This window comes from Balaenoptera acutorostrata, chromosome X, assembly GCF_949987535.1.
Source record: "Balaenoptera acutorostrata chromosome X, mBalAcu1.1, whole genome shotgun sequence".
In the NCBI taxonomy this organism is placed as follows: Eukaryota; Metazoa; Chordata; class Mammalia; order Artiodactyla; family Balaenopteridae; genus Balaenoptera; species Balaenoptera acutorostrata.
In genome coordinates, this window is record NC_080085.1 from 13,827,709 (window position 1) to 13,971,887 (window position 144,179).

The window sequence follows — 144,179 nt, forward strand, 5'->3', positions numbered from 1 at the left end:
CCATTACAACTCTCCCGCCTTGAAAGTCACGAAGTATTTCTCCTCATCCCCCAATCATTCAGGCTCAGTTCCGAAGAAGAGTAACCAAAACTAAAGCAGAACAATGTGCCCCCTACCCCGCTCCCTCCCAAACACTGAACTATTTCTGAACTTTTCCCGCAGGATGATAAAGAGTACCTTCCGGTACCGGTACATCGCCCCTAGAAAACTACAAATCCCAGGAGGCTGCACGCGCAGCACAGTGGATACTCTTCCCCCATTTCAGAACGCCGCATTACGCTCCAATCCTGATCCGGGTCTGCGAGCCGTGGCCGCGCAGCCTGCTGGGACTTGTAGTCCTCTCCAGAGTCCCTTTCCTCGTTCGCGCAGGCTCGCGCGGCCTCTGTTCGCCCTTCGGCCCTGCTGTAGCCCAGCCCCGGCTTCAATGCTCCCCACCCCCATCCCGCTCCGTCCCCTCGGAGGCCAACCTCCTCCGGTCACGTGGGGAGCCTTGCATGCGGCAATTGGTTGGGGGATTCAGGGGCGGGGCGCGAGGCCCTGCGAGGTTCCTTGCCCCTTGTCGGGCTGCTTGTTTGGCTGCTGCCGTCACCTCATGGCGACGCGGGTAGAGGAGGCTTCGCGGGGAAGAGGCGGCGGCGCCGAGGAGGCAGTTGAGGCCGGACGGGGTGGACGGCGACGCAGCCCGCGGCAGAAGGTCAGTCTGGGGGGTGCCTGTGTTGTTGCTGGGCCTGAGGAATGCTGGGGCTAGCTGTTTCGGGGTGCACCTCTTCACTCTCCCGGGTTACCTTTAGCCACGGGACGACCATCCGGCCCTCTTCGCTCCCAGGGTGACGACAGTGGGAGCAGGTGAGGGGAGTGGAACCGGGGTGGATGGGGTGGGAGGGGGTGATGGTTGGGGATTGAGGCGGGGGCGGGAGGGAGGGCAGGGGGCACAGCCTGGTGGGAGGGGGAAGGGGTGCTTGGCGGGGGCGCGCCAGGTGTCACAGCCACGTGCGGCCGGCGCCGCGGGGCCCCGGGCGCCAGGTGTTCCCTCTCTCAGCCCCCGCCCTCCGCGTGCTTCCCGTGCTGCTAGCGCTGGGCGCGCCGTCTGGGGGCTGCCAGGGGTTACGGGCTCGCCCTCCTCGCGCCGGGCAGGTGTGCGGGGCGCGCTGCTGGGTGCACCCGGGCGGCGCGGGCGAGGCTGTTGCGCAGTAAGATAACCGCGCGGGAGCCGGGGCTGCGCTGCGCCCCCCTTCCCCCGCCCCCCTGCGCTCCCCGCCACTGCGCGGGCTGGCGAGCCGGGCCTCTCGGCCCCCGGGACCCAGGCCCTGGGGCTGCTCTGTGGGCGCCACGGGCTTGGCTGCACGTGGGGAGAAAATGCTGGAGGACCTGAGTCCCTCAGAGTTGGGAGCAGCATCGCGGATAACCGGTCTTCCCAATCTAGCCCTCCCTCCTTCCCCTTCTCGCTCTTTATTTCTGACCCTTTTCTTTCTTTCTTCCCCCCCCCCCCGCCCCTTGGTGAGCGGAAACTTGAGCGCCTCCCCCAGCTTGGCCTTTGGTCTCTCTTAATCTGGGAGTCGGGCTGGACTGTTCCCCTTGCCTTATTTGACCCACGTCAAGGAGTTTTCAGTGTCTCCCTTCCTTTCTGGAGGAAAATCCCGACCTTCAGAATGAGAGAATTCCACTTGTTCTGGAGTCAGTGGGTGGAGTTCGAAAAAGATTGCACAACAAACGGGATACAGGGCTTTCAGGGCCCAGGAAGAGAGAAGTGCGGGGAAAAGGACTGGAAAGGTGGAAACCTGTCTCGTTCCTTGCGGTTGAACAGATTGAAACGTTCAAGTTGTTGGACGTCGTGCTTGATCACTCGGGGCAGTTTAATGTCACTTAATTATGCATTTGAATACTCTTAAAGATCACTCCTGTTGGAAATTACGAAATAATATTTTTCTAATGCGACTCGTGAACTTGAAAAAAAGAACAAAGGTTCGCTTTACCTCTGCACAGAGTGTCAAGAATTAGCTTCTGGGGACCTGTTTCTAAGGTCAGGTGTTTTCACGTCTGTCTTCATGAGGGTGTTACTGCTTCTCAATTACCTGTCTTTCTCTCCCTCTCTTTGTACTCTAAAAGAAAGATCCAGTACTTGAAGGACTGAAAAAGAAGCTGTGGACCGAACGGAACTCTAGGGATTCAACACTGTCGCTTTGGACACCTCACTTATTCCCTGAGGGTGGGGAGCCAATCTCAGGGTTTGGTTTCATAGGTCCCCCAGGGGAGGACTCCGATAAAAAGCCACTGCAGTTGAGGATATGAGTTCCTTTTTATGCCCCTAGCAAAAGGATAAAAGGTCTGAACTAGGAACTGAGGTTTAATCAACTAGCATTTTAAACGACGAAGAGGTAATGACCCTTTGACGCAGTTCTCTGGTTAACAGCTGGATAAGAATAGTCAGGTGTGTCTGTACTGTCTCAGTTTTGTTTACTTACTCAGGCACCTTTCTTCTTTGCTCAGGCTTTTCTGGGCATCTTTTTTCCTTTTGATTTACAATTGACTATGACATGGAATTGAAATACATGGTTAAATATTAGTTTCTGAATTTTCGTTTTAAAAAGTTGGGTGAATATCTTGTGTTTGCAGAAGTCACTTTTTAAGTTATTTCCTTCGGACCCCTTGTTTTTTATTTCCTCTGGGCCACTAGCTTGAAAATATATTCGTAATTCTAACTTGACCTCTGCCCTATTTTTCAGGAAGCAAAAATGGTGTTTAACTAATTGGGTTGTTTTGAAAATATTGAAGGAATTCAAGGAACAGTGACCATTTTGTCACTTTTGGGTTACATTATGAGACTTAAAAGTGAGAAACAATTGGAGATGGGCTTTGTTGCTTCCTGTTTGTCTTAGCCATCTAGTCACTTGACCTCAGGTAATTGTGGCATTGTTTCATAACTGCTACCATTTGGATGGTCTCTTAAGGTGACTTTTTTCTTTTAACATTACAATACATTTCTAAGAGTCTCTTGAATTGTCTAAAACTGCTGTCTGATGTGATAGCCACTAGGCGCCTGTGGCTATTTAAGTGTTAATTAAAATTAAGTAAAATTAAAAATTCCCTTCCTCAGTATACTAGCCACATTGCAAGTGTTCAATAGCCAATGTGACTAGCGGCTACTGTGTTAGAGCAGATCTAGAATATTTCCATCATTGCACATTGCATAAAGTTCTATTGGACAACACTGGTCCAAAAAGATGGGATATTACTTTGTCAAGTATTCCAGGCATTTTTTAGAACACCAAGCTCATTCATAGTACTTCCTAAATTCTTGTGTAGAATTTGTGGGGTTTTTTTTGTTTGTTTGTTTGTATTTTTACTAGAATTTGTTTTATAAGGTTGAGTTTTCAAAAAATTAATAGACTATTTTTTGAGCAGTTTTAGGTTTACCAAAAAACTGAACATAAATTGCAGAGTTCCCATTTATCCCCTCACACCACACCCCTTTCCCCTATTATTTATATCTTGCAGTATTGTGGTACATTTGTTACAATTGGTGAGCCAATATTGGTACATTCTTATTAACTAAAGTCCATAGTTTACATTAGGGTTCATTCTTGGTGCTGTATATTCTAAGAGTTTTAACAAATGTATAGTGACATGTGTCCACCATTACGATATCATACAGAACAGTTTCACTGCCCTAAAAACCTCCATCCCTTCCTTTCTTCCCCCAAACCACTGGCCACCACTGATCTTTTTACTGTCTCTATAGTTTTGCCTTTTCCAGAATGTCTAAGGTTGATTTTTTTCCCCCTAGACTTTTGCTTGGGAGTGTTAAAAATTATTTAACTACTCTTAAAAACTTACTTTTAGGTCAAATAGGAAGGATAAAGATATATGGAATCTATGCTCAAATTAATGAAATGTTACATTTACATGTTGCCCTATAGTTTTTATAGCATATTTTTGCACATATGTTAAGTCTTTCAGCATCACTCAGGTGCTGTGGAGAAGGCTGGGCAACTGTCATTGTCCTCATTTATAGATGACAAATTGCTCAGCAAGGTCAAGTGATTTGCCCAAGGGGTGAAGCCGAGTGTGGAAAGTACCCTTTCATCTACACTACAGTAATAAGTAGGGTGGTAGTGGGCAAATAGTATGGATTTGGAGTCAAGACTCATGGCTCTTGCCACTTATTAGCTGTGCAGCCTTGGGCAGGTTTCGCAATCTTTCTAAGCCTCAATTGCATCATCTGTAAAGTGGCGATGATGCTAATCCCTACCGCATAGGACTGTTGTGAAGTATGAGAGTTGAGGGCTTCCCTGGTGGCGCAGTGGTTAAGAATCCGCCTGCCAATGCAGGGGACATGGGTTGGAGCTCTGGTCTGGGAAGATCCCACATGCCCCAGAGCAACTAAGCCGGTGCACCACTACTACTGAGCCCACGTGCCTGGAGCCTGTGCTCCGCAACAAGAGAAGCCACCGCAATGAGAAGCCTGCGCACCGCAACGAAGACCCAACACAGCCGAAAATACATAAGTAAAAATAAAATTAAAAAAAAAAAAAAGAAGTTGATGTGACACGTTCAGCACAGTGCTGGGCATGTAGAATTTTACTTGGTGGGGAGGGGAGCATATATGAAAGATCCGTTTCTCTCGCTTTTAGGGTGTTATTCTGTAAATCTCTCTTCCAGCCTTTGTGTTCGTCACTCTTCCCAGAATCTCTCTGTGATAGACTTAATGAGGAGAAATCACGTCATGGTGGGGCGAGAGTATGGGGTAGGAAGAAACCATTTCGTTATCTTGTTTTTCTCCCCACTTGTGGACTTGATGATGAATTTCCACTCTTCTAGCACAGAGATTAGGTAATAAGAATCGAAGTGATCTTCTCTTTACGACATTGTCATCTAATTCTATCAGCAAACTTTGGTAAATTTTATTTTCATGGAGAACCAAATGGGCAAAGCAGTAATGAGAGCAGACCAGATACAGCACATCCCTCTAGCAATACCACGTTCATAGATCATAATATGCCACAGTTATTTACTACATTACTGGAAGGTGTTGTATATGTTATTTTGTGTCATTTATATTGGTCTTGACTAGAGAAGTTTTGCTTAGGAGTGTATATGCCAAATCCAGATTCCATAAAACAGGGCACGTGTGATTTGCCTTTGTGTGGGATTCTTCACAGAAGGAGTCACTATAATAGTTTTCCTTTCAATAGATATGCTGTTCAGGTTTTACACTTTGCAGAGAGTTGTGTTTCAAAGGAAAGGAATTTGAGTTCTCACTGTTTCCTTCATTGTGCTAGGCACTTAAAATGTGCTTGCATTCTGATATCTTCCTCACCTCTGCAGGATAGGTGGTATCCCTAGGCATGTAGATAAGGCATCTGAAGCTCAGTCAAAACAGCAACAGGAAACCTTGCCCAAATTAAATAACACAGCTCAGAGTTGGTGAACTTGGCCGAGAGCTGGTATATAATTGTGTAATTGATAACGCAACTGATGTACCCTACTGCATGGACAGTTTCTGCTTTTTTAACCTGATATCCCAAAGAAATCCCTTTGCCTCTTCCCGCCCCCACCCCCTTTCTTCCCAATTACTTTTTGTTTGGTTCTAACACGATTATCAGTAACTTTTAGTTAATGTAATGGATGTGACAGTATTTAAAGTGTGTAAAGTGGTATACAAGTTTAATATAGTATTCATCAACATTGAGAATTAGCTATGTTTAAAATTTTCCCAAGTGGGGCATTTCTAGAAGAGGATAAAATAGGTTAGGTGACCCTTTAAGGGTTTGAACCTTGAGTATGTTTTTATGATTCAATTTATTTCCTAGTTGAAATTCTCTTGGTACTTATAACTACTTAAATTTTATTACTTGAAGGAAAAGATACATAAAATGGCCATTGTTGTCCTGTTGTGCTGGCAACATAATTTTATTAACATTTATTGCTCAGGGTGCTGATTTGCATTCTGTGTTACATTTCCAAAATGTCCCCAGGACGACCCCCATTACCCCCACTTCCTACTGTGTAGTCTGCCACGAGTAATATTGCTAAACTACCACTTGTTCATTTTTCTTCTTTCCTTACTGAGGTCAAAGTAGAATGGTTTGTTGAGGAAGATGTGCCAGTAGCTTAGAAGCACGTTTCGTTAAGGATGCTTCATTTTTTAAACTTATTTATTTATTTATGCTGCACTGGGTCTTAGTTGTGGCACGTGGACTCTAAATTGCGGCATGCATGCGGGATCTAGTTCCCCAACCAGGGATCGGACCCGGGCCCCCAGCATTGGGAGTGCGGAGTCTTACCCACTGCACCACCAGGGAAGTCCCAAGGATGTTTTAGATTGACATGTGGGTCATATTTAAAAGTAAGAATGGAGGCATTTTGCATAATTTGCAAATGCATCCTTATTCAGATGTTATTATAAACAGTTCTGCTGCATGGTAGTAATATATATTCATTATAGCTAATCTTACTACTCTAGAAGGAAGGTACTGTGCATCTCTAGTTTACAGATCAGGAAACTGAGAGGTTGACCTCCCTATGGCAACACAGGAGGTAGTAAGTGGTATATTCAAAGGCCGGGGTTTCTGGGCTCCAAAGCCATTAGCGATATTCCATGTGTCTTGTGCTCTCTAAACACATTTCTTGAGGATGGTAAATAAAAATGTGCTCTTCGTTGAATATGAGTAAAACTTGGTGATAGGTAAAATGAGTAATAGTTTTTGCTAAATGAAAACAAATTACGAAGGGTGGGGTTAGGTCATTGGGGGTATAGGAAAGCTGTTGTAATCCAGGAACCCAGGGAGTTTTGAGCCTTATAGCTTTTGTTTCATTGCCTTAGGCCCCAGGTTGACCTTAAGATATTTGATTTAGGAGGTGTGCTTTTGACTTCCTGCAAAGGCACCTCCAAGTGTAGTTTGGATGAATTAAAAGGTAGAGAGTTTAGAGAGAGACCCTTTTTTTAACCTCTCAAAGTCTACACAACACAGTGTTAACAAAGAGCTGAAGTGGTTGGGTTAGGTAGGACAAGAAAAAGAGAAGGTTTGATGTTTCAAAGGTGCATCATGATTGGTCCATGTGGAGCTGGCGAAGGATGACTTCATAAAACTGGAACAGGGGTGTTGCATTTACGTAACCTGTAAAAGTAGAGGACCATTTTACATCTCAGGAGTCTGTGGCTTGAAGATGCTAAATGTGTGGCCCGGCCCCTGCCCTTCTGCAAAATAGATCAGGCCCAAGCACATTTCAGTAGCTTTGGGAATTAACATCTTATTTTCTGATCCTTTTGCCACCTAGATAGGTGTTTACAGGCTAATACAGGTATCTCTCAGATTGCTGCTCATCACTGAATTACAGTTTTAGAGCTAGAAGTGATTTTGCAAATTATGGAGTCCAGCACCCTTCCTTTTAATAAAAGAAATGGCCATAGAAGTTAAATGTGAAATCGAGTGCCATCATCCTTGGATTAAAAGGCAAACGATGTGCACAGTCTAAGATAGATGTTAGCACCGACCGCTAGAGATAGTAGCACAAACTCCTGCTGAAGAGAGCTTGCAGCCAGAGAAGCTGCATTCTGACAGGGCCTTTTCCAGACCTGTGGGCTCCTTCTTTTTTTTTTTAAATTTTTTAATTCAATTTAATTTATTTTTTTATATAGCAGGTTCTTATCAGTCATCAGTTTTATACACATCGGTGTATCCATGTCAATCCCAATTGCCCAGTTCATCACACCACCACGCCCACCACCCCGCCGCTTTCCCCCCTTGGTGTCCATACGTTTGTTCTCTACATCTGTGTCTCAATTTCTGCCCTGCAAACCGGTTCATCTATACCATTTTTCTAGGTTCCACATATATGCGTTAATATACGATATTTGTTTTCTTTTTCTGACTTACTTCACTCTGTATGACAGTCTCTAGATCCATCCACGTCTCAACAAATGACCCAATTTCGTTCCTTTTTATGGCTAATATTCCATTGTATATATGTACCACATCTTCTTTATCCATTCATCTGTCGATGAGCATTTGGGTTGCTTCCATGACCTGACTATCGTAAATAGTGCTGCAGTGAACGTTGGGGTGCATGTGTCTTTTTGAATTACGGGTTTCTCTGGGTATACGCCCAGTAGTGGGATTGCTGGATCATATGGTAATTCTGTTTTTATTTTTTTAAGGAACATCCATACTGTTCTCCATAGTGGCTGTATCAATTTACATTCCCACTAACAGTGCAAGAGGGGTCCCTTTTCTCCACACCCTCTCCAGCATTTGTTGTTTGTAGATTTTCTGATGATGCCCATTCTAACTGGTGTGAGGTGATACCTCATTGTAGTTTTGATTTGCATTTCTCTAATAATTAGTGATGTTGAGCAGCTTTTCATGTGCTTCTTGGCCATCTGTATGTCTTCTTTGGAGAAATGTCTATTTAGGTCTTCTGCCCATTTTTGGATTGGGTTGTTTGTTTTTTTAATATTGAGCTGCATGAGCTGTTTATATATTTTGGAGATTAATCCTTTGTCCGTTGATTCGTTTGCAAATATTTTCTCCCATTTTGAGGGTTGTCTTTTCATCTTGTTTATGGTTTCCTTTGCTGTGCAAAAGCTTTGAAGTTTCATTAGGTCCCACTTGTTTTTTTTTTGTTTTTATTTCCATTTCTCTAGGGGGTGGGTCAAAAAGGATCTTGCTGTGATTTATGTCATAGAGTGTTCTGCCTATGTTTTCCTCTAAGAGTCTTATAGTGTCTGGCCTTACATTTAGGTCTTTAATCCATTTTGAGTTTATTTTTGTGTATGGTGTTAGGGAGTGTTCTAATTTCATTCTTTTACATGTAGCTGTCCAGTTTTCCCAGCACCACTTATTGAAGAGACTGTCTTTTCTCCATTGTATATCCTTGCCTCCTTTGTCATAGATTAGTTGACCATAGGTGCATGGGTTTATCTCTGGGCTTTCTGTCTTGTTCCATTGATCTATGTTTCTGTTTTTGTGCCAGTACCATATTGTCGTGATTACTGTAGCTTTGTAGTATAGTCTGAAGTCAGGGAGTCTGATTCCTCCAGCTCCGTTTTTTTCCCTCAAGACTGCTTTGGCTATTCGGGGTCTTTTGTGTCTCCATACAAATTTTAAGATTTTTTGTTCTAGTTCCGTAAAAAATGCCATTGGTAATTTGATAGAGATTGCATTGAATATGTAGATTGCTTTGGGTAGTATAGTCATTTTCACAATATTGTTTCTTCCAATCCAAGAACATGGTATATCTCTCTATCTGTTGGTATCATCATTAATTTCTTTAATCAGTGTGTTATAGTTTTCTGCGTACAGGTCTTTTGTCTCCCTAGGTAGGTTTATTCCTAGGTATTTTATTCTTTTTGTTGCAGTGGTAAATGGGAGTGTTTCCTTAATTTCTCTTTCAGATTTTTCATCATTAGTGTATAGGAATGCAAGAGATTTCTGTGCATTAATTTTGTATCCTGCAACTTTACCAAATTCATTGATTAGCTCTAGTAGTTTTTTTGGTGGCATCTTTAGGGTTCTCTATGTATAGTATCATGTCATCTGCAAACAGTGACAGTTTTACTTCTTCTTTTCCGATTTGGATTCCTTTTATTTCTTTTTCTTCTCTGATTGCCATGGCTAGGACTTCCTAAACTATGTTGAATAATAGTGGTGAGAGTGGACATCCTTGTCTTGTTCCTGGTCTTAGAGGAAATGCCTTCAGTTTTTCACCATTGAGAATGATGTTTTGTTTTGTTTTTTTTAGAGGTAATGGATATTTTATTGCCTTAATTGTGGTGATGCTTTCACAGGTGTATGCATATCTCCAAAATCAGCAAATTGTATACATTAAATATGTCCAGTTTTTTTTGTATATCAATTATATCCCAATAAAGCTGTTTAAAAAATTTTAAAAATACAAAAAAATGTTCGTTTTGTGAAGATGTTCAAGTGTTTTGCCTCTTTTTCTATGGGACTGTCTTTTTTATATTGATTCTAAGCAGTTTTTATTCTAAATATTACTCCTCTTCTATTCTCTAAGTTTGTATAGTATTGTAGAGTTGTTTCTTGAAGATTTTGTAAAATTTCTGGTAAAGTTATCTGGACCTTAAATGCTCTTTGTAGGATGGCTTTTTATTTCTTCTTGAGTCAGTTTTTGGAAGTTATATTTTTCTAGAAATTCATTTATATTTTCAAATGCATTAGCTTAAAGTTTTCTGAAATATAAATTTAGGGCTAAAAATTCTCCTCTGTGTACAGTTTTGGTTGCACCCCATCAGTTTTTATACATAGTATCTTTTCTTAGGTGTGATTCTAAATATTTTCTAATTTCTATTATGATTTATTCTTTGACCCATGGGTTATTTAGAACCTTGTTTCTTAATTTTAACATATATTTATTTTTTTCTACTTATCTTTTCTTTCGTGATTTTTAACCTAATTGCATTTGTGGTCAGAAAACATGTTGTGTATGATTTTACTATTTCAAATTTGTTTAGACTTCCATTATGGCACAGGATACATCAATTTTTATAAATGATCCATCTGTTCTTAGAAAGAAATGTATTCTTCACTTCTTGGATGTAATATATGTGACCATTAGATCAAATTTGTTAATATGTTGCTCACAATTTTCTCTCTCCTTATTGATTCTGTTGTTAACTAGTCCTGTTACTTAGTTACCTAGTTCTGTTGTTAACTACTTCTGTTACATCTCCCACTATGACTATAAAGTTATTTCTCTTCACAATTCTGTTGATTTTGCTTTATACATTTGAAACTGTATTATTTGACGCATACAACTTTAATACTGCTACATCATTCAAAGGCACTGATCATGTTATCTTTATCTCTAGTGATGCTCTTTTGCCTTAAAAGTCTATTTTTTAATAAATTACTACAGCTGTTTCTTGGGTGAGAATTTGCCTGATTTATCTTTTTACATCCTTTTAATTCCAATCTCTATCATCTTCACTGCTTTTTATTTTATTTATTTATTTATTTTTAAACATCTTTTTTGGAGTATAATTGCTTTATAATGGTGTGTTAGTTTCTGCTTTATAACAAAGTGAATCAGTTATACATATATATATGTTCCCATATCTCTTCCCTCTTGCATCTCCCTCCCTCCCACCCTCCCTATCCCACCCCTCTAGGTGGTCACAAAGCACCGAGCTGACCTCCCTGTGCTATGCGGCTGCTTCCCACTAGCTATCTATTTTACATTTGGTAGTGTATATATGTCCATGACACTCTCTCACCCTGTCGCATCTCACCCCTCCCCCTCCCCATATCCTCAAGTCCATTCTCTAGTAGGTCTGTGTCTTTATTCCCGTCTTGCCACTAGGTTCTTCATGACCTTTTTTTTTTTCCCTTAGATTCCATATATATGTGTTAGCATACGGTATTTGTTTTTCTCTTTCTGACTTACTTCACTCTGTATGACAGACTCTAACTCCATCCACCTCATTACAAATACCTCCATTTCATTTCTTTTTATGGCTGAGTAATATTCCATTGTATATATGTGCCACATCTTCTTTATCCATTCATCCGATGATGGACACTTAGGTTGCTTCCATGTCCTGGCTATTGTAAATAGAGCTGCGGTGAACATTTTGGTACATGACTCTTTTTGAATTATGGTTTTCTCAGGGTATATGCCCAGTAGTGGGATTGCTGGGTCATATGGTAGTTCTATTTTTATTTTTTTAAGGAACCTCCATACTGTTCTCCATAGTGGCTGTATCAATTTACATTCCCACCAACAGTGCAAGAGTGTTCCCTTTCCTCCACACCCTCTTCAGCATTTATTGTTTGTAGATTTTTTGATGATGGCCATTCTGACTGGTGTGAGATGATACCTCATTGTAGTTTTGATTTGCATTTCTCTAATGATTAATGATGTTGAGCATTCTTTCATGTGTCTGTTGGCCATCTGTATATCTTCTTTGGAGAAATGTCTGTTTAGGTCTTCTGCCCATTTTTGGATTGGGTTGTTTGTTTTTTTGTTACTGAGCTGCATGAGCTGCTTGTAGATCTTGGAGATTAATCCTTTGTCAGTTGCTTCATTTGCAAATATTTTCTCCCATTCTGAGGGTTGTCTTTTTGTCTTGTTTATGGTTTCCTTTGCTGTGCAAAAGCTTTTAAGTTTCATTAGGTTCCATTTGTTTGTGTTTTTATTTCCATTTCTCTAGGGGGTGGGTCAAAAAGGATCTTGCTGTGATTTGTGTCATAGAGTGTTCTGCCTATGTTTTCTTCTAAGAGTTTGATAGTGTCTGGCCTTACACTTAAGTCTTTAATCCATTTTGAGTTTATTTTTGTGCATGGTGTCAGGGAGTGTTCTAATTTCATACTTTTACATGTACCTGTCCAATTTTCCCAGCACCACTTATTGAAGAGGCTGTCTTTTCTCCACTGTATATGCTTGCCTCCTTTATCGAAGATAAGGTGAGCATATGTGCGTGGGTTTATCTCTGGGCTTTCTATCCTGTTCCATTGATCTATATTTCTGTTTTTGTGCCAGTACCAAACTGTCTTGATTACTGTAGCTTTGTAATATAGTCTGAAGTCAGGGAGCCCGATTCCTCCAGCTCCATTTTTCGTTCTCAAGATTGCTTTGGCTATTCGGGGTCTTTTGTGTCTCCATACAAATTGTGAAATTTTTTGTTCTAGTTTTGTGAAAAATGCCAGTGGTAGTTTGATAGGGATTGCATTGAATCTGTAGATTGCTTTGGGTAGTAGAGTCATTTTCACAATGTTGATTCTTCCAATCCAAGAACATGGTATATATCTCTCCATCTATTTGTATCATCTTTAATTTCTTTCATCAGTGTCCTATAATTTTCTGCATACAGGTCTTTTGTCTCCTTAGGTAGGTTTATTCCTAGATATTTTATTCTTTTTGTTGCAATGGTAAACGGGAGTGTTTTCTTAATTTCACTTTCAGATTTTTCATCATTAGTATATAGGAATGCAAGAGATTTCTGTGCATTAATTTTGTATCCTGCTACTTTACCAAATTCATTGATTAGCGCTAGTAGTTTTCTGGTAGCATCTTTAGGATTCTCTATGTATAATATCATGTCATCTGCAAACAGTGACAGCTTTACTTCTTTTCCGATTTGGATTCCTTTTATTTCTTTTTCTTCTCTGATTGCTGTGGCTAAGACTTCCAAAACTATGTTGAATAATAGTGGTGAGAGTGGACATCCTTGTCTTGTTCCTGGTCTTAGAGGAAATGCTTTCAGTTTTTCACCATTGAGAATGATGTTTGCTGTGGGTTTGTCATATATGGCCTTTATTATGTTGAGGTAGGTTCCCTCTATGCCCACTTTCTGGAGAGTTTTTATCAGAAATGGGTGTTGAATTTTGTCAAAAGCTTTTTCTGCATCTATTGAGATGATCATATGGTTTTTATTCTTCAACTTGTTAATATGGTGTATCACATTGATTGGTTTACGTATACTGAAGAATCCTTGCATCCCTGGGATAAATCCCACTTGATCATGGTATATGATCCTTTTAATGTGTTGTTGGATTCTGTTTGCTAGTATTTTGTTGAGGATTTTTGCATCTATATTCATCAGTGATATTGGTCTGTGATTTTCTTTTTTTGTAGTATGTCTGGTTTTGGTATCAGGGTGATGGTGGCCTTATAGAATGAGTTTGGGAGTGTTCTTTCCTCTGCAGTTTTTTGGAAGAGTTTGAAAAGGATGGGTGTTAGCTCTTCTCTAAATGTTTGCTAGAATTCACCTGTGAAGCCATCTGGTCCTGGACTTTTGTTTGTTGGAAGATTTTTAATCACAGTTTCAATTTCATTACTTGTGATTGGTTTGTTCATATTTTCTATTTCTTTCTGGTTCAGTCTTGGAAGGTTATACCTTTCTAAAAATTTGTCCATTTCTTCCAGGTTGTCCATTTTATTGGCATAAAGTTGCTTGTAGTAGTCTCTTAGGATGCTTTGTATTTCTGCAGTGTCTGTTGTAACTTCTCGTTTTTCATTTCTAATTTTATTGATTTGAGTCCTCCCTCTTTTTCTTGATGAGTCTGGCTAATGGTTTATCAATTTTGTTTATCTTGTCAAAGAACCAGCTTTTAGTTTTATTAATCTTTGCTATTTTCTTTGTTTCTATTTCATTTATTTCTGCTGTGATTTCTATGATTTCTTTCCTTCTGCTAACTTTGGGTTTTGTTTGTTCTTCTTTCTCTAGCTCCTTTAGGTGTAAGGTTAGATTGTTTATTTGAGATTTTTCTTGTTTCTTGAGGTAGGCTTGTATAGCTATAAACTTCCCTCTTAGAACTGCTTTTGCTACATCCGATAGGTTTTGGATCGTCGTGTTTTCATTGTCATTTGTCTCTAGGTATTTTTTGATTTCCTGTTTGATTTCTTCAGTGATGTCGGTTATTTAGTAATGTATTGTTTAGTCTCCATGTGTTTGTGGTTTTTACGTTTTTTTCCCTGTAATTCATTTCTAATCTCATAGTATTGTGGTCAGAAAAGATGCTTGATATGATTTCAATTTTCTTAAATTTACTGAGGCTTGATTTGTGACCCAAGGTGTGATCTATCCTGGAGAATGTTCCGTGCGCACTTGAGAAGAAAGTGTAATCTGCTGTTTTTGGATGGAATGTCCTATAAATATCAATTAAATCTATCTGGCCTCTTGTGTCATTTAAAGTTTCTGTTTCCTTATTAATTTTCTGTCTGGATGATCTGTCCACTGGTGTAAGTGAGGTGTTAAAGTCCCCCACTATTATTGTGTTACTGTCGATTTTCTCCTTTAGAGCTGTTAGCAGTTGCTTTATGTATTGAGGTGCTCCTATGTTTGGTGCATATATATTTATAATTGTTGTATCTTTTTCTTGGATTGATCCCTTGATCATTATGTAGTGTCCTTCCTTGTCTCATGTAACATTCTTTATTTTAAAGTCTATTTTATCTGATTTGAGTATTGTTACTCCAGCTTTTTTTTGATTTCCATTTGCATGGAATATCTTTTTCCATCCCCTCACTTTTAGTCTGTGTGTGTCCCTAGGTCTGAAGTGTGTCTCTTGTAGACAGCATATGTATGGGTCTTGTTTTTGTATCCATTCAGCAAGCCTGTGTCTTTTGGTTGGAGCATTTAATCCATTCACGTTTAAGGTATTATTGATATGTATGTTCCTGTGACCATTTTCTTATTTGTTTTGGGTTTGTTTTTGTAGGTCCTTTTCGTATCTTGTGTTTCCCACTTAGAGAAGTTCCTTTAGCATTTGCTGTAGAGCTGGTTTGGTGGTGCTGAATTCTCTTAGCTTTTTCTTGTCTTTAAAGCTTTTGATTTCTCCATCGAATCTGAATGAAATCCTTGCCGGGTAGAGTAATCTTGGTTGTAGGTTCTTCCCTTTCATCACTTTAAGTATATCCTGCCACTCCCTTCTGGCTTGTAGAGTTTCTGCTGAGAAATCAGCTGTTAACCTTATGAGAGTTCTTTGTATGTTATTTGTCGTTTTTCCCTTGCTGCTTTCCATAATTTTTCTTTGTCTTTAATTTTTGCCAATTTGATTACTATGTGTCTCGGCGTGTTTCTCCTTGGGTTTATCCTGTACGGGACTCTCTGCACTTCCTCGCCTTGGGTGGCTATTTCCTTACCCATGTTAGGGAAGTTTTCGACTATAATCTCTTCAAATATTTTCTCGGGTCCTTTCACTCTCTCTTGTCCTTCTGGGACCCCTGTAATGCGAATGTTGTTGCGTTTAATGTTGTCCCAGAGGTCTCTTAGGCTGTCTTCATTTCTTTTCATTCTTTTTTCTTTATTCTGTTCCGCTGCAGTGAATTTCACCATTCTGTCTTCCAGGTCACTTATCCGTTCTTCTGTCTCAGTTATTCTGCTATTGATTCCTTCTAGTGTAGTTTTCTTTTCAGTTACTGTATTGTTCATGTCTGTTTGTTCTTTAATTTTTTAGGTCTTTGTTAAACATTTTTTGCATCTTCTCAATCTGTGCCTCCATTCTTTTTCCGAGGTCCTGGATCATCTTCACTGTCATTATTCTGAATTCTTTTTTGGAAGGTTGTCTATCTCCGCTTCATTTAGTTGTTTTTCTGGGGTTTTATGTTGTTCCTTCATCTGGTACAGAGCCCTCTGCCTTTTCATCTTGTCTATCTTTCTGTGAATGGTTTTTGTTCCACAGGCTGCAGGATTGTAGTTCTTCTTGCTTCTCTTGGCTCCTTCTTGTCTTCTTCACCAGTGGGAGAAATCAGTTGCCTTTGCCCTAACTTTAGCACTGGTTTGCCCCTCTTTTCTTCTCATTTAACTAATTAATGTCTCTGTGTGCTCCCTTGTCCTCTACATGCTGTGACACATCACTCTGGAGCCTTTTGCTGCCTAAAGTTAGAAGCTGGGACACTCCTTGGGACTTCCCTGGTGGTCCAGTGGTTAGGACTCGGCACTCTCGCTGCCAGGGCCCTGTGTTCAATCCCTGGTTGGGGAACTAAGATCCCACAAACTGCACAGTGAAAAACAAAACAAAAAGTTGGGATGACTCCTAAACTTACCTTGCCTCCAATTTGTGTCCCTCCTCAGAACTCCGTCATTGCTCGTGTTCATTCATTTTTTGTTTAACAGTTTTATTGAGGTATAATTCATATGCCGTACAATTCATCCACTTAAAGTGTACAATTTGATGGTGTTTAGTATATTCAGAGTTTTGTGGCCATCACCACACTTGTTTATTTTTAACATTCTTTGGAAGAACATACTCTTTGGAATATTATAGAGAAAGAAGAGAATTCAGTCTCTGCTTTCCAAGTCCTAGGTCCATGACTGGACAAATTACTTAAGATTACCTGATCACTGAGGCTGTTGTTCATCATTCCTGCCTTTAAGACAATTCTGAGGATTCGGTGAGGAAGTATATCAAGTACTGCTGGAGAGGCTTTTGAATGAACCAGAGCAACAAAGAAAGGCCAAGGGAAAATGGCTTATACTAATTCTCCCTCACCACCCATGTGGATTGTAGTGATTAGTACTGTAGTGACTTAACCAAAAGGGAAAGAGGCTGATTTGTTATGTGTGGTTGAACAGGAAGGAAAGGACACTCTTCTCTCTGTCCTCCCACCCCATCCCAGGGTGTGTTCCCTAGAGATGGATCTGCTTGATTCGGGAGCCCTCTCAGACCATGCTTTCACTGAGCTGGCCTCTCGTCTTTCTCTGTTCCTCCTCTACCACAGCCAGGCAGCAGTTCTCAAACTTTTTGGTTTCAGGGTCTTTTTGCATACCTAAAAATTATTGATTACCCCAAGGAGCTTTTGTTAATGTGGGTTATATCTAATAATGTTTCCCAAATTTTAGAAATTAAAACAATTTAAAACTATTATTCATTTTAAAAATCAACTGACGTTGTTTAGTTACTTATTGCTGTATAACATATTGTTTCAAAACTTAGCACTTGAAACAGCATTTACGATCTCAGGTGTCTGGGAGTGGCTTAGCTGGTCCTCTGCTTCAGGGTCTCATGGGCTGCAGTCATCCGAAGGCTTGACTGGGAAGGATGCACTTCCAAGCTCACGCTCATGTGGTTGGCAGGATCCAGTGCCTTGCAGGTTGTTGAACTGGGGCCTCAGTTCCTCATGAGCTGTTGGCTGGAGGTCTTCCTTGGTTCTTTGCCACTGGGGCCTTTCCATAGGCATCTCACAACATGGCTGCTGGCTTCATCAGAATGAGCAAGAGAGAGTGCCAGCACAAGAGAGAAGGAGGCTGCAGTCTTTGTCACGTAAAGAAGTGACGTCCTCTCACTTTTGCCAAATTCTCGTTTCATTAGAAGCCAGGTTCTAGGTCCAGCTCACACTCAAGGGGAGAAGAGTATACAAGGTCGTGAATACTAGGAGGATCATTGGGGGCCGTGTCAGAAGCTGCATACTACACATTAATGTAAATAATGTTTTTAAAATTAAAAATAGCTGATTTTCCAGAATAAAAGTTGAAAAGAGTGGCATTGTTTTACGTTTTTACAGATTTCTTTAATGATTGGCTTAGTAGAAGACAGCTGAATTCTTCTAACTGCTTCTGCATTCTATCTGTGGTAATATGCCATTTTAGTTGAAGTATGTGAAGACAATCTAGCCGCACACACATACGTAATTGGAACAGGGAGGAGTATTTTAATAGCCTTTTTAGATAATTGTGGAAATTCTTTGATACTACACCAAAACTCAGCAAGTAGTAGTTCTTGAAGGTTAGTTGCCAGTGTGGGATCTGAAACTCTTTGTAACTTTTCATATTGTTTTAAAACTGTGGGTCTGTTTTTCACTTTGAATGGATGTTTTTGCTCATGCATCATTTTGTAACATCATCAATTAGTCATTTGGAAAATATTGGTTTACTGAATTGTGTTAATATTCCAAATGTTACCGTGTTTTTTTACAGTATCAAAACCACATTAGTTAATATCACCACTGATCTCATCAGAAAAGTCTTTATGTATTGGGAAGCTCATAGTGGCAGATGGTTTTCAAAAATTCTAAATTTTGCTTGAAAACTCACATTTTATCTTTGGCAACAAATACTGTCAGTTGTTTGCCTTGAAGTGACAGGCTCACTTCATATATATTGGAGAAAATGTCTGCCAAATACCCAAATATGAGTAAACAGCCATGGATTGTCTTTAAGAGAAAAAAAATTAAAAAAATAAAAAAAAAAGAGAAAAGAAACAACAAGAACAAGAACAAGGTGATCCATGAAAAAGTTGATGGTTGGGCTTATGATTCCAGCAGCTGCGTTAGTGCTTTTCGTCAGAATCTCTACCACACTTTGTTGTGTAGCCGAAGTGCTTTCTATGTAGTTTCTGTATCTTCACACAGAATAAAAAAGGATAATGTATTCAAGGGCTGAGATTTAATAAAAATAATTTTTAATTGCTTTCTCAGGGGCATTGTTAAGTAAAAGAGCCCCCCTACTGCCTCGAGTACGTGATGTAGTGACAGAATCCATGACTCCTAGTATAGTTTGGTGCTGCTGCCTTGATTTATTCTAAGGAACCAGCAGTGTTACTCATTATTGCTTTTGTACCATCAGCGCAGATGTCAACACCAAAAAAGACGAATGCCATCTCAGTGTTTTTATTTTTTTTAATTAATTAATTAATTAATTAATTTTTGGCTGTGTTGGGCCTTCATTGCTTCGCGCAGGCTTTCTCTAGTTGTGGGGAGCAGAGGCTACTCTTCGTTGTAGTGCGCGGGCTTCTCATTGCGGTGGCTTCTCGTTGCGGAGCTCGGGCTCGAGGCGCACGGGCTTCAGTAGTTGTGGCTCGCAGGCTCTAGAGCGCAGGCTCAGTAGTTGTGGCGCACAGGCTTAGTTGCTCCGGGGCATGTGGCATCTTCCCAGAGCAGGGCACAGACCTGTGTCCCTTGCACTGGCAGGTGCATTCTGAAGCACTGCGCCCCCAGGGAAGTCCGTCAGGCTCTTACAATTTTTGACTAGCTGGTAGGTATGAAATCCATCGTTTAAAGCGTTGGCATAGAATTGCACTGTGTGGATGAGCCATCACTTGTTCAAATCAAGATTCCGGTGCAGGGCATGTAGATAGTCTCCAATTTTTCTATTTTATAATCAAAGCAGTGATTGTCCAATTACTTCCTTAGAATAAATTCCAGGAGTGGAAATGCTGGACTGAATGTTCCACATATTAAAATTTTTGATCCATATTACCCAGCTGCCATTCGGAAAGCTTGTACAACTTTATATTCCCAACTGCAGTGCTTGCATGCCTTTTCCCCCACACCCATTTCAAAAGCAGCTTTAAAAAAAAAAAAATCTAAGTGATATATATACCTAATTTTAAAGGTCAAATGATACAAGGCGTTCAGAAGAGCAAAACCCCGAACTGCTTTTCCCCATCCCAATTCCCACTTCCCAGAAACCACCCTTTTATATCCTGAGCAGTTTCGTCTGTTTGCTTCTATATCTCAGAATACGCTTATACTGCTCTTTCTTCATTTTGTTTTAAACTGTGGCAGACCCTGCTAGTTGCCCACTTGATACCAGTTTTTTCCTCAGTCTTCAGAGGTAGCTCAGAATTCCTGAGCCTTTCCAGGGTTCTGAAGCATTAAAATGTCCTGGTCACCACCTGGCTGCTGTTAGCTGCTCTCCTGTTTTTGTTTTTGTTTTTTTTTTGTAATAAGTTTTGTTTATCTATTTATTTATTTATTTTTGGCTGCATTGGGTCTTCGTTGCTGTGCGCGGGCTTCCTCGTTGCGGTGAGCGGGGGCTACTCTTGGTTGCAGCCCGCGGGCTTCTCATTGCAGTGGCTTCTCTTGTTGCATGCAGAGCACAGGCTCTAGGCGTGTGGGCTTCAGTAGTTGTGGCACACGGGCTCAGGAGTTGTAGCTTGCAGACTCTGTAGAGGCTCTAGGCGTGTGGGCTTCAGTAGTTGTGGCACGCGGGCTCAGGAGTTGTGGCTTGCGGACTCTGTAGTTGTGGCTTGTGGACTCTGGAGTGCAGGCTCAGTAGTTGTGGCGCACGGGCTTAGTTGCTCTGTGGCATGTGGGATCTTCCCGGACCAGGGCTCGAACCCGTGTCCCCTGTATTGGCAGGCGGATTCTTAACCACTGTGCCACCAGGGAAGCCCTGCGCTCTGGTTTTATCAGAAGTGGGGACTGCTCTTTCTTTTTTCTTTTTTTTTTTTTTAATAATTTTAAAGGCTTTTGTCCCTTCCAAACACACACTTTTCTTTTTTTTTTAACTTTTCTGTTTATTTATTTATTTATTTATGGCTGTGTTGGGTCTTTGTTTTTGTGCAAGGGCTTTCTCTAGTTGCGGGAAGTGGGGGCCACTCCTCATCGCGGTGCGCAGGCCTCTCACTATCGCGGCCTCTCCTGTTGCGGAGCACAGGCTCCAGACGCGCAGGCTCAGTAGTTGTGGCTCACGGGCCTAGTTGCTCCGCAGCATGTGGGATCCTCCCAGACCAGGGCTCGAACCCATGTCCCCCGCATTGGCAGGCAGACTCTCAACCACTGCGCCACCAGGGAAGCCCCGGGACTGCTCTTTCTTGTTTCATCTTTCCCAAGATTATTCTGTATTCTGTCAGAAGAGAATAGGCTTATTTTTCATAGGCCTTTTCTTAAGACTTGTTCTGAGGAACGTGGCATCCCAATTATTACTGACTCAACTGCTTTATCTTGCTAATGGAGCAATTCAGTAATCCTAGCAGCTGGAATATTTTTGCATTAATTCCTGATGACCAGTATAAAGTTAGATTTTATTTGCTAAAGGCTTGAATATTTTTTTTAAATTTATTTATTATTATTATTTTTGGGGGGTGCTGTGTTCGGTCTTTGTTTCTGTGCGAGGGCTTTCTCTAGTTTCGGCGAGTGGGGACCACTCTTCATCGTGGTGCGCGGGCCTCTCACTGTCGCGGCCTCTCTTGTTGCAGAGCACAGGCTCCAGATGCGCAGGCTCAGTAGTTGTTGCTCACGGGCCCAGTTGCTCCGCGGCATGTGGGATCTTCCCAGACCAGGGCTCGAACCCGTGTCCCCTGCATTGGCAGGCGGATTCTCAACCACTGCGCCACCAGGGAAGCCCAAGGGTTGAATATTTGAAATCGTGATTCATCATGATTTTGTGGGGGGGGGGGTAAAATATACATAACATACAATTTACCATTTTAACCATTTTTAGGCGTACAGTTCGTTGGCATTAAGAGATTAACAGTGTTGTGCAAGCTACACCACCATGCATCTCCAGAACCTTTTCATCTTCCCAAACTGAACCTCTGTACTCCATTCCCCCTGCCCTGCCCGTGGCAAGCAACCACCATTCTGTTTTCTTTCTCTATGAATTTGGCTACTCCAGGTATTTCATATAAGTGGAATCATACTATGTTCTTTTGTGTCTGACTTTTTTCATTTAACATAATGTCTTCTTCAAGGTTCATCCATGTTGTAGCATGTGTCAGAATTTTCTTCCTTTTTTAGGTTGAATAATATCCTAATGTACGTATATACAGGTGCACCTTGGAGATATTGCAGGTTCAGTTCCAGACCACCACAGCAAAGCAAATAACATAATAAAGTGAGTCAGACAAATTTTTTGGTTTTTTAGCGCATATAAAGTTGTTTACACTATAGTGTAGTCTGTTAAGTGTGCAGTAGTGTTATGTCTAAAAAAACAATGTACATACCTTAATTAAATAATATGTTATTGCTAAAAAGTGCTAATCATCATCTGACCATGCAGAGTTGCCACAAACCTTCAATTTGTAAAAAACGCAATATCTGTGAAGCACAATAAAACCAGGTGTGCCTTTACCATATTTTATTTATCAATTCATCCATCAGTGGCATTTGGGTAGTCTTCACGTTTCTTAACTTTAGATGTGATTCTTTAGGACATTCCTCATAGAAACACTACCTTCATACCAGGCTCAGTACATGTAGATCTCAAATCATGGCTTTTTTTCCCTCACTCACTTCCTACTTTGTTCCCTAGTTTATCTGTATAATGAAGTAATATTCTCACTGTCTTAGAATTGTAAGGCTAAACTAAATAAAGTATTTTAAATGTCTACCACATAGCAATTAGTAAATGTTAGGTCTTTTTCCTTTCTCCCTTCAGTCAGAACTTAGCCTTATATACAGTATGTTAACCCTCTTTTGTGTATTCCATACATAGGCTTAGCTGTTGACTGTCTGATTCTACTTGGGAAGAGTTAACTATCCATGATTGAACCTATTTTTTCTTTTAAACTGGTAAAATGATTTGGTAGATGTCCTAGCTGTAGTTATAGATTGAGGCCAAGTTCAAATGAGATATTTCAATTTTCAGAATTGTTTTAAGAAGGAGATATATCAGAACGGCTACAAAAATTCATGCTTAGTAGGTCGTGTTACTACTATAATCTAGTAGAAGGTGTAGTGTAAAGATTTGGGGGGACAGACCCAGAGGTCTGTTGAGCAGGGTGAAGGGAGAAGATGACATGAAATGACTCAAAAGAAACTCCTGCAACTCTTCAGACTCTGAGGCTGGGGTGTGGTGGAATAGTGAAAAAATATAATACTGCTTTTTATAATACTTCTTATAATACTGGTCATGGTGAACAGTTTGGGGGATATCTTTATAGAAAAGTTTTCTCTATTTACTGGCTTCTGTATGAATACATTTTTGTTTATACTGACATGTTCATCCAGGGTCAAATGTTTCTTTTTCCTTACTTAATTATACCTTGGAGATCTGTTCATATTGACATGGCTCTACCTTACTCTTTTGAATAGCTGCCTCCTTTAACTTGTGTGGATGACCATTCTTTATTTAACCAGTTCTTTTTTAAATTTTATTTAAAATTTTTTTTTATTTTAATTTTTTGACCACACTGCGCGGCATGTGGGATCTTAGTTCTCCGACCAGGGATTGAACACGCACCCCCTGCAGAGGAAGCGCAGAGTCTTAACCACTGGACCACCAGGGAAGTCCCTTTAATCAGTTCACTATCAGTAGACGTTCTGGTTCTGTGTGTAGTAACAAGCGGTGGTGTGCTGAATAGCCTTTGCCCTTGAGTGAGAGTATCTGTGGAATAAACTATGGTGGACTCGCTGGTGAAAGTGAATGTGCATTCAGATGTTGAGAGATACTGCTAAATACCTCTGCAAAACCAATATGCTACCAATGTAGGCTTCTCAGGACTGTACTGGGGGACCTGTTTGCCCACATGAAGGTTTGTTTTGTTTTTGTAAAAAATTGTTTTTAAAAATCTGGTCAGTATTGCTTTGATTTGCATTTTTATTTGTACTTCTTTAATTATGAATGAGGTCGAACTTTTTTTTTTTTTGGCTGCATTGTGCAGCATGCGGGATCTTAGTTCCCCAACCAGGGATGGAACCTGTGCCCCCTGCATTGGGAGCGTGGAGTCTTAGCCACTGGACCATCAGGGAAGTCCAGTTTGAACATGTTTTTGTATGTTGGGCATTTTTAGTTCTTTAACTGTGATCTCCTTGTTCAGAAATCCTTGAAAGTTGGGTCTCTGACCCATTTGAAGCCCTTATGAACGTGGTCTTTTGGCTAGTCTGAAGTTTTCAATTAATATTTAGTAAATTGATTTTCCTTTTTTTTAAAAAATAGAATAGCTTCTGAGTTCTTTGATTTCCTTAGAAAGACCAAAGTTTCACTTAGAACTTCTAGTTCTTTGTGGTTTTCATTTTTCACGTTTCAATCTTGATATATCTGGAGGGGTGAGATGGGTTATCACTTTTTCCCCCCATATGACTTGGGAGATATCTCAAATCGTTTATTTCCTTTACCACTTTGAAATGACACCATTTTAAAAAATTTTAGGGACTTCCCTGGTGGCGCAGTGGTTGAGAATCCACCTGCCAGTGCAGGGGACACAGGTTCGATCCCTGGTCCGGGAAGATCCCACAGGCCGCGGTGCAACTAATCCCGTGTGCCACAACTACTGAGCCTGCGCTCTAGAGCCTGCGTGCCGCAACTACTGAGCCCAGGCGCCACAACTACTGAAGCCCGTGCATCTAGAGCCGGTGCTCCGCAACAAAAGAGAAGCCACTGCAACGAGAAGCCCGCGCACTGCAACGAAGAGTAGCCCCCACTTGCCGCAACTAGAGAAAGCCCGCACGCAGCAACAAAGACCCAATGCAGCCAAAAAAAAAAAAAAGTGATTGTTATACAAATATATATTCTTCTTCAGATTCTTTTCCCGTGTAGGTTATTACAAAATACTGAGTGTAGGTCCCTGTGCTATACAGAGTAGGTCCTTTTTTCTATTTTATATATAGTGGGGTGTATATGTTACTCCCAAGTTCCTAATTTATCCCTCTCCCCCCTCTTTCCCCTTTGGTAACTATAAGTTTGTTTTCTATGTCTGTGAGTCTGTTTCTGTTTTGTAGATAGGTTCATTTGTATCATCTTTTTAGATTCCACATATAAGTGATATCATATGATATTTGTCTTTCTCTGACTTCACTTAATATGATAATCTCTAGGTCCATCTGTGTTGCTGCCAATGGCATTATTTCATTCTTTTTTTATGGCTGAGTAGTATATCATTGTGTGTGTGTGTGTGTGTGTGTGTGTATCACATCTTTATCCATTCATCTGTCGATGGACATTTAGGTTGCTTCTGTGTCTTGGCTATTGTAAATAGTGTTGCAAGGAACATTGTGGTACATGACTCTTTTTGAATTATGGTTTTCTCAGGGTATATGCCCAGTAGTGGGATTGCTGGGTCATACGGTAGTTCTATTTTTAGTTTTTTAAGCAACCTCCATACTGTTCTCCACAGTGGCTGTACCAACTTACATTCCCACCAAGGGTGCAAGAGGGTTCCCTTTTCTCCACACCCTCTCCAGCATTTATTGTTTGTAGACTTTTTGATGATGGCCATTCTGACTGGTGTGAGGTAATACCTCATTGTAGTTTTGATTTGCGTTTCTCTAATAATTAGCGATGTTGAGTATCTTTTCATGTGCCTTTTGGGTCTTTGGAGAAATGTCTCTTTAGATCTTCTGCCACTTTTCTAATTTAAAAAGCCCACGAACCTACCAACCCCAACCACCTATTTTAAAAAATAACAAATAAAAAAGCATATGAAAATGTAAGTTTTATGGGTAGGTTTGTTTGTAAAATTTGTATTTGGAAATGTAAAAGCCCCTCAAAATACTGGAAACGTTTACAAAAGAGGTTCATATTTTCAAAACCAAATAAGGCTGGTCGTGGCCATGCTGAGAGCGGGAAGCGCCTGGTGTCTGAGGCCAGGCAGGCGTGCGCTCTGTGTCTTCACGTTCTTGCTTCGTAGTTGATGACTCTTAGAGGAAATTATTAGAAACATAGGGTTTGAAGGGATTTTTAGAGATAATTTAGTTTAATCCTAAGACGCAAAAAGTTTTTTTTGAAAAAAAGCTTCATTGTCTTAAATATAATCACTTAAAGTTATTTAAAGATGTCTCTACTCCCAAGTTAGTGTTGTCTCGCCTCCCTAAATCCCAGAGTTAATTACTGCTAAAAACTCTCCAGCTCTTTCCCAATGTTTTCCTAAATTCATGCTGGTATATCTAGCATGGTATGTATTTTTAGACATTTAATGTCTCAGATTTCTTTGTTTGACTTTGAACTTCCATTTTCCAAGGCCGATGTGTGAAGGGAAAGGAGTGGTGTAATGGAGAGAACATAGGCTCTTGAATTTGACAGACCTGGTTTTGAGTTTTACTGGCCCATTTTGCTGACTTGAATATGATCTTGGGCAAGTTACTTCACGTCACTGAGTCTCATTTTCCTAAGACCAACCTCTCAGTGGCGTGGAGAAGGTTAAATGGGGTAATGGGGCTTGTAGGTTCTGAAGGTTTACCTTTACCTACTTGATAAGTTTCTCGAGACTCTTTGGGAACCATAGGCGAGCTCAGGACCTCTGCCGGGGATGGGGAAATGCATCTGTGTACACAGCCTTTCCCCCCCTGCCTCTCCTGTGGCCGCCCAGCCCTCCACAGGGAGTGTCTGCGCTCAGCACGTGCCTGGCACTGGTCAAAGGCATTCAAGCTGGTTTAAGCAGATGGTAGTTGAAGTAATTTGGAAGTGGATGTGGTTGTTGGCTTTTTTGTTTTTTTTCTTTAGACCAGTCTTAGTAAAAGAACAACCATCACTAAAAACATTTAGGCTCGTTTAAACAAAATAAGCCAAAGAAAGATGGTTCTTTAGCTTCAACAATATTTGAAGGAGCGTAAGTGAAAGTTTTTGAACTTTTTTTTTTTTTTTTGGCCACGTGGCTTGTAGGATCTTGGTTCCCCGACCATAGATTGAACCCAGGCAGTGAAAGCGCAGAGTCCTAACCATTGAGCCGCCAGGGAATTCCCAGATTCATCTGTTTCTAGATGTATTTCCTCCCAATACTTTCTGTGTGTCTGTGTATATATACATAATACATGGTGCATACTATTTTGTAATTTCTTTCTATATATAATACTTTGGGAGCATCTCTCCCCATTATCAAATAGACTTCTGTAAGACGGCCTGGTCAGGACAAGGGTGTTTGTACAGTAGACAAAGGTGAGTCATGAAGCAGTACATCGTTGTGGTTAAGAGGGTGGGCTCGGAAATTAGTTGGCCAGGGTTCAGATCTTTGCCCTGCAATTTACTGGCTGTGACCTTCAGCTAGGTACTTAACTTTACCACACCACCGTTTGCTCATATGTAAAATAGAGATAATAATGGTAACTGTCTCTTGACATTATTGTGAGGATTAAATTAGTGAGTATAGGAAAGTGCTTACAGTAGTGCCTGGCTGTAGTATTTGCTGTATAAGTGTTAGCTGTTGCTGCTGTTTATCCAAGAGAGTGTACCCAAGCAAAGGCATCCAGAATGGGTGTCACAGAGGGCAGAGTAGGAAGTTTTATTGGCCATATGATAGAGAATTCTCTGCTTAAGGAGTTGAAGGCTGGGAAATCATTTACAATTTAAATAAAGTTGTTGGCTCTAAGAATTTGCTTCATATCAAATGGTCCAGTGCGGAACCTCAAGTGGGGAAAATTGGGGCCTACTATATCAAGAGTATTTGTAGACTAGGGTTGGAATCAAGCCCAGCTGTAACTGGGCTTATTCATAAACAAAAAGATTTTGTAGATCCAGAGTAAGTCTTTCATTAGCAAATGTGAAGAATAAATCAAACTTAACTGTACAGGAGAGAAGGAAAATGTAATACTGTTCTGCTTCTAATGATATAATAATAGTGGTGTTTTTCTCAATAGATACTTCCCATGGCTTGTTTTAAGCAGCCATTTTGGCCCCTCTTGTTTTCCACTCAGTTGGCACTTGAGCACCTTTTATGCATAAGCTGTCGCTATCTAGGAGGATGTACATACCAAATAAGTGATAATATAATATATGTGGCAGGAATTTCGAGGAGAAAGGAGTGTCTGGAAAGACAAAAAAGAAGTAGTGTTAGCTGAAGATAGAGAATGATGAAATAAAATTAGAAGGATAACGTTAGATATGATGGTTGTGTACTATACAGATTAATTTAACATCCTTATTTATGCTCAGTGCCACTGGCTATTTTTAAATTTATTTTATTTATTCATTTTTGGCTGCATTGGGTCTTCATTGCTGTGCGCGGGCTTTCTCTAGTTGCGGCGAGCGGGGGCTACTCTTCATTGCGGTGCGCGGGCTTCTCATTGTGGTGGCTTCTCTTGTTGCGGAGCATGGGCTCTAGGCACGTGGGCTTCAGTAGTTGTGGTACACAGGTTCAGTAGTTGTGGCTCACAGGCTCTAGAGCACAGGCTCAGTAGTTGTGACGCATGGGCTTCGTTGCTCCACGGCATGTGGGATCTTCCCGGACTAGGGCTCAAACCCGTGTCCCCTGCATTGGCAGGCGGATTCTTAACCACTGTGCCACCAGGGAAGCCTGCCACCAGCTATTATTTTGAGTTAGGTGAACATTTTGGCCTTTCTAAGTTGTCTTTTTTCTGTCTCTGGTAGTTGTAATTGACCTATATGCCTTTAATCTGAAAGCCAGCATAACTTGCAGTTAAATCTCCTATGGCATTTTGAAATAGGTGAATAAATATACTGTGAGTTTTCTCCAAAATTGGGAGAATGAAGGACAGTAATAGAAAATATTTGCAAATCATACCTCTGATAAAGGACTTGTATCTAGTGTCTGTAAAGAACTCTTAAAACTCAATAATAAAATAACAAATAACCCAAATTTAAAAATGGGCAAAGGATCTGGATAAACATTTCTCCAGAGGAGGTATACAAATGGTCAATAAGCACATGAAAAGGTTCTCAGCATCACTGGTCATTAGGTTAGATACTTTCACACCAACTATGATGGCTATAATGAAAAGGACAGACAATAACAAGTGTTGATGAAGATGTGGAGAAATTGGAACCCTCACCCACTGCTGGTGGGAATGTAAAATGGTGCAATCGCTTAGAAAAAGTGTGGCAGGTTCTCAAAGGGTTATACATAAAGTGACCATATGACCCAACAGTTCCACTCCTAGGTATATACCCTGGAGAAGTGTAAACAGATGTCCCCACGAAGATTTGTACATTAATGTTCATAGCAAAATTATTTATAATAGCCAAAGTTGAAAATAATGTAAATGTCCATCTACTGATGAATGGATAAACAAAATATGGTCTATCCATACAGTGGAATATTATTTGGTAATAAAAAGAAATTAAGTACTGATACATGCTACCATGTGGAGGAACCTTGAAATCATTATGCTGTGTGAAAGAAGCTAGACACAAAAGGTCACATAGTGTATGATTCCATTTATATGAAATGTTCAGAATAACCATATCTATAGAGACAGAAAGCACATTAATTGCCTAGGGCTGGGAGTTTTGGGCGGATTAGGGGTTTATAGCTGAAAAGGGTACTGAGTTTCATTTTGAGGTGACCAAAATATCCTAAAATAGATTGTGGTGATAGTTGCACAACTTTGCGAATACACTAAAAACCAGTGAATTGGATGGTATGTGAATTATATCTCAATAAAGGTGTTATGAAAAATCACTAATTGAACTGGGAAACTAGAAATAACCAATTCCAATCCTCAGGTAGGCTTCTCAATAAAATTGATCTTAGGAGAGGCCTTGGGTTTTCCTTGGTGAAAATTATTTATGCTCCCGCTTCTTGCAACAAATTGCTTGCTCGTTATATTTTTGATATTGCTTGACATCATGTTTTCTGGTATTATGTGAGTTTTATTATCATTATGCTTCTGAGAAATTCTGTGTTAGAGATAAGCAATCTTCCATTTTAATTATCTTTTAACAGACTTTCATCAATGTTTAAAGCCAGCATTGTGGTTTTTGTAGCCTTATTCTTAATATTGGGCTAATGGTTTTCAGGGAATCAGTTTAAAAATTATTTTTTAAAAATTGGGGGGACTTCCCTGGTGGCGCAGTGGTTAAGAATCCGCCTGCCAATGCAGGGGACAGGGGTTCGAGCCCTGGTCCGGGAAGATCCCACATGCCGCGGACCAACTAAGCCCGTGTGCCACAACTACTGAGCCTGCGCTCTAGAGCCCGGGAGCCACGACTACTGAAGCCCGCGTGCCTAGAGCCCGTGCTTCGCAACAAGAGAAGCCACCGCAATGAGAAGCCCGTGCACCGCAACGAAGAGTAGCCCCCGCTCGCCGCAACTAGAGAAAGCCCATGCGCAGCAACGAAGACCCAACGCAGTCAAAAATAAAAATTAATTAATTCATTAGTTTTTAAAAAGTTGGGGAAGATGGTATTAATAGCACTGGGTTGTTTTTTTTTTTTCTTCTTCTCATTATTGCTTTTGCATAAAGAGTCTCTGCTAACATTATCCATCTGCTCAACTAGTATATGACAGTTTAATATTTGGTATAAAATAGAGGTGGAACTAGTAGTTCTGTGTATAATGTAGCATTAAAATGATCACTTGGCAGGAATTCCCTGGTGGTCCAGTGGTTAGGACTCTGCACTTTCACTGCCGAGGGCCCAGGTTCAATCCCTGGTCGGGGAACTAAGATTCTGTAAGCCGCATGGTGCAGCCAAAAAAAAAAAAAGATCACTTTGCATTTGGTTTGATATTAATACTTCTGTATGTTATTTGGGCCTATCAAGGACTTTAGGAAGTTTCTGCAGTAATGAAATTTAACAAAAGACATTTCCTAAATCCTTGGTAATTTTTTTGTAGACCTAATATCTCTGGATTACATTTGAGAAATACTGCTTTATGGACTGCATTACGTATGGAAGAGAATTTTTAAATTTTTTGGAAAGAATTTGAGTGTAGCATCAAACCATAACTCTGAACAACGCATTTCCCCTTAATGCATTAATTTTTTTAAGAAAAAGTATTACAGGCACATTTTTTAAAAAGTAGTATCAGAAAAGCAATGCATCTCTAATCTCTCTCCCCAGAGGAAAATAAATTCTGTTTTGGTTCTTCATAATGCTTGAATAATATATAAATTGCAACTTCTAAAATAAACCTTATTGAAGTAAAACATACATTCAGAAAAGTATACAAATCATAAAGGTTTAGGCTTAATGAATTTTCACGAAGTGAACATCTACGTTACCCCACCTAGATCAAGAAACAGACTATTACCTAGCACCCCAGAAGGCTCTACCCCCAGCGGTAAACACACTCTTGATTTCTAGCACCATTGATTAGTTTTGCCTGTTTCTGAACTTTATATGTAAATGGTTTCCTGTAGTATGTTTTCTTCTGGCACCTTCCTCACAAAATTCTATGAGACTCATCCCTGTTGCTGCATCTAGCAGTACTTCGTTCTCACTGCTGGATGGTATGAACACACTACAATGCATCCATTCTTCTGTTGATAGAAATTTGGGTTGATTTCATTCGGGGGCAATTACAAATAGCGTGGTTTTAAACATTCTTAGCCTTTGGCTGCACATCTGTACATACTAGGGTAAAATCCTAGGGGTAGAATTAACTGGATTGGAAGGTAGCCATATTGTGAAAGAGATCTTAAAAGTGGCTGCACCAGTTTGTTCTTGCAAAAGCACAGTACTTGATTTATCAACGTTGGACTATAAAAGATGAGGATTTAGTTCCCTTAACCTCTCCATCCCCTGCTACTTTGATACTTTAAATTATATTCATTTCTTCAGCTGGATACTATTGTAACTTGAAAAAATAAATCTCTGTTTTCCTATTAACTTTGTAGAGTAGCTTTTGTCCACTTGTGATAAGAGACAGGTATTAGCCACCTCCCCATCAGTTATGTTATTCAAAAAAGGAAGAGGCCCTCTTTCATGCAGAGAGGAAATATACAGAATTTAAATTTGTGCCCCATCATATGACCAAGTAGTGTCAACCAGGGGAAAAACACCCCCCCCATAAGTAAATGGGTTAACAGTATGCTAGAAGAGAGGGGAAGTTTAAAGTACTGATGGAGAATAAAATACTAGAATGAAGCCGTCTCTCCCATGCCTGCTGTCTGTATTTGTTAGGGCAGGGGTAGCTGTTTAAAACCTAATTCTCACAATGTCTGTGGCTTTATAAGAGAGAAAGGTATTCTCTTTCTCATCTGATAGTCCAGTGTGGGTGTTCTTAGTAAGACGGATGGCTTTCCTTGTATAGATATGTGAGCTTCAGGGGTGCAGGCTGCTTTCATCCTGTGGCTCTGCCATCTCTTGGGATCTTGGAGACCTCTGCATCCAGCCAGAGTGGGAAAGAGATGGGGGAGAAAGAACGTGTCTTCTAAGAAAAGTTTTGTTGCAGAAGGAAAAGTCATCCCTTGGGCTCACATTTTATTGGTGGGAGCTTTGCATGGGAGTCCCGGCCAGATGAAAGGGGCTGGGAAGCGTCGGCAGGTCTGAGCACTTGGCCACCAGTCCCGGCGCCACAGGATTGTGGAGGAGCCTGGGTTTCTGCTGGACAGCCAGTGAGCCATCTCTGCTGTACTGTGTCCTAGAGGCTAAGAGCAGAATAATTAACATTCGTTAACTTGGGATAATTTCATGTCTTTTAAGATGCTAATTATCTCAAGTGGTGAATTTTTATAAGGAAATAAGTTTATTTTTTATTGGCTAGGGCACTAACACAACTTGATACTTTTTTTTTTGAAATAAGTTTAGATGTACAAATAAATGGCATTTCTTGCTTCCTTTGGTACCACTGAGTTCTGTGATTTGTTTTAACTTTAATTTTCTTTCTTTTTTTAATTTTTATTTTTATTGGAGTATAGTTGATTTACAATGTTGTGTTAGTTTCAGGTGTACAGGAAAGTGAATCAGTTACACATATATGTATATCCACTGTTTTTTAGATTCTTTTCCCATATAGGCCATTACAGAGTATTGAGTAAAGTTCCCTGTGCTATACAGCAGGTCCTTATTAGTTATCTACTTTTATATATAGTAGTGTGTATCTGTCAATCCCAACCTCCCAGTTTATCCCTCCCCCCCCTTCCCCCATGGTAACCGTAAGTTTTCTACATCTGTGAGTCTATTTCTGTTTTGTAAATAAGTTCATTTGTACCATTTTTTTAGATTCTACATATAAACGATATCATATGATATTTGTCTTTCTCTTTCTGACTTAACTTTACTCAGTATGATAATCTCTTGGTCCATCCATGTTGCTGCAAATGGCATTTCATTCTTTTTTATGGCCGAGTAGTATTCCATTGTATATATGTACCACATCTTCTTTTATCCGTTCCTCCGTTGATGGACATTTAGGTTGCTTCCATGTCCTGGCTATTGTCAATAGTGCTGCAGTGCATGTATCTTTTTGAATTACGGTTTTCTCAGGGTATATGCCCAGTAGTGGGATTGCTGGGTCGTATGGTAGTTCTATTTTTAGTTTTTTAAGTGACCTCCATACTATTCTCCATAGTGGCTGTATCAATTTACATTCCCACCAACAGTGCAAGAGGGTTCCCTTTTCTCCACACCCTCTCCAGCATTTATTGTTTGTAGATTTTTTGATGATGGCCATTCTGACTGGTGTGAGGTAATACCTCATTGTAGTTTTGATTTGCATTTCTCTAATAATTAGTGATATTAAGCATCTTTTCATGTGTTTTTTGGCCATCTTAACTTTAATTTTCTTATTTACAGTGAGGTCACCTCTCAGTGAAACTTAGAAACTACCGTATTTACATCGGTTTTACAAACGACTAAGAAAGAAAAAAGCTGTCAACCTGTGGTGTGTGATGGATTGTAAACATTGATTACGTTTAATTTAACCCCCCTTCCCATCTTTTTTTCTCCTCTCCCCTTCCCTCTAGTTTGTGATTGGCACAATGGAAGAAGCTGGAATGTGCGGGCTAGGGGTGAAAACGGATATGTTGCATAACTCTCAGTCCAATGATATTCTTCAGCATCAAGGCTCACACTGTGGTGGCACAAGTAACAAGCATTCCTTGGAAGAGGATGCACACAGTGACTTTATTACGAAGGGCAGGAGTTTGGTGAGCCCAGCGTACTGCACACAAGAGTCAAGGGAGGAATTTCCTGGGCGAGAGGCTCGAACAGATCCCCCTGATGGTCAGCAAGATTCAGAGTGCGACAGGAACAAAGACAAAACCTTAGGTAACAACCTCAGCTTGGGGGTTGCATGTTTCACACGTTGCTCCTTTGACTTGTATTGTCCGCAGCATAGGTGGTGATGAACATGGCCAGCGTCGGGGGGCAATGTTGCTCAGCTGACCCATCTGTTGTCTTCAGTGGGGCAGGCGGCCTGTCTGCTGCAGTGACGTGCCGGGGGCCCGAGACAGCAGAGGAGGAGGTTACTTCTCTCTCGGTAGTCAAGAATGGGCTTTCGTGAAAAAAATCTGGGGCCAATTTGACAGGAGTAGTCCCCACCCCCAGCTTCACCACGAGCCTTGCAGGATCTTAGTTCCCTGACCAGGGGTTGAACCCGCGCCCTTGGCAGTGAAAGCGCCGAGTCCTAACTACTGGACCACCAGGGAAGTCCCAGACAGAAGTAGTATTTGACTTGCCTTGTTTGCATCTATAATGTAGTCTGACCAAAATTTACTGTGAAAACTGTATATTTATTTGGTCATTTTATTTTAAACCTAGTCACAAAACTTTAGAGACGATATAACGTTAGGTGAAGTTCAAGAAGTGGGTTAAGACTGGTTTTCAAGGGTATGTTTTCTTTCTTCTGCTGTGTTTGAGATTCAGGACAAAGAATGTGGTACGGTAAATCTCATTAGGAAATCTGAATTCCCCTTTTATTTTAAGCTTACTGGTTGCCCCTAAGTTTTTTATACTTATTCTACCTGAGATTAACAGTGTTTAAATTTGTTTGGTTTTCTATATGCTGAGTTGGAGTGATCCTTCATATTATACCCATTTTCTGTTAACTTGGCAAACTTAACAACTATTTTTCATATTTCTATAAATTTTTAATTCCTTACGAACAAGACAAATTTCTTCAATATTAGAAGCCCCAGTTAAATGTGTAAAAGCGGAAGGAGTCTTAAAAAGTTACACATAATGTTACCATGCGACCGTGCAGTTCTACATCTAGTTATATTCCCAAGAGGGTTGAAAATGTGTCCACACAAAAACATGTGAAGGAGTGCTCGAGGCGGCATTATTCATGATAGCTGAAAAGTGCAAACAACACAGTTACCCATCAGCTGATGAGTGGATAAACAAAATGTGGTCTGTCTGTACATGGAATATTATTCAGTGGTAGAAAGGAATGAAATCTTGATACATTGTGGGTGAACCTTGAAACTATTATGCTAAGTGAAAGAAACCAGACACAAAAGGCCACAAATTATATGATTCCACTTAATATGAAATGTCTAGAATTGGCAAATCCGTGGAAACAGGAAGTAGAGTAGCGGCTGCCGGGGACCTGGAGGAGGGAGCCTGGGGAGTGGCCGCTCATGGACATGGGGTTTCTGAAATTAGACAGTGGTGGTAGTTGTACGGCTTAGTGATTATACTCAACTGTACACTTTAAAAGGGTGAATTTTATTGTATGTGAGTTGTATCTCAGAAAAAACCACGTAGAGTGTGAGTTTAAAAATCTTCATAAAAATTGCAAGTTACCTTACTGTTATTTCTAATCATATTCAATAATCATATTTTGTCATCTCTTTTAAAATTCTTATTGGTCTTGGGCCAAACGAGAGAGGATTTGTTGCTAAAATTTTCTGTGGATGGAAAAGGATTCTGTTTTGAAGTTAGCCTGCTTGTTTTCCTCATAGCAATCTGTACACGGTATACCAAAGTCAAAGTCATTTTCACTTTTTTTTTTTTTTTCCGCCATGCTGCACAGCATGCGGGATCTTAGTTCCCTAACCAGGGATTGAACCCGTGCCCCCTGCAGTGGAAGCACGGCGTCTTAACCACTGGACCACCAGGAAATTGCCATCACATATGTATTTTTAATGAAATACCCTTCATGAAGAGTGAATGTTTAAAAAAATAAAAATGGTACCTACCACCCAGCTGAAGAAATAAAACTTATCACTTATTTTAAAACACCATTTGTTCCATCCTGTCTCAGTCACCTGCTTCTCCCTGCCAGAGTCCTTAAAATACTGTTCAGCTCTTTTTCCCAAAGGAAGTCCCATCTTGACATCCTTCTTCTTCTTTTTTTTTTTTTACACTAAATTTGGTTAACACACAGAATATGCTTACTAAGTCATCAGAAGTAATTTAAATTGCTCAGAGGAAAAGATCTGTGTCACCAGTGATAATGAGCGTCTTAGATAGGCAGAGAGTACCACCCGAAATTGCCTTTGAACTTCCTTCTGTATTTGTACTTGGTTAGCAGGAAGCATATAAAAATATTCTGCCCTTTGTAACTTGCCCTTTTTCTTAACTTGGATATCAGTGGTTAAGCAAGGAAATTTTTAAGCCTTCAGCAAGAGTTCTTTTCACAAATAGCTCGCAGTGTTAGTGAGTGAAGAAATTTGGGGTGGAGATGGGGAGGAAGGGGTGCCTGCTGATCCAGATTTTAAAAATAGCTTTCTTAATTTAGCTAGTAAATCTCTTATTTCTAGTTATAGGCATAAATTATTTTACTCTGGATGTCAGAACATAGGAAGTGTTATTTAGAGTTTACAGGTTGATCTCATTCTTCTTCTGGGACTTATTTCTTATCTTGTTAATCATCAGGAAAAGAAGTCTTATTATTGATGCAAGCCCTAAACACCCTTTCAACTCCAGAAGAAAAGCTGGCAGCTCTCTGTAAGAAATATGCCGATCTTGTGAGTATTAAATCAAGGGAGTGAGGTCCATATAAAGTATAGCAAAATGTGTATGTGCTTGATAAGCTTTTTAAAATATGATGTAGCTTTAAATGTAAAATTATACTTTACTCCAGAATTGAAGAGGAGAATCTGATTTCTTGGGGCTTTTTGTTGCTTGTATGACTTCATTTTGTAAGGTGTTACATATATAGAGCATTATAATGCTAAAGATACAGCATAGATTTTCTAAAACTCAGTCTTGTGTTGTGGTGCTTTAAATGCCAGTCAGTTGGAGTGTAGTGGTTCCTGTAGTTAACTTTTCCCAAGGGAATTCTAGAGATAAAGGCTCTAACCATTGTGACTGAAATTGTGAGTTAGGTGAAATAGTCTGCTAAAACAATACTGTGTCTCAGGAAATATTTATTTAGTATCTCCTATGTGCCAGGCATTCCTTTTTCCATCTTCCAAAGAAATTAACCTCATTTGTTCTGTGCCTGAGTTATTTCAAGTAGCATTAATTCTCTTTGTCAAATTATGAAAGCAGTCTCAATATGGAAACACTGCTGTCCTCTTTAAGTTGAAGAATGGGGAAGCCATTGAACCCTTTGAAATAAGGGTTGTGGGAAGCTTTTAGAATGAATGGTTCTAATATGCTAAATTAATGTCCTTTGTGAAATACTTAGGTGAATTATCATGGACAATGTTTGTGCATTTTCATCTGTTGATAAAGCAGTTATTCCATGTCGTAAATGCTACTTTTTGTCAGTGACCAGCTTTGATAATGAATTATTACTCAATTACAGTTATATTTTCCTTCAGTTTACAAAGCGGTCCATGAATACCCCCACTTAGCTGGCGTTCAGCAGTCTGGCACCTTCTGTTCAGAGCAGCAGGAAACCCCGGGCATCAATGAAAATGGCCTAGAACAGTCACAAATGCAAAGATGGCAGAAAACACAACAAGGTCAGATTGTTGGCTTCAGGAAAGGAACACTTCCATTGGCTGTGGAAGACAGTCCCTATTGGTTCCATCCACATGAAGAGAATCATGTGAGAAGTGGTAGAAAAAGAAGACAAAAACAAAAAAGAGAAAAGAGAAAAATTGGAGAAAAGAGTAAAAGAAAAAAAAGCAGTGTAGCAGGTTAGCTACTTGACCCAGTGTTGTTGGGACAACAGCAGACAGTCACACGTGGATTAGGAGAAGAAAGGGCAGATAGTGGCCTAGAGCAGTCCTTCTTAGACTCACGCAGATGCTGGGACTTTTGTTGTTCAAAGGCACATTGTGATTCACTGGGTCTGGGGCCTGAGAGTCTGCATTTTAACAAGTTCCCAGGTGAGGTTGATGATGATACTCTTAGCCCTTGGATCACACTTTTTAAGCAGCAAGGGTCTAGGGTGTTTTGTTTGTGGCATTTGTTTTGTGTGTCGGGGGGGAGGGGAGGGTATGGTTAATTCTTTTAAAGCACCAGTAATCATCGCTACATTCATTTTAGGATGTGACACGTTGAAGACTTGCTTAGTGAACAACCTCTCTTTGATTAAGACTTGTGCTGAGCATATGAAGGACTAAACGTGTACTGTTTTCAGAAAATGTTATAAAGCTTTGTTTTTTGAAACAACACTCATTTCTTTTAAAAGGTAGAGCATGTAGGTTATGTAGCAGTGAGACTATCAAGGGAGTAGGCTTTTCCTGAGGATTATTCCGAAAACTTCCCTTTTGCCATCACTGTCCTCTGTCCTTTTGGTGACAGCATCGTCTGACATCACTGGTGCTTGTGGCTCAGACAGGAAAGTCCTGTAGAGCAGCTGGAGGGGTGCCTGCTCTGTGATGGGGATTGTCCTCTGGGGAGATCTTGTGGCTGCCACGTTCTCCAGATAACATGGGTTTATGAAATTGTCACATTTCACTTGCAAAGTGTGGATCCCATTAGGCCTGTAACATGGTCCTTAAGTACGTAGTGGTGCTGTTCTTTCCCATTCCTTAGTTTGTGTAAATTATTATAGTGTAATAATAAATCTTGATTATCTGGTTGGGTAGGTGTATCTTCTCTTCATCAGGAGTATCTTGGCTGTTCTTGACTCTCTACTCTCTATAAAATTTTACATTCAACTTATTAGTTCCATGGGAAGAAAACACCCCTTGGGGATTTTGAGGAGCATTTTATGGAATCTGTAGTTGCATTTAGGGGAGAATTATACCATCCTTAAGAAATGAACGGAGCTTAAAAAGTGGATATCCTTATGGGGGAAAAAATGAATTTAGATCCTTGAACACCATATACAGTGATTAAGGACTTAAATGAAAATTTTAGATATCATTTAGGTTTATTTAAATATATTAATAGGTTAATATTTTTCCAAACTTGGATTAAGAGAAGGATTTCTTATGACACAAAAAGCACTACCAGAGAAAAGATTTCAGAAATTGGCTATATTGAAATTAAGACTTTCTGTTCATCAAACGACATTTTAAAAGAAAGTGAGAAGACACATTACAAACTGGGGAGAACATATTTCCAACAAATAATAACCAGTATAAGATTCAATGTGAGGAATATCTAAGGAACACCTACAAATAAATACGAAAAGGACAATTAACCCAATGGGAAACTGGGCAAGAGACGTGTAAGAGGCATTTCATAGAAGTGGAGAAACATCAAGATTCGAAGATATCTTAACATAAAGGTACATAAACATACAAGGGATGTTCAATCTTATGAATAATCAGGGAAATGCAAATCAAGACCATAGCAACATGTTTTTTTATGTCCAGTGTAAGTGGCATAAATGAAGAATTGTGATCGTATGAAGTTTTGGAGAAGTGCATCTACATGATTTCTTATAAATTGCTGGTGGGAGAGTAAATGTGCCGGCCACTCTGGAAAACAGTGTGCCATTGTCATGTGCAACAGAACATTTAGAAACCACTTCCCCACAACCCCAGTTCTAGGTTTGCACTCAGGCTAAATTCTTGCATGGTGTATACCAGGAAGCCCATGTGTGAGAATATGCGAATTGTTGTGAGTACCTGGAAACAACTCAATTGCCTATTGACAAGAGACTGGGTCAACAAAGTGTGTTGTGTGCTGCATGTTTTTATTTTATTTTATAAAATATTTATTTACTTATTGGCTGCGTCAAGTCTTAGTTGTGGCCTGCGGGATCTTTTCGTTGCGGCACGTGGGCTCTCTAGTTGCAGCACACGGGCTCATTCTAGCTGTGGCGCATAGGCTTAGTTGCCCCGCAGCATGTGGGATCTTATTTCCCCGACCAGGGATCGAACCCGCGTCGCCTGCATTGGAAGGCAGATTCTTAACCACTGGACCACCAGGGAAGTCCCTGCATAGTTTTAAAAAAGTGAAATAGCATACAACCTGAGGGCCAAAGCCAGCAAGGCCTGTTTTTGTACTGCCCACAAGCTAAGAATGGTTTTACTTAAGTGTTGTTTAAAAGACAGTGACGACACAACTGACATGTTGTGGCCTGCAAAGCCTAAAATATTTCCTTTCTGGCCATTTACAGAGTAGGTTTGCTGGTCCCTGCTCTGTAGCTGCATGCAAACAATCTGAATGAGTCCTAGCAGTGTAATCTTCAGCTGTGCTGTCCAGAATGGTAGCCACTAGTCACATGTGGCCATTTAATCTTGAATTCATTTATTTATTTATTTTATTTTTTAATTTTTAAAGACTTATTTATTATTTACTTATTTATTTTTGGCTGCGTTGGGTCTTAGCAGCACGCGGGCTCTTCCGTTGTGGTGCGCGGGCTCTTCGTTGTAGTGTGCGGGACTTCTCTCTAGTTGTGGCCTGCGGGTTTTCTCTTCTTTAGTTGTGACGCGCAGGTTCCAGGGCGCGAGGGCTCTGTAGTTGTGGCACGTGGGCTTAGTTGCCCTGTGGCATGTGGGATCTTAGTTCCCTGACCAGGGATCGAACCCGTGTCCCCTGCACTGTAAGGTGGATTCCTTACCACTGGACCACCAGGGAAGTCCCTTGAGTTCATTTAAATTAAAGAAAATTTTAAATTTTGGTTTCTCAGTTGCAGTAACCACAATAAAGTCAGAACAACTAAAATCAAAACGATTTCTTTTAGGACCACACACGGACGACATAAAATACGGAGGAGAGCAGAGGAATAGTGACCCCAGGATTCAGGGTTGTGGTTACGTTGAATCCGGGGAGGGCAGGGGGAGTTCCAGCCCTCGGTGGAGTTACTGATAGTGTGTGCAGATCCTGCAGCCCACGGTCCTGAGTAAGGTTACTTTATGAGAGTATTTTACAAAAACAAAATTATTTTCTGGGGGGAATTTCCGTAAAGGTGTTTTTAATAGCTATAAGCATCTCGCCTGTAAGGATGCGTGGTATGTTTTGAGAGGCCACAAGGTGTCGCTCTTGCTCTTGAAATAGTGACTCAGCATCCTTTCCTTCTCCAGTTAACAGGTCAGTAAGGCTGCCATCTTATCTGTTAGTGTTGGTGTAACCTTGAAACAGACGCATTTGCTCCAAACCTACAGTTGCAGTGCTCCCCCTCTCACTTGCAAAGAACTGAGTGCTGCTTATTGAGTTCTAATTTGGAGGATCGTTTCAATAAAGTAGCTTGAGCGTGTTTTTCAAGAAAGTAAAACTTTATGGTGTTGATTCCTAAAAAGTTGTCCAAAACGTCATTTTTTTTGTTTTTAATAAATAAAGAGATTAAGATTGTTTTTTTCCTACCCTAAATCATTTGCTTACTTTCCTATCACAATGGGAAAAGAGAAGGTTGGCAGGGTAGCATGGCATGAAACAGTTTAAATAAAATATTACACTACAATACTGTGGGTTTTTGGAAATGTATTCCTTAGTTCTTATTGTAATTCTTCCAGCCATAACTCAAAGGTTTTCGCTGTATTTCCTAAATGTAAAGTGCTTATTACTTTTAGCTGGAGGAGAGCAGGAACGTTCAGAAGCAAATGAAGATTCTGCAGAAGAAGCAAGCCCAGATCGTGAAAGAGAAAGTTCATTTGCAGAGTGAACACAGCAAGGCTATCTTGGCAAGAAGCAAACTCGAGTCTCTTTGCAGGGAACTTCAGCGTCACAATAAGACGTTAAAGGTGAGTTGGTTCCTTTTTTTTTCTTTCTTTCTTTTTTTTAATTTTTTAAAATTTATTTTTGGCTGTGTTGGGTCTTTGTTGCTGTGCGCGGGCTTTCTCTAGTTGCGGCGAGCAGGGGCTACTCTTTGTTGCAGTGCACGGGCTTCTCTTGTTGCGGAGCACGGGCTCTAGGCATGCGGGCTTCAGTAGTTGTGGCTCATGGCCTCAGTGGTTGTGGCTCAAGGGCCCTAGAGCTCAGGCTCTAGTTGTGGCACACGGGCTTAATTGCTCTGCGGCATGTGGAATCTTCCTGGACCAGGGATCGAACCCTCTTCCCTGCATTGGCAGGTGGATTCTTAACCACTGCAGCACCAGGGAAGTCTGGTTCCTTTTTCTGTTTTTCAGGAGGGACTGACTTAGCTTGATTTATAGTCACTGTGTACCTATTTGAACTAAATCCTTGTCTCTCCTTGGAGACAGGGATGCCACCGTTCTATTTTGCTTGGCCTTGTGCTTCTTAACGTACCTCATACTTGCTCATACTTACTCGTGGGGAATCTAGATGAGATTGATGTTTAGACCACAGCTTTCCCACTAGGAGCCATGGCTTAGGAAGCTCAAATTTGCAGTTTCCTGCTGAGCACTGAGGTTGTTCATTAGCATGTGTGAAAAGTGGACATGAAATGAGAAGCCGAGTAGGAGCAGACTTGAGGGACGGGAAAGGCCCCACTGAGCTCCTCAAGGGCTGTTCGTTGGTTACATCACCGGCCACCCTTGTCCATCCCAGTTCCCCATTGCCAAGTACTTTTAGAAGAGCGCTTATTCCTCGGCTGATTAAAAGACAAAGCAGCGGTACCCAAAAGTTAGTTGGTACCAACAGAGGAAGAAGGGAAGAAGGCAGAGACACAGGGGTGGGCCTGTCCTCATGTGCAGTTGTGGTATGATTTTGACTGAGCCGGATTGCTCATGAGACTCCCCCACCATGGCAGGCACCCAAGGCCCTAGAACATAGGAGCCCTCAGGAAATGGACCTTTACCTGATGTGGGAGCCGTCAGGTTTTCTTTGCTTTTGAATCCTTGGATTTCGGTGTTCATGAAACTGAGTTGTATTTTTTCCCCATAGCAAGTCCACACTTTGATTGGACTGGTAACACTTTAGGCACTAGACACGTAAAGGTCTCTTAGCACTTGGATCTGAGCAAGAGTTGGGACTAAGCTTTTGAGATGCAGATTCCTTTTGTCCCTTGCCATCTAGGGGAGTAGAAGCTGTGACCCAGAAAGTAAGGGGCAGGAAGGGATCTCCCTCTTCAGGCTGATTTCAGATGCTGCCCTGCAGGACTAGCAAGGGGGAGGGTATTTGGGAAGCCCGCGTGGAGGGAGCTGGCTGCCTGGTGAGACTCCTTCCTCGTCGCTCAGCGTGGTGAGCTTTAGTTGGCCACAGAGCACTTACTGTAGAGCAGGGCAGTCGGCGCCTCTCTGATTATCTACCTAGGAGAAGCTGCTTGCTTTCAAACGAGAGCCTTCCGGTCCTAAATAAAGGGAAGGAATTCTAGTTCAGAAGCACCACTTCAGTGCAGCAAGCGGTGAGCCCACATGGCAGCAGTGTCTTTTGTGGGCGTCTGTGCCATTTGTAGGTCTGTACGATTAACAGAAATTGTTTTGGATAATAAGGAAGAAAATATGCAACAGGCACGAGAGGAGGAAGAAAGACGGAAAGAGGCCACTGCGCACTTCCAAATCACTTTGAATGAAATCCAGGCACAGCTGGAGCAACACGACATACACAACGCCAAGCTCCGCCAGGAGAACGTCGAGCTGGGCGAAAAGCTGAAGAAGCTCATCGAGCAGTACGCACTGAGGGAGGAGGTAGGGCAACTGGTGTGTCCCCTCACTACGAACCAAAAGCATTCCCTAAAACTCTTCCTTCAGGGTGTTTTAGAACCTTCTTCCTCCAGGGTGTTTTAGAACCTTTGTGTATGCATGGTGGAAGTCTGGCCTTCCCTCACAGGATTCTTGGGGACCATACTCGATGGCCCAGAAGTCAGTGGATTTGGGTGCGTGAGGCAATTTCTTGGAGACAGTGTTAAGCACTACTCGTCTTCCGTGTGATTCTGGAAGATTGTAATTTTAGCATAGATTTTCCCCTTATCTAGACTAAAAGTGAGTAAGTACCTGGCCCCAAAATATGTTGTATTTTAGACGTCTATGATAATCTGTATGGTCTACACTATCATTCCGTTATGCCTGTGTTTCAGATATTTTTTTTTTAGTGGCAGTTTTATAGTATTTGGGAGAAAAAACGAACCTATTTCTAAACCCTTATACACCCAATTGAAGGAAAAAGTTTACTGGAAGGATCTGTGGCACCTCATCTTGGTCACTGGCCTCCAACTAAGAGTTCTACAAGCTAGTTGGGAAGTCTGGGCGGGGTGTCTAGATTAAACGCAAATAGGCGATCATGTGCTTTTTTTAAAGTTCCTCCCTTTTAGAGGTCAAATGGGCAGGAACAAAGGGTTAGGTTCTTTAAATGACACATCCCTTGCCTTTTTTTTTTAAATTATTTATTTATTTATTTATTTATTTATGGCTGTGTTGGGTCTTCGTTTTTGTGCTAGGGCTTTCTCTAGTTGTGGCAAGCGGGGGCCTCTCACTATTGCGGCCTCTCTTGTTGTGGAGCACAGGCTCCAGACGCGCAAGCTCAGTAATTGTGGCTCACGGGGCCCAGCCGCTCCACGGCATGTGGGATCCCCCCAGACCAGGGCCCGAACCCGCGTCCCCCGCATTGGCAGGCAGACTCTCAACCACTGCGCCACCAGGGAAGCCCATTCCCTTGCCTTTTAAGTTAGTAAAATGTTCTCTTATGTGTGTTGTATCCCTTATAGAGATAGATTAAAATAGCTGATTTTAAAAAAAAAAAAGATTGTGGCATCTCTGTGGGTTATTTTATCCAGCTCAAGGCAAACTTTAGATTATATTAATTTAGAGTTTTCCATATAGCCCTTCAAGAACTGTTAGTTTTTTAAAAGATTTTCTTTTTATCACTCTCAATGCTTTTTGCTTACCTTTTTTTTTCCTTATTATTATGGAAAATTACAAACGAAGAAAAGTAGAGACTGTATCACCTGGCTTTAGCAGATGAAACCATAGTTTCAACTATATTCCCATCACTTTCCCCTGGGTTATTTTGAAGCAAATCCAAGGTATCAGTCCATTCATATATATTTGAGGGTGTACCTCAAAAAGACTAAGGATTCGTTTTTAGGTGTGACCACAATACCATTTTCACACCTAAAATATTAGCAGTAATTATTTAATATTAAAATCTAGTCATCATTTAAATTTTTCCGATTGTCTCCCCGTTTTTTGTTTTAAAAAGAAAAAACCTATTTGAATCATCCAAATAAAGCCCATCTGTTTCACTGGTTGATATGTGTCAAGTCTCTAACATAAAGATTTCCTTTTCTCTCTTTTTTTATTCTTACAGTGTGTTTATTGAGGAAACTTTTTTTGTCCTAGAGAATAAATTTTCTATTAGATTATAAAGCCCTCACTTTTCTTAAAATTATTGTGTTAGTTTTGTTGTTTAATATGATAGTCTGCCACATTATAGATGTAGAAAATTTGAAAGCTGTGTATGTTGAAATCACATTACCTCTGAGCCTTATTCAGTTTGAGTATTATTGAATGTTCTTTCCTTGGTCAGGGAGGGATGTTCTGATGACTTTATTGTACATAAATAACCACTTAATAATTTCACTTGGAAATCATAATGACCTTTTACCAAATTTATCTGATAAGTGCCAGGCACCAAGCGCCTTACATAGTATAGCCATTGCGTTGGCCTTTACAGTTCTGCAGTGTGGGTGTGGCTACCCCCCACAGGTGAGGGGACTGAGATTCAGCAAGGGGGAGAATTCGACTGGGGCCATTCCTCCCATCACAGCATGCTGCCTCCAACTGAGAGATTTGGGAAAATTTAATGGGGAGAAAAAAATATCCAGGAATTATGTGTATGATGTATTATGGGTTTAACAGTTTGATCTCCTTAGCTGTCTTTTTCTTGATACAATTTGAGCTTCATTTTCACCTTAGGGCAGAAATAGGAGGTACGAGGCCGGCTGCTGAGGTGCTGATGGGCCATCTCCGGAGGGAGGGATGCCGACACAGGTTTCTGCCAGCACAGCACGCGGACAGGCACCCGCTGGTATTAGCCCTGGTGGTATTAGCAGGAAAAACAGCCTCATGAGTGAGGTCTTGTAACTTGTGTCGTGTTTCCTCGTCATTCTGTCCCTTTTTTCATTAAGTGACAAGAAATTTTACTTTCCCCGTAGCACATTGATAAAGTATTCAAACATAAGGAACTGCAGCAACAGCTTGTGGATGCCAAACTGCAGCAGACAACACAGCTGATAAAAGAAGCTGATGAGAAACATCAAAGAGAGAGAGAGTTTGTAAGTGCAATTTCTTAAAAAGACATGATTGCCAAAATTGTAACCAAAGCCATTTAAAACATTTAAACTTATTCTACATTTAAATTAGCACTGGGTTGTGCTAATTGTTTTTTTTGCTCTAGATTGTGAAGGGCACGTGTGTGTTAGAAAACATTAGCCTTTTCTTTCTATTTAACTTTATATACAGAAGATACACTGGAGAGATTAGACCAAGTTAGTGCAAAGACCTGCACTGATTGGACTTTTCTGTGCTTAGAATATTTATTTCACTTTTTAGATAATGGCCACCAAGTTTAAGAATTATAGCAGTATTTAGCACATTAAATTTAGGGATTCGATTTAATAGCAAGCTTAGCAAACATGGGTGTCCTTCATACTGTTACAGTTTATTTCCAAGCAAGTAACTTGAAACTAGGGAAACTATTTGTTTACTCTGGTATAATTTTCTGAAAAACTTTAACAGAATTCTCTACATCCTAATCACTCAGCATTATTCTCAGAATGTGTGCTCAGATTATATGGCCTGTCAATAATTGTGAATACAGTGGAATGTCATTGGGTATGTATATTCAACACATTCAAATTTAACTTTACCTGCTTAACCAAAAAAAAAAAAAGTCAGAAGTGGTTATGATAATGAGGACTGTCCCATCCAGATTTCACTCAAGTTACCTAGGCCCCGAGGCGAGCCAGGTATGAAGACTAGGATCCTGAATGGCCCTCATGATGTGAACATGTCACTCTGAGTGCGAGTCTAGGGTTAAGAGACAGACATTTTTCACACAGCGTGGTCGTTCCATGTGAACTGACAGTGCTGTCCCGTGCATAACTGAAGAGACAGTTGTCATTTCCCAAGTTAAAATAGAAATATGATACACATATTTAAATAAGTAAATACGATACATGTATTTCTGGTTGGTTTTAAGGACTTTTCAAAACCTACTGGACTGTGACATTTTGCTTCAGGGACTGAATTTCACAGCTGCCTACTATGCAATTTCACTACATAATTTTCTTAAACTCAAGTATATAAATTAAAGCTCCCATCCCATCACCACCCCCCACCCCCCACCCCCAGCTTTAAAAAAAAAGTGATCAGAAACCAGGTTCCTGATTTCATTGCTTTCGCTCCATACACTGCCTCATCTTGCCTCTCGTGGCCACGCTGCATAGCATGTGGGATCTTAGTTCCCTGACCAGGGATCGAACCTGTGCCCCCCTGCAGTGGAAGCGCAGAGTCTTAACCCCTGGACTGCCAGGGACGTCCCAGAGGGGCTTTCTAAATGACCCAGATAATGTGGAGATTGTCAGCCATGTTTTCTGCTCAATACTAGACTTCTAATTATTTTCATCTAAAAGACAACAATTTAACCCTGAGTTTTGTAAACCTATTATTAGGCCTCCTGGGTACTTCTTCTAAGCAATAAAAGAGTATTCCTACATTCCTAAGTGTTAACAATGGAACAGATCAAAGATACAGGTAATTAGCAATTGATGTGACAGAATGTTTCATTCATAGACTCGTGGTTCTTGCTAAAATAATGAGTGGAAGGATTAAGCCTAACTATCTGGTCGTTGGACGTTGTAGTTTTATTTGTAATGACTATTAGTATTTTGCCAGAATGTTTCTGTTTTCTAGTTATTAAAAGAAGCAACGGAATCAAGACACAAATATGAACAAATGAAACAACAAGAAGTACAACTAAAACAGCAGGTAACTTGACAGCAGGGGTAGTAAAATTTGTAAGAAAAAAAATCTATGGTTCATTTGATACATACCTTGAATCTCCTCTAAGATGATTTTGCTTGTTCCCAGCAGACCTGAGAGTAGATCACATGTCCCTCTTGGAGTTTTCCTCTTTGTTTAGGGTAACCACCTCATCCTGATTTGCCTAGGACTTTCCTGGTTTTAGCACTCGGTCCCAGGACCCAGGCAGATGGGACAGTTTGTCCCGCTATCTGCAGGTCCTCCTTCCAGTATCCCACGTTATTTCCTCCCTTTCTCTGTGTGTTCCCATGTGTGTCAGCTAATTTCCTACTAAAGAAAAACTGATTTCAGATTTTAGTTCTTTTGTGTGAAGTTGAACCATATGAAATTGCTGATACTTATTTGACCTATAAAATGGCATTTTCATATAGTGTAACCTAAAATCTTTAGAATTTTGTGCTATGAGCCTGTAACCTATTTTTAAAAACTGCCTATTGATCGTGCATTTCCACTCCCAGGTAGAGTACGGAGGTGGTGGCCACCTTAATGGGGGCCCCCGACTTTCCTTCCTCCCTCCCTCCCTTCCTTCCTCCCTCCCTCCCTCCCTTCCTTCCTTCCCCTGTACAATATTGTTCACTGTAGTCACCATGCTCTACATGAGATCCCTGGAACTTATTCATCTTCTGATTAAAAGTTTATACCCTTTGACCAACATCTTCCCCTTTCTCCCCGCCCTCTACCTCTGGGAACCACCATTCTACTCTGTTTCTTTGAGTTTGGCTTTTTTAGATTCTACAGGTAAGTGATATCACACAGTATTTAGTATTTGTCTTTCTGTGTCTCACTTATTTCACTTAGCATAATGCCCTCAAAGCCCATCCACGTTGTCACAAATTGTAAGATTTTCTTCTTTCTTATGGCTGAATAATATTCCATTGTGTATATACACCACATTTTCTTTATCCAGTTATATGTTGATGGACACTTAGGTTTCTTCCATATCTTGGCTATTGTGAATAATGCTGCAATGAACATGGGAGTGCTGATATCTCTTTGAGATCCTGTTTTCATTTCTTTTGGATATATACCCAGAAGTGGAATTTCTGAATCATATGGTGGTTCTATTTTTAATTTTTTGAGGAGCCTTTATACTGTTTCCCATAGTAGGCTGCACCAATTTACAATTCCACTGACAGTGAACAAAGGGTTCCCTTTTCTCCACATCCTCACCAGCATTTGTTAACAGATGTGAGGTGATATCTTACTGTGGTTTTGATTTGTATTTCCCTGATGACTAGTGATGCTGAGCACCTTTTCATGTACTTGTTGGCCATATGTATGTCTTTGGAAAAATGTCTATTCAAGCTGGTTTTTAAATTAAAAATTAAAAAATTTAAAAAATTTTTTTAAATTTAATTTTTGCTGTTGAGTTGTATGAGTTCCTTATATATTTTGGATATTAACCCTTTATCAGATATATATGGTTTGCAGATATTTTCTCCCATTCCGTAGATTGCCTTTTCATTTTGTTGATTGTTTTTTGTGCAGAAGCTTTTTAGTTTGATGTAGTCCCACGTGTTGATTTTTGCTTTTGTTGCTTGTGCTTTTGTTGTCATATCCAAAAATTCATTGCCAAGACCACTGTCAAGGAGCTTTTTAACCTATGTTTTCTTCTAGGAGTTTTACAGTTTCATATCTCCTGTTTAAGTCCTTAACCTATTTCAAGTTAATTTTTGTGACTGGTATAAGATAGCAGTCCAGTTTCATTCCTCTGCATGTGGTTATCCAGTTTTCCCAACACCTTTTATTGAAGATACTTTCCTTTCCCCATTGAGTATTCTTGGCTCCCTTGTGAAATATTATTGACCATATTTGTGTGGGTTTATTTTTGTTTTGTTTTGTTTAAAATTTATTTATTTATTTTTGGCTGTGTTGGGTCTTCGTTGCTGTGCTCAGGCTTTCTCTAGTTGTGGCGAGCAGGGGCTACTCTTCGTTGTGGTGCGTAGGCCTCTCATCGCGGTGGCTTCTCGTTGCAGAGCACGGGCTCTAGGCGCGCGGGCTTCAGTAGTTGTGGCACATGGGCTCAGTGGTTGTGGCGCATGGGCTTAGTTGCTCCGCGGCATGTGGGATCTTCCTGAACCAGGGCTCGAACCCGTGTCCCCTGCATTGGCAGGCGGATTCTTAAGCACTGTGCCACCAGGGAAGCCCCTGTGTGGGTTTTTTTGGGGGCTCTCAATTCTGTCCCGTTGGTCTGTGTCTCTGCTTTTATGCCCGTAGTAAATTGTTTTGGTTACTATAGCTTTGTAATAAAGCCTGATATCAGGGAGTGTAATACCTCCAGCTTTGTTTTCTCAAGATTGCTTTGGCTATTTGGTTTTGTTTGTTTGTTTTTTGTGGTTCCATACAGATTCTAGGATTATTTGTTCTATTTCTGTGGAAAATGCCATTGGAATTTTGATAGCGCTTTGGCTAGTGTGGACATTTTTAACAATATTGACTCTTCTGATCCATGAAAGGGTATCTTTCCACTTTTTTGTCTTCTTTAATTTCTTTCATCAACGTCTTACAGTTTTCAGTGTACAGTTTCTTACATTTTTCATTTCCTTGGTTAAATGTATTCCTAAGTATTTTTTTTAATGCTATAGAAAATAGGATTATTTTATTTATTTCTGTTTATTCCTTTTTCAGATATTTTGTTGTTAGTGTATAGAAACATAACTGATTTCTGTATGTTGATTTTGTATCCCGAAACCTTACTGAATTTATTCTACCAATTTTTTGGTGGGGTCTTCAGGATTTTCTGTATATAAGATCATGTCATCAGCAAACAGACAGTTTTGCTTATTCCTTTCTGATTTGGATGCTGTTTATTTCTTGTTTAATTGCTCAGGCTAGGAATTTCACTATTGTGTTGAATAGAAGTGGTGAGAGTGGGCATCCTGTCTTGTTCCTGATCTTAGAGGGAAAGCTTTCAGCCTTTAACTGACTCTTGAGTATCATGTTAGCTGTGGCTCTGTCATATATGGCCTTTATTATATTAAGTATGTTCCTTCCTTGTACCCAGTTTGTTGAGCGTTTTTTTGTTTGTTTTGTTTTGTTTCGTTTTGGCTGCACTACGTGGCTTGTGGGATCTTAGTTCCCTGACCAGGGATTGAACCCGCGCCCTTGGCAGTGAAAGCGCAGATTCCTAACCACTGGACCACCAGGGAATTCCCTGTCAAGCATTTTTATCATGAATGTATGTTGAATTTTACCAAATGCATTTTCTGCATCTATTAGATCATACGATTTTTGTCTTTCATTCTATTGTATTAACGTGGTGTGTCACATTTAGTGATTTGCCTATGTTGAACCATCCTTGTAGTTTTCTTATCTGGCCTGTACTGTCTTATCTGGCTTTGGTATCAGGGCAGTGCTGGCCTTGTAGAATGAGTTCAGGAGTATTCCCTTCTCTTCACTTTTTGGGAAGAGTTTGATAAGAATTGGTGTTTGTTCTTCTTTCAGTGTTTGGTAGAATTCACCCATGAAGCTGTCTAGGCCTAGGCTTTTCTTCGTTGCCTCCCTGCTTTTCAGTCCAAACCCCTTAGGTTTGTTCTAATGCAGTCTTTCTCTGTGGTGCCTTGTGTGGAGTAAGGGTAGCAGGTGCCTCCCCACTCAAAGAAGAGGTACAGGAAGGACTTCCCATGTCTTCACGGACAGGTGAAATTAGGCATTTGTACCTACAATTCACCCTTTCTCAGAAAAGTAGATTACATTTTGATGAAAAATGTATTACTCATTTTGAAAGTTTATTATGTAACAAGTTTTTAAAATGTAAGGACTCTTAAATTAGTTCTAAAATGCAGACTGGCCTGAATCTTTATGAACACATTTTTTGAGTGCTGTTTGTCTTTGGGCACGTTTTACAGTGTGGTGACACCCATTTCCTATAAAGCTAGCCTAACTTAGAGTGAACATTGGAGAAGTCTTTTGAACTTTCCACCATAAGTTATTGTGCTAGAATGCTTCTAGGAATCTTTGAACCCCTTACTAGCCCTATAAATTCAGTTGTCCATATAAATGGAGAAGAGAATCAATGTGGAAAAGGTATAAAAAGTCTATAGATGGCTTTGGAAGATGGACTTTAATGCAGGGCCCCAGAGGGCCCTTCTACCAAGTTCACAGGCAGCTCCAGTTCTGTTGTACTGTTAGCAGTGCAGCTTCTCTTGTCTGTGATCGGTGTTGCCCTGAGTCACGTTATGTGATCGTGAGTTTGTTTCCTTTGCTGCCGCCTCTTCCTTTTCCTGCTCCCTAAATGTGCTGTTCTTCCCAGGAGTCCATCTCATTCTCTGCTCTTGCTCGCCATGTCCGTTTCCAGGCTTTGTTGATGATCTTAGTCTTATTGGTGTGTTTTGACCAATTTTGTAATCTACGCCCGTAAGTCCAAGATGGTAGTTGCCACTTACTCATTACCCAGAGGGGGCCAGCGTTGAACTCTGACGGGACAGTCCACCTGGATGTTCTCTCTTTGATAAAAACAGACCATGCTAAGACTGCCATAATTTCTAACCTCCCTCAAGTGCCAGAACTGCTCCATCAGTCCGCCTGAGCCTCACCGCTGTTCCGACCCCGGGCCAGCGGCCCTGGAGGCTCTGTCACCATGTGCCCCTCTACGGACTGCTCTGCTTGGAAATCCTCTGCGCTATTCTCTTCACCCTGGAATTTCTGTTCATCCCGGCCCTCAGCCTCCCCCTCCTGGGGGGGGGGGCGTGCTTTGGCTGTCTTATCGTCACCTGGCCTGGCCTGTTGCCATGGGTAGCGTCGCTTTTGGTCCGCGTCTCCTTCCCACACAGCAGAGCTGGCCTCCTGCCTTTCCACCGGCTGCTCCGCTCCCTCCCAAGGCATCTCCCCTCCCGCCCTGGCCTTGGCTTCTCCTTATGCACAGCACACAGCACTGCTGAAGGTGGAAAGGCATCGCTGATGCTGTTTCTTGGCCTCTGGTGATCTTTTCTTCTCCGCTTTCTTTATATGTGCTGTGTGATCTTGAGCAAAGCCCTTTATTCCTCCAGACCTGTTTCCTCATCCTGAAATAATGCAGTTACATTAGGTGGGCTCTCAGGGTTCCCGCCTTGTCTGAAATGAAATAATTCTGCCTGCCCTTGAGACCTAGCTTGGGCCTCGGCCACAAGGAGCTTCCCTAACTATTCTGACCCCTACCGCGCTGCCCCCCACCCCTGGCTTCTGTGAATTCCTGTCCTGGGGGAGAAGAAGGTGGACTCTGTGTTCTAAATTCTGCTTGCCTTATCGGTTAGTGCCTTATTTTCCCAGCTAGAATAAAAATTCCTTAAGGGTGGGAGTTAAAAGAAAAATTGGTGTTTCTACCTCTTTCAGCTTTTTTCTCTTAACTATACTCCCACTGAATTCTTTCTCCCCTAACCACACCAATCCTTTGGCTTCTGTTTCATTTTCCTGCCTACATTAAGAAAAGAGTTATCCCTGATTTCAAGCTAGGAACTGTGCAGGTGGTATTCTAAAAGAATGATCTTTTTCCAAGGACAATTTTTCAAATATAAGGAGAGGAGGTAGTTCATAAAGGATTAATTGTATGAAATTTATAGCTATTCCACATACTTCAGTTTTTACTATAATTGGCGGAATGGAGCTAATAAATATTTGTACATTTTAAACAGTTACATCTTAAAGATGGTGAGGTCAACATAACTTCCTAAGTTTCAGTGCATTTCAGTAGGTTCTTAGAACTGCAGCCATTGATGTCTGGGGTCGAGGATTGGGTGTGCGTTTGTTCTTATTTCTGTCGCTTATAACAGGTAACGTTTAACCATATTATGTTCTTTTTGAAAGTGTTTGGGATTTTAAATCATTTACCTAGAACTCTGAATTTTTCATACTTGTTTTCTGTAGCTTTCTCTTTATATGGATAAGTTTGAAGAATTCCAGACTACCATGGCAAAAAGCAATGAACTGTTTACAACCTTCCGGCAGGAAATGGAAAAGGTATTTGCCTATTTTTAGTGGAGTATTGCCTAAAAGGGAATTTATATAAGAAGCTATTTTAAGCATGATTGCTACTTGGATGAGTTCATGTTTTTACTGTACTGTCTTCATTTCATCTCTTCTCATCCTCCAGTGGCATCATGTTTAGTCACTTTGCCCTCAGTAGTGCCCCATGTAGCTAGTGATCTCTAGGCCCTCACAGTTGTCTTCATTAAACTTAACTCCTCTATTAAATACAATTTGTTGGTAGCAGTAAAGCGGTGTCTTTTTTATTTGCTCCAGGTGATACCTCCCAGCCCCACCCCACACCCTTTTCACAAAGCTCGGTGTCCTTGGAGATCAAATTATTTAAAGACAACCAAGCCCAGAACAGTAACTACGTATTTTGGTTGGTCGATACAGATCGGTGTTTCTACCTTTTTAGCTTTTTTTCTTCTTCTTCTTCGTTTATACTCCCACTGAATTCTTTCTCCCTCAAGCAAACCAATTTTTTGGTGTCTGGTTCTTTTTCCTGCCTGTGATGAGGAAGGCGGTATCCTCGATATTAAAGTAAGAACCAGTATGCCCACGTAGCCACGCGTTCATCCTTATGCCGGGGGCTTTAGGGATGGGCAGCAGGGGAGGCGGTGGCGGCTGGCCCTGGGGGCAGGGTCCGCCTCGTGGCGCTGTGTGACCACGGGCGAGTTGTTACCCTTTCTGTGCTTTCTTGTTACAAATAACAAAAACGCCTGCCCTTCATAGAGTAGAGTATTTCAGGCAGCGCTTGGCCGTGGGAAGTGCTCCGGTGAGTCCCTTCAGGTATCGGGAGCCCTCGGTGGGGACCCGGAGGCGCCCCTGGGCCGGGGAGCGGGCGCCCACGGCACACAGGACCCGAGAACCGGCCTCGTAGGCACTGGAACGAAACCTTCTCAATTTCTGAAAACTGGGTTCTGGCAGCGTCGGTTAAGAACGTTCCCCCGATTTTTGGACCCGTTTTATTTTTAGCAGAATCTGAAGTGGAACGGTCATGTGAGTCGTGAGGATAAGGGAAGCTGAGGGTTAATGACTTTCCCCTGGTCCCCGGCCCCTCACCTGCTCTCCGCTGCCGCTGCTTCCCAGACGGCTGCAGGGTGCAGCCTCGGAGGTCAGGGCAGAGCGCCAGCTCTCCATCTTGGGGAGGAGGGGGGAACCTTGATCCTTCCAGAACTCACGTGAAGTAGTTAATGCACAGAAAATTCAGGAACAGAGATGTTTTTTTGGTACGACTTGGGAAGGAGGAGGGCTGGCCTCGGCCTGAAGCGAGCGCTCAGAGCCTGCCGGCGGGCAGCTTCCTCTAGGTGTTGCTGCCTCTGAAACTGAGGAGATGAGATGCGGTTTTCTCATCGTATGAACCCCCGCTTTGGTCCTGCCCCCGCCATCCGGGGAGCTTGTGAGATGAGCTGTGCCCTGGGCACCGTGATGAGGGCGGGAAGGACCGGTCAGCCGGTCAGGGGGTGGGGTGGGCTGTAGAGATAAGAAACAGAACCTTGAATTTAAATTTGCAATTGTGTCGATTCGCAGATGACAAAGAAAATTAAAAAACTGGAAAAAGAAACAATAATATGGCGGACCAAATGGGAAAACAATAACAAAGCACTTCTGCAAATGGCCGAAGAGGTGAGGTGGTTTCCCGCGACTAAGGTGTGATCTTAGTCCCGGGGCCTCATGACGTTCAGGTAGCTGACAGGGCAGGGGGACGTGCCTTGTGACACTGCCGTCATAGCCGAGGGCTCTGGCCAGAGCTGGGGGTGGGAGGGCTGCTGAGTGGAATCTGTCCCGGCAGGAGTCGTAGGTAGGGTCCCGGGTGAGGTGTGGGGTTTCCCACCGCTCAGCCGGCGAGGAGCCCTGGCTTGTAAGACCTGGCTTGTCCGGCTCCAGCCGGAGTTTGATTGACTGGGTCTGGGGCTGAGGGTTGGGGAATCTGCCTTCCGACTAGGCGCCCACCTGGCCGAGCCTGGGCCACGTTTCCCGGTGCCAGCACAGGCCACTAACTCGGGTGCCTCGCTCCCCGCCTCGACTTACTCTCTCCCCGCCTCGACTTACTCTTTCAGAAAAGGTAGCATAGTACTTTTTGCCAGTCTTACGAAGCTGAGATGTACTGTTTGCAAACACTAAATATCACACCTTAAATCCTGTTCTCGTCTGAGGATTGGTAAAAACAAGAGAAATCTAGGTGGAAATAAGATGAGTCCTCCTCTTTTTTAAGCAGGCCCTTCATTTTTTATCTGCTAGTCTTTGGTGGAGAGTATCTTCAATTTCCTTAGTAATTCATCAATACAAAATGCTTTTAAAAGTGGGCTTTGGTTCTTTTTAAGAAACATGACAGAGGGAATTTCATTTTTGTCACCCCAGAACCACGTTAATTGGTGTCTGTAGCTATGTGTGCAGAAGGCAGGTGGTGGGACGTTGGGAGGTGTTGAAGAAACTGAACATGTTCAAGAGGTGATCCAACAAGTGGCCCAAAAGACTTAAATTTGTTGTATCCGGTAACCTAATTCATATTCAGTTGGGTTACATAAATCCTGTTTTTTCCTCTTTGCAGAAAACTGTGCGAGATAAAGAGTACAAAGCCTTTCACATAAAACTGGAACGGCTGGAGAAGCTGTGCCGGGCCCTGCAGACGGAGAGGAACGAGCTCAGTGAGAAGGTGGAGGTGCTGAAGGAGCAGGTCTCGGGGAGGGCGGCGGGCGGGGGCCCAGCGCCGCCCGGGGCCCAGCCCTGCGCTGCCCTGGCTTCTGCCGAGGAGCCCAGCGCCGCCTGGCAAAGCACTGCCCGTGTCAGCCTGGAGGCCGAGTCCCCAGGTGCCGGGCCCAGCATCGAGTCAGTTGACTGAGATCAAGTATGATCACTGTATCGAGAGCTCTATTTTGTGTATAACTTTCTCTGTTAGTAGTAACTTGGTTTTGTGGTGAAAATTTTCTTACTTTTTCTACCATATCTGTATTTTCTTAGAACTACTGGACTTATGTGGTACAGGAGGCTGCTTGGCAGGTTTGAATAGTTTTACTCTCTACATTTTCCTCAGCTGTGTTGCACATCTGCCTCTTTCCCCTTCATCAGAATGCATGTGCTCATTGCCTTTCTCCCTCTCCCCTGCTGCTTGCACAGAATTGTCCAAATTAAAATGTCACTCACCAGGGCTGACCATTACAAGGGAACTTTGTTCTGATAACGGTTCCCCCCACCCACCCCCCACCCCCCGCCCCGCCCCGCCCCGTGGCTTGTGGGATTTTCATTCCCTGACAAGGGATTGAACCCAGGCCTCGGCAGTGAGAGCACCGAGTCCTAACCACTGGACTGCCAGGGAAGTCCCTGATAATGGTTCCTGATGTGAAAACAATACTCGTTTAAACATCCTGCCCCCCCCCCAATTAATATTACTCAAAGAAAAATATCAAGATGATTAGATATTTGTCTAATAGCCCATTTTAAATGCCAAGTAAAAATAAAACTCTAGGCTTGGGTCAGAAACAAGCATAGCATATTTGATTCAAATTAGCTTTTTGATATTTATATCACTTGACAAATTGAGATGGCCGCAAGCCTAGACTTGGTTTTGGCAGAATATGTACATAAAGGTGTAACTTTTAAACAAAGTAGTATATACAGGCAAATCACTGGAGAGACAGGGCTAATGTTTATGTGATTAAAAACAGTCCCATCGCTCTGTTTTCAGGATAGAAGCAGTATCTGAATTTGGACCACCTGGATGCCTGCTGTGTGGGGAGCCTGGTGGTTTGTTTGCTTTTCACTCGGGAGTTGGGTGCGCATCCTCCACTCCCCATGGAGAGCTGCCACTGACAGTCCTTTGTCAGTCAGTGTAAGGCGATGAGGGTAAAATCATGTGTGGCTTTCCTTGAGCGGAAGTCCCTCCACTACCTTCTGGCTGCTTGAAAGTTGGTGTCCAACTGTTCCGACAGTCCAAACAGCACCCGTTCTCCAGGGTTTTTTAAAGGGAATTTTAATTATGATCATGCTAACTGAAACTGATTCCATTTCTAAAACAGAAAGACTGGAACCAGCATTTTTAACTTTGAGGAAACTTGGCAGAGAGTTAAGTAGCCAGGATCTATTTCTTACTTATGCTTTCAGTCTGTTTCTGCCCCTTTTCTTAGTGGTTTTTTGGGTTTTTTTTTTTTTAAATAAAAACCAGTATTACCAAGGTGTCTACACTTGGAATGGGGGACTTTGGAAATGCAGCACATCACTTTTGGATTTGCTCTCTAACTTCCTTTGTTTTTCACAATGTCACATGTGGTCGAGCTTATACACATTAACCAGGCTGCACTGATGAGAGTTCTGACTTTGTCCCTGGTATAATTTGCATTGAAATACTTTATGAAATAAAAAGGCTCTATTAGAACTGATGTTAGCACATTCCACTGAGCAAAACTATCAAACTGACACTTCTTATATTGCTTACTGGACCGAATAAACTCTCTTCTGTCCAGTTAAAAGGGTTTTTCTCTTTGTTAAAGTTTTATTTGTCCTGTCACGTTCATGGTCTAAACTGGGTTGAAGAATTGAAAATTGTCCAGTAGATAGGCAGCAGCGCCTGGAGTGGCGGATTATATCTAAGCTTCCGCCATCAGTCATGTTAATCAAAGGGCCAGACAGTGAAGGAAAAGAAACCCACAAAGTTGCTTATCGAATTACTGTCAAAATGAGTCGGAAGCAAAAACAAACACATCCTCCTCCAACAGCCTTTTATAGATATCCCCTTCGGTTTCTAAATGAAATACTGGACTCATTTCCCTGAGAGGAAATGGAGGTATACATCAGAAATACACTCTACTGTAAAATTAGTACTAATGATCCCATTTCACAAGCGCTCTGCTGGATGTACAGCTCTTACTGTCGTAAGCCATTTGTGTAGCCCGCCACGTTTCTTTGTGGTGCTTGTCCTGTGTGGAAGATTGTAACGGACCTGTTGCATATTTTCAAGGGCTTTATAAAGCGACGTGATTTACAGTACTTGGCCTGCTGCTTTTGGCTTACTGTGTATTTTTAGCTAGATGCTCTCATGGTGTTTAAAGGACATGGATTCTCTCTGGGGTGCATTTGGTATCCTTTCAGAATCTCTCCTCCCATTACCCTGTGAATAAATACAAAGGGGACCCTCTGAGAAGGACATGCTCCTAAAGCAATCACCTCGCCAGCCCAGTGTTGTGGCTTTGTAGCACACCCTGTTTCTACCACATTCTAGAACACTGTAATGCTACTAAGGCTGGCCCAGGAAAGATTGAAATGTCAAATTTGCTTCAACTGCATTTGTTGCACCATCATGGAATCTTGATGTATATTATTTATAGTGGCAGGAGACTCCAAGGAGTAGAGAAAACTTGGGTCTTGGATAATGGACCATTTCATCCTCAGACTTGTAGGAGTACATTTCTTGGTCTTGAGACCAGTATTTTTTAGTTATGTATGCAACTGCCTTTATTACACCTGGTTGTCAATTCAATTCTCAGGTGTTGCAGAAAAATCTACCTCTTTCAGACTGTAGATGGAAATAACTGTGAAAAAATGATGCAGATATCTTCTAGTTTGTGCTAAACCCACTGCTTTATTTTTACAGCCCACGTCTTTCATGAGGATACGAATTAAGAGGCAGTCTTGTTTTGCTTTTCAAAGACATTTTGTAGAGATTTTTCACTAATGTGAATCTGATTTTATCTACTCAATTCTGTATAGATTAAGTAAATATTATGTATGATAAATTTAACAGCTTCTGTGTATTCTTTTGTTGCCCATGTGACCTTCATGCCTATCAAGTGCAAAGACAGTGGTAGATACTGTTCCTTGTGCCTTAAAAAATAGTTTCATTATTGTATGATTTAAGAAAGAAGGGATGGGGCACCAGCCACTTAGATTGGGTGACAGAAGACGAGTTTTATGTAGCCAGACCCTTTTTTTAACCTCGAAAATAGAGGACTAGGAAAACTCTACAGTGTAGCTGCCGTCAAAGCTTTAAATATCTACAAGGACTGGATTTCTTCACTTTGGGCGCTCTTAGCACATTCCAGGGCGTACCTATCATCTATCTATCTCAACAGCAGGAGAAGTAGGTATGTACACAGGCGCACATAGGAAAGACCTTATTTGATGGTGAGCAAAAAGTATTTAAGCACGTATAGTCAAGTATAAGAAGGAGTTGCCAAACTTTTCCTGTAAGTCAGTCAGTCAGGTAGAATAAGTATTTTAGGATTAGTGTGGTTGTCAAACCACCTTTAAAAAATCAATGTAGAGAATTCCCTGGCTGGCCAGTGGTTAGGACTCTACGCTTTCACTGCGTGGTCAGGGAATGTGCAGTGCAACTGACTGACTAATTCTTAAAAAAATTTATTTAAAAAAATCAATGCGAAAACCATCCCTAGCTGGCAGGCCTCACAGGAGAGGTCGAGGGCCAAGCTGCAGGCCAGTTTGTCCCCTTTGCTCACCTGCCACACAAGCTTCTGTTCTTTCTTGGGGAGAAATCTCGTGTTTGTTTAAAGCCGCCCAAGTTAAGGCAGAAATAGCATATGGGTCAAATGACATGTAAGTTAGGTAGTTCTAGATTCACCAATCAAGCACAAAATACAGACACCTAACTAACTTCTCCCCACGTCTGCATAGGATACCATCACGTACCTTGGAAAGAAATTCAGGAACTTCTCAGCATGTATACCCTGACGACCTCCTCATAAAAAAGGGACATACATAGATACATCCGTACACACACACGCCCCCGCTAACCCAGGTTCTAAAAGAATAAAACAAAGTTTATTTTAAAACTTTATTTCTGCAAAGCCAATCAAGAAGTGTTGGAGGGAAAAAGTGTAAAAGTTATTCTTGCATATTTAGGAACAGCAAGCACTTAGTTTGAGAAAACAAGGACTTAAAATAGTTGAATCAAAGGCAGTAAGTACCCTGCTACTGTATTTTAAAACAATGGCTGATGATCTTTCTTAAGCAACATTCCTTTCTTCCCTAAAAGCTACAATATGATACAGTACGCAATAGCTCACCTGAAAGTGCTAGGATCAGAAGGTAAAGAACGCCATATGCCACCCCACTTAGACTTCCTACTATACAATGCCATTTGGGCGCTTGATAAATCAAGCATTTGTGTAGCATTACATTCAATAGAAATGTTTCTTGTACTTTGGGTTTAAGATCCTTGCCCCTCCAGTTCCGATGTTGTGACATCTGACTCTTCATCATTGTAAATATTTTCAGCCTGGAGATAACAACCAAATAAAATCAGAGGTAAAACTCCCCACAGATTTTACAGGACTATCTAAAAACAGCATTCACTAGTTCTATCCAGATTTTAGCTGTCACTGGTCAGCGTGATTTAGTGCTGGAAATTAAATGTGGACACATTTTAGAGTAAACTTAGTTTCCTTTTTGTTTTACCCTCAAAGACTAATAAATTTCATGAGGAAAAGGCAGGCCAGTGTTCTCAAAAATTATTTGCCAGCACGTAACTCCACACATACACCTAGCTGCCCGTGCACTACTCCTGATTTCAGTTATCCATAAAAGGTGTTTTCCGAAAGCATTTCAGACACTTCGACGGAGCGATAGCCCTGAAGTGCTCAGTGCGCGTCACCACAGAACTCAGTATCTCAGTGTGAACGCACTGACGTTTCCTCCCGTATCCTTCATGCCTACGACACATCAGACACTCGACATGGAGCAGTGATGCCAAGAGCCCAGCTGAGAAAGGGCGTAACGATCATGAAACTCGGAGCAGGTTGCTATGTCTACGTCAACATGTGCACAGATTTCTCCCAACCCAACAGGTGCATATTGAACTAAAGACTGCTGTTAAAATGGAAAAAGGTCTCTTAAGACTTTCTATAAATATTTGATATAATATGTACCTAAATGTTTGATATATGTCTATTACATTATATCAGTAAAATCTCTCCAAGATAGTCACTGAGGAAAAATAAATACTTTAGCTCACCATTTGCCATATCTGCATGATGTTATCCTCAGACACCGAGCAAATGACCCAAGGCTCATTGGGGTTCCAACTAAAATCTGATATCTTGGCAGTGTGTCCTCCATGAATAAACTGTTAATAAGAAGAAAAAAAGCCTTGGTTTCATATCTCATGTTAGAAGTTTTTAGAGCATCAGTCTTGTAACGGGTCACTGAACTGCAGTTTGGAGGGAGGGTGGTACAGGCTTAGTAAGCCAGCCCTCCACCACTCTTGATTCTGCCAACTTCCAAACCCTCCAAAAAGGTGATAGGATAGTACAACGAACGCCTGGATAACCTTCACTAGGTTCCCCAAATACTATTTTGTTAACACACCACCTGCTGAGCCACCACAAAGTTGCAGACAGCACACCTAACCCCTAAATACTTCAGCCTGCATCACCGAAAACAAAGGACATTTTCCTTCATGACCACAGTGCCGTTTCCATAGCTAATATAATTAACACTAAAATTCTGCCTCATTAGCAAATATATAGTTAGATACAAATATTCAAGGTAATACATTTCCAGGATGTCTTATGTTACATACTCTTTCCTAAAACTGGCCCGCCTGGAGTCTCCTGGTTCTTCTGTGGCCCCCTGAAGGATCCCTCCTTCTCCCCTTTACTAATGGAAAGGCATACTTCTCAGCCATCCTTCAATCTCTCCAAGGCACACTGCCCCAAGGCTGGGGGAAAAAAAGAATTCTCGGGACTCCAGAAAGTCCCCCATAAGGGCTAAACCGAGGTGTTTGCTAAGAAATGCTGAAGCGGGCAGTCTTACTTCCTGCACTGGGCCTTATTTATCTTAGAGTTAAGATTCGGAAGAAACAATTCTTGGGACTTCCTTGGCAGTCCAGTGGTTAAGACTCCGTGCTTCCACTGTAGGGGGTGCAGGTTCGATCCCTGGTCAGGGAACTAAGATCCCACATGCCACACAGCGCGGCCAAAAAAAAAAAAGAGGACTTCCCTGGTGACACAGTGGTTACGAATCCGCCTGCCAATGCAGGGGACACAGGTTCGAGCCCTGGCCTGGGAAGATCCCACATGCCGCGGAGCAACTAAACCCGTGCGCCACAACTACTGAGCCTGTGCTCTAGAGCCCGTGCTCTGCAACAAGAGCAGCCCGCACATCGTAACAAAGAGTAGCCCCTGCTCACTACAACTAGAGAAAAAGCCTGCGCGCAGCAACCAAGACCCAGTGTAGCTAAAAAAATTAAAAATTAAAAAAAAGAAGAAACAATTTTCACATGGACAATATGAATACTTTGTTATGAACTGGTAAGTCACCCTTCCTGACAAAGTCAGATTTGACTCTAGTTTGACAATGAGGTCTATCTCCACCAATTAGGTTGTATGCAATGTAACTATTTTACCTAGTAATTTAGTTTAAAAATTAAGATGGGATAAACAGCTTTTAAAAATAGTCGTAAAGGGGACATAAGTGAAAATACTTTCAGACCACAGGCTTGGAATATATACAGGAGTCATTAAATCAAGACATTGTTATATTTAAATTCTTGTTAGTATCCAGTTTACTACACTTAAATGTCCCTTGATTTCAGACTCTCATGAAAAAAGAAGCAAAATACTAGTGGATTTTGTCAAGGCCCATGAAACTGTCACAGAGACATTATATACAAATACACTGTCCTCTCCCTGCAATATCAAAAAATAGCAGGAAACCTTGAAAACATTATACACTAAGTGCAAGAATCAGTCACAAAAGACCACATACTGTATGATTCCTCTCATATGAAACGTCTAGAACAGGCAAATCTAGAGAGACAGAAAGATTAGTGGTAGCCAGGGGCTCACAAAAGAAGACTGGGAAGTGATGGTTAAAGGGTACAATTTCTTTTTGAGGTGACAAAAATATTCTGAAATTGACTTGTGGTGATGGTTGTGCAACTCTATGAACATACTAAAAATCACTGAAGTGTATACTTCAGTGAACTGTATGATCTGTAAAATATCTCAGTGTTAACAACGTAAAAAAAAGAAAAAAGTAAAAATGGTTGGTAGCAACACCTTAGCTTAAAAAAGACTTAAAAAATTTACGAGGCCCTGCATCACAAAACAGACTTCTCGGATGAAGACACGCAATACAGAATACAGCATTTAGATGCTGTCATGTGTCTATGGTAGCACTTCACTGAGAAATACTATAAGCAGCAGCAGTATTAACACTGAACATGCTAGTGTATCTTTGCCACAGGCCAGCACTGTCAGGCATGGTAACACACAGGACAAGGAGTAAGGGGGTCTCGGATGTCCATACTATGTGGGATCTAGTGAACATCTGTGTGCAGGGCTCATCCTCAGTGGCCTTCTTTACCTTTTAAAAGCGGTGGGCAAAGCCCAAGCATTCCAAAAATTAGTACTGGCCTAAGAGCTAAATATACGTTACAGAGGAACGAGTGATTATCTGCCAAATGACTGGTGGAGACAAATGTTGAATTCAGAGTGAGGACAAAGAACCATTACCAAGTCTGGCAATGATTCATAGAAAAGTGACCTGAAGTGTACAATGAAGGACTCAGAGTCAGGAAGGATGAGGACAGATACCACCATGCAAACCTTCAAAGGGCCAAGGAGATGCCAAGATAATTTAATTAGGAATGGGAGGAAGATGGTGGGCACTGTTGGCATCAACAAGATCGAGGAAGCATTCATTTTTCTGGGCAGGGAACTTCATCAGGTCATTAAGTTTTTCCAAACTGTTAGAAAGTGTTAAGTATTGCTAACTGAATATCAATGCCCCTCACCCCCAAACCCTCAGAAACATCATAATTGAGAGAATCAGTGAGAAATTATTATACACTATTTTCCAGGAGCCTAAATTATTCTTAGTGAAACACTGGTAAAACCTACTGGGCTCTATTTACTATTTTCAATAAATGTCAAAACTCTATCACAATAACCTCCAAGGCCTCCAATTTGAAATCATCTTCAAGAGCTAGAATTTGAAGTTCTTGACTCATTTTCCAGATACATGAAACAATGACAAACAGTCCAATCTGCATATGACATTTCATCTTGCATTAAGAAAAGCCAATATATACCAGGAGCTCTGGAGGCCCATCTTCTGCATCTTCTGCTGATTGTTCTTCTCCAATTTTGCTATTGAGAAAGAACATAATGCCTTCATTACTGAAATTCTTCTAGCATCAATGTTTGCAAAGCCAGCATCAGCCCAGAAATCCCATCCTAAAACACACACTCTAAAAGCAACTTATTTCTCTAATGTTATCGGTTAGAGTTTTTGTATTAATTATTTGGTGGGATGGTGGGGTGTTTACTTTCTGGAAATGGTAATAAGAGCCGTTCATAGCTGAAGCTGAAGAATAGAAATTATTGTTAATAAATATTAACTTAAAATTCATTCAATATTTTAACTGAGGTGTTTCCTGCATTAGGATTAAAAGGTGAAAAGAATATAAAATATCTATAGAAGAACTGATGCCCAGTCCCTACACTTCACTCTTAAAGCCTTTTTCATCCCAGGAGTGAAATACAATTACACATCAGTACTGCAGATGTGTCTAAAGATATGACAACAAAACAACTTTAACTATGGAATGTATAAGCCAAGGAAAGGTTAAGTTTTAATTTTTTCTTATCTTAAAAACTTCAATTTGTAGAATTTGCTGTCAGCAGTTCCAACAGTGAAATCATTCGTTACACACCAATCATCAGCCCTGATACCTAGGTACACAGGGGAACTTTGCTAGTAATAGCTGCCAAAAATATATATATATATACAGCCAAAATACACAACTTTCCATGTGCTAGACTTTTTCTTTCCAATAAAGCTAATCAAACAAACCAAACACATGGGACTGCTAGACAATTATGTTTCTCCTCCCACTGTCAGGAGTACAATTGCTAACATCGACCATTTTAATCCATAATTTTATCTAATGTATTCTTTTAATAGCAAGCAAGACACGAATTAACTTTAAGAAGAAATTATACAATGCCTGCAAATTTATTTACAGCACCCCTAAGGACAATCCAGTTCCCAGGACATCAGACTTTCAAACCTTGCTGCACCAATTCATACAACACTATAGTTTTTGTTTAAGGTTTCTAATTTTACTACTAAAATTGTTTTCAAGTAAAAAAAAAAAATCACTCAAATGTTTGTTTTCAAGATTCTCTACATTTTCAAGCATCTATCACAGCCAGAGTTGGTTCCATAAGAACACAGAACATTAGATGTTTAGCAGTCTTACAACACAAGCATTTTATTCTGCAGTGTCTCTATTCCATACACTGAAAACTGGGTCTACTGTCTCTGTAAGTAAGGCAGCCTTGACTAAAAACTTAGGCCACTTCAAAGCAATACAGGTAGGAAAGAAGTTATTTTCAGGAATTTAATGATTTGAATTTGAGATAAGGACATCTTACAGAGATGTATGTAACGGAACATTATTAATGGCTCTAAAGGCTCAAAAAAAGCAAAGGAGTCTGAAATTCTTGCAATAGCAACTCTGCAGTCAAGGAACTTTAAGAGTTGGGAGCAACTCTTTACACAATGAGCACCCAGAAGAACTTAAGATCTCTGACAGCACGGGCTGTGCTTATCCTGTTCCCAAGTTTACCCCAGCAGTTACACAACCCACAGCGGGAGCTCATACCTGCGAAAAGAACCAATGAAAGCACAGAAGAGCAAATGGTAAAAAAAACTGTGAAAGACTAGTCCTGCAGGTGTACGTGCGACCCAAGGAGACATGAACAGCTAATGTCTTTACCCCCTTCTACAGCAGAAGTGTTTTCAATGCCATCATTTAGACGTTCAAACACACATGCACCCCCGCCCCCTGACTTCAGTCCTAATTATCAATAGAAAAACAAAACCCACATTTGCATAAATTTACAGTGCATTTGCTGATTCACTTCTATTTTAGGGAACAAAGACTCTTCAGGAAGGTACTTAAAATTAATATTAGACTTATTAAACTGGGGTTAGCAAACTGCTCTTCTAGTTTATGAATTACTACATAATCTGCCAGATTAGCATATTTATGCAATTTCTTGTCACCAGATACCAAGTTACCTTAAATCCCACACGTTCAGGCGGCGATCAGTACCACTTGAAGCCAGAATAGTTTCGTTATGTGGAGACCAGTGGACCTAGCAATACATATTTGAAAATGTAAAGAATCATCCGTTCCTAGGTTTGTGGATATTGTTCTAATCCTTGACATTTTCCCATTTCGTGTTCTATACTGTCTCCTTGGCCTACAAGCCCTCACCCTCTTTGTCCTGTCCCTTCAGGTTCTCTTAAATGGACCATCTCCTCAGCTTGCCCCCAGGAAGGTCATACTCCCCAACACAGGGGAACTCAGCTAGGGGTCCAAATAAACTTATTCAGCCCCAAAACCGTCCCAGAAGCTTTTAACATTTTCAATGAAGTGTATTTTAGCCTATGCAAATCTCTACTTTAAACCACATACAAGATATTTTTCACTAGAGGACCCACCATGCTGATATACCTTAAGGGAAGAATCCTTGGATTTCACTTTTTAAAATTTTATTTACTTATTTTATTGATTGACTGCCGTGCCACACGGCTTGCGTGATCTCAGTTCCCCGACCAGGGACTGAACCCAGGCCATAGTAGTGACAGTGCCGAATCCTAACCACTAGACCACCAGGGAACTCCCTTCACTTTTTAAACTGATCCTATTTTGCAAGGTTTTTTCCTTCTACTTCTGAACTAATAGTTTCTAAAAAGCTCCAAGTTATTTCTCACTAGTTAACTTACACAGGAGAAGAGGAGCTTTCAAAAATAAAAAACAGGGACTCCCCTGGCAGTCCAGTGGTTAGGACTCTGCGCTTTCACTGCCGAGGGCGTGGGTTCAATCCCTGGTCGGGGAACTAAGATCCTGCAAGTCACAAGGTGTGGACAAAAAAAAACAAAACAACAACAAAAAACAATGCCCACTGCCCATGATATAAAAGAAAAAAAATTTTTTGATTTCCCTCTACCGAAACGTTACTAAAATCTGACACAGACATCAGAAAACTGTCACATACCTGGAAAATTTCATCTTTATGAGATTCGAAGGTATGGAGTTTCAATTTTAAATTACGCAGATCCCATAAAGCTACAGTCTGAAGAAAAATAAATGAAAAGGAATTCATTTCTGCACTTTACATAAGAATTTTAAAATATTGCAGTAACAAGACCACTGGGTTTGTTAACACCAAGTATGCAAAAACTTAAAAACCTTATCCGCAGAGCCAGTTGCGAGAATGAACTCGCTGTAGGGATTGAACGACAGGCAATTGACCTCGGCGGTGTGCGCATCAACCAGGTGGCTCGGCTTGGAGGTGGTGTTGGACCTGGTGTCCCATCTAAAACACAAAGGTACAAGGCACACAGCACACGAGCAGGCCGCTCAACCCGACCCAGCCTCTCTCCCCAACAGTCGGCGCCCGCGCCAGCACCCCTCCACGCCACTGTTCTCTCGCTAACGTGCCCCTTCAGGGGCACCAACCACGCAGAGCTGGACTTCCAACCACTAAGTGATATGTGCTAAACCTGCGCAAAACAAACTAGGGCTATTTCTGCTTTCTTGTTCCTTAGGTTCCTGTCTGGATTACCAGCTATTTCAAGCATACACAAAATACTACATAAAGAAAAATGTAACAATTTGATACCTACAACCTAGCCTTGTCAAATTTCCATGTTTTGCTTTGTTTGCCTCAGATATTAGTTTATGAGATAAAAAGCATTCCAGGCAGTTGAATGCAATGCAGCCCCGTGGCCATGCCTTGACACAATCACTCTCTCCCTCAACTTCAATGCAAACCACCCTGATCCCAATTTTGATACATACCACTGCCCTAAGCATGTTTCTTTGTGTGTACATACCTGTTTTCCTTTCTTTTTCTAAATAAAAAGTTGTGTTCAATCATACAGCACAGTAACTTTTATGTAAAAAGGCCATACCTACTTGCAGTTTATTATGTCAATTATACCTCACTAAAGCTATTTTTTTTTAAAGGCCAAGACGTAATTAAAAAAAAAAAAAAGAAATCAAACCACAGGCCACCACAATCACTGATGGTCATTCAGGACACCCATATAATGAGACCCCACAGAATTTTCCACCTTACATCATAAGTTTCTGATCATCAGCAACAGATCCAAACAATGACTCATGCAGCAGGTGCCAGGCCACATCCTCTACAACAGCCGAGTGGCCAGTAAAAATCGCTTTAGCATCCACAATTTTGCCTTCCTTTGGTCCTGCATTAATATCCCACAGACAGACAGTCTGAAGAAGGAACAAAACAAGTTGTAAGATACTGAATTTAAATGCTAACACCTTATTTAAAACACCTTTATTAAAAACAAAACTACTTAACTATATAAAAGTTACAAATAAACATGAGGAGGAAATATAAACAAAAGTGAAGCTTCATAAACAGAAGAGTGTATTGGTACAGCTTCCACAATCTGAGATGCAGAGGGCAAGGAAGGTACAGTGTAATGGGGACAGGAAGACAGCATGGTGGCAGGCAAGAAATTCAAGTTAGAGTTTCCACCTACATACATTCAGTCAAGTATCTAAAATTCACCCAGATTACACAACACAACACTGAGAGCCTGGTGTTCAGTATCTACTGAACAGAAATGCACATCTTAAAACTTAACGCTGGGTTGGGAGACTGGGAATTAAAACTAAAATATGCCTCTTAAAAAGCAAAAGCCTTTGGACAAGTCTCACTTCATGGCAGAAACCACTACACACATCAGGAAGTGCAAAAGGTGAATGACCTAGGAACCCCTACGAGGCTACTGGAAGACACCACAGGGCCTGCCCAGACCTCAAAGATCACAGATCAGCAGGCTCTGGGAGTTGAGTCTCTTCTTAACATCTCATCATAAAAATAGTTGAGAAAAGTCTTAAGTTTCTATGAAAAAATACTGCAAGCTATAGTGCAATGATTCTTATCTCAATGGTTTAGAACAAGAGGTAATTCCATTAAGCTATATTCGACCTAATTCCACTGACACTAGTATCAGCTTCATCTCTTTATAAATCACTTTTTTTACTTGAAAGGGTTTCTGTTACATAATACACATGGCCCTTAGTCTCTGTTGATACTTACACACTCGGATGCACAATTTACATGCAAGGAAGGGATGGAACGTGTGGAACTCTTGCCATCACCTGCTCCTCACCTCAGAAGGATCCTGGGAACATTAGCAAGATGCCTGGCATATGTGGAGCCCTTGGGAAACGTCAGCTATTAATTATGACTAGCAACTCCCAGCCTGGTGTCTTCAAAAAGTACTAGCAGTTAAGTTCCTGAGTATAACCCATCCTCCCTGTTGGGAGGATGTTCACTTTGAGGGAAACAAAGGAAAGCTTCCTTCCAGAGAACTGAGGTAGACCCTTGCTTCCCAGCCTCCCTTGGAGCATGGTTGCAAGAACATGACATGGGCTCAATCATCTGACCAGGTCTTCCAATTGTGAACAGCAACAAAGGAGAATCTGTTCTGATGATTGGGGGGTGGGGGTGTTACATCCACTTTCCAAGGGTGGCAAGAGTGACATCCTCACTGGCCTAATTTGGGTCAACGACCCGGCCTCTCCTCTTTTCCAGGCCATTTTCTAGCCGCCACAGCACTTCTGTGAGCTACCCTACCCAATGCCCTTCCAATCAATTCCTTTTCTCTTTAAATCAGCCAGCACCATCTTTGCAGCCACCAAGGAAAATAGTTATGGAAGTTCTCAAAAGAGTAAAAATGGAACTACCACATGATCCAGCAATCCCACTTGGGTATTTATGCAAAGAAAACAAAAACACTAACTCGAAAAGATATATGCACCCCCATGTTCACTGTGGCATTATTTACAATAGCCAAGACAAGGAAACAACCTAAGTATCCATCAATGCATGAATGGATAAAGATGTGCTATATATACACAACGGAATACTACTCAGCCATAAAAAAGAGGAAACCTAGTCATCTGTGACAACATGAACTTTGAGGGCAGTATGCTAAGCGAAATAAGTTAGAGAAAGACAAATACCACATGATCTCTCTTATATATGGAAACTTAAAAACAACGACAACAAAAAACAAGCTCATAGACACAAAGAACAGATTGGTGGTTGCCAGGGGTGGAGAGTGGGAGAAATAGGTGAAGGGGGTATACATTTATTTTTTAAAAACAAATTAAAAGAGATATTTTTTTAAAAGATCACTCAGAAAATGCACCTGAAGAATATCCTTAAAAACAAAAAATAAAAATAGTAAAAAATTTAAATTTACAAAAAGGTAGAGAAAAATTATAGAAAACAAAACAAAACCATCAGCCAGAGTTGGTTTTGGTTGCTTGTAACTAAACAATCTTGACTGGGCCAATTGCCTGCTTTCAATATTTCAAAAAGCTGAACAGAAATTGCAATTAACAGACAGACATATAAAGAAGGTCTGCGATATGACAGGCCCTGTTCTAGGTATGGGGATATACTAAGGAAGAAGGCAAGGAACCTTCTCTCACAAAGCTGACATAAAACACTAACTGTGGCCAAGTTACATGAGCTTTCAAAAGCTCCAGAAGTCTACTCTCGGCTTGTACTTGGAGTCATACCAGACACTTTAGGCTTACAGCGTGGGAACCATGAAAGAAAATATGGGGCTGTTAGTGGCAAGAATGCTACAAACGTTGATCTATAATAAATTAACAAGATCACTTTGCATTTGCGTGGTACTCTTCATTGTTAATTAAAACACTTTATATTAAAAGATGCCAAGGCAACTCAACAGGGAAAGACTGGCTGGGAAAGCTAGACAGCCACACGCAGAGAATGAAGTTGGACCCCTACACCTCACACCATATCAAAATGGATCAAAGACCTAAATACAAGAGCTAAAACTGTAAAATTCTTAGAAAAAACAGGTGTAAATTTTTGTGATGCTGGATTATGTAATGGTTTCTTAGATATGATATCAAAAGCAAAAGTGACATAAAATATATAAACTGAACTCAAAATTTAAAACTTCTGGGCTTCAGAGGAAATCATCAAAAGAGTGAAAAGACAACCCAAAGAATGGGAGAAATTTTTTAAAAATCATATATCTGATAAAGGACTTGAATCTAGAATATATAAAGCACTCTTACAACTCAACAATGAAAAACAGAATTAAAATGGACAAAGGATTTCAATACAAATTTTTCCAAAGATGGTACAGAAATGGTCAGTAAGCACATGAAAAGATGCTCAACATCATTAGTACATATAAGTCAAAACCACAATGAAATACCACTTCACACCCACTAGAATGGCTATAATAAAGACAGACCATAACAAGTGTTGGTGAGGACATGGAGAAACTGGAACCCTCGTGCATTGTTGGTAGGAATGTGAAGTGGTGCAGCTGCTTTGGAAAACAGTTTGGCAGTTCTTCAAACAGCTAAACATAAAGTTACCACATGACTCAGTAATTCAACTCCTAGGTGACTACCCAAGAGAAATGAAAACATATCTACACAAAAACCTGTACAGAAATGTTCACAGTAGCAATACTCAAAGTAACCCCAAGGGGAAACAACCCAAATGTCTATCAGCTGATAAATGAATAAATTGTGGTATATCTATATAATGGAGTATTGTTCAGCCATAAAAAGGGATGAAGTACCGACATTGCTTTCACATGGATGAACCTTGAAAACATTAATGCTAAATAAAAGCAGCCAGACAGAAAGAGCCGCATACTATATGATTCCATTTATATGAAATATCAAGAAAAGACAAATCTACAGATTGAAAGTAAACTAGTGGTTGCCAGGAGCTGGGGGAAGGAAGGAGTGAGGAGCGACTGTTGAATGGGTATGGAGTTACTTTTTGTGACACTTGATGAAAATGTTTTAGAATTAGATAGTAGTAATGGTTTCACAACTTTGTAAATATACTAAAACCCACAGAATTGTACACTTAAAAAACAGTATAAAAAAACCAAAAAACAAAAAACTAAACTAAAATGTAATTTATATTCATCAGGCCTCACAAACACTTTAAAGAGTCTCCATTACAGAGGTCCACTTTTAAATAATGGGACACCTTTTGCCCACTTTCCTTCCACTCTAAGGCTGCTTCAAAAGAGCTTTGTGGAATTCTAGGGCTCCAAAACGGCAGTGTGATAACCATTTCTCTAAATCCTGTGGAAATGTTATCACAACAATCAGTATTATCTTAGAAAACCTTTCATCTATTAGTCTCCTTCAGTGCAGAGCTGTCCGTGACACAGTCTTTAACTCTCAGTGCATGAGTAGATTAGGAAGAATAGGTTTCTCACATGGTCGTCAGATGCACTTAAGAGATGTCCACTCAAATTAGAATTCCAAGAAAGACCATAGCCTTCCTTTTGGTGGCCTCTTAACCTAAGATCAGGATTACATTCTCCACTTGGGTCTAAAAAAACAAAAAAAAAAAAAAAAAAAAAGGAAGAAAGAAAGAAAAGAAAAGAAAAAAAAAGAAAAAGAAATACATTAACTACTAAGTGATTATCTGTTTATCAGAACTGGTAAGAGCAAATTCTCACTCCTGAGTGAGCCATAACATTTATCATAATGCCTGGAAAAGCACCACACACAAACAAGGACTTGGTTTCACCCACGACCACCCTGAAAAGCTGTTCTCTGTGCTTCATTTCAAATACTCAATGCAAACCAGGCCTCATGACCATAAAATGACTTGTTCCTTTGCAAAACCTAGTACTAAGCTCTAACACAAAATACTGAAAACTATACCAGCCCACAAATTTACATGGTGACAACCCACCCCAGCTCCAAGTCAAGTTTTAAAAACATTTTTGTGAGGAAATAGTTAACACAGCAGGTCTGGCTGTTCAGTCCTTGCATGTCTCCAAGGTAGCCTGCAACCATGACTGACCTAGCCAGCCCCTGGGAATGTGACCCTCACAAAATTCTTCATGTCGCCGTCTGACGAAGCTGTGTACGCCCAGAGCAGTGGGGCATGCTGTGGCAGCTTGTCGAGACCTGTAGGATTGTTGAGCAAGATTCATGATGCATCTGGCTTCACTGCTGGGGTCCTGAGTTTCCCTTACCATGGCTGGTCACAGAGCAGAATATACCTGTGTGACCAGACCTCCTTAAAATCCCCAGACACTGAGACTCAAATGGGCTTCCCTGGGCAGAGATATTTATGCCCCTGTGGTATGTGGCCCCAGAGGAGAAGGATTCACAAGTCTATGCCTGACCTCTCTGGACTCTGCCTGATGTGTATCTTTCTCCTCCTGTTTTTGCTCTGTATCCTTTGCTATAATAAACCTCAGCCAGTTTTTATTCCCGTTTTTTGCTCTATATCCTTTGCTCTAATAAACTTTAGCCAGGAATATAATAACCTGCTGTGAGGTCCTTCTGTTAAATCACTGAACTTGAGCATGGTTTTGGGACCCCTGAAACAATTTCTAAACCTTTAAAAATTAGAGTATACTAGTTTGAATGACGTCAAAGCAATTATCATTTTGAATCAAGAAGAAGGGTCAAGCAATGGTCTGACTTTATTACTACATACCTGGTTTAGCAGGGTGCTTTGTATAGTCAAAAACCAGCACGTCAGAAGACGGCGTTTTTGTAGCAATGATGTGAGGATTCTGCGGCATGTAACGAGCACGGTTTACTTCTCCTTCGTGGTTAATTTTAATTTCACATTCAATTTTTCCTGTTACAGAACCAAAGCCACCAAATTCTAATGTGAGAAGAAAGAAATAAACACATACACTTACGATTAAAATTCACAAGTCACTCAGTTTAATCAACCTGAGATTTTAATCTGACAGAATACAACACAAATTGACAACAGAGAGGAAGAGAGGGTGCGTGAGCACACAAAAATATAGGCTCGCTTGCCACTTGGAATTAATTTATTCTCCAAGCCCATGTAAATTGGAAAATATTGATACCTATTTTATACAGTTCAGTTCCACCTTGGACTTAAAACATTTAAAAATCGGCTTCTTTCAGTAGTGAAGATGATGTAATTATTCACGAAAATTCAAATAACCACACAATTAACACACCTCAGCCTTTTAGTTCAAATACAACTCATTTGGAAGTGCTGAAATTAGAACTGTATTCTAGGTTTCGTTAAGGCAGGTTCACCCTCAGGAGTATGAACACTCCTTGACTGTGAAGTCAAAAACATCCTCATGTCGGAAATCCAACTAACACCCACCCAATCCCAAGACAGACAGACAGACACACACACACGTACGCCAGTTCCACCAGAATCCTTGAACATATTCAATCCAGTTGAACATGTCGGTTCAACTGCTAGTGGAGTGCCAAAGCTAAAAGTGAGAAAGCCACATAAAAAGTATAACTTCGGAGCAGCACCAAGGTGATAGCAGAAAGAATATAAGGAGAGAACAACTAAGCAGATAACAGCAAACAAGAACATTTTCTTTTTTGTGCTCATAGATAAAAACCTGAATTAGTTGCTGACTTTTAAAAATTCGGAAGCTTCACATTATAACTGTTATTTCTTCCTGACTCTTCTCCTTTGCACGTTCCTTTTTAGCTCACCCTGTGTCTCAGGTCAAGTAACACTAACTCAAATGCCTAATGAAACAACGCAGGTAACAACGAAAACAGACTGGCTGGGGCCTGGCGAAAACACACGGAAAGCAGTAAGCCATTTCTGTTTCAGCCAGGTCTCGCTATGTGGGAATGCTTAAGCAACACTAGCTCCCGTGCCTTACTATCAGAATTTAGTTATTCTTGGGAATTCCCTGGTGGTCCAGTGGTTAGGATGCAGTGGTTTCTCTTCGGGGCCTGGGTTTGATCCTTGGTTGGGGAACTAAGATCCCGCAAGCCACGGGGCCAGGGTCGGGGGACGGGGGGAAGAATTTAGCCATTCTTCTCTATGGCAAACACTGCCTACTATTTCTGAGGCTCAAAGTCATATCCCATTTCACACAACCCCTCTCACACAACCATACGCAATCACCCATTTCCCTCTTAGCACTTCCCCTTCCCATCGTGGCAATGGAAGAAAATGCCTCAGCCTTTCTAAGACACCCCTCCTGATCCTATCACCTGCCACCTCCAGAGACCCTGCTCCAAAGCTGCCGCTTTTATATTTTCAATCTCCCACCACCGTGGACCCCAAGGATTCTTTCTCATCCTTCTGCTACAAAGAGACTCAAGTTTCCAAATTCCTTTAGTGAAAACAAACTCAACAGCTCTCCTTTAATAAAAACTGGGCTTCCAGGTAAGATTTACTGTGTACACAGGGCTTTGTTTTCTCAAACTCAAAAAGAAAAGCTTGAAAAATCACTATCTTAATGACAATAGTATCCATTAAAAATACCATAACTGAAAATTTAAAAAGGTGTTAACTGTGAATTATTTAGTCACTTGTTAGAATGTAATTCACTGGACAAGTTACTAATAATGATATCTCCATGTATTATGCACAAAGACTAATTCTTAAGCTGAAAGTCCAATTAAGTACATAGTTTAGGACTAACAGCCATTAAAATTTTTCTGATTACAACAATATTTACAGAAATAATACATAAGGTTGTAGGGTAATGGACTATGAATTGTGGAAGTGGTAAACTGAGTAAATCATTTTGGAAAAAGGTTTATATTATTTTAGGTTGACAATGAATATACCACACAACTCAGCAATTCCACTCCACTACATAAATTCTCCCACGTGTACGAGGAGATGGGACAAGGATGTTCACTGAAGCATTGCTCCTAACAGCAAAACACCCACATAGATACAACCCAACTGCCCCTTGATAGAAGAATAAATTCAGGTTTAAGCATAATGGAATACTATACAGTTGTTAAAAGAATGACCTAGACATTTACATAGTATACACAGACAAAACTGAATGAAAAAAGCAAACTGCAAAACAACATTATGTATGTTTACTAGTGTATGAATAATAAAAATACAAATAGTTGAAAATGGCACACTAATTTCAGGACAGTGGTGAATTCTGGAGAAGAAAGCAAGGAGGAATGGAGTAGGGGTGGCAGGACCTTAGCTAAAAAGTAGAATTTTATTTTCAATAAGAAAGCTCTATTCAACCATTTGGGGCTGTGAGGAAAGCACTAACCCAGCAGGTCTGGTTGCTTAGCCCTCACAGCTCTGACAGACACTGGGCCCATGACTGACCCTTGACCAACTCCTGGGAACATGGACCTCAGAATGTTCTCGATGTCACTGATGGGTTGATTTTGTGGTGTACACCTGAAGCAAGGGACCATGCTGTACCAGTTTGTCAGGGTTGCTTTGCACAAATATCAAGATTGATGATACACACCTGATTTCATTACAGGGGTCCCGAGTTTCAGCTGTCATGGCTGGCTGCCAGTATGATGGGCCTACAAAACCAACCCCCATGAAAGACAGACCCTGACCCTCGAATGGGTTTCCCTGAGCAGAGATAGTCCACACGTGTCCCTGTCGTTTGCTGCCAGAGGGAAAGCACATCCTGTGTGACCCTGGATGAGACTTGTGCTGGACCTCTGTAGATTCCCTGATGCATATCTTTTTCCTGCTGCTTTTGTTCTGTATTTTTCATTGTAACAAACTTTAGCCATGAGCATAATCTGCTGAGTCTTGTGAGTCCTCCTAGCAAAATCACCAAACTTGGGTGGTTGTGGGAATACCAAAGCAGGGGAATGTATGTTTGGATTGGGGGATGGGAGTCAACAGCTTCCATAAAAAACCCACTATTAACGTTTGGTGTAAATGCCTCCTGACTTTTTCTATGCCTACACCAACACATATTCTTACTGTTACCAAAACAGTTACTATAATCACACATACCAGTTACTCACTTTATCTTGGAAACCTTTCCATACCAGTGCATAGATTTATCTCCCTGTCTGTGTGTAAAATTCAAAGTTAGCTCATTCTTAGTAATTGCTGCACAGTATTTCAAACATACCATAATGTGTTTGACCAATTTCCTATGAACTAACATCTGGGTTGCTAGGTTGAGCCTAATTTTTCAATCTTGCAAATAATGCTACTGTAAAATCCTTGTGCACATGTGGGTGAGTAGTTCTGTAGGATAAAGTCTTAGAAGTTAAACAGCTGGGCCAAAAGATATTAGTACAACGTTTTAATAACATATAATTAGAGGCCTATTCCTTTAGACACCAATGCTGGAATATATGGTATACCTACCACCCTTCTCACTGTCACAGTGGGAAGCATCAAACTGTGCATCATCATTCGGAATATGGACTCGAGCAACCACGAGATGATTCTGCTCATCAGATGTGTGAGTCCCCAGCACTAGCCAATGAAGGGCATAATCCTTTCCTTCTGGTCTGTTTAGGAAAGAAAGAAAGTCATACTAATCCTTTAAGAAATCAGTTGCTAACAAATCCAGTCCATCACCCATCCCCATGTTCATAAATCATGACTTCTTGCCTAAAAAAAATCTTCAATTTTAATACACTAGTTGTTTCTGGTTTCCGAGTAAGAGGCAACAAAGTAGAATGGAAAAAAATAAAGTGCTGAGTCAGAAAAACTGGGTTTAAATCCTGACTCAAACTAAAATTAGTTATATACAATTCCTTAAATCACAACTTACCTGTGGGCCTCAGTTTCTTCACCTAAACAACAGGTTATGAGTGAAAATGGCACGATGTGAAAACCCCTTGTTTATACTTATGGTGCTTAAAGTTTATAAAATAGGCATTCTCATTTTTATGGGAGAGGGGAGGTGGGTCTTTGTTACCCCATTCTATGGAAACTCACTTTGTGGCTGAAGAAATCACTGATGCCTCTTGGCACCCTGGTCCAAGAAATGATTTTGCATCTGCATCTATTAACAATGCTTAAGCAATGACTCTGCATCTGTATCTATTAACAATGCTTTACCATTTGTACTATCTAGAAGAGCAATTTTCACCTGTGTTCCATGGTCCCATCTCAGTAAGGAAGGCTGAGAAGTAAGGCTCTGGGCCCCAGCATCAGACAGCCTAGACTATTTATCTGCTTCTAAATTCCAGTTGCACAAAGGATTCAGTGGTTTAGAAAAAAGGTTTGTGGGTTACTTCTAGGCATGTAATTTATTAATAACTGGGCTTCCCTGGGAGTGCAGTGGTTAAGAATCTGACTGCCAATGCAGGGGACATGGGTTCAAGCCCTGGCCCGGGAAGATCCCACATGCCGCGGAGCAACTAAGCCCGGGCGCCACAACTACTGAGCCTGTGCTCTAGAGCACGCAAGCCACAACTACTGAGCCCACGTGCCACAACTACTGAAGCCCGCGCGCCTAGACCCTGTGCTCCACAACGAGAAGCCACCGCAATGAGAAGCCCACGCACCGCAACAAAGAGCAGCCCCCGTTCACCACAACTAGAGAAAGCCCACGTGCAGCAACGAAGACCCAACGCAGCCAAAAGTGAATAAATTTATTTTTAAAAAATCTATTAATAACTAAAAAATACAAGATGAAATTTTACCAATATTTGGCTTAGGGTAAAAAACAGCAATAAATACACAAAAACTCCAAGAACAGAATAAGGCAGCCACGGCTAAGCAACAGCAGTTTATTTGAAAAAAGACATGGGTCTGAGTCGACGTACATTCAGTGACCAAGAATACGATGTGGCTATCAAAAAAGGTAATTAATTTCATCTTAGATGAACTTATACAGGGAAGAAGGCAAAACACATGAGCATTCACTTATTTTTTTTTTCACTCACTTATTTTTAACTGGAAAAACCACACTTAGAAAATTAGGGTCTAGCAATGTACTTTAGGAGGATTTAGACAAAATGAAACCTTTACAAGGAATAGTGGCTTAAAATGAAAGGGAACCTAAACGTATCTCCCGAGAACCGTTTGAAAAGAAATAGGAATACTTGAGAGAAAGGAGGCAGCACAGAGCAATGTTAGGACTGACAGAAAAGGAAGAAAGTGACTTCTTTTTAATGGCATTAAGCAGAAAAAAGTAAGACCAACAGGTAAAGTTACAGGTTAAACAGGTCAATTCATCATACGACCTTGCTAAGGAGCAGGACCACAAGATGGACTAGAGGATCTGGAAAGCTCCTTTTGACTCTAAAATTCAATTATTCTGGTTTCCCCTGACCTGATCATCATATAAGGATTTTTCTTTTTACTACAAATTCTTTCATCTCCATCATTAAAATACAAGCCTATTTTCCTGAGCCAATCAATATCTATTTTCCTCCAATACTGGATGCACCTAAGGCTGCAGAAGCACTCATTATAAAAGACCTTGTGCATTTTCAGTGCCAGAATCCTTTGACCACTTTAACTCTACTGCTAAGACATTCACCCAACAATCACAGATTATCACAAGGTTATTCTCAGTAGCATTGCCTGAAGCAGTGAAAGACTGAAAACAAATATCCATCAATAAGGAACTGGTGACATAAATTATAGTATATCCATAAATGGAATTTTATGGAGCCCTTAAAACAAAAGAACATATATCTAAGTATGCTGATAGAAAAAAGTCTCCAATATAAACTTCTAATTAAAAAGTCAAGTGAATTGGGAATTCCCTGGTAGTCCAGTGGTTAGGACTCCATGCTTCCACTGCAGGGGGCATGGTCAGGGAACTAAGATGCAAAGTCAAGTCAACAACTTCCTACCGGAAAAAAAGATGGAGGGACATAGCATGTACTTCTTCATGCCGGCAGGATGGATAAGAAATCGCAAACAAGGACTGCCTCCGCTCTGGGTAAGGGAACTAGGAGAATAGAGGATGTGGAAGGGGGACTTATGCAGTTTTGTATCATCTGAGTTTGAATGTATACACAGGTTTTTAGGTAGAGAGTAAGTCTTAACATGTTTAAGAAATTATCCAATTAAGAGATACGAAATAATGATCTACCAGTTTTGAAAAATAATTTCTTAGAGATACCTAAATAAAAAATTTAAAGAGCTAAATCAATTATATGGATGATCACCTAAGTGAATTTAAGGACAACAGCTTACAAAGTGCAAGTAATCATTCGGAAGCATGTTGTATGTAGGCAGAAGGCCAGCCTGATGAGGCTGAGTAGAGCCTAGCTCTCAAAGAGCCAGGCTATAAGAGTAGTCAACATTTTTACTGTCCTACATAGTGACCCTACGTAGTGACGAAACAGAATCACAGTCCCTTCATACCCCAAACAGAACCCTGCAAAGCACCAGACAGCCATCCTCAACACCCAAGAATGCAGGCTGGCTGGCATTTTCTTGCATTCCCAGAGCCACTGCACGTCCCACAACCAGATCCCACTTCTTTGCACGCAAAGAACACCATGGAATACATAATTTAGTTAAAGTATTTTCTGTTAAGTTCCTCAGTGTTAATGTAAAAGTAATATCTGGAGGACTTCCCTGGTGGCACAGTGGTTAAGAATCCGCCTGCCAATACAGGGGACATGGGTTCGAGCCCTGGTCTGGGAAGATCCCACATGCCGTGGAGCAACTAAGCCCGTGCACCACAAGTACTGAGCCTGCGCTCTAGAGCCTGTGAGCCACAACTACTGAAGCCCACGTGCCTAGAGCCCGTGCTCCACAACAAGAGAAGCCACTGCAATGAGAAGCCCGCACACTGCAAAGAAGAGTAGCCCCTGCTCGCCGCAACTAGACAAAGCCCGCGCACAGCACCAAAGACCCAAAGCAGCCAAAAATAAAAATAAAAAATAAATAAATAAATAAAAAGTAATATCTGGGCTGAGAACACACAGATCTATAATTTTAAAATCTTTACGCAAAACATGTTATAGGTAACATTTTAAAAAGACGTCAGTATATTACTCAGCCATAAAAAGAAATGAAATTGAATTATCTGTAGTGAGGTGGATGGACCTAGAGTCTGTCATACAGAGTGAAGTAAGTCAGAAAGAGAAAAACAAATACCGTATGCTAACACATATATATGGAATCTAAAAAAAAAAAAAAAGTCATGAAGAACCTAGGGGCAGGACGGGAATAAAGACGCAGACCTACTAGAGAATGGACTTAGGGACATGGGGAGGGGGAAGGGTAAGCTGGGACAAAGTGAGAGAGTGTCATGGACATATATACACTGCCAAATGTAAAATAGATAGCTAGTGGGAAGCAGCCGCATAGCACAGGGAGATCAGCTTGGTGCTTTGTGACCACCTAGAGGGGTGGGATAGGGAGGGTGGGAGGAAGGAGACGCAACAGGGAGGAGACATGGGGATATATGTATAGGTACAGCTGATTCACTTTGTTATACAGCAGAAACTAACACACCATTGTAAAGCAATTACACTCCAATAAAGATGTTAAAATAAATAAATAAATAAATAAAAATAAAAAGACTTCAGTAAACAGCATTCATTAAAATACAAATGGAAAAAGAGAGATATTCCACCCTAACAAATGATTTCTGAATAGGAAAGGGTGGGAGAATTACCATCAGTCACCATTTACTGTGTACTCACTCTGCGCCAGCACTTCAACATGCATGATCTTATTTACTTCCTCAAGTGTAGGCTGTCAGAACCATCGGCACCTCCATTTACGGACCAGACTACTCCAGGATAGAGACTGACCAACCTGCCCTAATTCACAAAGCTAAGAAGCAAGGGGCAGAATTCAAACTCATGTCTCTAACCTTAAAGCCTCGGCTCTTTTCTACGGTTAGAGTAGGTCAAAAAGATCCAAGCAAATGTAAATCATTTGCTTAACAGGAAGACACAAAGAGTCAAATGCACATGATGCTCTAAACCAGAACCTCAATACCCTTAAGCATTTGACGGTCAAAGTTATAAATGTCAAGGATTAGAAATCTCCACTATTTAGTTCTTGGCTCTTCTTCCCACATCTGCATATTTACATTGAGATTTTGGGGAGGCCCAGTGGAAGTCCCTAACTGTATGGAAGTCAATGTTCACATATGGATAATCTGGCCATATGAAGAGTTTTATATGAAGGTAATTTACTCTTATTTTTAAAAGCTGTTGAAAAATCCCCTCTCTAGGTTAGAGTTTGATTAATCCTCATTAAGTTATATGCTCACAATACTCAAAATTTAATACACTTTTAAAGTACAAGGCCACGCGCACCGCAACGCAGAGTAGCCCCCACTTGCCACAACTAGAGAAAAGCCCGCGCGCAGCAACGAAGACCCAACGCAGCCAAAAATAAATAAATAAATAAATTTATATTAAAAAAAAATAAAGTACAAGGCCAAGTTCCTACTAGGAAAAGTGCAACTGTATGAGAAAGATAACCTAGTGCAGAGGTTGCCTCAACTCTGGGGCCACCTGGTTTGGGTTTGAAAGCCTGCTCCGCCACTTACCAGCTGTGTGATCTGGGGCATGTTACGTCATATCTCAGCCCCAGTTTCCACATGATTAAAAAAAAAGAATGATAAAAAGTAATTATTGTACTGTGTATTAAACCAAATAATAGGACATAAAGCTCTTCAGATGCGCCAGGCCCTATTCTAAGTGCTCAATAAATGTCAGCAATTACTACCAGAGAAATTTTACAAAGAGGTGCAAAGAACACTCTCATAAAGACCAACAGCAGCCTCAAAGTGTATCCCATACTATAAGCCAACAACACCACCTTTTCATTGGTGAACTGCTGCTAAATTCTCTTCACCTTTGCCAATTAAAACGTATTCATCTTGGGGGCTGGTTACAAGGGTGTATTCACTTTGTAAAAATTCATCAAGCCACACGCTTATGATTTGTGCACTTTTCTGTACACATGCTATTTTCCCATAAAGTTATAAAGAAATCCATTAGTCTGGGGCCCAAAGAAATGCTGATCTATATTTAAGTCCAAGAAATGTCAAACATATCCAGTGCATCCTACATATATCCTTAATCTCACAACAGATTCTTTGTCCCCTTTTAACGCCACATTTATACGTCAGAAACCACCCCATAAATCACTTAAGTCTTGAAAATAACAATCACCTGCCACATCACGCAAGGTCTAAATTGATTACCTGCTTATGTTCTATGTATAAAACGCCAAAAAAAAAAAACTAGGAAATTCAAGTCAATAGTTAAATTTATGCGAAATAAAAGTTGCCAGAAACCCTTACTTAGTCACTTCAGGAAGCCACTGAACGGTAAGACTCGGCCACTGAAGAGCATGGGTCATAACCAGGTCATATAGAAACGGTGTATTCTTCTTCCAGATTTTATATTCTTCATTGATGACACGCTCCTCCACAGTATCTTCAAACACTGAAATTTGGAGAAAGCCCACACGATTAAGTGGCTGAGAGGGATCGGAGTCAGAATCTCCACTGGAGGTCACCTCGAGACGGCCACACCTAATCTCCTCTTTCTCTTTACCTCTAATTTGGACACGAACAACCAACTGCTCTTCCAGAACGTGGAGAGAATATTAACACCAGGAAGCTTATTTTTTGCACGTTAAGATCAATACCGCCTGCGTATACAAAATTGGGTAATTACACAGACATCGCAATTGTTTTGCAGGTTACAGCTGTTCGCACCTGTTCCAAGATGACGACCCGTATGTAGAGGACCTCCCCGACCCACCCGGCGAGACGAATCCACGTGTAGCAGAAACCCATCAGTCCGCTCCCTCCATCCCCCACCAGGAGAGGCCTCTGATCCCACGAAGCCCGCGTCGGCAGCCATAAGCCAGCGGATTCCAGAATCCCCCGGACAAGGGCCGCGACCCCGAGGCGATCGACGCGCGCGCGTGTTAGGAGGCGCCGTGCCCGCTTTCCGGCGGCAGAGGCCGCCTCCGCCCGGGGGCCTAGGGAGCGCCGCCGCCGGAGGGGGGTGGCGGGAGGGGGGGGTGGCGGGAAGGGGGCCCAACCCGCGGCCCCACGCCCGGCTCCGGAAGTGCTCGGAGCCCTCCGCGCCGCAGCCCTGTCCCGCGTAGGCCCCTCGAGGCGCGCGCCGAGCCTCGCGCCCGGCCCCGCCCCCTGCTCCTCACGCCAATTCGCGCCTTTCGCCGGCGCGTGCCGCGGCCTCGCACGCCCGCCGCCCCCCGCCGCCCGGCGCGCGCCGCCCCGCAGGGCCTCTTACTCTCTTTACTCGCCATCTTGCGTCGGCTGTTCGCCCCTCGCCGCCTCCTCGGACTCCCCTTGCTAGCCAAGAGCAGCCCAACCGCAGGCGCTCCTGCCTTTCCCAGGCACGTCACACACTTCTAGCTCTCGAAGCCTGAGCTCCGTCTTACAGCCTGGGTGCTCCCCAGACGCTGCGTCCTTCTCTCTTGCCTCCTCCCCGCTTACGGGTACCGAGGTCTGAGGCGCTCTTCTCTCTCTCTCCAAACTTGGAACGAGACTTTTCAACCCGCGCCTCCCAGCCCGCCCAGGCAGCTGAGCGCAGGCGCATCCGCCCTGGGAAAAGTGAGAGGCGGTGGCGAGGCGGGCCTGGGAGCCGACGGCTTCGTCGCCTCGACCAATGACGTGCGGCACGCAGGTTTCACGCGGCGTTCGGAGGCGGGCTTCTGAAGGTGGGCGGGGCGTTCCGCGGCAGGAAGTTGGCGAGGCGCAGGCGCGAGGACTCGCCCGGCGCTCCCAGGGCCGGCCGCGGGGGCGGATGGGGGCGCGCGGGGGTGGGGCGAAAGGAGGCGCGGCTTGCAAGCTGCGTGGGGGCTGCGAGCCCCGGGGCGGCGAGCCCTGAGGCCGCGGGGCGTGGCTGCTTGCAGCGGCCGTGGCCGTGGCGGTGGGGGCGGGGGACTGGGAGGCTGCCGCCGCTTAGCCAAGCAAAATCTCAGAGCGAGAAAGGAAAATGGTTTCTAGTCTCGAGAGACTACTGTGCCCTCAAAGTCTCCCTGACAGTCGCGGGCATGCAATTCTCTGCACCCGAAAGTTCTCCCTCCAGCCGACTGGCCTTTTCTGGGGCCTGGTCGAGCCGAGGTGGGGTTTGTCGGAGGCAAAGGGGGCCTTTTGCAGAGGCCGCGGGCGTTTTGTGACTGCAGAAGCCGCCGGGCCTCCCTAGTAGGGTAAACCTGCGGCCTGTGCAGGCACAGGCCGCAAACGCTCCGAAGCTGATTTGAATTACATTTTTGTTTGTTCACAAATTTGAGTCCTTCAAATGATATTTGAGGCCTCTCGTACTGCGGGGGATTTTGTCCCTGCACTGGCGTTCTGGTCTCTGTCCTAGCCCCGGGCCCTGCTGAGTCATACTTGTCACCTGCGGGGGTCCCAGTGTGGCCCCACCCCAAGCTGGCGAAGCTGGAAAGAACTGGGCAGAGCTGACCTGGCGCCGGCTCTCCGGAGGCTTGCTCTGCACTGGAACTTGGTAGCCCCTGAGGAGTGCTCGGGGGTGAGGAGAAAGCAGGCTGCAAGGCCAAAAGGGAATGAAAATGAGGGCCAGGAGCAGAGGGGACGGGCTGGGGGGAGGTGGCCGAGGTGTCTAGTGCAAAGGGAGCCTCAGTCTACATCCAGACTCCGAGAGGCTCCCGCTGCAAAAGCACCCCCGCGCCGGGACACTTGCTGCCGTGATGCTTTCCAAGCACCTTCTTGCAAGTGACGATGGTGATTCTGAAACGAAATCGTGCGGTTGCTGCTCTGATGCCCACTTTTATGATCGGGAAACAAACCCAGGCATTACTCTAGTCCGTGGCAGAACCACTCGTATTACCTTATATAGAAATTTACTGTCTGGTGTCTCTGGTTTCCGATATGGTACAATTCATTATTATAACGCTCTCCCTTTCATGTCAGCCTCAGGAATGTTAGTGACTGAAGCTGGGGAAGGGGGGAGCGGCTGGAGAGGGAAGAGGGTTGGAAGGGTGTTTAAACAATACAGCCCTCTTGTTCTAGAACACTGGTTGGTAAACGTTTTTCTAAAAGAGGCCAAATAGTAAATATTTTAGGCTTTGGGGGCAACTACTCGGCAGCGTTATAGCGAGAAAGCAGCCCTAGACAATATAGATGAACCTGGCTGTATTCCAATAAAACTTTATAGACACTGAAATGTGAACTTCATATAATTTTCACGTGTCAAAAAATGTTCTTTTGATTATTTTCAACCACTTGAAAATTGAAAAATCATTTTGAGCTCGTGGGCCATGCAAAATCAAGTGGCGGGTTAGATTTAGATGGAAGACTGTAGTTTGCCCACCGTGTTCTAGAATAATTGTGTCGTATAGCTCTGCTTCAATGGGAACTTCCTCATGTGCACAGTAAGAGAAGGCTTGGCAGACGATTTCCAGTCTCCCATTAATATATTTTACTTATTTTCTTATGGGTAGGCATGATTTCCAAAACCTATTAAATGTTTAAATGGTTGAAAGAAAAGAAATCTTCCCAGACGATTTGACTTTAAAATCTTTATGCTGTCCACCTCACTGAGGGTCTGAGTAGGAAATACGGAGCAGGTATTTTGGGAGTTTGTGAAAATACTCAGGCACTATCATACACTTAATCCAAAAGTAACTGGTACAGCATATTTTGTTAGTTTGGGATTTTGTTGTTGTTAAATTGAATCTGTCAGTTCTGTTTCTCTAAATTTTTTTGGTCTTTTTCTGGTCAGGTACTTTTTTGCCTCAAAAATGTAGTATCAGTTTTTCTCTCTTGAATTGCGAACTGTTCAGTTTGGGTTTTGCCTTTCACTCCACCTTCTTAGCTCTGGTCCTTATCTTTTCTTTCACTTTCTCTGTGGTTGTCTTTTTGTCTCTCTTGCAGTCAGCTGAGTCCACTAATTGAATAAGGCACCAACAGGTGTGCGCACAAGGTGTGGGCTCTCTTAACCGAGAGATGCCCTGTTTAGGTACCTTTCTCTTAAGACTGCTTACCTCAAAGTTGCTATAATGTTAACCACCACTTTCTCCATGCTGACCGTGTTTTACAGACTAGTATACTTGTATATAAACCAAAACAAGTTAGACCGCACAGTGCTGGCCTTTAATATGTGATGCACTCTGGTATTTTATTTCATTTTTAAAAGTATGCAAACGACCCCCTACATTGCTTTCACGATCGCGCTGAGTCACAACTTGCGGTTTGAGACTGGACACTAGTATATTTTTTGAAACCTCTAGCCAGGTCCTGACCACGTTTTACGTTTTTAAAAAATTTTATTGAAGTATAGTTGATTTACAATGCTGTGTTAATTTCTGTTGTACACCAAAGCGACTCAGTTCTACACCAAAGTGACTCAGTTATACATATATATACATATTCTTTTTCATATTCTTTTCCATTATGGTTTATCACAGGATATTGAATATAGTTCCCTGTGCTATAGTAGGACCTTGTTTATCCATCCTGTGTACAATAGTTTGCATCTGCTAATCCCAGCCTCCCAATACTTCCCTCCCCAGCCCCCGTCTTGGCCTCCACCTTGGCAACCACAAGTCTGTTCTCTATCTGACCACCTCTTATAAAATAGTAACACACCTCCTCCACAGGTAATCACTTTCTATCCCCTTTCTTTTTTTTTTCATAGCACTTATCACCACCTGACAAATGTTTGTTCATAGGCTTTTTCTCCTACACTAGAATGTAAATCGATGGCGGGATCTTTGTTTTAGTGTACCCCCAGCAACTGAACCAGAGCTTACCAGATGAGGAAGCTCAGGCAGACAGTGCCAAGGTCACATAGTGAGTGTTGGAGTTGGAATTTGAATTTAATCGATCTTCTATTAAGACAGCAAAAGTGTTTCGGAGAATGAATCACTTTGGACAAGAATGAATAGATGGAGAGAGACTAGTTAAGAGTTACTTGTGATAAACTAGGTGAAATAATTATGTTGTAAGGCTAATGGCACTGGGACTATAAGGAAAATACAAGAGGAGAAATCGACAAGACTTGAAGGGCGACTGGGAGGAAAGTGGCATCAAATACTTATTGACTACTTATTATATATTGGTCATTTTGAAGTTTCCAGCTGGCTGACCGGTGGAATTATTGACAAAAATATGATACCATATTCTATTAATTATAATAAATTATCTCATGATAAAAAAAAAAGACAGCAAAAGTGATCGTATCTGATAAAATGAACTGTTTACCAAAAGTAATGAGAGAGGGAAATAATACCCGGACATAGCTGCGGGTGATTCTGTGTTCATTAGCAACTCTGTCTCACTAGTTTTTGGCAAAAAATCTTAGCCATTCAAAAAAATGTTGCAGTACTCACTGTGTGCCAAGCGTTGTTCTGGGAACTGGAGACACCTGGAATGAACAAGGCATATACAGCTCTCCTGCCCTTTTATAAATCCCTTTATTGTTTGTTTTCCTTATTACAAAAGCAGAGCTCGTTACAGAAAAACCTGAAAATTACACAAACAAAAGAAGAACATAAAGAATACCAATTTTGTTTCTGGCCAAATTGTTTTTATTCAGATCACTAGGAGTGGAAGAAAATACACGAAAACATTAATAGTCATTGGCTCTTGGTTACTGATATTATGGATGATGGTTATTTTATTCTTTATATATTGCTCTATTTAAAATTTTTCTCCAACGGACAGACATTAGTCTTATAAACAGAAAAAAAACCCCACACATTTTAGAAAAAATATAAAAAGCAATGGTAGATGAGTGATGCAGACAAATGAAAAGTTGTCTTAGTGTGATAGAATTCTAAGTAATTTCTCTTAAAATATTTAATGCAATTGTGTGAGAGGGAGTTGGAGGAAAATTATAAAATTGAAAGCACACTGTACTTGTTTGAACTTGTACTTTGTTTTCATTTACTATTGTGATATTAGGTAGAGTGAAGTAATTGTTTTATACTTATAAATGCATTAATATTTAACCCTTGTGGAGTGTCCCTCTGGATTTCTGAAAGGCCACCTTTCCCCGCTGTGCTAGCCGTTAACGTTAAGCCACACGAGCTCTGCATTGGTGACAGTGAATAAAGGAAATGACCTAGAGCAGAATCCCTGGGGCTTAGACTTAGAATCAATGGGGCGAAGTAAATAAATATTTGTCAAATGAAAAATATTGAATAGGAAATTCCTCCTGGCCTTGGCCCAGTCCATAAGCAGAGATGAGAAGCCTTCACACATAGAACCTCCTTTTAGAAACCTTGCTCTAAGCATTCTACCCCAAGCACGTTGTTCTTTTATTCAAAGTTTTAGTGTACTGTGCATTTTAATTTACAACTGAAGACCTCTTCTGAAGTTCACTGGAATGAAAATTTGTAATTGCTGGCCATTATCCATTCTTCCTTCTCCAGAGTGAGCCCCTCTTCCTTCTTCAGACTTCTTGTAGTTTGGTAGGACTGTCCATCAGGATACTCTGCTCTCCACCAGCCAAAGTGTAGGTACTTAACCCCCGTTGGGCCCGTCAGCCATGCCCTTTCTGGAATGTGGATTCCCTAAACTCTTGCTGGTGAAGCACCCCAAGGTGCTGGCCACTGGTTCCTGCTTCCAAGATCTCTAGAATGGCTGCTTTTATTCTGTGAGCTCCACATGCCCTACCATATATTCCCTTTTTGCTGAAGTTAGCCTGAGTCCATTTGTTGCTTACAACCAAAGAATGTCTGATGTTCACCTAACCCCTTCCCCCTCCAAGTCCTGAATTCAACCATAGATTCTCCTGAATAAGGACTATGGCCCTTGTAGTTGGAGAGGAAATAGATAAGGTACTAAAAACTTTGCAAATGTGTATTTACAATTGTATGAAAGCTACAGGAAAACAGAAAGTTGTGCAAAGTGTTTCCAACAGTGGATTCAATACAGCGAATTGGGTACACAGCTGAAAGAAAGGACAAGGTAACCTGGATATTTGTCACTGCTTCCTGTACCCCTAGAGCTGATATTAGTAACTGCAAGAAGCAGCTACCACACTTAGGGCTTGGGGAACAAAAGGAAAGCAGTGGGGTTACCAGAACCTGGGAGCTTGGAGGAGAGGTCCTGCGCTGGCTGGTGCATGGGCCTCTGGTGGAGGCACTCCACACAGCCCCTGCTCAGACCCCCAAGAAGGCGTGGCTGGTGGGCGCTGGTGCCTCTGTGGAGGCCTGGTATGGTGATGCTGGGAAGGCTGAAAGAAGCTGGAGGCTGGAGGTGTGGGGTGAGTGGGGGCTGTTGATGGAAGCTGGCAACCAGAGGTCCCTTGTCCCTCCTTCCAATCTCCCATCAGAACCTCCCATTGACAGAACCTCACGGGAAGGCAACCAGCTTGGGAGTTTGGGAAAAACAGTTTGTAGAGTCCCAGCCCTGGTATCACAGAGCAGAGTTAAAAAGGGTCAGCTTAGGGCTTCCCTGGTGGCGCAGTGGTTGAGAATCTGCCTGCTAATGCAGGGGACACAGGTTCGAGCCCTGGTCTGGGAGGATCCCACATGCCACGGAGCAGCTGGGCCCGTGAGCCACAACTACTGAGCCTGCGCGTCTGGAGCCTGTGCCCCGCAACGGGAGGGGCCGCGATAGTGAGAGGCCCGCGCACCGCGATGAAGAGCGGTCCCTGCACCGCGATGAAGAGTGGCCCCCACTTGCCGTAACTAGAGAAAGCCCTCGCGCGAACCGAAGACCCAACACAGCCAAAAATAAAGAAATAAATAAAGTAGCTAAAAAAAAAAAAAAAAAAAAGGGTCAGCTTATGGGACTTCCCTGGTGGTCCAGCGGTTAAGACTCTGCGCTCCCAGTGCAGGGGGCCCGGGTTGGATCCCTGGTCAGGGAACTAGATCCCACAGGCATGCCACAACTAAGATCCTACATGCCACAACGAAGATCCCGTGTGCCGCACCAAAGACCCGGTGCAGCCAAATAAATAAATAAATATTTTAAAAGATAAAAAGGGTCAGCTTAGAGCTGAGGCAGGTAAATAACCATGACAAAAGCATGCTTTACCTTTAAAAGGATCTGTAGTGGTTTTTGAAAATAGAATTCCCTGGTAAATTGGAAATTTTCAGTATATCTGTGGCTGAATGTAAATTACATCATTATTGTACTTTATGCCGAAAGACCTAAAGGCACAAATTTCAAACCTGTAACATGTTCTCTGGCCCTTAGTGATGGCATATGGATGTATCAGTTGGAAAATTTGTCTCCTAATACATATTTATGAGGTGCAGAAGTTACAGCAAGATTGCTTCATTTGATTATTACAAAGAGGAAACCAGCATTGATGTAAAGCTTTCTTAGTCATCAAGAGGTTCTGTAATTGTAAGGTAATTTACAAATTCCTTTTGAGACTTGCTTTTCAAAATATGTTAGAAGAAAAGCCAGAGAAATTCATTATATCGTTAAGAAAATACTTCATAATCTCACTTAAGGGAAATTACTTACGCTTAAAATGTATAAATCAATTAACCTAACAGATTTTACTTGGAAAGTTTGCAAAATTACCAGTCTTCTAAGATTAATGAATAGGAGAAATTATTATACTGCTAGAAAACAAAATGTTAGATGAAAAATGCATCTGTGAATGTTCATAGCAGCTTTATTTGCAATAGCCAAGAACTGAAATCAGCCCAGATGTCCTTCCACTGGTGAATAGTTAAACAAGCTGTTCCACAATTCATACCACGGAATCGTACTCAGCAATAAAAAGAAAGGAACTATTGATACACACAACTTGGATGAATCTACAGGGAATTATGTTGAGTGAAAAAAGCCAATCCCAAAAGGTTACATACCTTATGACTCCACTCATATAGCATTTTTGAAATGACAAAACTTTAGAAATCGAGGAGAGCTTAGTAGTGGCCAGAGGTTAGGGATTAGGGGTGAGGTTTAAGGAATGTGAGTGTGGTAATAAAACAGCAAAATGAGGAATCCTTGTGCTTGTGGTATTGGAATGGTTCAGTATCTTGACAGTGGTGGTGGATACATAAACCTATACAGGGATAAAATTGTGTAACACAATGCACAAAGACACACACATACAAATGAGTACAGGTGAAACTGGGGAAATCTTACGATGAGTGGATTGTATCAGTAACAATATTTTGACTGTGATAATATACTATAGTTTTGCAAGATGTTACCTTTGGAGGAAACTGGGCACAGTGTATGAAGGCTGTCTCTATAATATTTCTTACAACTGCATGTGAATTCACAATTATCTCAAAATTTCTATTTACAAATTAAAATTAAAAATGGTGTGCAGCAACAATCAAAAAACCTTAGTGGTGCTTTCAGTCTTGTTCCACTTACTGAAATAAAGATAATAGTTCCTGCACGTGTGGGGTTTTTCAAATTTTAAATTATAGACAATCTCAAACATACACAAAAGAAAATAGAATAGTGGAACGAACGCCCATGTATACACCACCTAGCTTCAATAGTGATCAGCTCATGGTCAAATGTGTTTCATCTATCCCCCCCCACTCCTACCATCCCTCATTTATTTTGATGGATATATCACATCTCGTATGATTTCATCTGTAAATATTTCTATATGCATCTCTAAAATACAAGGGCTCCTTTTTATTATTTTTTTACATTGAGGTTAACATTGGTTTATAATATATTTCATGTGTACAGCATTGTATTTCTACTTCTCTACACCCTACAGCGTGCCCACCACCAAAAACTTAGTTTCCATCTGTCACCATACAGTTGACCCACTTTACCTATTTTGTCCTTCCCCCCTTCCCCTCTGGTAACCACTACTCTGTTCTCTGTATCTACATATTTGTTTTGGTTTGGTTTGTCCATTTATTTGTGTGTGTGTGTGTGTGTGTGTGTTTGTTTTTTATATTCCACATATGTGTGAAATCATGGTATTTTTCTTTCTCAGTCTGACTTATTTCACTCAGCATGATACCTTCAGGGTCCATCCATGTTGTCGCAAATGGCAAGATTTCACCTTTTTTTATGGCTGATTAGTATTTCAGTGTGTGTGTGCACACACGTGTGTATATCTTTTTTCATTCATCCATTGATGGACACTTAGCTATTATAAATAATACTGAGATGAACATAGGGGTGCGTGTATCTTTTTGAATTAGTGTTTTCTTATTCTTTGGATAAATAGCCCGAAGTGGAATAGCTGGGGGAATTCCCTGGTGGCCTACTGGTTAGGATTCCAGGCTTTCACTGCTGGGGCTCTGGTTCAATCCCTGGTCGGGGAATTGAGATCCCACAAGCCAAACCACACGGCCAAAAAAAAAAAAAAGTGGATTAGCTGTATCGTATCGTAGTTCTATTCTTAATTTTGGGGGTAACCTCCATGCTGTTTTCCATAGTGGCTGCACCAGTTTACATTCTTTTTTTTTTTTGAGTTTTTTTTTAATTTTTAATTTTTAAAAATTTTTGGCTGTGTTGGGTCTTTGTTGCTGTGCGTGGGCTTTCTCTAGTTGCAGCAAGCCGGGGCTACTCTTCGTTGCAGTGCGCAGGCTTCTCATTGTGGTGGCTTCTCTTGTTGCAGAGCATGGGCTCTAGGCATGTGGGCTTCAGTAGTTGTGGCATGCGGGCTCAGCAGTTGTGGCTTGCGGGCTCTAGCGCACAGGCTCAGTAGTTGTGGCGCACGGGCTTAGTTGCTCCGCAGCATGTGGGATCTGGCATGTGGGATCTTCTCGGACCAGGGCTCGAACCCGTGTCCCCTGCATTGGCAGGTGGATTCTTAACCACTGCGCCACCAGGGAAGCCCAGTTTACATTCTTATCAACAGTGTATGAAGATTCTAAGGGCTTCTTTTTCAAAAAATTCAAAATAACTGCAATACATTCTCACACGCAAAAAAATTAGTTAATAATTCCTTGATATCAGTATCCAGATAGCATTTACATTTCCTGACTTGTCTCATAATGAGGTATAGTTTATGTACCATAAACTGCACCAATTTAAAGTATACAATTCATCAAGTGTTGACAGATGTAAACACCCATAAAAGCACTACCACAATAAAAAAAAACAGAACATTTTAATTATCCCCCAAAGTTTCCCTGTGCCCCTTCCTCTGTCTCCGGCCACAGAAAAAATCATTGATCTGCTTTCTGTCACTATAGATGAGTTTACAGAGAATGTGGTTTTGAAAAAACCCAACAAACCTAAATGGTACATGATTTTATAAAAATTAGAAAGTATTCTAGAGAATGAAGAAAAATATGTGTATATTCCTGTCTGATATATTTTGATGGTGAGTCCCTGAGACAGGAAGCAAGTTAAATTTAGAATACTGAATAATAACCACTAACATTTATTGAGCAGTTAGTATGTGCCAGTTATTTTACATCTATTATCTAATTTGTCTCATGATAACCCTCCGATTATTATCAATCCTATTATTATCAAACCCATTATACAATTGAGAAGACTGAGGCTCAGAGAGGTAACTTACCCATGATCTCACAGCTTGTAATTGAAGGAGCTTAGATTATAAATACTAGGTCCTTGACTCCAGTGAAATTCTCTTAAACACAGCTGTCATCAGTTTATCAGCAAAAAGAACTGACACGAGAAAACACCTGGGTGTGTTGTGAAAAAGTCTTACCCTTTCTTTGACAAAGGAGCAAAGATAATTCAATGGACAAAGGATAGTCTGTTCAACAAATGCTGTGGGAAGAACAGGACAGCCACGTGCAAAAGACTGAATGGAGACACAGACCATACATCTTTTACAAAAATTAACTCAAAATGGAGAGTAGACCTAAATGTGAAACTCTAAAATCCCTAGGGACTTCCCTGGTGGCACAGTGGTTGAGAATCCGCCTGCCATTGCAGGGGACACGAGTTCGAGCCCTGGTCCGGGAAGATCCCACATGCCGCAGAGCAACTAAGCCCATGGGCCACAACTAATGAGCCTGCGCTCTAGAGCCCGCGAGCCACAACTACTAAGCCCACGAGCCACAACTACTGAAGCCCACGTGCCTAGAGCCCGTGCTCCACAACAAGAGAAGCCACCGCAATGAGAAGCCCGTGCACCGCACCAAGAGTAGTCCCCGCTCGCCACAACTAGAGAAAGCCCGTGCGCAACGAAGACCCAACACAGCCAAAAATAAATAAATAAATGAATAAATAAATTTATTTTAAAAAATCGCCGACTTAAAAAAATATATATATATATATTTAGATTGCTTAAAGTGGTGGCTTTAGAACTTTTCTTGGCTGCAATCCACAGCAATGTATACATTTTACATTATCAATCTATCATCTTTCAGTCTATCATCTTTCCATCTTTCTATGATACTGAAACAAATTTCTCACAAAGTAGTACCTATCCTCACTGTGTGTAATACACTCTGATGTGATCTATTCTATTCTGTTCTCTTTCATTTTTAAAAAATGCTGATCATGATCCTCTAATTCGTTTCACTAATGGGCCAAGACCTATAGTTCCAAAAATGTGGCTTGGAAAGCTCCAGATGAAATTTGCAGTGAATAGACCAAAGTGTCACATGTGATTATCAAAGTGCATTAAAAGAGGGCTTTTACCACTTTACTTCTGAATACATATAAAAATTTTAAATTGACATACCACAGACTGTATTTCTGGGGATTGAGATTGATAGATCAAGCCTTTTTAAAAAATATATTTATTTATTTATTTGGCTGCACTGCGTCTTAGTTGCGGCACGTGGGATCTTCACTGCAGGATCTTTGTTGCAGCGGCATGCACTCTTAGCTGCGCCATGTGGACTCCTAGTTGCAGCATGCATGTGGGATCTAGTTCCCTGACAGGAATTGAACCCGGGCTCCCTGTGTTGGGAGCGTGGCCTCTTAACCACTGGACCACCAGGGAAGTCCCTAGATCAAGCCTTTTAATTTTACTTTTCAAATTGTTTGAAAGACTAATTTTAACATGTATAACTTTTATAGTAAAAAAGAACTCTAGCGTGATGTTAGCTATTTATCCTAAGGAGCCGATGTCATGTCATACTTCTAAAAGTTATGTTTTATAAAACATAGTGGAGGGACTTCCCTGGCGGTCCAGTGTTTAAGACTCCGTGCTCCCAATGCAGGGGGCACAGGTTCGATTCCTGGTCGGGGAACTAACATACTGCGTGCAGCACAGCACAGCAAATAAGTAAATAAATAAAATAAAATAAAATAAAATAAAAGTACTACTTAACAAAAAAACAGTGGAAAATTGGACACAACAGGAACATGCAATTACAGGGTATTAGTTCCATAAATTGTAGATTATCCATGTAGTGTAGTACACAGCCATTAACAATGATGATTTAAGGTCTAGCTCAGTGGTTCTCAATCAGGGGCGATTTCGCCTCCCCGGGGACCTTTGGCAATGTCCAGAGACATTTTGGGTTGTCACACTGGGGGAGGGGAGGGCTCCTTGCATCTAGTGGGTAGAGGCCAGGGACGCTGCTAAACATCCTATGGTGCACAGGACAGTCTCCACAGCAAAGAATGATCCCCAAATAGCAATAGTGCTAAGGGTGAGAAACCCTAGTTTAGCTAAATGATTATATTGTCATGGAAGCTTTACCTCCCTCATATCTGTAAACAATCTTTTTTAGTAGCATTTTATCTATCTCTCTCTCATACTTGGAATACAGTTATCTATGTTCATGTCTTATTTCCCTTCCTAGGTAGAAAGCTCCTTTTTACAGATAGGATACGTGCCTGATTCATCTCGGTATAACCAGCAACCAGACCACCTTGTGTCTTGTAATTGTTTAATAAATGTTTGTTGAGTTATTACATAAGAATAACAGATCATGGCACTGTAAGTATCGAAATGGAACGATGTCCACAATATACTTTACTGGAAAAAAAAGCAGATTAGAAAACAATGTGAGTGATCTATAGATTCAGTGCAGTCCTTATCACAATCCCAACTAACTTCTTTGCAGAAATTGATAAGCTGACCCTCAAATGCATATGGAAGATCAAGGGGCCTGGAAAAGCCAAAACAGTCTTGAACAAAGATGGAGGACTCATACTGTAGAACTCTCGGAAGAAAGGATAGGAGTAAATCTTCGAGACCATGGGTTAGGCAGTGATTTCTGAGATATGACACCAAAAGAACAAGTGACCAAAAAAAAAAAAACCAGAAAAATAACAAACCACCCAAAAAAAACCCCCAATAAACTGGACTTCATCAAAATTTAAAACTTCTGGGGCTTCCCTGGTGGCGCAGTGGTTAAGAATCCACCTGCCAATGCAGGGGACATGGGTTCAAGCCCTGTTCTGGGAAGATCCCACATGCAGCAGAGCAACTAAGCCTGTGTGCCACAACTACTGAGCCTGCACTCTAGAGCCCTCAAGCCACAACTACTGAGCCCGTGTGCCACAACTACTGAAGCCCATGCACCTAGAGCCCGTGCTCCGCAACAAGAGAAGCCACTGCAATGAGAAGCCCGTGCACTGCAATGAAGAATAGCCCCCGCTCGCTGCAACTAGAGAAAGCCTGCGTGCAGCAACGAAGACCCAGTGCAGCCAAAAATAAATAAAATAAATAAATTTATTTTAAAAAGTAAATATTTATTAAAAAATAACTTAAAACTTCTGTGCTGCTAATGATACATCAAGAAAGTGAAAGGACAACCCACAGAATGGGAGAAAATTTTTGGAACTCATATCTCTCATAAGAGAATGTATCCAGAATGCATAAAGAACTCTTACAACTCAATAATAAAAGATAACCCAATTTTAAAATGGGCAAAGGATCTGAGTAGACATTTTTCCAATGAAGATGTACAAATAGCCAATGCAGGGAAGGGAAAAAGAATTTTTCTTCTACCCTTCTAAGTTCTCAGCTTGGGCCCCTGTAACAAAAGATAGATTAACAAGAGAAAAGCATACAAATTTATTTAATATAAGTTCTATGTGACACAGGAGCTTTCATAATGAAATGAAGATCTGAAGAAGTGGTTAAACATGAATGCTTTTATGCTAGGTTTGATGAAGAGCAGAGAGTTGCAGAGAAATATAATAACACAAAAAGGATATGAGCTAAGAATAGTAAACTGGGGTATTGCGTGTCCTGAACCCTGCACCAATAAGCACATGAAGAGGGAAATGTAAGTAAAATCACAGTAAGAAGTTGCTTTACACACACAAGAATGGCTATAATGAAAAAGACAGACAATAAGTGTTGGTGAGGATGTGGAGAAACTGGAACTCTCACACATTGCTAGTGGGAATGTAAAATGAGGCAGCTGCTTTGGAAAACAGTTTGCGGTTCCTCAAAAAATTAAACATAGAGTCACCATATGACCCAGCAATTCTACTCCTAGATATGTACCCAAGAGAAATGAAAACATATATTAACACAAAAAGTTGTACACAAAAGTTCATTGCAGCATTATTCATAGTAGTCAAAAAGTAGGACTTCCCTGGTGGCGCAGTGGTTAAGAATCCGCCTGCCAATGCAGGGGACACGGGTTTGAGCCCTGGGCCGGGAAGATCCCACATGCCGTGCACCACAACTACTGAGCGTGTGCTCTAGAGCCCGTGAGCCACAACTACTGAAGCCTGTGCTCCGCAACAAGAGAAGCCACTGCAATGAGAAGCTGGCGCACCGCAATGAAGAGTAGCCCCCACTCACCGCAACTAGAGAAAGCCCACGGGCAGCAACGAAGACCCAACGCAGCCAAAAATAAATCAATAAAATAAATAAATTTATTTAAAAAAAAAGAAACAACCCAAATGTCCATCAGCTGATGAATGGCTATATAAAATGTGGTATATCCATTAAAATGGGATATTATTTGGCAATAAAAAGAAATGAAGTACAGATATATCCTACACCATGGATAAACCTTGAAAATATGCTAAGTGAAAGAAGCCAGGCATAAAATGCCATATATTGTAATAGTCTGTTTAAATGAAATGTACAGAATAGGCAAATCCATTAGAGACACAAAGTAGGTTAGTGATTGCCTGGGGTTGGGAAGTTTGGGGGGAAATGGGGAGTGACTGCTAATGGGTCCAGGTTTCTTTTAGGGAGAATGGAAATGTTTTAAAAGTAGATTATGGCAATAGTTGCACAAACCTGGGCTTCCCTCGTGGCGCAGTGGTTGAGAATCTGCCTGCCAATGCAGGGGACACGGGTTCGAGCCCTGGTCTGGGAAGATCCCACATGCCGCGGAGTGACTAAGCCCGTGAGCCACAATTGCTGAGCCTGCGCGTCTGGAGCCTGTGCTCCGCAACGGGAGAGGCCACGATAGTGAGAGGCCTGCGCACCGCGATGAAGAGTGGCCCCCACTTGCCGCAACTAGAGAAAGCCCTCACACAGAAATGAAGACCCAACACAGCCATAAATAAATAAATAAATAAATAAATAAATAAAATTAAAAAAAAAAAAAAAAAGAATTGGAGGCCTCAAAGAGCCCTTCACCAAGTTTTAAAAAAAAAAAAAAAAAAATAGTTGCACAAACCTGTAAATATACCAAAACCCAGTCATTTGTACACTTTAAATGGGTGAATTGTACAGTATGTGAATTATATCTCAATAAAGATATTTTTTTTTAAAAGTAAAAGCAACACTACGTGTATTTGCTCCCTCGAATGTAGTTTGCTAAGATAAATGTGGAATGTTAGCGGGTCAGCTTGTACCTGGTTTTCAAAAACATTCATTGTGAAACCCTTGATTGATGAGTTGCAGCTGCACTAGGAGGGAGGTGATTTGGCACTTACTCTCAGAGACAAGGCACCGAGCGTAGTGTACACATAGGTGCTGCATTGAAGGGGTGGCGGCCCTGAGTTGAAGTACTCAGCACCGGGTTCAACCCAATGCTTGCAACTGAGCATGCTCCATGTGGTGGAGGGACCTGGAAGCCGTGCCTGACCACCCCAGAAGGCAGCTGCTTTTTGGCCACATGCACTGCATTGCTTATTGCATATCTTTTTTTTTTTTTTTTGCATATCTTTTAAAGCTGTGTAAACTAGCGTGGGAGGGGGCGTTACCACAATGTGTAGTGCATTCTTCTAGTTAGCTATATTAGCTAGTGATTCTCTTTGGGTGACAAAATTCTGGGTGATCTTTATTTTCTTTATACTTACCTGTATTTTCTGATTTTTTTAATCTATAAGATTTTCTTTCTTTTTAAATAAAATGGTCTGAAAAACAGAAGTCTTTGCATTCGTGGACTAAGTCCTACTTGGTCATGGTGAATGATTCTGTTAACGTACTATTGAATTGTTGGCTATTATACTGTTTATAGTTTTTCATCTAGTGCTTTGGTCTTCTGTTTTTTTTCAGGCTACAAGCATACCTCATTGTACTGCCCTTCACTTTATTGTGCTTCACGGATGTTGCATTTTCTACAAATTGAAGGTTTGTGGCAACCCTGCTTTGAGTAAGTCTATCGGCACCGTTTTTCCAACAACATTTGCTTACTTTGTGTGTCACATTTTGTTAATTCTGGCAATATTTTAACTTTTTCATTGCTATTGTTATACTTGTTATGGTGATTTGTGATCAGTGATCTTTTTTTTTTTTTAATAAATTTATTTATTTATTTATTTTTATTTTTGGCTACATTGGGTCTTTGTTGCTGTGCGCAGGCTTTCTCTAGTTGCAGCAAGCCGGGGCTACTCTTTGTTGCGGTGTGTGGGGTTCTCACTGCGGTGGCTTCTCTTGTTGCGGAGCATGGGCTCAAGGTGCGTGGGCTTCAGTAGTTGTGGCTTGCAGGCTCTAGCGCACAGGCTCAGTAGTTGTGGCGCACAGGCTTAGTTGCTCCGCAGCATGTGGGATCTTCCCCGACCGGGGCTCAAACCCGTGTCCCCTGCATTGGCAGGTGGATTCTTAACCACTGTGCCACCAGGGAAGTCCCTGATCAGTGATCTTTGATATTAGTATTACAAAAAGATTATGACTTGCTGAAGGCTCGGATGATGGTTAGCATTTTTTAGCAATAACATATTTTTAAACTAAGATACGTACTTTTTTTTTTAGACATAATGCTGTTGCACACTTAATAGACTACAGTATAGTGTAAACATAACTTTTATATGCACTGGGAAACCAAAAAAGTCGCGTGACTCTCTTTACTGCGATATTCCCTTTATTGCAGTGGTTTGGAACTGAACCCGCAATACCTCTGAGATATGCCTGTAAACTCTTCAAGATTCAATTTCAGGGTTATACTGTCCTCATAAAATGAATTAGAGAGTTTGCATGCTGTTCTATAATCTGGAGCTTGTTAGTTGAGTAGTATAGGAATAATCTGTTATAGATTGCTGATTTATTATAGAAGGATATAACTCAGGAACAACCAGATGGAAGAGATGCATAGGGCAATGTATGGGAAGGGAATGGAGCTTCCACGCCCTCTCCAGGCACCACTGTCCCAGCACCTCCACCCAGAAGTTCTCTGATTTACCGTTGTTGTTGTTGTTGGAAATGATATAGTAATGTTGTCTTAAGAAAAAAATAAACCTTTATGAAGAGTTTAGCTTTTTTGTTTTTTCCATACCAGGAGTGTCAGCGGTAAGGCTGGATGCTGGGCAGAAGAGTCAGTACCTGCCCAGGGCCCTCCCATTCTGTGTGCATCGGCTGGAGCGTGTGCTCGGTTAGGGGCTGCTGAATTCTGGCACCAACTGATCCAGGAGAGGCCTCACCCCTCCACCCCTGGTCTCCGTTTTGTTTTGTTTTTTTTTTTTAAAGGACATTCAGCTCAGATGGAGGCTGAGCTTTTTTTTTTTTTTTTTAATTTATTTATTTATTTTTGGCTGTGTTGGGTCTTCGTTTCTGTGCGAGGGCTTTCCCTAGTTGCGGCAAGCGGGGGCCACTCCTCATCGCGGCGCGCGGGCCTCTCACTATCGCGGCCTCTCTTGTTGCGGAGCACAGGCTCCAGACGCGCAGGCTCAGTAATTGTGGCTCACGGGCCTAGTTGCTCCGCGGCATGTGGGATCTTCCCAGACCAGGGCTCGAACCCGTGTCCCCTGCAATGGCAGGCAGATTCTCAACCACTGCGCCACCAGGGAAGCCCCTGGTCTCTGTTTTTATTGCGCAGGCGCATTGAACAGCCTGGCATAGCGAGTGGAGAGGTGGGGAATAAATTTTTGGGATCAGACACCAAGCAGGCTGAGTTGAGGTGCCAGCTGCGTAGGGGAATGCCAGGAAGTGCCACGTGCCTGGCACCCAGAAACAGGAATCCCCTTCATCCAGTGGAAAGCTGGGTCTCAGGTTAGCTTCTCCACCCCCAATCCACAGTGGGGGAGTCATGGGTTCCAGCTTGGTTGTTGCCAGCTACCACTGAGAGAATTCCTGGGATCATTCATCTAATAATCCCTGCTGTCTCTCCTCACTTTTAAGCAGTTACATAGTACTATCCTTTGTTTAGACAGGGAGTGTCTATCTCACAAGCCTAGGCTCATACCTTCTCAAATAGATTTTCCTTAGTAGTGTCCAGAGAATTCAAAATGCATATACTGTTTTATGTTACATTTCTTGCTAACGGTCAGATTACTAAAGATTTCTTTTAAAATTTTTATTTTATTTTATGGCCGCGCAGCCTGTGGGATCTTAGTTCCCTAACCAGAGATTGAACCCACATGCCCTGCATTGGAAGCGCAGAGTCTTAACCACTGGACCGCCACGGAAGTCCCTAAAAATTTTTTTTAAATTGAAGTATAGTTGATTTACAATGTTCTGTTAGAGATTACTAAAGATTTCTAAACTATCCCTTTTATAAATGTGCCACTTCACCTCAGTAAAACACAGACTAGTTTCCATCTCTAGCCACAGGAGGGCGCACAAATACATCAATCAAGTGAAGTTTGGTATAAAACGTTTTGGGAAGATCCTTACTTGGGTTGAGAAAGAAAACAAAACAAAACACAACACAACATGAGCAGTATAGTACTCTTGTTATTAGTGTAGACCAGGACTGTCCCATAGAACTTTCTGTGGTGATGTTAGAGTTCTGTATCTGTGCTGTCCAGTGGATCGACCACTAGCCACGTGTGGATATTGAACTCCTCAAATGTGGCTAATGTGACTGAGGAAATGAATTTTTAATTTTAGTTAATTTAATTATAAATGTAAATAGCTACATGTGACTAGTGGCTGCTGTATTGGACCGCACAAGTCTAGAGGACTAGACTTTATAGGAATATGGTTTTTCTGAATGGCTTTATGATGTTGGCATTTAAACAACTTTGACTCTAACAGCAATAACTTAAGAGGTAAAGGACACTAACAGTGATGTTCCCGCCATTGGCCAGCTACTGTGCCAGGCACACTTACATACCCATCTCACTTGACCTTCACTAGGCACCTGAGAGATGGATATTAGTATGCCCATTTTATGAATGAAGAAGCAGACTCCAGAGGGAAGAAGTAACTGGCCCAAAGTCATCGAGATAGTCATCAAGCCAGATATACCCATTTAATATTTTTTGAGAACCTGCAATGAGCCAATAAATATATCAGCTAGGCACTATTATAGACACTGGGAATCTATAATAGGAACCAATGCTTGATATGGGGGCCTTTTTAGTGAATGCTATCATTCCGTCCTGTGTAGTGTTGACTTAAAAAAATGCACAACGTGAGAGTTGCGAGTTAAGTTTTATTTGGGGCAAAATGAGGACTGTAGCCCGGGAGAGAGAGAGCATTTCAGATAACTCTGAGAAACTGCTCCGAGGAGGCGAGGGGGGAGCCAGGATATACAGGAGTTTTGCAACAAAGTGCAGGTAGTTGGGAACGTCAAAAAATGATTGTTAGTTAAAGAAAACCAGATATCTCAAGTTAAGGAATTTAGTGCTTTTTTACGTATGGGAAGATGCAAGAGTCTGGGCTCACTGAAATCCTTCCTTTGATATGCACCTCAGCTATCTCGGGCCAGTATCCTGTGTTTTCACATCCTGAGTTTCCTCAGGGCTCACCGCGAGGAGTGGCTGCAGTCTGATGGCTGCTAGATGGCAGGTATTCTTCCCTTCCTGAGTTACCTCAGGGCTCACCCGCTCACCACGGCGGTGGCTGCAGTCCCTGAGGATTGTGACATCCTGTGTTTACAGATATGGCAGGAAGTATTCCATTTATAAATATTCCATTTATCAGTAGCATTTTCTGATTTATCTGAGGATGATTTGTACATTTTTGCACATCATGTTCCTAGAGTTGGAACACTAACCCTTAGTGCTATCTCTGATGTATGAAATTATCTCTGTGAGCTCTGATCTAGGCAGAGGGTAACTGGATTCCATTTCCAATTTTGTCACTAACTAGGCCTATGACCTTAAGTAGGTGGTTTGCCCTTCCAGAGCTAGAATGTCTTCATTCCTTTTATTTATTTATTTATTTATTAAATTGAAGTGTGGTTGATTTACAATGTTGTGTTAATTTCTGGTGTACAGCAAAGTGACTCAGTTATACACATATATATACATTCTTTTTTATATTCTTTTCCATTATGGTTTATCTCAGGATAGTGAATATAGTTCCCTATGCTCTACAGTAGGACCTTGTTTAAATTTCCTCATTTCTTTTTTCTTTTTTTAAATAAAATTTATTTATTTATATCTTTTATTTTTGACTGTGTTGGGTCTTCGTTGCTGCACACGGGCTTTCTCTAGTTGTGGTGAGCGGGGGCTACTCTTTGTTGCGGTGCCCCAGCATTGGGCTTCTCATTGAGGCGGCTTCTCATTGCGGTGGCTTCTCTTGTTGCGGAGCACAGGCCCTAGGCGTGTGGGCTTCAGTAGTTGTGGCACGCAGGCTCAGTAGTTGTGGCTCACGGGCTCTAGAGCACAGGCTCAGTAGTTGTGGCGCACAGGCTTAGTTGCTCTGTGACATGTGGGATCAGGGCTCGAACCTGTGTCCCCTGCATTGGCAGGTGGATTCTTAACCACTGCTCCACCAGGGAAGCCCTATTTCGTTCTTTTTCATGACTGAGTAGTATTCCATTGTATATATGTACCACATCTTCTTTATCCATTCACCTGTCGATGGACTTTTAGGTTGTTTCCATGTGCTGGCTATTGTGAATAGTTCTGCTATGAATATAGGGATGCATGTATCTTTTTGGATTATAGTTTTGTCTGGATGTTTGCCCAGGAGTGGTATTGCTGGATAATATGGTAATTCTATTTTTTCATTAGTTTTCTAGGGAACCTCCATACTGTTTTCCATAGTGGCTGTACCAACTTACATTCCCACCAGCAGTGTAGGAGGGTTCCCTTTTCTCCACACCCTCTCCAGCATTTGTTATTTGCAGAGTTTTTAATGATGGCCATTCTGACCAGCATGAGGTGGTACCTCATTGTAGTTTTGATTTGCATTTCTCTAATAATTAGTGATGTTGAGCATCTTTTCACGCACCTGTTGGCCATTTGTATTCTTTGTAGAAATGTCTATTTAGGTCTTCCCATTTTTAGATTGGGTTGTTTGTTTTTTTTGTTGTTGTTGAGTAGTATGAGCTGTTTGCATATTTTGAAAATTAAGCCCTTGTCGGTTGCATTGTTTGCAAATATTTTCTCCCATTCTGTAGGTCGTCTTTTCATTTTTTTATGGTTTCCTTTGCTGTGCAAAAGCTCGTAAGTTTGACTAGGTTCCAGTTATTTATTTTTGTTTTTATTTCTATTGCCTTGGGAGACTGACCTAAGAAAACATTGGTATGATTTATGTCAGAGAATGTTTTGCCTATGATCTCTTCTAGGAGTTTTATGGTATCATGTCTTATGTTTAAGTCTTTAAGCCATTTTGAGTTTATTTTTGTGTATGGTAAGAGGGTGTGTCCTAACTGCTTTGATGTACATGCGGCTGTAATACAAACTTAATAATACAACATTAGGTACAAAAGTGAATAATTCTTTGGAATGAGAAAAGAAATCATAACAAAGTACAATTGTTAAAGAGCTGATAAATGCCAGAAACATCACAAGATCTGAAAAAAAATTACATAATATGATCGGAAGAACTTTCCACAGACTTGCTTCTGGCTTTATACATTTTAAACCATGTTTCTTGTCCACAGCCCACATACTTCTGGTGCCAGGTGCCCTAAGACATGATCATATTGCCATATGCCCTCTGGCAGCAGACCGTAGGCGTGTTCCTGGGAGGCAATCCTATTAGGGGTGGCTATCAATGACTCAGCCATTCATGGAAGTGATTGTAAACCATTGTACGTATACCTCTCTGAATCCTCGTGAAATGTGTCCACAACTCAGCTTCCCTTTAGCTGACACCCCCAAATGCCTGTGACCACCCCAGTGCCACTGAGCCCCAGGGGAAGTGTATCAGCCAAGGGTCATCAGAGAAGCAGAACTGCCGTGATTGACATAGAGTAAGGGACTCATAATAGGGTCTGATTATTATGTGGGCTGCTGCCCCTGTGTGTGCTATTGAGCCCGAAGTCGCTGTAGGTCAGCAGGACCAGCTGTGTGGAAGAAGAAGGTGTAGCGGTGGAGTGTTACCTAGTGCCATCTAAGTGGGGATCAGATCAGTGACCTGAGTGCAGGCTGCCACACTGCCGGGCACCCTGAACTAACCTTCGGAGCTTCAAAAATCTGACTGCTGGTTCACATCTGCCTCCCACAAAAGGTCTCTAGTGGCCAGTGCTAACCTGGAACCACGCGGGGAAGGGAATGTGGTTGCAGCTTAGCTAAGTTGATGCGGGACAAAGCCACTACAGGAAGTATGAGGGAGGGGGCACTGAAGTGGAGAGAGCCGCTGTTTTGAGCTAACTGAGCCTTAAGCATTTTACTTTTGCAAATATTAACATATGGCCGTGTAAAAACGTTGTTAGGATCTTTCCTTAAGCTTTATTAGCTTCACAATAAACCCATCCTGTTAGAGTCAAGAGCATCAGTTCCAACTTACCTCTCAACCTTATTTGTGGTCCTTTCCCTCTTTCTCTCTCTCTGTTTCTCTGTCTCTGTCTCTCTCTGTCTCTCTCTCTCTCTCTCACACACACACACACACACACACACACACACACACAATTTGCTGAGCTCTTATGTACCAGGCATGTTCTAGGCACTGGGGATCCAAAAGTGAGCAAAACTGACAAAAATGCCTACCCTATCTATTCCAGTGGGGGTGGAATAGATAAAACAAAGAAACACGTTTGTAAGTACGTGGTCCTAAGTGCTCTGGAGAAAAGTGAAGCAGAGGAGGCATAGGGAGTAGGGGTGAGCGGGCAGGAACTTTGGGTTTGCTCAGAGGTCTCGCTGACCAGGTTGAGCAGAAATCTGCAGGAGGGGGGACTTCCCTGGTGGTCCAGCGGGTAAGACTCCGAGCTCCCAATGCAGGGGGCCTGGGTTCCATCCCTGGTCAGGGAACTAGATCCTGCATGCACGCCGCAAGTAAGAGTTTGCATGCCGCAACTAAGACCCAGTGCAGCCAAAAATAAATAAATAACAAATAAATATTAAAAAAATAATAAAGTAAGCTCTATCCTTGGTCTTTAAAAAAAAGAAAAGAAAAAAGAAAGAAAGAAAATCTGCAGGAGGGGAGGGAGGGAGCCACGTGGCGATCTGGGACACAATGTCCAGGCCCCGGGAACTAGCACGGAGCCCCTGAGGCCAGAAAGGTGGAGGTGATGGCTTTGTTGTAGCAGAGCAGCTGAGCCGTGCTGGAGGCTGGGAGATGAGGTCAGAGAGATGAGTGGGGGCGGCTCCTGCTTTGCCTGGTGAGCAATTAGCCTGTCACTCCTAGAGAGGAGGATCCACAGGACGGCCCTTGGAGTTTTGAAGGCACACCAGGTGTTTGTGTTAGGACAGACTCAGGGAGACCAGCCCGGGGTCCCGCACAGTAATCCTGACCCACACCCTCTGCTCCCAGCACCAGTGACGTTTTCTCAACATCCCCTTTCCCACTTGCTTTTTTTTTTTTTTAAATTATTTATTTATTTTTGGCTGCGTTGGGTCTTCGTTGCTGCCCGTGGGCTTTCTCTAGTTACGGCGAGCCGGGGCTACTCTTCCTTGCGGTGTGTGGCCTTCTCATTGCGGTGGCTTCTCCCGTTGCTGAGCACAGGCTCTAGGTGCGCAGGCTTCAGTAGTTGTGGCTTGCGGGCTCTAGAGCACAGGCTCAGTAGTTGTGGCGCACGGGCTTAGTTGCTCCACGACATGTGGGATCTTCCCGGACCAGGGCTCGAACCCGTGTCCCCTGCATTGGCAGGCGGATTCTTAACCACTGAGCCACCAGGGAAGTCCCTTCCCGCTTGCTTTGCTTTTGCTGTTTTTATCCCTATCCACCTGGATTCCTCTTCTCATTGAGACTAAATTTGATGTCAGAATTTGATTTCAGTTTTATTTTTCAAATTTGATATCAGAATTTTAAGTTTGCAGGATTGCCTCCTGAACCTCCCAAGAGATGACAGAGGAATTGCTTATGCAATTCAAAGGTGTTTTTTAAAAATAAATTTATTTATTTATTTATTTTTGGCTGTGTTGGGTCTTCGTTGCTGTGCGCGGGCTTTCTCTAGTTGCAGCAAGCAGGGGCTACTCTTCGTTGCGGTGCGCAGGCTTCTCATTGCAGTGGCTTCTCTTGTTGCGGAGCACGGGCTATAGGCGCATGGGCTTCAGTAGTTGTGGCATGTAGGCTCAGTAGTTGTGGCTCAGGGGCTCTAGAGCACAGGCTCAGTAGTTGTGGCACGGGCTTAGCTGCTCCATGGCATGTGGGATCTTCCCAGCCCAGGGCTCGAACCCATGTCCCCTGCATTGGCAGGCGGATTCTTAACCACTGTGCCACCTGGGAAGTCCCTCAAAGGTGTTTTTGAAAAGCTACAGTCGGGGAATTCCCTGGTGGTCCAGTGGTTAGGACTCTGAGCTTTCACTGCAGAAAAGGGACAATTGGATCTCCCTATCAGGGGCTGGACCAGTGCTTTCATCCCCCTGAGAGCGAGTGTCTCCTTAACATTTTGTGCCCTAAGTGCCTCGCTCACCTCATCTTAGTCCCAGCCCTGCACGTCCCCCAAAATGACATTACAAGGGGAAAATTAGTAACTTGACAGTGGAGGAAACGGGCAGACACCAAGTGATCAAAGTTAACCTCACCTGTGATGGAACAAGCTGACTTCATGAGCCTCCTTATGTGGTACCCTGAGGGGGACACAGGATCTCTTACTTGGTGTCCCCACCTAAAACCACGAAACTCAGAGAGTTCCCTGGTGGCCTAGTGGTTAGTATCCTGGACTTTCACTACCGTGGCCTGGGTTCAACCCCTGGTCGGGGAGCTAAGATCCCGCAAGCCTCGCAGCGTGGCCAAAAACAAAAACATGGAACTCAATTTAATCATGAGAAAACCGGACACAAACCCAGACTGAGGGATCTTCCATAACACAAGTGGCCTGTATTCTTCACAGCTGTCAATGTTAAGAAAAGCAAAGAAGGCCATGGAACTATTTCAGATGAAAGGAGACAGGAGAGACATGACAACTAAAGGCCATGTGTAATACTCTTGGATTGGGTCTTGGACCGGAAAAGAGTGCTAGAAGGGACATTTTTGAGACAGTGGGAAAAATGTGATTATGAACTGTAGATTGGATAATAGTATTAGATGGACATTAAATTCCCCGATTCTTGTGATTGATCTGTGGTTTTGTAAGAGAATGTTTTCATTCTCTGGAAATACACTCTGAAGTATTTAGTGGGTAAAGGAACATGATAAATTTACTCTTATAAGCATAAAAGCTATCCATCTATATCTATCTATATCTATCTATTATCTATCTATTCATCAAATGATAAAGCACATGTGGTAAAATGTTAACAATTGATGAAATGGCATGAAGGGGATATATGGCATTTCTTTGTACTGTTTTTGCAACTTTTAGGTAAGATTGAAATTATTTCACAATAAAAGCTTTTTTAATTTCATCTTAGGGTTCACTTTAATGAAGTGAATAGTGTTGCACATTCTATGGGTTTGGACAAAAGTATAATGACATATATCCATCATTATAATGTCATACAAAGAATTTTCACTGCTCATAAAAACTTCTGTATTCTGTGTATTCATCTCCCCTCTCCCCCCAAACTCCTGGCAACCATTGATCTTTTTATTGTCTCCATAGTTTTGCTTTTCCAGAATGGCATATAGTTGGAATCTATTTTTCTTTTTTTCCTTGAAGAGAGAGGTTCAAAGCCTTTATGTCTATAAGACCACTCATGGCCCACACATGCGTGGACCGGACAGGCTCTAGGTGGCAAACTCCGCCACTAAATACTGTAGCTTTTCTTCCAAAATTGAGCCCTGTCCCACTGGTCCTACCCAGCAGCCATGTGGAGGTACAGGGGGACATGTTGGGTATTTGTTCATAGGAAGGCCACAAGTTTTGTGCCCCTTGTCACAATGAACCCAGATTCCTGTTGGGTGTGCTGTAAACAGAGGAGCCATTTCTTCAGGCCCCCTGCTCTGAGCACACCCCAGAAACTTTTTTAAAAAGGCAGCTACAGCCACAAAAAGAATGAAATTTGCCCTTTGCAGCAACATGGATGTACATACAGATTATAATACTGAGCAAAGTAAGTCAAAATAAGAAAGACAATATTATATGATGTAACTTATATGTGGAATCTAAAAAAATACTAATGAATCTATATACAAAACAGAAAACAGACCCATAGACATAAAAAACAAGCTTATGGCTACCAAAGAGGAAAGGGGGAAGGGGAGGGATAAACTAGAAGTTTGGGATTAGCAGATACACACTACTATCTATAAAACAGATAAACAACAAGGTACTACTGTATAGCACAGGGAACTACATTCAGTATCCTGTAATAACCTATAATGGAAAATAATCTGAAAAAATATATATATATGTATAACTGAATCACTTTGCTGTATACCTGAAACTAACACAATGTTGTAAATCAGCTATACTTCAATTTTTAAAAAAGGCAGCTACAATTCTAGACTTCTAGATGGAGTCTAGAATGGAGATTGGGATCATTCTTTATAGCAGGCATCTCCTTTGCTTCCAAAATAAACATGAGTGTTATCAAATAGTCATCTTTCTGCAACAACAGGGGGGAGGATAAATCATTAACTTTTTCATGGCTTTGAACTTGCAGTTCCCATTTGCATCTTAAGATCACTAGTTCTGTTAGAGTGGGCAATTAATAAGGTACAAATAGTTATGAGTTCAAATGGCTAACCTGTTTATCTTTAATTGCTTGAATGGGCAGAAATGCACAAGGAAAAATGACGTGACGTAAGAATAGCATGTTATTAAAAAGTGTTTTTTTTATAGCACTGCATAGAATTTGGCATAGGCCTTTGGATACAGAAGTCATTTGGCAATTCTCAATCTTGGCTGCACAGTGGAATCATCTGGGGAATTTTTTTTAAATGCTGATGCTTGGGTCTCTACCCCCAAATTTGGATTTAATTGGACTGTGGTGCAGACTGAGAGCTTTAAAAGCACCCCAGGTGATTCTAATGTGTGACCAAGGAGAAGAACTGATCTAGAGTCCTTCTCTGTTTTTAGATAAGCATAGTAACATCTTAAGAGAAGCCACAGAGCAGAGGTGACTCAGCTTGGGAAGGTGGCAACCTAGGAAGGCAACATGATCAGTAGAAGTCATCTATCCCATAGAATATCCCATAGAATTTTCCTTTCATGCCACTTAATATTTTACATTAAATTATAGTTATTTATATTCATATTTTCTTCCTTGTTAGACTGCAGACTCCTGAAGCACAGGATTTTTTTTAACATGTTTATTGCAGTATAATTACTTTACAATGGTGTGTTAGTTTCTACTTTATAACAAAGTGAATCAGCTATACATATACATATATCTCCATATCTCTTCCCTCTTGCGACTCCCTCCCTCCCACCCTCCCTATCCCACCCTCTAGGTGGTCACAAAGCACCGAGCTGATCTCCCTGTGCTATGCGGCTGCTTCCCACTAGCTATCTATTTTACATTTGGTAGTGTATATATGTCCATGCCACTCTCTCACTTTGTCCCATGTTACCCTTCCCCCTCCCTGTCTCCTCAAGTCCATTCTCTAGTAGGTCTACGTCTTTATTCCCATCTTGCCCTTAGGTTCTTCATGACCATTTTTTTTTTTAAGATACCATATATATGTGTTAGCATACGGTATTTGTTTTTCTCTTTCTGACTTACTTCACTCTGTATGACAGACTCTAGGTCCATCCACCTCACTACAAATAACTCAATTTCGTTTCTTTTTATGGCTGGGTAATATTCCATTGTATATATGTACCACATCTTCTTTATCCATTCATCTCTCAATGGACACTTAGGTTGCTTCCATGTCCTGGCTATTGTAAATAGAGCTGCAATGAACATTGTGGTACATGACTCTTTTAGAATTATGGTTTTCTCAGGGTATATGCCCAGTAGTGGGATTGCTGGGTCATATGGTAGTTCTATTTCTAGTTTTTTAAGGAACCTCCATACTGTTCTCCATAGTGGCTGTATCAATTTACATTCCCACCAACAGTGCAAGAGGGTTCCCTTTTCTCCACACACTCTCCAGCATTTATTGTTTGTAGATTTTTTGATGATGGCCATTCTGACTGGTGTGAGATGATATCTCACTGTAGTTTTTTTTTTTTTAGAAGGAGGGAGCTAGTATTTTTTTTTAATAAAGTCTCTTTATTCTTTTTTTTTAATTAATTAATTAATTAATTTATGGTTGTGTTGGGTCTTCGTTTCTGTGCGAGGGCTTCCTCTAGTTGTGGCAAGTGGGGTCCACTCTTCATCGCGGTGCGCGGGCCTCTCACTATCGCGGCCTCTCTTGTTGGGGAGCACAGGCTCCAGACGTGCAGGCTCAGCAATTGTGGCTCACGGGCCTAGTCGCTCCACGGCATGTGGGATCTTCCCAGACCAGGGCTCGAACCCGTGTCCCCTGCATTGGCAGGCAGATTCTCAACCACTGCGCCACCAGGGAAGCGCTCACTGTAATTTTGATTTGCATTTCTCTAATGATTAATGATGTTCAGCATCCTTTCATGTGTTTGTTCGCAATCTGTATATTTTCTTTGGAGAAATGTCTATTTAGGTCTTCTGCCCATTTTTGGATTGGGCTGTTTGTTTTTTTGATACTGAGCTGCATGAGCTGCTTGTAAATTTTGGAGATTAATCCTTTGTCAGTTGCTTCATTTGCAAATATTTTCTCCCATTCTGAGGGTTGTCTTTTCGTCTTGTTTATGGTTTCCTTTGCTGTGCAAAAGCTTTTAAGTTTCATTAGGTCCCACTTGTTTTTTTTGTTTTTATTTCCATTTCTCTAGGGGGTGGGTCAAAAAGGATCTTGCTGTGATTTATGTCATAGTGTTCTGCCTATGTTTTCCTCTAAGAGTTTGATAGTGTCTGGCCTTACATTTAGCTCTTTAATCCATTTTGAGTTTATTTTTGTGTATGGTGTTAGGAAGCGTTCTAATTTCATTCTTTTACATGTAGCTGTCCAGCTTTCCCAGCACCACTTATTGAAGAGGCTGTCTTTTCTCCATTGTATATTCTTGCCTCCTTTATCAAAGATAAGGTGACCATATGTGTGTGGGTTTATCTCTGGGCTTTCTATCCTGTTCCATTGATCTATGTTTCTGTTTTTGTGCCAGTACCGTACTGTCTAGATTACTGTAGCTTTGTAGTATAGTCTGATGTCAGGGAGCCTGATTCCTCCAGCTCCGTTTTTCTTTCTCAGGATTGCTTTGGCTATTCGGGGTCTTTTATGTTTCCATACAAATTGTGAAATTTTTTGTTCTAGTTCTGTGAAAAATACCAGTGGTAGTTTGATAGGGATTGCATTGAATCTGTAGATTGCTTTGGGTAGTATAGTCATTTTCACAATATTGATTCTTCCAATCCAAGAACATGGTATATCTCTCCATCTATTTGTATCATCTTTAATTTCTTTCATCAGTGTCTTATAGTTTTCTGCATGCAGGTCTTTTGTCTCCTTAGGTAGGTTTATTCCTAGGTATGTTATTCTTTTTGTTGCAATGGAAAATGGGAGTGTTTTCTTAATTTCACTTTCAGATTTTTCGTTATTAGTGTATAGGAATGCAAGAGATTTCTGTGCATTAATTTTGTATCCTGCTACTTTACCAAATTCATTGATTACCTCTAGTAGTTTTCTGGTAGCATCTTTAGGATTCTCTATGTATAGTATCATGTCATTTGCAAACAGTGACAGCTTTACTTCTTTTCCAATTTGGATTCCTTTTATTTCTTTTTCTTCTCTGATTGCTGTGGCTAAAACTTCCAAAACTATGTTGAATAATATTGGTGAGAGTGGGCAACCTTGTCTTGTTCCTGATCTTAGTGGAAATGGTTTCAGTTTTTCACCATTGAGGACGATGTTGGCTGTGGGTTTGTCATATATGGCCTTTATTATGTTGAGGTAAGTTCCCCCTATGCCTACTTTCTGGAGGGTTTTTATCATAAATGGCTGTTGAATATTGTCAAAAGCTTTCTCTGCATCTATTGAAATGATCATATGGTTTTTCTCCTTCAATTTGTTAATACGGTGTATCACATTGATTGATTTGCGTGTATCGAAGAATCCTTGCATTCCTGGGATAAACCCAACTTGATCATGGTGTATGATCCTTTTAATGTGCTGTTGGATTCTGTTTGCTAGTATTTTGTTGAGGATTTTTGCATCTATATTCATCAGTGATATTGGCCTGTAGTTTTCTTTCTTTGTGACATCTTTGTCTGGTTTTGGTATCAGGGTGATGGTGGCCTTATAGAATGAGTTTGGGAGTGTTCCTCCCTCTGCTATATTTTGGAAGAGTTTGAGAAGGATAGGTGTTAACTCTTCTCTAAATGTTTGATAGAATTTGCCTGTGAAGCCATCTGGTCCTGGACTTTTGTTTATTGGAAGATTTTTAATCACACTTTCAATTTCATTACTTGTGATTGGTCTGTTCATATTTTCTATTTCTTCCTGGTTCAGTCTTGGAAGGTTATACCTTTCTACGAATTTGTCCATTTCTTCCAGGTTGTCCATTTTATTGGCATAGAGTTGCTTGTAGTAATCTCTCATAATCCTTTGTATTTCTGCAGTGTCAGTTGTTACTTCTCCTTTTTCATTTCTAATTCTATTGATTTGAGTCTTCTCCCGTTTTTTCTTGATGAGTCTGGCTAATGGTTTATCAATTTTGTTTATCTTCTCAAAGAACCAGCTTTTAGTTTTACTGATCTTTGCTATCGTTTCCTTCATTTCTTTTTCATTTATTTCTGATCTGATCTTTATGATTTCTTTCCTTCTGCTAACTTTGGGGTTTTTTGTTCTTCTTTCTCTAATTGTTTTAGGTGTAAGGTTATGTTGTTTATTTGAGATGTTTCTTGTTTCTTAAGGTAGGATTGTACTGCTATAAACTTCCCTCTTAGAACTGCTTTTGCTGCATCCCATAGGATGGGGGTCGTCGTGTTTTCATTGTCATTTGTTTCTAGGTATTTTTTGATTTCCTCTTTGATTTCTTCAGTGATCTCTTGGTTATTAAGTAGTGTATTGTTTAGCCTCCATGTGTTTGTATTTTTTACAGATTTTTTTCCTGTAATTGATATCTAGTCTCATGGCGTAGTGGTTGGAAAAGATACTTGATACGATTTCAGTTTTCTTAAATTTACCAAGGCTTGATTTGTGACCCAAGATATGATCTCTCCCGGAGAATGTTCCATGAGCACTTGAGAAGAAAGTGTATTCTGTTGTTTTTGGATGGAATGTGCTATAAATATCAATTAAGTCCATCTTGTTTAAAGTATCATTTAAAGCTTGTGTTTCCTTATTTATTTTCATTTTGTATGATTGTCCATTGGTGAAAGTGGGGTGCTAAACTCCCCTATGATAGTGTTATTGTCGATATCCCCTTTTATGGCTGTTAGTATTTGCCTTATGTATTGAGGTGCTCCTATGTTGGTTGCATAAATATTTACAATTGTTATATCTTCTTCTTGGATTGATCCCTTGATCATTATGTAGTGTCCTTCTTTGTCTCTTGTAATAGTCTTTGTTTTAAAGTCTATTTTGTCTGATATGAGAATTGCTACTCCAGCTTTCTTTTGATTTCCATTTGCATGGAATATCTTTTTCCATCCCCTCGCTTTCAGTCTGTATGTGTCCCTAGGTCTGAAGTGGGTCTCTTGTAGACAGCATATATACGGGTCTCATTTCTGTATCCATTCAGCCAGTCTATGTCTTTTGGTTGGAGCAATCAATCCATTTACATTTAAGGTAATTATCGATATGTATGTTCCTATTACCATTTTCTTAATTGTTTTGGGTATGTTATTGTAAGTGTTTTCCTTCTGTTGTGTTTCCTGCCTAGAGAAGTTCCTTTAGCATTTGTTGTAAAGCTGGTTTGGTGGTGCTGAATTCTCTTAGCTTTCGCTTGTCTGTAAAGGTTTTAATTTGTCCATGGAATCTGAATGAGATCCTTGCTGGGTCGAGTAATCTTGGTTGTAGGTTTTTCCCCTTTCATCACTTTAAATATGTCCTGCCACTCCCTTCTGGCTTGCAGAGTTTCTGCTGAAAGATCAGCTGTTAACCTTATGGGGATTCCCTTGTCTGTTATTTGTTGTTTTTCCCTTGCTGCTTTTAATATTTTTTCTTTGTATTTAATTTTTGTTAGTTTGATTAATATGTGTCTTGGCATGTTTCTCCTTGGATTTATCCTGTATGGGACTCTCTCTGCTTCCTGGACTTGATTAACTATTCCCTTTCCCATATTGGGTAGTTTTCAACTATAATCTCTTCAAATATTTTCTCAGTCCCTTTCTTTTTCTCTTCTTCTTCTGGGACTGCTATGATTCGAATGTTGGTGCATTTAATGTTGTCCCAGAGGTCTCTGAGACAGTCCTCAATTCTTTTCATTCTTCTTTCTTTATTCTGCTCTGCAGTAGTTATTTCCACTATTTTATCTTCCAGGTCACTTCTCCGTTCTTCTGCCTCAGTTATTCTGCTACTGATCCCTTCTAGAGAATTTTTAATTTCATTTATTGTGTTGTTCATCATTGTTTGTTTGCTCTTTAGTTCTTCTACGTTCTTGTTAAACGTTTCTTGTATTTTCTCCATTCTACTTCCAAGATTTTGGATCATCTTTACTATCATTATTCTGAATTATTTTTCAGGTAGACTGCCTATTTCCTCTTCATTTGTTAGGTCTGGTGGGTTTTTACCTTGCTCCTTCATCTACTGTGTGTTTCAGTGTCTTCTCATTTTGCTTAACTTACTGTGTTTAGGGTCCCCTTTTCACAGGCTGCAGGTTCGTAGTTCCCGTTGTTTTTGGTGTCTGACTCAAGTGGCTAAGGTTGGTTCAGTGGGTCGTGTAGGCTTTCTGGTGGAGGGTACTGGTGCCTGTGTTCTGGTAGCTGGGGCTGGATCTTGTCTTTCTAGTGGGCAGGTCCAAGTCTGGTGGTGTGTTTTGGGGTGTCTGTGACCTTATTATGATTTTAGACAGCCACTCTGCTAATGGGTGGTGTTGTGTTCCTGTCTTGCTAGTTGTTTGGCATAGGGTGTCCAGCACTGTAGCTTGCTGGTCGTTGAGTGGAGCTGGGTCTTGGCATTGAGATGGAGATCTCTGGGAGATTTTTGGCATTTGATATTACGTGGAGGTGGGAGGTCTCTGGTGGACCAGTGTCCTGAAGTTGGCTCTCCCACCTCAGAGGCACAGCCCTGACGCCTGGCCAGAGCACCAAGAGCCTGTTATCCCCACGGCTCAGAATAAAAGTGAGAAGGAAAGAAAGAAAGAAAGAAAGAAAAAGATAAAATGAATTGAAATGCAATGAAATTAAAAAGTTATTAAAATAAAAAATAAAAACTAATTATTAAAAAAATTTTTTAAAATAAAAAAAAGAAAGAAACAAGAGAGCAACCAAACCAAAAAACAAATCCACGAATGATAACAAGTGCTAAAAACTATACTAAAAAAAAGAAAAAAACAAAACAAAATGGACAGACAGAACCCTAGGACAAATGGTAAAAGCAAAGCTATACAGACAAAATCACACACAGAAGCATATGCATACACACTCACAAAAAGAGAAAAAGGGGGAAAATATATTTATATCTTTGCTCCCAAAGTCCACCTCCTCAATTTGGGACGATTCGTTGTCTATTCAGGTATTCCACAGGTGCAGGGTACATGAAGTTGATTGTGGAGATTTAATCCGCTGCTCCTGAGGCTGCTGGGAGAGATTTCCCTTTCTCTTCTTTGTTCGCACAGCTCCCGGGGTTCAGCTTTGGATGTGGCCCCGCCTCTGCATGTAGGTCGCCTGAGGGCGTCTGTTCTTTGCTCAGACAGGACGGGGTTAAAGGAGCAGCTGCTTCGGGGGCTCTGGCTCACTCAGGCCGGGGGGAGGGAGGGGTACGGATGCGGGGTGAGCCTGCGGCGGCAGAGGCCAGCGTGACATTGCAGCAGCCTGAGGCGTGCCGTGCGTTTTCCCGGGGAAGTTGTCCCTGGATCACAGGACCCTGGCAGTGGTGGGCTGCACAGGCTCCCCGGAGGGGCGGTGTGGAGAGTGACCTGTGCTCGCACACAGGCTTCTTGGTGGTGGCAGCAGCAGCCTTAGCGTCTCATGCCCGTCTCTGGGGTCCACGCTGATAGCCGCGGCTCGCGCCCGTCTCTGGAGCTCCTTTAAGCAGCGCTCTTAATCCCCTCTCCTCGCGCACCAGGAAACAAAGAGGCAAGAAAAAGTCTCTTGCCTCTTCGGCAGCTGCAGAATTTTTCCCAGACTCCCTCCCGGCTAGCCGTGGCGCACTAGCCCCTTCAGGCTGTGTTTATGCCGCCAACCCCAGTCCTCTCCCTGGGATCCGACCTCCGAAGCCCAAGTCTCAGCTCCCAGCCCCGCCCACCCCAGCGTGTGAGCAGACAAGCCTCTCGGGCTGGTGAGTGCTAGTTGGCACCGATCCTCTATGCGGGAGTCTCTCTGCTTTGCCCTCCATACCCCTGTTGCTGCGCTCTCCTCTGTGGCTCTGAAGCTCCCCGCCTCCGCCACCCACCGTCTCCGCCCGCAAAGGGCCTTCCTAGTGTGTGGAAACCTTTCCTCCTACACGGCTCCCTCCCGCTGGTGCAGGTCCCATCCCTATTCTTTTGTCTCTGTTTTTTCTTTTTTCTTTTGCCCTGCCCAGGTACGTGGGGAGTTTCTTGCCTTTTGGGAGGTCTCAGGTCTTCTGCCAGCGTTCAGTAGGTGTTCTGTAGGGGTTGTTCCACATGTAGATGTATTTCTGATGTATTTGTGGGGAGGAAGGTGATCTCCACGTCTTACTCTTCTGCCATCTTGAAGCCTTTGAAGCACAGGATTGATGGGATAATGACTGTGTACAGTTGTCAAGTTAAGATAACAGGACTACTGCACTGAGCTCTTGGAAGGCCAGAGACTGGCCTTTAGCCCTTTCCCTATTGCTCACTAGCAATGGCAGTGTTCACATTTGTGCTGAAGGAATGCTGAAATATTTGGAATCTAGTACATTCTCACCCAATAAAACTATCAATATATGCATAGAAATAAGACCAGAAGGAAACAAACCAAAATGTCAACAGAGGTTCATATGGTTATGAATGACTTTGATATATGCATATATGCATATGCATGCAAATGATTAGGGATGACTTTTTTCTGTATTTTACATGAATATGTATCAATTTGAAAATATTAAGAATAGAGGGACTTCCCTGGTGGTCCAGTGGTTAAGACTCTACACTTCCACTGCAGGGGGTGCCAGTTCGATCCCTGGTTGGGGAACTAAGATCTCACATGCCACGTGGTATGGCCAAAACAAAAAAAAACTAAGAATAGAAACTAAACACATCAAATATTCATCAATCAATAAGCTCATCACAATTACTTGAAAGAAAAAGCAACACCAAAATTCATTGGTCATCTTTGGTGAACGTTAGAAAATCAAATGATTATTTTTAAGGCTGGTAAATAAAGGGAAAGAACCAATCATTTATCCAGCTTTCTTCAGTGAACTGTACCTCAGAATACTGTATTTTGTCTCTTCATTCACCAGTTGGTGGACATTTGGTTTGTTTCCATATTGGGCGTATTATGAATAATGCTGCTATGAACATTTGAATACAGGTCTGGGTATAGACGTGTTTTACTTCTTTCAGGTACACACCAAGGAGTGGAATTGCTGGGTCATATGGTAAATTTATGTTTAACTTTAAATAAACTGCCAAACTGTTTTCCAAAGTGGCTGCACCATTTTACATCCCCACCAGCAATCTATGAGGCAACCAGCTTCTCCATATTCTCACCAACACTTGTCATTATCTATCTTTCTTTTCTCTTTTTTTAAAAAAGTATTTGTTTATTCATTTATCCTGGCTGCCCCGGGTCTCAGCCGCGGAACGTGGGATCCTTCTTGCGGCATGCAGGATCTTTAGTTGCGGCATGCGAACTCTTAGTCCCAGCATGCATGCAGGATCCAGTTCCCTGACCAGGGATCAAATCCAGGCCCCCTGCATTGGGAGCATGGAGTCCCACCCACTGGACCAGTAGGGAAGTCCCTCTATCTTTCTGATTATAGCCATTCTGATGGGTATGAAGTGGCATGTCCTTGTGGTTTTAATTTGTGTTTCCCTAATGATGTTGAGCATCTTTTCATGTGTTTATTGGCCATTCATTTATCTCCTTTGATGAGATGTCTATTCAAATCTTCTGCCCATTTTTAAATTGGGTTATCTGACTTCTTATTGAGCTGTAAGAGTTATTTATGTATTCTAGATACAAATTCCTTATCTGATATCTGATTTGCAAATGTCTTCTCCCAGTCTTGTGGCCTGTTCCTGACTTCGTCTTGGATGTATAGGCAGTGCTCCATAAGAATATAGTATTAAATGAATGATTTAGCTAATTAGGCCTGCTCCGCCATGCTGATCCATTCCATGGCCGCAGGCTGTGCCTCTAACAGTTTTGTTTCTGAGTTTACTAAAATTTTATTTAGGATTTAGTATCTGTATTCATAAGTGACATTGGCTGTGAATTTTCATCTTTCAGGCCTGTATCAACCAGGGGCAGTTAGGAGACAAAAATCACACCAGTTATTGAAACAGAAGACAGATACTGCATGATCTCAGTTATATGTGGGATCTAAAGTAGTCAAATATGCAGAAGCAGAGAGTAGAATGGTGGTTGCCAGGAATTAGGGGGAAGGGGAAATGGGGAGGTTTTGGTCAAGGGGTACAAAGTTTCAGTTATGCAAAATAAATAAATTCTGGAGGGAAAAAAAGGTCACCTGGGAGAGGGCTCTCCCTATGTATGGAATCCAAATTGAGTTGCATTATATCAGTTGGGCAAAAGAAAGTTTTTATACAAAAAATATTCTTGAAAAATTGCAATTATCCCTTTAGCTTTAAGCCAACTTAGGAAGATCACTGTTAAAGGGACATCCTATAACTTTGTATTCACTACTAAAATAAAAGGTTATAAGAGGTTATGATTTTTAAAAAGAATGTAATATAGGGGCTTCCCTGGTGGCGCAGTGGTTGAGAATCTGCCTGCCAATGCAGGGGACACGGGTTCGAGCCCTGGTCTGGGAAGATCCCACATGCCGCGGAGCAGCTGGGCCCGTGAGCCACAGCTGCTGAGCCTGCGCGTCTGGAGCCTGTGCTCCGCAACAAGAGAGGCCACGATAATGAGAGGCCCGCGCACCGCAATGAAGAGTGGCCCCCGCTTGCCACAACTAGAGAAAGCCCTCGCACAGAAACGAAGACCCAACACAGCCAAAAATAAATAAATAAATATATAATGAAAATAATTAAAAAAAAAAAAAAGAATGTAATATAAAGAATTGTTAACTATGAAAGGATAAAAAGAGAACTCTGAGGTGTCATGGCTGAGTGAACAAAATGAAGAGGTTGGAATTACTGAATCTGAGAAACTTAGAGAAGGGGACTGGGACCCAGGCCTCAGGGGAGAGGGGCGTCACCAACTGGGGCTGCTCTTTTGGGAATTGAGGTGCAGCGACAATGAAGCTGGTTCTGCAAATGTTGGAAAAGCAGCAAACTGGATTCAGATGCTGCTGTGGGAAGGAACTGCTGCTACCAAGGTGTAGGGAGCAGATAGGGAGAGCAAGTCTCCTCCTCCTTGTTCATTTACAGTCTGTCTAGCTCCCCCTACTGGTAGAGAAGTGGTTTGCAGCATTCCAAGCCCCTGGCATCATCAGCCATGATATTTATAGGACAGACAGGTTTGGAGCTGGGGAAAAATACTCTCTGACACAAGGTCATAGAATAATAAGATTATCTTTTCCTATATTTACCATAAATTATTGCAATTTACATCATCCTAACTCTTACCATTAATGGCTGTGTAGTTTGGATGAGTTTTTTTTTTTTTTTGGCTGTGTTGGGTCTTTATTGCTGCGCGTGGGCTTTCTCTGGTTGCGGCGAGTGGGGGCTACTCTTCGTTGCGGTGCGTGGTCTTCTCATTGCAGTGGCTTCTCTTGTTGCGGAGCACGGGCTCTAGGTATGTGGGCTTCAGTAGTTGTGGCTCGCAGGCTCTAGAGTGCTGGCTCAGTAGTTGTGGCGCACGGGCTTCGTTGCTCCGCGGCATGTGGAATCTTCCTGGACCAGGGATCGAACCCATGTCCCCTGCATTGGCAGGCAGATTCTTAACCACTGCGCCACTAGGGAAGCCCTGGATGAGTTTTTTAAACTTTCCATTCCTCTTGTTTACTCATCTATAAGAGAGCAATAATCCTGTACCTACCTCATAATGTTATTAGTTACAAGTTTCAAATAAATTCTCTAAGAATCACAGCCGTTCTGGGTGCTTTCATTTTTGGAAAGCCTTATACAAATTTCCCTCTGTTATTAGATCACAGTTTGTTGTTGTGTCAATTTAAGACACATTTATTTTCATCAAGAACCATCTTGTGTTTACCTTATCCAAAGTCAAGAAGACTAAGCCCATCTCCAACTTATGTCCAGAACTGAACTTTTAATCCCTCTGTACAACTTTACCTCATGCCCTGCTCAGTTGTCCTTACCTCATTCAAAGTCAATACCAACCAACTAACTGTTCAACCAGAAACCTTGGAGCCATTCTTGATTCTACTTTCTTCATCTACTCCATCAGCAATTTCTTTTTTTTTTTTTTTTTAATGATATTCTTGTCTGCTTACATTCTTTTTATGTATGTATGTATGTATGTATGTATGGCTGTGTTGGGTCTTCGTTTCTGTGCGAGGGCTTTCTCTAGTTGTGGCAAGCGGGGGCCACTCTTCATCGCGGTGCGTGGGCCTCTCACTATCGCGGCCTCTCGTTGCCGCGCACAGGCTCCAGACGCGCAGGCTCAGTAATTGTGGCTCACGGGCCGAGTTGCTCCGCGGCATGTGGGATCTTCCCAGACCAGGGCTCGAACCCGCGTTCTCTGCATTGGCAGGCAGATTCTCAACCACTGCGCCACCAGGGAAGCCCAGCAATTTCTTTTAAAAAATGTTTTTAAATGATTAAACACTTTGTGAGTCATCAGTCCTCCAATTATGTGCCTGACTATAACTTTTTTTTCTGTTTCAGATGAATTAAAATGATGTGTTTTTCGAAATCTGGTGGCACTTATACATACAAAGGTTCAAATGTTTTTTAAAATATCATATTTTATCTAAGTACCTTCAGAATAATTTATTTAAATTTAAATCACAAATCGCAAATATAACTTTTCTTTCTAGAATACTTTTTTTTAATAAATTTATTTATTTTATTTTATTTTATTTTTGGTTGTGTTGGGTCTTCATTGCTGCATGCGGGCTTTCTCTGGTTGCGGCGAGCAGAGGCTACTCTTCATTGTGGTGTGCAGGCTTCTCATTGCAGTGGCTTCTCTTGTTGGGAGCATGGGCTCTGGGTGCACAGGCTTCAGTAGTTGTGGCATGCGGGCTCAGTAGTTGTGGCTCACGGGCTCTAGAGCGCAGGCTCAGTAGTTGTGGCTCACAGACTTAGTTGCTCCGAGGCATGTAGGATCTTCCCAGACCAGGGCTTGAACCCATGTCCCCTGCATTGGCAGGCGGATTCTTAATCACTGTGCCACCAGGGAAGCCCTAGAATACTCTTTACATTTGTTTTTTGCCATTTTGGTCTAAGGATATTTAATTTTTTTATTATTAACAAAACAAATGAGTCTATTGCTATTTGATAAAAGTGGATTTTTAAAAGCAATTTCCTTTTATTCTTTCTCTACAATGTATCTTTAGATCCATCTTTCACGGCCACCAGCCCAGTCTCAGCCACCATTATCTCTCATCTGACCCAAGCCACAGCCTCCTACTTGGTCTTCCACTGTCATCCTTAACCATTCCAATCTATTTCCCACAAACTATTAAGAAATATTTGATTATTTCTCTTCCCTACTTAACTCTTCAATATCTTCCCATTGTACCTGGAATAAAATCCAGACTCCTTACCGTAGTCTCTAAGGCCTTATCTAACTGGACTCCTGATAATCTCTCAAGCACATTTCATGCTCACTGTGCACCAAGAACATTCTGGTCTTCCTTCAGTCTATTGAACTTGCCAATTCTTTGTTCCGCCTCAGAGCCTTTGAACTTTTTGTTCCCTTTCTGTCTCTTCACGCCCGAACCCCACCCTGCCTTTGGTCTCAACTTAAATGTCATTTTCCCAGGGAGACTTTTGCCAACCACCCAATCTAAGTCGGCCCCCTCCCTACTATTCTCTATTCTAACACCCTGTCTTCTTCCTAGTGCTTATCATGCTGTGTGAACTTTCTCTGTATTTGTTTATTGACTTGGTTTGCCAGTATCCCTCCTTAGAATGTAAGCTCCAAATTACTGGGACCATATGTGTCTGGTTCACCATCCTGTCCCTGGGAAATAGCATGGCACCTGTTCCATAGCAGATACTCAAGATGGGATGAAAACGGAAATATAGCTTTTTTTCCCTCCATCTGACAGACTGGGAACTGAGCAAAGGGAGTGAGGGAGACTGTCTAAGGTGGCTGAGACAATGTCAGGATGCCTTGCCCATCCAGGCATGGGCAAGGCCCAGGGCCTACAGGTGGGGAACAGGTCAGCTTGGGCTCATGTACTTTTAGTTCTTTTTTCCCTTGTGTGCTTGGGGATGGGGTGAGGGCGCTGGACTAATGGGTTGTGAGAGGAGGTTGACCAGAATTATCTACCCGTTCCCTTGTCTGCCAGATGAATCAAAGGAGCATGAAGATTGCTAAAATATTTGGGAGACATGTGGAACGTGGACTGTGGAGGAGCGTGGGTGGGGTCAGGGGACTGTGGTCGTCCCGCTGAGTAGCACTGTGGTTTGGACTGGGGTGGCAGTGGTAGAGATGTGAGAAGTGGTTGTATTTGAGATTTACAAGAAAGCTCTCGTAGTGATGTAGTACCCTTCTTGCTGCTTCATTTGATTTTTCTTCTATGAACTAAGGAACCCCATCCACACTGCCCTGATATTGTATTTCCATTCTCTGATGTTTGCATATCCATGGGACTCTAGAGCAAGTTTCTTAAAATCCCCGAGTCTTGGGGTACTCATCTGTAAATTGGAACAATATTATGTGAATTCCCTGTTTATGGTGACGAAGATTCTTTGCTTGACCAAACTTTCGTCAGGCTCCTGAACCTTCTCCTAGGTCCATCTGTGCACTTCCTGGAAATTCCAATTTTAGCAGAAACCCTGCTTTGTTAGTTTAACCAGAACCCCTCATCCTCTGTATCTGGTCCCCCTTGATATCTGATCGGTTCTGCATCCCCCACCATCCCTCAGGTAATGTCTGATTATGCAGGCTTGTCTTCAGCAAAGAATCCTGTTAGGTGGGTTTAGCTAGAATTTCCCTTACCCCTGCTGTTTCCTCTTAGTCATTTTCTATCCACTGGCCCCCAGACTGCTCCTTGGCTATAGATTCCCAGTTGCCCATGCTGTATTCAGAATTAACCCCATTCTATACTGAGGTCTCTTTTCTCTATTGCAGTAGTCTATTTTTTTAATATAAATTTTATTTATTTATTTATTTATTTATGGCTGTGTTGGGTCTTCGTTGCTGCACACGGGCTTTCTCTAGTTGCGGCGAGCGGGGTTTACTCTTCATTGTGGTGACTTCTCTTGTTGCAGAGCATGGGCCCTATGCTCACGGGCTTCAGTAGTTGTGGCATGTGGGCTCAGTAGTTGTGGCTCGCGGGCTCTAGAGCACAGGCTCAGTAGTTGTGGTGCATGGGCTTAGTTGCTCTGCGGCCTGTGGGATCTTCCTGGACCAGGGCTCGAACCCATGTCCCCTGCATTGGCAGGTGGATTCTTAACCACTGCGCCACCAGGGAAGTCCCCACTTACAGATTTCTAATTTTGCACCCATATAACTTTAGTATTCATTTGTTAACTTGCCTATTTCTCTTTTTGTAGACTCTTAAGATACCCAAATATAGAGACTATATCTTTCCTTTCTTTTCTTTTTCTTTTTTTGTTTCTATTAAAGTACTGTTGATTTACAATGTCGTGTTAGTTTCAGGTGTACAGCACAGTGATTAGTTATATATATATATATATATATATATATGTACACATATATTCTTTTTCAGATTCTTTTCCCTTATAGGTTATTACAAAATATTGAGTAGAGTTCCTGTGCTATACAGTAGGTCCTTGTTGGTTATCTATTTTATAGAGACTATATCTTTCTTGTATTTATATCTCTAGAGTCTCTTAGCCAGCAATTATTGGATGGTGAATGTTTGGATAAGTTTTTTTTTTTTTTTTTAATTTATTTTTGGCTGTTTTTGGGTCTTCGTTTCTGTGCGAGTGTTTTCTGTACTTGCGGCAAGCGGGGGCCACTCCTCATCGCGGTGCGCGGGCCTCTTCACTATTGCGGCCTCTCTTGTTGCGGAGCACAGGCTCCAGACGCGCTGGCTCAGTAGTTGTGGCTCATGGGCCTAGTTGCTCCGCGGCATGTGGGATCTTCCCAGACCAGGGCTCGAACCCGTGTCCCCTGCATTGGCAGGCAGATTCTCAACCACTGCGCCACCAGGGAAGCCCTGGATAAGTTTTTTTAATGTACATTTTTAGAAGACATACAAGTAGATGAAAAGGTGCTCAACATCATTAATCATCTGGGAAATGCAAAGCGAAACCACTATGAGTTGTCACCTCACACCTGTTAGAATGGCTGTCATCAAAAAGACAAGAGATAACAAATGCTGGTGAGGAGGGACTTCCCTGGTGGCGCAGTGGTTAAGAATCCACCTGCCAATGCAGGGGACACGGGTTTGAGCCCCGGTCCGGGAAGATCCCCTGTGCCGCGGAGCAACTAACCCCTGTGTGCCACAACTACTAAACCTGCACTCTAGAGCTTGTGAGCCACATGTACTGAGCCTGCATGCCACAGCTACTGAAGCCCGTGTGCCTAGTGCCCGTGCTCCGCAACAACAGAAGCCACTGCAATGAGAAGCCTGCGCACAGCAATGAAGAGCAGCCTCCACTTGCCGCAACTAAAGAAAGCCCACTCGCAGCAACGAAGGCCCAATGCAGCCAAAAATTAATTAATTAATTAATTTTAAAAAAATGCTGGTGAGGACATGGAGAAAAGCGAACCCTTGTACACTGTTGGTGGGAATGGAAATTGGTGCAGCCACTATGGAAAACAATATGGAGGAGGTTCCTCAAGAAATTAAAAATAGAACTACCATGTGATCCAGCAATTCCACTCCTGAGTATATATCCAAAGAAAATGAAAACAGGTTATCAAAGAGATGTCTGCATTCCCATGTTCATTGCAGCATTATTCACAATAGTCAAGATGGAAACAACCTAAATTTCTGTCAGTGAATGAATGAATAAAGAAGATGTGGTATATATACATAATGGAATAGTATTAAGCCATGAGAAAGAAGAAATTCTGCCATTTGTGACAACATGGATGGATCTTGAGACCGTTATGCTAATGAAATAAGTGAGACAGAGAAAGACAAATACTGCATGGTAGCACATATGTGCAATCTAAAAAAAAGGTCAAACTCATAGAAACAGAGAGTAGAAAAGCAGTTGCCAGGGGCTAGGGGGTGAGGGAAATAGAGGTTGGTAAAAGGGTACAAAAAGAACAAAATGTACCTCTTAAAATCACTCGTAAAATAGGGCATTTTTTTCATATATATAATTTACTACTTGCACATTTTTCTCATGTTATAATTTAATTACTAGTAAAATTAAGCATTTTTCATATATATATTTGCATTTTTTTCTCATGGGATAAAAGTTTATTTCAGTGAGTTATACACAATCATAGAATTCTGTGTATTGAGACTAACTCAGGCTTCCCTGGTGGCTCAGTGGGTAAGAATCTGCCTGCCAGTGCAGGAGACACGGGTTTGAGCCCTGGTCCGGGAAGATCCCACATGCCGCGGAGCAACTGAGCCCATACGCCTCGGCTGCTGAGGCCCGCATGCCTGGAGTCCGTGCTCTGCAGCGGGAGAAGCCACCGCGGTGAGGGGCCCCCGCTCGCTGCAGCTAGGGAGGGCCCGTGCGCAGCAACGAAGACCCAATGCAGCCACAAGTAAATAAATAAAATAAATAAATTTATAAAAAAATAAAGAGAGACTAACTCAAACATGTTTTCAAATTGTATATATTTCGTTTTATTTACTTCGTAAAATAACAAACTTGAAATTCTGAAAACTTCATAGCAAACTTTGTGGGGAAAAACCTGCTATTACTTATACTGAAAGCAGAAGTATATAGCTTTGTAGCCCTAACAGAGACAAAACTCAGCTTGATGTGACATATTAAATGTAAAAATAATTAGGTGGAAAACTTAAAACTTTGTCAACTTCCTTTAGAGTGGGTACCCACTAAGACTTATAACAACACTTAAATTCGGAAAATCAGTCATCTCAAAAGATTTTAACAGCTTAAATATTTTTCATACTTGTGTTCCTGAAAGAATGGAAATGAAAAGCCCAGGAAACAGTGTGATATTATTATTGGTTATAATTTCTATTTTTAGCACTCTAAATTGCTTAGTTCTCATTATTTTTTGCATTTCAGCTTGTGGTTGGCTTTGCAAGGCTAACATTTTCTTTGGTGACAGCCTTTAAAACAAACTAGAATTTGGTCACTAACTTCCTTATCCCATAGAACATTGAAGAACATTTTTAAAAAGTCTTAAATTCAACTAAGGAGTTAAAGCAATGCGATGTTTTGGTAGGAGGTTGTGTTTTATTTTGTTATGTTGTTTCTCTGTTTATTTTTAACTTCTAGAACTACCCTAATGTTTTCCAGGATCCCCCCCAGCCCACACACCACACACACACACGTGATGGTGGCTTTTTTTTTTTTTGGCTACGCAGCTTATGGGATCCCAGTTCCCTGACTAGGGATTGAACCCGGGCCACAGCAGTGAAAGTGCCAAATCCTAACCACTAGACCACCAGGGAACTCCCAAAGGTGGCTTTTTTAACCATCCTTTTGTAACTGAGCAATTTATTGACACATTAATTAATTAATTAAAATTTAATTTTTATTTTATATTGAAGTATAGTTGATTTACAATGTTGTGTTAGTTTCAGGTGTATAGCTAAGTGATTCAGTTATACATATACATATATCCGTTCTTTTTCAGACTCTTTTCCCATATAGGTTATTACAGAATATTGAGTACACTTCCCTGTGCTATCAGTGGGTCCTTGTTGATTATCTATATTATATATAGTAGGGTGTATATGTTAATCCCAAACTCCCAATTTATCCCCCCTCCACGTTTCCCCTTTAGTAACCGTAAGTTTGTTTGCGAAGTCTGTGAGTCTGTTTCTGTTTTGTAAATAAGTTCATTTGTATCTTTTTTTTTTTTAGATTCCACATATAAGTGATATATGATACTTGTCTTTCTCTGACTGACTTACTTCACTTAGTATGATAATCTCTAGGTCTATCCGTGTTACTGCAAATGGCATTATTTCATTGTTTTTTATCCATTCATCTGTTGATGGACATTTAGCCTGCTTCCATGTCTTGGTTATTGTAAATAGTGTTGCAATGAACTTTGGGGTGCACGTATCTTTTCGAATTATGCTTTTCTCCGGATATATGCCCAGGAGTGGGATTGCTGGATCATATGGTAGTTGACACATTAATTTATGTACTGCTTTGTATCTTATCTGATTTTTTTTTTTTTTTTTTTTTTTTTTAATTTTATTTATTTATTTATTTATGGCTGTGTTGGGTCTTCGTTTCTGTGCGAGGGCTTTCTCTAGTTGCAGCAAGCGGGGGCCACTCTTCATCGCGGTGCGCGGGCCTCTCACTGTCGCGGCCTCTCTTGTCGCGGAGCACAGGCTCCAGACGCGCAGGCTCAGCAATTGTGGCTCACGGGCCTAGTCGCTCCGCGGCATGTGGGATCTTCCCAGACCAGGGCTCGAACCCGTGTCCCCTGCATTGGCAGGCAGATTCTCAACCACTGCGCCACCAGGGAAGCCCCTCTTATCTGATTTTTATGTTGTGGACTTATTAGAAAGATAACTGAACTGCTAAGACAACATTCTTCTTGCTTCTATTAAATCCAGCCAGGTTCTGTGTTCTGTGTTCTGAGTTCCAGTCTCTAGGCCCCAAAGAGAGGTGCGGGCTTCTGTGTTTCATTCATTCAGAACCTTTTGCTCTACTCCAGACCTACTCGGTCAGAATCTGCATTTTAAAAAGACCTCCAGATAATTCCTATGCACATGAAGGTTTGAGAAGCATTGGTCTAGGTGACTCAGTATAATATGACAAAACTACTCAAGATAAAGCAAGTTGCTTTTGTGAAACAGGAACACATTGGCATCAGTACTCATAAGCACAGAAAATGACAAGCCCAAATGTAAGAGTAGCAGGCAAAAATCAGAAATCTTTGAAAGGTTGTAACGTGAGCATAGTGCAATAGATAGATAGGAAGAAAAGAGATTATTTTGGGGGTCAGGTTTAAGTGAAATGAGACATAACTGATGACCATTGTACCACACCCTGCCATCACATTTATGATTACAGTTAGCAATATTAAGTTCCTTACAGCACATAAAAGGACCAGTTAATGAGCCTTCATTGGCAAAGACGGAATAATCAAGCATTCAAACTGATTAAGCCTTAAGATGAATATGGCGTTGCTAGTGATATCTAACATTAGATAAGTTAGATAAATTGGTGTAAGCCTACCTCAGAAATCCAAAATTTCCTTTCTGTAAGATTTTGATCTTTATTGAAACACTTTGTAGTGGGTGAAAATAAAATTTTCTGTTCATCCTGTAATGAGAACCTACAGTTTATTTTATGCCAACCATTCTAAAGCCTTTTTAAGACTCACTGATTTTGTATATATATATATTGCCTCAACCTCATTCTGAGGGAATAGAAATACTTATGATTTACAATGTTCACCCAGCCAGAGTTATTTAAAAGCAAATAGATAGGTTTTTAAAAGCATAATTTATTTATAATAGGCCATGGCCTCCAGTTTTCATGCTTGTGGTGGAACTGTTTATTTAGAGTACATACATAAACCCCAGAGTTGGAAATAAAATACTAGAGCCAGCATTTTACTTTGGGGAAGTCATACCGATTTATTATTTGAGCAAGGGTATTTGATTTTTAGCAGTGAAATTGGACCAGTATAAAAAGCTATATTGGTGGACTTCCCTGGTGGCGCAGTGGTTAAGAATCCGCCTGCCAATTCAGGGGACACGGGTTTTAGCCCTGGTCCGGGAAGATCCCACATGCCGCAGAGCAACTAAGCCCGTGCGCCACAACTACTGAGCCTGCGCTCTAGAGCCCGTGAGCCACAACTACTAAGCCTGCAAGCCACAACTACTGAAGCTCGCGATCCTAGAGCCCGAGTTCCGCAACAAGAGAAGCCACTGCAATGAGAAACCCGCGCACCACAACGAAGAGCAGCCCCCGCTCGCCGCAACTAGAGAAAACCCGCGCACAGCAACAAAGACCCAATGCAGCCAAAAATAAATAAATAAAATAAATAAATTTATTTAAAAAAAAGCTATATTGGCTAAATCTACTGCTTGAATTGATCTGTTTCATCAGAGAACTCTTTCAGGCAGCAAACTGGATAACTGCTTCTTATTTAGGAAGGATAAAGCAGGCTGTAAAAAAGGCAGATCAAAGGCACTAAAAACAGACACTTCACAAAAGAAGCCATAGGAATGTCCAATAAGCACATGAAAAGGTGCTTAACATCATTAGTCATCATGGAAATGGAATTTAAAACCCAACTGAGATATCACTACAGTGTCTAAAATAAAAAAGACTGACAGCACCAACTATTGGCAAGGATGTGGAGCAACTGGAATTTTCTTGAACTGCTGGTAGGAGTGTCAAATGGTATGACAACTTTGGAGAAGTTTTTGTCAGTTCCTTATAAAGTTAAACATACATCTACTCTAGGACCCAAGAATCCCACTCTTAGGTATTTTCTCAAGATTGTTCAAAAAACTGTACAAAAATGTTCATAGCAAATTTATTTCTAGAGCCCCAAACTGGAAACAACTCAAATATCCATCAGCAGTAGAATGGATTATCAGCTAACAGTATATTTATACAATGGAATACTACTGAGTAATAAAAAGGAAATAAATAAATAGGACACTTGCAACAACATGGACAGATCTCAAAACCATGTTGAATGAGGGGAATTCCCTGGCGGTCCAGTGGTTAGGACTCGGCACTTTCACTGCCGGGCCCGGGGTTCAATTCCCTGGTCAGGGAACTAAGATCCCTGAAGCTGCGCAGTGTGGCAAAAAAAAAAAAAAAAAAAAAAAAGTTGAATGAAAGAAGTTGTTCTATTGGATTCCATGTAAATAAAATTCTAGAACAAGCAAAACTAACTTAGGGTGATAAAAATTAGAAGGTGGTTGGAGGGGGATTGGGGATTGAATGGGGATTGACTAGAAAGAGGCACAAGGAAACTTTCTGGGATGAAGGATATAGTCCATGTCTTCATTTGAGTGGTGGCTACATGGGTATGTAATTATCAAGACCCATTGAACTGTATACTTAAGATTGATATGTTTGGGAATTCCCTGGTGGTCCAGTGGTTAGGACACCATGCTTTCACTGACAAGGGCCCAGGTTTGATCCCTGGTTGGGGAACTAAGATCCCACAAGCCATGGGGTGCAGCTAAAAAAAAAAGATTGATATGTTTTATTTTATGTCAATTAAAGTTCATTATGCTTCAATTAAAAACATAAAAGCCCTTCTCACTCTCATCCCATCCAAGAAAATGTCTGCCCAGACAACTTACAGTGCAAAAGTTTCTCCTTCAGGCTAAGTCCTTCTAGGTGGTACTTCACCAGCCCCCACTGCAGCTCTAACTTGGTCCCTCTATGTGGACTGATTACCTATCTGACCCTGATGATCCTGTAATTTAATTCCAATCTCACTTTGATATTTCAGTAAAGGCTGTCCTTCTTGCCTCAACTTTTATTTTTATTTCCTGTCTTAGCTTTTCCTTGATCCTTTGACTGTAAGCACTTGTTGGTAAGGCACAATATATGTGAAAAAAAAATTGGTGTCTCTTTTGAGTCTTATTTCTTCTCTAATTGTTTTTTTAAGACAGCACAATGGTGTGTTTGGCTTTTCTAACTACCAAATCTGATGCAGTGTAATTACTTAATTAGATCAGATTATCGTTTATATTAAACTCAAAAATCTCCTGACAAGAGCTCACAGATGAAATAAGCTGAAATCAACCAGTGCTTGTCTTAACTCATCCTTTGTGTATCCAGCCTCAGTCACCAAGGCTGAGCTGACAGAGGAATGGCCCCTGTTAATGGAATAATCTAGGTCCCAGTTAAGCCCGAATATGAAGCCAAACATGAACAGCGGCACTTCCAAATCTCTCTTTCAACACTGCCATATGGCAGGAACACAGGTAGTGTCCTTAAGAGGTCTCTCTCAGTATACAACCCCCCTCCAGCTCCAGAGTCCAAAGCCTCTCCAAATGACAGGACTTTTCTTTTTCTTTTTTTTTTTTTGGCCGCACCACACGGCTTATGAGATCTTAGTTCCCTGACGAGGGATTGAACCCAGGCCCTCGGCAGTGAGAGCGCGGCGTCCTAACCACTGGGCCGCCAGGGAATTCCCCAAATGATAGGACTTTTTAAAAACACTTTTTAAATTGAGGTATAACACATACACAGTTGTGTGATAACTAGTCTCATGCTCCTTTCCCAGTCAATACCACTCCCCAACCCAGAGGTAACCACTCTAGTGAGTTCTATAACCATCAGTTAGTTTTGCACATTCTTGAACTTCATTTAAATGGAATTAAACAGTATGTACTCCTCAGCATCTGGCTTCTTTCACTTATCATATTGTCTGTGAGATTTTGGTACATCAGGGACATTTAAGTAAGAGACCCCCTGCTTACTTCCCTTTCTCCCCCCACTTGACTTAAATCTCCGTGGCAGCATGAATCGTGTCTATTGCCTTCATGTAGTATAGTGTCCACTGTAATAGGGATATAGTACCTATTTGTTGAAAAAAAAAAGAATAAATAAGATGTCACAGTTTAACACTGAGAAACATACCCTTAAGAGTGGATTTTAGGTATTGGGTTGGCCAAAAATCTCGTTCGGGTTTTCCGTAACAGCTTATGGAAAAACCCTAATGAACTTTTTGGCCAACCCAATACTGTGGTGAATCAGTGGAAGAGAAAAAAGACTAATTTTTTTCTGAAACTCCCCAAAGCATTATTTATAATCACTTGACTACAGCCATGCGGATAGAGATTTCGTAAACTTTCTACTAGATTTTCAGTATTGTGTAGATAAACTCAGAGTAAAATGATAGAAGTCCTTACAGTAGGGCTCTTTAATCTGGGAGTTGTGGATGGGTTTTGTGAGGGCCTGAAACTGAGGAGAAAATTTTGTGTGCCATTAGATATATCACTCAGGACCCTTGGTTGCAAGTGACAGGAGCCCAAGTAGGACTCACTTAAATAACAAAGGGGATTTGGTGGCAGGGTCTTGGTTTGCCTCATGGAGTCCAAGAGAGGCATGCACAGCCATGCTCCAGAAGGGCACAACCAGGGAAGCTCAGGGTCTGGGGCCACCATCCATGCCAGTACAGAGATGCTTCATGCCCTCCTGGGTTGAAGGCATCTGATTGGCAGAACCCAAAGCACATCTGAAAGTCTAGCTTCAGGGGAATCTAGAAAATGTAGTTTTTAGCTTTCCAATTTCTACAGACCATTCCAATTCTACAGAACCCTAAAAGAACGTTGTAATAGATCATAGCATTTTTTTTCTTTAAGACCCCAGGCATGGCCTCAAAATTCTTCTCAACCTAGCACTGTGCTACCAATGGCACTGAGTTAGATCTACAGGTTGTCATCCATGTACCATAACATGTTGCTCCCAGACCTCTAATGCATAGCTCTTACTTCTGTTAAGGAAAAAATATGCAAAACTTAGGAATAGGCAAATCAATGGCTGCATGTCTTTTTAATGTTATATTGGAACACTGTTTATAGCATAATTTCCTATAATGGATAACATAACTGTCTGTCCCAGAAAGGCAAACCACAAACTTGCAACAAAAACTGCTTAAGCTCAAAGTGTTTTAACATCAACCCATTCAGATCCATGTGTTCCAAGGTTCAGCAACCTGTGTGGTTTACAAATTCTGACACATGTTTATTCCCTGCCCATACCAGCCTTAGAACCATCTGAGCCCGGCCCCAAAGCTCTGTATTTATGTAGCTTCTCTAACTTCCTTCTTCTAAGTCACTACTGAGACTGTGAACTTGGGGCTCTCCCTTACTCAGCAAGTTTAATAAACTTGCTTCCTCTGATCAAGGGGTGGCTCTAGTGGTCTTTGTGGGAGCTTTGACAAAGTCTGTACATGTCATATTGCTGTACAGTGTCAATGACAAAGATACCACAATTTAGTAACAAGTTTGATGTCCTTTATTAATGGGAAAACAATCCATGGATTGGGGGCGTACAGCGCCTCATGAGCAGTGGGCACTGTTCCCAAGGGATTTGGGGCAAGAGCGGTTTTTATACAACATTAGAAGCAGCAACGCAGAAACGGGGCATGGTTGGCTAGGAGGTCAGGGATTTCCTAATAAGGTTACCACGTCCTGTTTTCTAGGATAAGATGAACTAGCTAAAGCTGAACTGGAGGATTGTGATTAGCGTATGTTAGGTTTCCTAGACAGTGAAGTGTTTTCCTCAAGTGCGGGCTGACTTAGGTCTAGATTTGTGATGTGAGCTGGGCCACCAGGGCAGCCTCCATTATGTGGGTCCTGATTCACATTTCCTTTATCAATAGAAAGCGAAGAGTGGGAGAAAAAGACAAAACAAGAACATCCTCAAATACAACTTGAAGGTTCCAGTTAGCATAGACTTTGTGAAAATTAATAAAGGGAAACCTCACTTAAATGGAGTCAGGAGGCCAGAAGCAGGAGCTCTCATGCATGTATCAGTCGATATCAATACAGATGCCAACAGGAAGAGACATACTTTGCATCTCCAGCAAGAAGTGACAGTACTTTACTACTATGAGTAGGAGGAAGAAAGATTTTCTCCTTGCCTGGCAACAGCTCAGCCAATGAGAGACTGTCACAACTCAGTCAATTAAAACCCACTATACTTCAAACTCCCAGTTTCCTTTAATGGACTTGTTTATAACAACCCCTCCCAATTTCCCCTTCCCTATAAAAGAGTTTTTTCTCCTTTGCTTTACCAGGCTTGCATGTGGTTCGCCATATTTGCGTGTCCCAGACTGCAATTCTTTGCTGTTTCCAAATAAACCTAGTAAAATAACTGGCTGTTTTATTGTTTTAGTTTAATAACTTCTTGGAATTAGTAATAAGTCAACAGGAGTATACACCATCCTTGATTTGGGAACAGTCCTCTGCTTATATTGGCAGTAGATCCAAACCATGGTTGGATGGTGAAAACTGCTATAGAAGGAAAACACTGGGGAAGTGTTGAATGCAATCTCTCTCCAAACAAACTGCCCTGTACCTGCCAAAAAGCATGGGGTGATTTTTCTGGTCCTATCTCTCTGCAGTATTTGATAATGTTGATCATTCCCTCCTTAAAATTCCTCTGTAGACTTCCATGACACTATACTTTCTCAATTATCTTTCATCGTTTCTGATAATTCTTTCTCAGTCCTTGATGGGCAGGAAGATCAAGCAAGATAAGGACTAAGAAGTGACCATTGAGTTAGTAGTTATGATGTCATCCATAATTTTAACAAAAGCAGTGGAGTGGAGGAAACAAGACAGATTGCCAGGGACAGAGGAAAGAGAGTGACTCTGGGTCTCCATTTCAAAAAGCTTGGAGGTTTTGTTACTGCTTTTGTTTGCTTATTGTTTTTGTTTGTTTGCTTGCTTTTTGCTCTCTCTTTTCTACTTTATTAATGCAGCTCTCTAAGCACTTAGTGTACATCTGCCATGCACAGGAGCTATTCCCAGAGCTGCTGAAATGCAGTGATGGCAAGAACCCTCCCTGTCTGCCAGGAGCAGGTAGCTAAGCTTGATGAGAAGCAGAGCACAGTGGAAATCACAGAAACTGTTGAATGCCCCAGGCATCCCTGGGTTACCTGGAGAGATTTGGTTTTAAAAATTTAAGAGGCTTGAACATATTTACATAGGAAGATAAAAGCTAGAGATATGTTAATGTACTTTCAAGTTGGTACTTTATAAAACTGAACCTTACCACATTAAGCCAGAGGCATCCATTGTCTAGAAGAGTTTAAAAATTATTACAGCAGGAATGCAAAGAGAAACTCATCTAACTTTTTTTTTTTTTTTTTTTTCAAAAAATCTTTATTTATTTATTTATGGCTGTGTTGGGTCTTCGTTTCTGTGCGAGGGCTTTCTCTCTACTTGCGGCAAGTGGGGGCCACTCTTCATCGCGGTGCGCGGGCCTCTCATTATCGCGGCCTCTCTTGTTGCGGAGCACAGGCTCCAGATGCGCAGGCTCAGCAATTGTGGCTCACGGGCCTAGTTGCTCCGCGGCATGTGGGATCCTCCCGGACCAGGGCTCGAACCCGTGTCCCCTGCATTGGCAGGCGGATTCTCAACCACTGCGCCACCAGGGAAGCCCTCATCTAACTTTTAATCACCAAAATAGGCTCTGAAACCCAATTCAGAAATTGTGGTTCAGAATGAAACTTCGTATTCCTATACAGTTTACTACCTATATTAACATGCCTTTACTATTCCAATGTCTTCATCAGCATGACTTAACTACCCCAGGAACTTCTGCCTAGGAAGATAAAAATGTAAATACCTTAATTGTTCTATTCAGTAAAGGAAGTCAGACTAATCAACATCTCAATACATAGCATCAAACAACTCTGTTTTCTAAGACTTGATTGAAATACCTCATTGTGTCCATCAATCCTAAAACTACTTTATCATACCATACCAAGTTCTGATCCTTAATCCTCATCAAGCCCCCGGAACAAAACAGCAGCCTTAAACCAGAACTGCCAAAAAACCTTGTAAATATCCCAATTTTCCTTTCGTCCTTTGGAGATGCTATAAGACTGTCAAGGTAGTGATCTCCATGAATTCAGTAACCAATAAGCTCAGTTTTGCTCATCAACAGTTTATTTTGGTGGTATTTGGGGAGAGCTGGTACTGGACACAGTGTAAAAGCCAATGCTTGTGATTTGCATGAGTGAAGGTTTTTGAGGAAAGATAAGGTGTTTGTAAATCAAAGGGTAGAACCCTTAAAGGAGTGAGTAATAAGGTTTATTCATAAACAGTGACTTTGTTTATTTTTTTAAAAAATTTGTATTGGAGTATAGTTGATTAGCAATGTTGTGTTAGTTTCAGGTGCACAGCAAAGTGAATCAGTTACACATACACATATAGCCACTCTTTTTTAGATTCTTTTCCCATATAGGCAATTACAGAGTATTGAGTAGAGTTCCCTGTGCTCTACAGTAGGTCCTTATTAGTTACCTGTTTTATATATAGTAGTGTGTATATGCCAATCCCAGTCTCCCGGTTTATCCCTCCCCCCTTACCCCCTGGTAACCATAAGTTTGTTTTCTACATCTGTGACTCTACTTCTGTTTTGTAGATAAGTTCATTTATACCCTTTTTTCAGATTTCACATATAAGCGATATATAAACAGTGACTTTAAAAGAGAGAGGAGAAAGACATGAATGACCCCATATGAGGGTGGAATTAGGATTGCCCTGGTTTGGGAGATGGGCAGGCTGAGAGGTTTGACGAAGGAGAAAAAGGAAAGCCACAGTCTGAAGGGCCACTGTAGGCAGAGCCAAGGAGCCTCAGGGGCACGCACGGTGGTTGTCTTGTTTGAGCACCTTGACCCTGCCACAGCAGTGGCAAAACCCATCTCTACTTTGTAACTGTCCACCTATTACATTTATGTACTAAGGCATGTTTTTGCACAACGTGGTCAGAATTTCTGATGGGCCTGAATCTGCCTTTTTAAAAAGGAAACACTCCAGGTTCTGTTTTACACATTTAGTTTTAAAAACCAGTGCCCTGGGACTTGCCTGGTGGTGCAGTGGTTAAGAATCCGCCTGCCAATGAAGGGGACATGGGTTCGAGCCCTGGTCCGGGAAGATTCCACATGCCGCAGAGCAGCTAAGCCTGTGCGCTACAACTACTGATCCTGTGCTCTAGAGCCCGCGAGCCACGACTACTGAGCCTGTGTGGCACAACTACTGAAGCCCGAGCACCTAGAGCCCGAGCTCCGCAACAAGAAAAGCCACCGCAATGAGACGCCCCCGCGCACCGCAACAAAGAGTAGCCCCCGCTCGCCGCAACTAGAGAAAGCCTGCGCGCAGAAACAAAGACCCAATGCAGCCAATAAATAAATAAATAAATAAATAAAAATTAAAAACAAAAAAACAAAAAAATCCCAGTGCCCTAAGGGAAAGGAGCTAGTACAGCGGAAAACGTTAAATACACACGTGAGATAATATTATTCATACTATTGTAATATGAAGAATGCTTGTAAGTATTCAAATTATGGCTTTTCAAAGAGATGTTTATTGCCTTATAAGAAAAATTGCTGTAAACTTAACATGTTAACTTTTTGTTCAGTAGAGATGTCCAGTAGAAATGAGAACCCCAAAGGTTATTGGTTTTATCGTCCTGTAGGATATTAATAGTTTTGTGGCTAAATAAACTTATTTCAGCATGTTTTTCCTGCTTGAGTATATAGATTTCAGTTTCTCAGATGATCTTTGAACCTGCTTTGCTATGCTACAGGTTCCTTCATTAATAAATTAAGCAAATTTTTTATGCACATTTACTCTATATTTGGGAATGTGCAGGCATAGAATGACGATTTGGGCTCTGGCTGTTCCCCTGAAAGAATTTTCAGGATAAACAACAAGGTCCTACCGTATAGCACAGGGAACTATATTCAGTATCCTGTGATAAACCATAATGGAAAAGAATATGAAAAATAATATACAATATATATATGTCTAACTGAATCACTTTGCTCTACAGCAGAAATTAACACAACATTGTAAATCAACTCTACTTCAATAAAATAAATTTAAAAAAAATAAATTTCACCCATTCTGTTTTGGGCTCCACCCTGCATCCTACCTTGAGAAGGCCCTCACCCTCTAGTTCCTTAGCTTTACTGGGGATTCTGTGACATGGATAGTCCTGCTTTTTACTCGTTTCCCACTTTGCAGGCACTTAGCTTTTTCTGCTTGATCATGTCATATGCCACTTGGCCATCCACTTTCCAGTTTTCAAAATTTTGTTGTCATATCTTGTCTGCTGTCATCTTCTCTAGGGCTGTCTGTTTCTTTTCAAGCTTGTGCCTTCAAAAATTTCCTTTCAGTGTTTCTGGTGGGGTTTCAAGAGAGACCCAAGATATATGTATGAGGTCAATTTGCCTTGTTTAACTGGAAGTGCATGCGATTCTAAAATATATCCCGTTTTAAAGAAAAAAAAATCTCTGAAGATTTGAGATACAAAAAAGAATGGTGCCTGTTTAAAAAATAAAATGTTATTTACCTAGCATTAAAAAAATAATAATAATTAAAAAATAAATAAATAAAATATATCCCAAAATACAGCAGTGATTTCTCCATTGTGGTGCTCCAAGGGAAATGGTGCTTCAAGGACAAAGGATGACCCTGCCAGAAAAAGTTTCAGCGTTACATCCCCTACCGGACTCTTAATCCCCCTCCCTACCGTGTTGCTATGGTTACGAAATTCCTGAGCCCACCTGGGTGACTCCCACCTGGGCAACGGGACCTGTCCCAAATAAGGAAAGGCATATGCCCTGTCCCACTCCCACCCTATAGAAGGAAGGTATATGTGGCTCGACCAATCAGTAAACGAAATTTTCACCTCGGACCATTCCTTTGTTTTCTGGCTATGAAAACTGATCAATAGCACATGTTCGGGCTCGACTCTCCCAGACTACTAGGAAGTCGGCCCGCTGTTCTGGCAGCGACCCTTCCCTCTAATAAATTCTATCTTCTTTACATTCTGCCTTGTGTCTGGAAATTAGCATATGTTCGGGCTTCTCCCAGACTACTAGGAAGTCGGCCCACTGTTCTGGCAGCGACCCTTCCCTCTAATAAATTCTATCTTCTTTACGTTCTGCCTTGTGTCTGGAAATTCTTTTCCAACCCGCTTTCGGACTACAACATCCATCAAATGAAGAAACTCATCAAAGGTGGAGAGAGGGTGAAAGTCCTGGTGATTGAGCCATTTGTGCCTTAGTCTGATGTTTAAAAAGTCCAAAATTTGGGCTTCCCTGGTGGCGCAGTGGTTGAGAATCCACCTGCTAATGCAGGGGACATGGGTTCGAGCCCTGGTCCGGGAAGATCCCACATAAAAAAAAAAAAAAAAAAGTCCAAAATTTTATGCTGAACATTAGAAATCACAATATTTTGGATCTCGAGCGATAAGTTCAGACTATCCAATGTATTAAATGCATCACTGAATCGTGCTCTGGAAAGCAGCAAGCACTGGAATATTCAGAAATGTTATTTACTGGCATTATCCATTTCACGCTTATACGAGCACCTTTTTCTGGATAGTTAACGCACTCTGGTATGAAAAAGTCATCTTATACATGTCACCTCTTACTTTTCAGAGCACACTGAAAAAAACATGCCCTGAGTGGGAGCAGTTTAATTGGATTACTTCCACACTGAGTCAAGAGGCATATTGCTGACGTCCGACTGTCCTGAGTGAATAAAGGAGCGTGAAAAAACTGTCATTTTATTCACACACTATAATTGGCGTCTATTATCACCTCCTTCCCCATCATCTAGTCAACCTTTTCTTGGTCTAAGTCCCTGATTTTCCTTTGGAAGATCAGCCCTTCTGGCATCTCAGACTCTATGACTTGGTGAGAGTCGAATTCATCCCCAGTTCCAGAGATGAATGGTGACTCAAGTGTGGCCAATGAAAGCATTGCATTCCTTTGACCAAAGACTGATTCATGGATGGGTATGCGACTCACTTAGACCTAGTGAGATTCAAGTTGACGTTAGTTGGGGCTATTGGAAGAGTGGCAACTTGAGACACTCTGTGGAGCCTGAGAATGAAGCTAATGGAGCAGAAGCCAGAGTGGAGAGATGGAGACAAAACAGCTTGTGATGATATCACTTGAGTGCCTGAATTAAGTTGTGTGAGTCATTAAATGCTCTCTGGTTTAAGGCACTTTTTTTCTTTCTTTTTCTTTTTTCTTAGCCTGCACCCTTGGCAGTGAAAGCATGGAGTCTCAACCACTGAACCGCCAGGGAATTCCCTTAAGGTACTTTCAATTCTTTTTCTGTCACTTGCCACCAATCTGATTCACCTACCAAAGCCCTGTATTGCTGCTTGCATAGCTGATGCTACCCCAGCACTGGTTCTCGCACTAATTTTTACCTAAATGAAGAATGGTTTTTATAACATGGGTATTCAGAAATAAACAAAAGAATATACTGAGCACTTCTCACTCATCTATGCTTGTTACATAGGCCAAGAGCAAGTTTATTGCAGCTGTAATGAGAAATATCTATTCACCTAAACATCATCATAAGTGATTGATACAGAATGCGGTTGAAGGAGTTCCCTGGTGGTGCAGTGGTTAAGAATCCGCCTGCCAATGCAGGGGACACGGGTTCAAGCCCTGGTCTGGGAAGATCCCACATGTCGTGGAGCAACTAAGCCCATGCACCACAACTACTGAGCCTGCTCTCTAGAACCCGTGAGCCACAACTACTGAGCCCGCATGCCGCAACTATGAAGCCCGCGTTCTCTAGAGCTCGTGCTCTGCAACAAAAGAAGCCACCACAGTGAGAAGCCTGTGCCCCCGCAATGAAGAGTAGCCCCCGTACTAGTTTCTCTAGTAGCCGCAACTAGAGAAAGCCTGCGTGCAGCAAAGAAGACCCAACACAGCCAAAAATAAATAAATAACAAATAAATAAATTTATTAACAACAACAAAAAAAGAATGCCACTGATATTAGGGGATACACAGCACCATCATTTGATCAGAGAATTTTGCCAAGAGGCCATTCCTTTTTGCTTCCTAACATAACATTTCCATTAACATTGTGAGTGGTTTTACAAACTTCTTGGCAGTAGTACAACTTGAACCTTTAGCATCCTGGAAAGCACAATTTTTAGCTTATTCTGGAAAATCTCAGTTGGTTTACCAGAG

General features: G+C 41.5%; 2 protein-coding genes and 2 non-coding genes across 13 annotated transcripts; 2 read left to right on the forward strand and 2 right to left on the reverse strand.

The window, feature by feature from the left end:
• The first annotated feature begins 531 nt into the window (after positions 1-531).
• Positions 532-59,596, forward strand: TXLNG (taxilin gamma). Of its 9 annotated transcripts, none has more exons than XM_057538544.1 (12): positions 534-694; positions 33,706-34,009; positions 36,563-36,654; positions 41,551-41,721; positions 43,372-43,566; positions 46,032-46,151; positions 47,791-47,865; positions 53,761-53,853; positions 55,393-55,488; positions 56,414-56,710; positions 56,824-56,862; positions 57,548-59,596. In XM_057538544.1, the coding sequence occupies exons 1-10, from the start codon at positions 593-595 to the stop codon at positions 56,702-56,704; spliced, it is 1,539 nt and encodes a 512-aa protein (XP_057394527.1). In that variant the 5' UTR covers positions 534-592; the 3' UTR covers positions 56,705-56,710; positions 56,824-56,862; positions 57,548-59,596. The 9 variants fall into 9 exon arrangements, 8 of the variants coding, with proteins under 8 accessions (XP_057394532.1, XP_057394527.1, XP_057394530.1 ...); XM_057538547.1 differs by having other exon boundaries at positions 56,414-56,524; XM_057538545.1 differs by having other exon boundaries at positions 56,414-56,524; positions 59,450-59,596.
• On the forward strand, positions 30,386-30,458 carry TRNAE-UUC (transfer RNA glutamic acid (anticodon UUC)). The gene has a single exon. It is a non-coding gene; the product is annotated as a tRNA-Glu (tRNA).
• Positions 59,597-60,632: 1,036 nt separating the features above from the next.
• Positions 60,633-85,217, reverse strand: RBBP7 (RB binding protein 7, chromatin remodeling factor). Of its 2 annotated transcripts, none has more exons than XM_057538560.1 (12): positions 84,893-85,217; positions 83,929-84,073; positions 78,051-78,196; positions 74,412-74,558; positions 73,171-73,286; positions 68,973-69,133; positions 68,081-68,207; positions 67,887-67,964; positions 66,904-66,980; positions 64,907-64,964; positions 61,826-61,936; positions 60,633-61,090 (listed from the first exon to the last, which is right to left on the reverse strand). In XM_057538560.1, the coding sequence occupies exons 1-12, from the start codon at positions 84,906-84,908 to the stop codon at positions 61,022-61,024; spliced, it is 1,251 nt and encodes a 416-aa protein (XP_057394543.1). In that variant the 5' UTR covers positions 84,909-85,217; the 3' UTR covers positions 60,633-61,021. The 2 variants fall into 2 exon arrangements, with proteins under 2 accessions (XP_057394543.1, XP_057394542.1); XM_057538559.1 differs by having other exon boundaries at positions 74,412-74,585; positions 84,893-85,215.
• A 25,646-nt stretch (positions 85,218-110,863) lies between these two features.
• Positions 110,864-110,993, reverse strand: LOC114236662 (small nucleolar RNA SNORA11). Its single transcript, XR_009006775.1, has one exon. It is a non-coding gene; the product is annotated as a small nucleolar RNA SNORA11 (small nucleolar RNA).
• Positions 110,994-144,179: the final 33,186 nt, after the last annotated feature.

Bases quoted from the DNA above. Each gene is read 5' to 3' on its own strand.
- TXLNG (XM_057538542.1), top strand. From the start codon at position 593: ATGGCGACGCGGGTAGAGGAGGCTTCGCGGGGAAGAGGCGGCGGCGCC. The intron at 43,567-46,031 runs GTAGGGCAACTG...CTTTCCCCGTAG, and splicing joins AGTACGCACTGAGGGAGGAG to CACATTGATAAAGTATTCAA. The intron at 55,489-56,413 runs GTGAGGTGGTTT...TCCTCTTTGCAG, and splicing joins TTCTGCAAATGGCCGAAGAG to AAAACTGTGCGAGATAAAGA.
- RBBP7 (XM_057538559.1), bottom strand. The intron at 78,197-83,928 runs GTAAGGGTTTCT...TTTCCTAAACAG, and splicing joins TGGCTTCCTGAAGTGACTAA to ACCAGAAGGAAAGGATTATG. The intron at 67,965-68,080 runs GTTTTTAAGTTT...ATTTTTCTTCAG, and splicing joins CAACTGGCTCTGCGGATAAG to ACTGTAGCTTTATGGGATCT.